At 34.9% G+C, this 144,179-nt stretch overlaps 1 protein-coding gene across 2 annotated transcripts; it reads right to left on the bottom strand.

Moving 5' to 3' along the window:
• Positions 1 to 49,906: 49,906 nt before the first annotated feature.
• On the bottom strand, positions 49,907 to 143,858 carry LOC139993465 (uncharacterized). Of its 2 annotated transcripts, none has more exons than XM_072015212.1 (4): positions 141,344 to 143,858; positions 58,596 to 58,859; positions 54,891 to 55,120; positions 49,907 to 51,921 (listed from the first exon to the last, which is right to left on the bottom strand). In XM_072015212.1, exons 1-4 carry the CDS (start codon positions 141,474 to 141,476, stop codon positions 51,586 to 51,588), a joined length of 963 nt encoding a protein of 320 aa, XP_071871313.1. In that variant the 5' UTR covers positions 141,477 to 143,858; the 3' UTR covers positions 49,907 to 51,585. The 2 variants fall into 2 exon arrangements, with proteins under 2 accessions (XP_071871313.1, XP_071871314.1); XM_072015213.1 differs by lacking the exon at positions 141,344 to 143,858 and adding an exon at positions 102,565 to 102,793.
• Between the last annotated feature and the right edge of the window lie 321 nt (positions 143,859 to 144,179).

Here is a 144,179-nt window from a genome sequence, read left to right as displayed (position 1 = left end):
GTTGCTACTTATTTTTTAACGATCGTGGAATTATTAATCAACACCTTATCTACTGAAACGATGTTCTGATATTACATCCTCTGGTATTTCGCAGCAAAGTTTTCATATCTTATAGACTCATAGCAATTTTCCTTTCCTGAGGTTCACACACAGCTCCGAAAGAAAGAGGAAAGTTTCTACGAAGAAAACTTTTTTTGCGGAGAAAGCTCTTTCAAAGGGTTTCTGTAAAGACGATACGATTCTCCTTTGGCTTAAAACAACGATCTAGTTATGGAACAATTATCCAAGTGCTAAAAAGGGGGAGAGATATTTTCTTTGTAGTCTGATAACAGGCAGTGGGCATCCCATCACTTTTAATTAGCTGTACTCTCTCCCATACTTCTATCGTCGTGCAATATTTAATATAATATTTCATCCAATAATGATAGAATTTTATAACACAATTGTTTTTTTTAACGAAAAAGATTTAATTCCGCGGACGTTAAAATATTTCGCGATAAATATTTTTCATTACGCCACCGTTTCCGGATAAAAAATTCCATTTTTAATAAAAATTTCGCTGCCTATTATTTACCCGGTACGAGAGATATTACACAAAAACGTTCGTTTAAGAAACTAGCTGAAAATGGAGTAAAGAGATTAAAGCGAAGAATAAAGGAATTGAAATCGCGAATATCAAACAGCACAAATCCAACAATCAATATTTCGAATCGGTTCTTTCTTTTTACCCTATTTAATTTAATCATCGTCGTTAATCTTGTTGATTTTTCCTGTGAGTACGTACATCGCCAAAATATATGTTTTTAACATTGTTGGATAACCACGTTTCTTGTTGAAAAATTCGTAAAATCGTAAACTTGTAGTGTTTTGAAAATCATTGAGTAATTTATAATGATATTTTTAGCCAGTTAATCCGAAAAATGACGTTTGAAAAAAATGTTTGTGGAAATCAATGCGATTTATATGCGATCGTTTGATTTCCTCGCCTCGTTCTAAAAGAAAATCCTCTCGTACTCGTCAAACCAGTTTCGAAAACCTTCAACCCCCTTCTCGTCAGGAGATCCTGTGCTCCAGTGTATCTTTCTCAGATCGTGACAGCTCAATATCTGGAAGATTTCTCGAGCTTTTCCCCGCGAATCTTTTCCTCTACTTGCCACGCTCGATTTATGACATTCACTCTTAGCATCTCTCAAATCTTCTCTTCACTAAAACCAACAGATAAAAGTAACAACTGCATCTTATTTATTTTATTTCTGTAATATTATTTCCTTCGATTGTGACTAAATATAGTATATCAAAATATGGAAATAAGATAAATATACTAATAATATCATATATGTAATTTAATATATACCTAATATTATACTTACACTATAATATGACATGATTTAATGAATGTATATTTGAATTTACTCCAAAAACGTTATTTTTCAATAAGTTCATTTCTTAAAATTTTACTGATTTTACTATATAGTATAACATTCAGAATCTAATTATGACATTCATTTTCAACATTGCTGAAATTTTCTTCCCATAAAAAACAACAGCTAAATGGGGTAAGTTGAGGAATAACGGATCTGTGGCTAAGATAAACCACCTGCATATGTAACATTTGCAATATTCGGTGGACATTACCATTTTGTCAACTATACTTTGGTTCTATATGTCATACTTTTTGCTACCTTATCCAATTAAGTTGTAGTTACAGAAAATGTAACTAATTTCATCCCTTTAATTTATCTCAAAGATTGAATTTTCTCGTTTGCAATGTGAAAACGGTAAAAATGTACAAAGTACCAAGAACATACTATTCGTTATAATATTAATGGGTGAAACAAATCTCTGTTTACATTTTATTTCATTGATTATGTTTATAAAAATTTTAATTTGCACAAAAATTCATAATCCATTATTTACAAACATAATCATAGAATATTTTGACCAAAGCTATAAGTACCATTCAATTGGGAATACTAAATAAATGCAAAATAGTTCGTCTATAATCCTACACAAACCTTTCTGGAATAAGTCGTTCGCTGTTGCAAAGTTTACAAATACAAAACGCGTCGTGGACCTTTGTCACGAGACGATACAGGATTTTACGATTACGCTCCTTTTCCAGTGTCGAATTACTTATTTCGCTAGAGAGCTTAACTGCAGTGGCTCTTTGCCTCAGAAAATGCAATTATTCCTCGTCTATGGTAATTGGTCGCTGGAAATTTAAAGCCACGCGACCAGAATGTCGAGTATTTTTGTTCCACTGGTTTTTTCTTTGCTACCTGTTCGTCAACGTTTAATTTTGGGCAAAAAATGTGCTGACAAAAGGTAGACAGTTACGTAAGAACAGGAATATCGGGATTAAGACAATTGCTACTTCGTTGGGATCCTTTGGCGCAGGGACCTTTAAATGGCCATTTATTTTTCCTCCGGTCAAATCCTTCTTTTGTCCAAGTATAGACCGACTGTACGGTCGAGTTCGAGCGATTTCTCTTGCCACGCCTTGAAGAAAGAGAAAGATAGGTTACAGATCAGGGAAGAAGGACGGGCAGAACGAGGAAAGATAGAGAGAGCATATTGCCAAGAAACAGAGAGACGAAGGACGGTATAGTTCTAGCGAGAGAAAATGAAGTTTCTGAAAGGAACTGAGATAAAAGAGCGGGAAATGGAGAGATTTGTGAGATATCTTCAACTGTCAATCGGCCAATTTTAGCTCTCGATTGGTATGATTGTCCCGTACGTAACCTCAGGAGAATTTTGAATCTGTTATTTAACTTCGTCGTATTTCATTTTTTAACTTAACTTCTCTCTGATCAGAAATGTTTGTTTCAAATCAGAAGAATATTTGTTTGCACATAGTTATAGGTCTTATATATTGGACCTTAGAAAGTAAGATAATTCAAACATGATTGAAAAAAAATATAATTATTTGGAGTAAGAAATTTAAAATATCTCTCCATATGAATTCTTTAGATGTCTACAAGTTACAGATAACAACTCGCAACGAGATAGCTTTTGTAGCTTTTTTTAATTATAAAAATAAATTAATTACCATATAAGTAGATGAAAGACAATTATTTGTCTAATGTTGTCAATAGAAGTTTTAATCAAAATGATTGATTCCTTTCCACTCAAAGAGTAAAAACGGCAGAACTTTCTGCACGATAATTCTTTTTTTAATCTTCGTAGCCAGTGTATTGATCTGAACATCACATATTTCAGCCTCGCAAAAGAACAAATACGTTCAGATGCTTCCAACAATATTCATCTGTTAAGAAACCACGTTATTTCATTTAGTATGCTAAAATAGCGATGAAGAAGTGGCAATTTTTCTTTCCGTGGAATTTTTTAAATTTCCCTTGAATTTAATAGACATTTTCATGAAATGGAGCAGAAGGTTATTTACAGGAGTAAGTTCCATTCTGTGTGCCGTTTATTGGCGCTGCTTCAGCATCATCGCCATAACCAGCTCTACAACCAACAAAATGACCCTCGAGTGCGTTTGCTTAAGCGTGATGCAATCCTAATCAATTTCCTTCTCCCTCGAACTTGTCCCTTTGCTCCATCGCAAGTCAAACCTTCGAGGTGTCTGATTTATTCGACGAGAAACTTCCTTTAATCACGGCAATGGTCCTGATGATTTCGTCTGTTAACTTAATCATGGATCCTGCTGTTTAAGCTAAAAAATTTTGCCGATTCTTCTACTAGGATTGAAATTAATAGGTGCGGAGGTTCATACGAATGATCGTACGTAAGTGGAAAATGTCGAATTTTTAAATTTATTCCGTCAATGTAAGTAAGATTATTCGAATTATTTTTGCGTTCAAATTTAGTTTATTCAATTAGTAATTTTGAAATGAATTAATTTGACTATGTGAATAATTTCTATATTGAAATTTAATTCATTCGATTTGTATATTTCAAAGAAATTAATTTGAAATGTGGAATTATTGGGATAATTTGTTCAAAATTTAGCAACGATTATTCGAATAATTTTTATGTTGAAATTTATTTTTTGTTTGGTTAGTGACTTTCAAATAAACCGATATAAAATACTGATTAAGTGGCTGATTCGATGTGATGTTTAATTCCTAAAGACTTTCGATTGAATTATCGATCACTGGAAATTCTATATCGAGTTTCTCGTCGAAAATAAGCTAGCCAGTTACAACATAATAGTTAATCTAATTAATCTAATGCATCGCTAGAGAGTTTCGTGGATCAGTTTCGAGAGCCAGTGGCAATTGAATCCAATCAGCGCCATTCTGTCGATTTGCAAAATCAATGGGCTACGAAGTTTATTAAAGTGTTGAATATTCTAGAAATATTGAATAAACGATCTCTGTAAAATTTGTATTTACTTTGAGTATTTTCTAAAAAAATATTACGTATACCTACGCACGATAAATTATTATTTATAATTATATCCGAAAAGAAATTGTTACAATGTTTTAATTATTTGAATTATTTAAATTTAAAATAATTAATAAAAAGTTAATATAATTTCTAAATTATACAATGAGGTATAAGAAGGCTATTTAAATAATTCAACCACTTACATAGCTATCATTTAACTTCCCTGCATTTTTTCGTTTATTTTCGCCTAAATTGTATTTTTATATTTAACATCTCAATACCTACTAAATCCCGAAATATATTCCCCTTTCGTCAACAATTTCAAAAAGCCACCTTACAACATTCCATACACCACCTTCTGCATATATTCCCCTTATCACATTCAAATGAATATTCATATTCGAATCCTCCAAACTACACCACTAACCCGTCCCATTTAGCATCGAACACGACGAACCAGCGACGTAGTTAGCTTTAAACACCAGCGAAGTGAAGCCAAAGTCCTCGACAACTATTATATGTACCTCGTTCTATCGCGGTTGTCTCGTTGCTTCTTTGACTTCCTCCCCCTCTTCTTTTTTTTTTTTTTTAATTAGTGAGCAAGAAGAAAGACCTGCAGGCAGTTCATTGTGTCCCAAGTAAGGTTGATTCCTGTTAATAGAGCGTAGATGTTAATACAGAAACGCGCAGACTCGTGACTAGAAGCAAAAGGGGGATCGGTGTTCTGGAAACTCGATTGCAGCCGACTCAAGACGTCTCTTCCCTCTATCTTCTTCCAGCTTCTTGCTCGCTTCCGTATCCGCCGTTGGCACATGAATACGGCCACGAGAAAACGGAGGCAAGCAGAGATTCTACATTTATTTATTTATATCGGCACACGAAATCTCGTTGCTACTTAAACGAGAGAACCTTGTGCTACCTTTTTTTATCCACACGCATACAGTCACGTTAAAAAGTTTTTGGAGGAATATTTTACCTGAGTTAAATTATGAGGATAATTATTACGGTTTAATCCTGCTGCGATCCTTCAATTCTTTATATTGTAACCTTGCCTTCGCCTTAGTCGAACGAGAACGCCTTATAACATTTCAAGAAAATTTGTATGTAGTTTCCTCGAGCTAAAGAAATTTTTTAACGATAGAGAAATACAATTCGGTCAAAACGGATCCAAAGAAAGCAGTAGGTTTGACCTTCCAGCGGCGAACAATGCCAAAATCGGCTCTACTTGTTCTGTTAATTTCGGAGAGCCACCGCGTCAACTTTTTTACGTTTTCTTAAGTGTCTTCTTATGATAGACCTATACAAGTTTAGGTCTCTAGTTTACTGACTTTCCCAATTTTTACTATTTACCTTCCACATTTTCCTAGTTTTGGATTAAATCAGGGTAAAGTTTCAGTAAATAAAAAAAAAAAAAAAAGAAAAATGAGAAAGAACGGCGCGCCGTTCATCTATATCCACTCCTGTTAGAAAAGGGAACGCTTCCTCTTTCCTAAGACAACCTCCTTTCACGCTCGATTGGGATCTAATTTCGACATTAAGATCGCGCGCTAACACGGCCAATAGTTATTTTCGGCCCCAGGGTCACCATATCCATAGAATTGAAATGGAGATCGAGCTGACGATAAATCGGCCGTGACTAAATGGTTTTCCCTGGCGACGAGAGTGTGGGGGTTACCACAAAAAAGGGGGAAAGTTGTTGAATTTAAACAAGCGACGCTTAATATTAATTTTCTTCCGTGCTAGGGAAGGGCGGAAAGAATAAAGTGTAAAAGTACCTGTATCTATATTCTCGCTTAAAAGTCCTAGGGTATCGTTTATCTTTAATGAAATTTTAATATTTGATACAAACAATGAATTTTAAATTACACTATATTTGATATAAATTACGAAGTTTAAATCACAGTATAAACTGTTCTTAATCACCTAATAAATTTATTGCGTATTTCAGTCATCTTTTTTCTCATCTCTTCAAATTTACTAAAGATAGATGAATTGAGAGAGAGTCAAGAATCAATTTCGTGGTGTAATTGCAACGAAGAGGACGAAGTCGAGGCGCAAGGGTTGGAAAGGGTTCTTGCGAACGTTTTAGTCAACTATGTCGACTTGTCTATTTGTGCACGTGTATTCTAGATGTCAGCCGCTCGGAGCCTTGCTCATACTATGTTAATTAAGCAGTCTCACTTACCGCTTAGATGTGCGCGCCCTTTCCAGCCGCCTTTACACTGTCATGATTCTCTCTTCGTGTTTGCGGTCCCACGAAATTACGTGCGTCACGGTAATTTCTAAAATTTGTACTACGATGTTGTGACACGTCCAGAGCCGGCCTTTGGTCTCGACATCAAAGCAGTAATAACGATTTAAGTTCCTCGAGGTGCAGTCGTTGTCCAGGATGAAGGTGGCCAAATATTGAAGATGGGACGGGTACTTGTCCTATAAATATATGATTTAATCTAACTATTTACACGCTACTAGCATTATCTTAGTTATATCGATGATGTGTAAATTGTATGAAAACCTCGAACAGGCTCCATAGCGTATTTTGGTCAAAGTTAAATTAACAGTGAAGTTTAGTTCTACAGTTTCTGTTGATCGATTTAATGCACATAGATTGCCGATACTTCGTCAAAAGTCGATGTAATGTTAAACGCATAAAGCACCTCAGATATAGGGAATTTGTAGAATAGTGGAATTTAAAAGTCACTTTCCCTTAAAATGTGTTGATTGTGCTTCAGGCCATTAGTTGAAGTTTCCACTTAATTGTTATTTGGCTCTTTAATTTTAATATACTTTCAAAACAATTAGAGATAGTTTTTCTACGATTTTATCATTATACATATACATCATTCGGTATTTAACATTAAAAAGGTGAAGCCGTATAACATTGTTTACTGCCATGCAAAATAGGGTTTTATCAACTGTTACCTAACACAGGAAGTAAATGGAATCTATGTAAATGTGGCTATATTTCTGGCACATATGATGGTAATTCCAATTTCAGTTGCAATTACACTCGTAAAGACTTAACACATACAATACACATGGTACCAAATATGCAAATTCTCGTTCTAGTCTCTTTTTATATTCTTACAATAACTTCGCATTGCTAGTAAATATACAAATTTTCATTCTAATTTCTTTCTGTATTCTTACAATAATTTGGAATTTTCATTTAAATCTCAACTATTCGTCCAACACTTTCTCTTCGCAGCCAATGACACGATCTCACACACTTATCGTATATCGAAGAATTGGAAATACAAAATGACCATTTTGAACTGTTGAAGTTATTCTAACTCTTTATGACGTGTACAATGAGATTCGTACGCGATAGGATTATATTAGCTTGAAATACTTCCTTATTTTTTAGTAACATCGAAACTGAACAAAATGGTCCGAGGGTTTGAATTTATAATGATTTCCCTTGTGTAGCCTCTGTTTAACGAAGGTGTACGAATTTTTAATGATTTCCCCTGTGTAGATGTGTTTAATACACAACGCGCTATTGTATCGCGCGGCAAGCAATTTTCTTCCATTTTTTATTATACTACTATCCCCCAAAAAGAGGAAAATGGAGAAGCTTTCAGAATTCCCTGTACAAATAAAATTCTAAATAAAATCAATTCAGTGACAAGTCCGTTAAATATATTACAAGCTCGCTGAATGGATCTAGGATCCTTATAAACAATGCCGGACGAGTGTTTCAGAGTCAAGTACTTTCATCGTATACTCTATTTACCCAGACCAGCTCGGACACCCCCTTAAGCTACCCTCCTGGTAGTTTGCTAGGGGTATTCAAGTGGCTCGAAGAATTATATATAGTAGGAAGATTCGCTGGAATAATTCCCCGGGCGACCAGACCTCGTTTCTACGTGTCATCTTCGTAACGCCGACCAAGTTTGCTAGGTGCAAGCACCAAATCCTTTAAGAAACCGTATAAAACGATCCAACCTTCTTCGAGTTACGAATCACGCTAGCTGTGCCATTGAAAGTGGATACGTTTCCGAACTTCGATCCAATATTCGAGCTTACTCGCGTGTCTGTGGTATACAGTCTGCTTCAAAAAGTTGGGATCAATTTTTACGTAGTACCGATGTACCACTCACTAAAATAAATAAACATGTTTTAACAAACGTATAACCAAATCGTAAGCTAACATGGTAAATCTACTTGCAAATTAAAGCTACGAACTGATTTCGATCTTGTACAGTCGTACGTTAAAAATTACCTTTCAACGTATCAGTTTTCCTTAATTGTTGATGTATACCATTGAGTATATTACTGGTTGGATGCCATGGTCCGAAAAAGTTTCTTCACCTCACGCTTCTTTATTGAGTATGGCCTATAAATCTTATAACTAATGATATTTGGACCCTAACGTATTTCGACCCTGGCTCAAGTTAACGACCGAAATGAGTCCGGAGAGACTTCCGAAAAACTCGCGGACAGGACAATGTATACGTATGTAGGTGAGGGGATATGTATATGAGAGAAAATACAGAATGTTTCGAGCGAAGTTTAAATTTGGTTAGAATCGAAGGGAGTTGGTTCAGAATGGTTAAAGTTAGGAGAAAGGGTGTGGTTTCTGGAATGGAATTGTCATTTTTGTGGAAGGAAGTTTGTGGAGATAGGTTTTGACAAAAAAGGATATTTATTTATGTTTTCGAGAGAATAATGAGAAATTGCGAAAAAGAAATAAAAAAATGAAATGCAAGGAGAATAACGAAACGAGGTGGAAAATAATGGAAAGTACACGAAATACTAGAAGATAATAGAAAATGATAAAAAATAACGAGAAAAGACAACCGGCGGTGAAAACTAACATAAGGCGATAAAAGATTGTAAAAATTAATCGAAAATAATACAATGTAACAAGAAATAATAAAAACTAAGGAAAATTAAAGGAAGGTGGCAGAAAGTAAGGAAAATGTGTCACTATAAACATAAAATATTCCAAAGAAAATAAAAATATGGAGGAAGGCAAGTTCTATAGAATAGAAAAGTTCTCCGTTTAGAAAAACATCAAGATCAAGATTTCGGAGTGTAAGTGATGCTCTTCCGGCAAAAATATCCCAACTTTTACGATTATTGTACATACGTTATATATGCATAGTTGTCTTCATCGGGGGTTGAAATACAGTCTGATACTATATCAGCTTGCGAAACACTTCTTTTATCTCTAATTATTTTTGAGTTAACTCTTAAGGGTGGCTTTGGAAGGTGGTTTCACCCCCCAAATTTGAATTATCGTAACAACAAAAAAAATACAAATGTAATATTTCTGGCTATTTTTCAAGCCTACAAAGTAGCATTCAACTTTTTAATACCTGATAATAAATATCTGATAGCAAGTATAGCATACTTTACTACTTAATTATTTTCTAATAATAATTAATGTAAATAAATCCCGAACAGTAAATATACGTCAATATCAGCGAATATATTGCATAAATGTTCGGTCATTCACCCATGTTCCGAATTCAACTTGAAAAACTTCGTGCAGCTAATACTACTGCTAGAATAATCGTTGCTATTACCATTAATAGCGTACTTCCTAAAGTTCGCTGATTGTGAGTAAATAACTAGTTGGTTAGTGGATTGGTGGATTAGAATTATCGTTGAAAGGTAGCAGAGATAACTGGAAGGATATAAAAGTGATGGAATTTCAGCAAGTCCTTGAGCTTCTTAAATTTTAATGGAACATTCGTTCATTTTCATTGCTCTATGGTTCCAAAATTTATTTTGTTTCATCGCCGAATAATTCGACCTTAATTAACGAAATTCCTCGTTATTCCAATGAACGGGATGTATCATGTCCTAAAATGTAATTAAAATTGAGTTGATCGTATAATATTATAAAGAAAAATTCGTTATGCTTATTTGAGAATTTTACTGTCTGTTTTTAATGTCAACACCTATCATTATCTCTAAAGATTTCTATAATATCGTATTCTTAAAAAATTTTGAAATTTTTTATTTGTTCACGTGTACTTCTAAATGAATATTTAAATCTTAATCTTAAATTTTAGTTTGTTAAGTACTAAAATATTGTTGACCCATAAAATTGACGTTTCTGATCCAATTAATACTTATATTGCTAATAACGAAGAATTTAAAATGCTTAAAGTTCATGATAATATTATTATTAATACGTCTTTGCGAAGGAAGTTTTACGTAAGCTATAATGAAACATAAATTGGCTTTAGGATCTTAAGTATACAATATTAAACGCTTGTTGCAAAGAATAAACGCGGTACAAAGGGAAAATACTGAACATTATTAGCATTTAACTTATTTAGTAAAAAAAGTAATACTATTTTTATTATTGTTAATGTACAAGAGTTCATAAAAGTATCATGATACTTGTAGAAACTTTTCTTAAATAAATTATGTGTGTTACGAATGATTTTACAATATTTAAGATCACATTGGTAAAAATGCGTATCAATAACGATACATAGAAGATACAAAATATCTAATTGCAAATATACGCTTCATGAAGTTTATAAAGTTATTTAAATCAAATAAAAAATTATCCATTATATCAATAAGCTTCAGTATTTAATGAAACTATATATCTTACATTAACTATATGTTCAAGACAACTAATTTTTTATATTTGTACATATCTATAATAAACATATTGTAACATTTACATACATTTCAAGACTCGTATCAAATTCTACCCCAGTGATCATGATAATTGTGTCTTAGTACAGTGCTAATGACATTTCAAAAAGTTTTCAAATACGTATATTACGTTTATAAAAATTTTCTAGTCAGTGTATGCGTCCTTTATTGCAGCTTCATCTGATTAATGGTTAAAATCTATTTGTATCGTACAAGCTACAAATATATTATAAATATAAATAAATGTCAAATAGAGAGAATGAAAGAGTGGGGGGGGGGAGGAGTACTTCGGTTATTCAACGAACTTCTTTTTTAAACGCTGTCTCTAAAGTCTCGCGCTGAAAACTCGCTCAGAAAACTCGCCCAGAAAACTTTCCGTTTGCCCTTAAGAAAAGAACTTTCCCTTCGCTCGTGTGCACACACGCGTACAATTACAACCGCCATTCAACCTTTTCTCCTCCATCTCGGTGTTCTTATTTTGAAAACGTTGCTTTGGCCGTTTTTCGTAGCGAACCCTTTCGCCTGCAACGGGACACGTCAATCTGAATACAAGATAAATTAAAGTGTTCAAAGAGTGAAGTGAATCAGGCTGTATACGATCGAACTCAAAGACATCCACTAAAGGGGGCAGAATTTTCCTGTTCTCTGATTTCTCTAGCAGCAGTGTCAAAATTGAAAAGGAAGTATCGTTGTGAAATAGGATCTTGGTGCAGTGATGCAGAATTTACAGGGGTTGCAAGAAAGTGGTATAATATCGTCAGAAAGAGAGTAAGGGTGCTGGAACATGCGAGACCATTTCGAACGTCGGCTATGATTTACCGTTTCGAGAAACTGTACCTCGCACTTCTCGCGAACAAATGATTTGCTCATATTTACTGCAACAGTTTCCCGTGTATCGAGCATGTGGAACACCGTTTTAAATTCTGTAATGTCTCTCAAGATTCTATGAATGCGCTGAGAAAAGAATGACGCTGTCATGATAGGTATTTGTAGGAGCAGAATTTCTATTTATAGCATGACTCCTTTATTTTGTATATATATCGATTTGTAGACATATCTTTGAGAATGTGCAATACTTCTTTGAATTTAAAAATTTCACTAAAAGAATGTTACTATTATAATCATCATTTATAAGAGAATTTCTTATGTAGTCTATTTATTTTTATAGATCATTTTAAACACTGTCTTTTAAACTTTTCAAATATAGAATATCTTTTTAACCTATCTCTCCATTTTGAAAATTCTATGAGAAAGGATGATATTATTATAGTAGCAATTTATGGGAGTGGAATTTCTTACACAATCTCTTCTTCCATTATATGTAGTCCTGCACACTATTTGCTATGAAATATTCTTCTAAGTGTTATGGGTGTGACTAAGAACAAAATATAGACAACTTTTCAACCTCGAAATTCAGCTTTCAACACTGCAATTCCACTAGAGCCCCATGCTCGCCGAGAAAGAGGAAATACATCGCTTCCTTAACCAGAGAAGAGCATTTGATCAACCAGTTGAGTCCTGCAATCACGTTGTAACGTGATCGAAGGGTGATTTGCACCCCCGGTAAAAAGTAATCTCTTCTAATTTCCGAAAATTACGGGACCGTGAAACGTGAGCTCTTCGTTTCCTTAGCCAACCGTACTAGATCTTTCTTCTCCTTGGAAAAAAGTGTTTCCTCTATAAATAAAGCGTCTGTGTTAAATAAAGACATTCCTCAAGGAGCAGAAAAGAGCGGCCATAGCAGAAATAGAACTCCTGGCCCGTGGTCATAGCCAGCCTTTGAAATATTTTGCGAGAACACCTCGTGACCTATAGCCATATCTGTCTCATGCAAGGGAAATAGAGGGAGAGGACAAGAAAGGGTAGCGAATCTACGACGGCCGAAAACGCCCAGCCAATAAGCTTAAGCCAACCTCCTCGTAATTTTAGTCTTATTTTATCATTGTCTGCGTCCTTCACCGTGCAAAGTCTGGTCTGAGGAAATTTTTGCAGATCTTTGACCCGCTTTGGCCGCTAGACATCGAGTTGGAGGAAAAGTAATCTTTCTTATTCTTCTCGCTAGGAAAGGGATTTATTATTTTTCAGATAGATCTTATAAATCAAATAAATTGTTAAATGAAATCTATATACGTAATAACTGCTGCATGTTTCCAACAAGAAGGAACTTTATTATATTTTTAGAACAAATATTATTTATTCCCAAGTTTTGTTATTAGATGTTTTACAAAAGGAATATTATAAATTATAGAGAAATTTGGTTTTTATAATTACAGAAGAATTTTACACCATATGATTTATATCTATTAACGAAGACATTTCAAAATTACAATTTAATTAGAAGCTTTTCATACTCGCTATATATAGCGCGAGAGCGAAAGTATCAACAAATTCTACGGTTATATTCACCATATCGTCCTTCGTTAGATGCATCGTATAAATCATACTGGAATTTTATTTTTCTAACTGTAGAAGGATTGTACTATTACAGTTAAACTCTCCTGACGAAAACTAAAAAATTACGATCTGACAAGGAACCTTTGATGGTCATTGCACATAATATGAAAACGAAAGTATCAACAAGTTCCACAACAATATATAACCTATTCTTCTTCGATACTCTTCTACATAAGAAACACCAGGAAGTCACCTCTCGAAGACTATATGTGGTTTCCATAGTGTATCATACGCGTCGTGGAGGATTGTCTGCGAATTCATTTTCAGAAAATAACTTTTTACGGCGGATCCGATAAGTTTCGTAGGTTGCTGAATGACTGTCGGGGAGATCCAACGGACGCGATAACTTCATGCTGCTGATGAAACCGACACAGGAAGGAGGTCGTTCTTTATCAGAAGAACGAAAGCACCCTTCGACGTGCCTCGAACGGAACAGATACCGTGTCGTTTCCCATTCTGCGGCGAAAGTTTTGTACAGAAAAGCTTTGCGAAGCAAATATTCCTTCCTTATCACTGTAATGAAAAGTTTAGCCGGCTAAGTCAGTTAATTTAGGGCGAATTTATAGGGCAAATTCAGAATAAGGTTTTCATAATTTTATCAGTTACTGTGTGAGTAAATTTTGTGAAATTCCTTTAGGTTGTTCATAGCGTATATTTTGTCAGTTTTTTCGGTATGTTTGCTACATTATTATAATAAATATATATTCATACAGAGTGTTGTGTCTAACGCGATGCGTGATTTTCCAACTAATTGCGGTTATGTAGTAAGAAAAATTATGGATCACAATTTATTCGTTTCACGTATACAACAAGCAATGATGATATAAATTTCGGAAATAATTTATTTTCATAACAAAATCAAGGTCAATTTGTGTTTTTTAAATGAGATTTTATATTTTTCTTTCTAATGCATTGTAGGGGGCATTAAGGCGAATTAAAAAAAAGATAATTCAAATTACGTGATATTTGTATTAACAAAATACATTTAAACAGTGTAAGCATAGTTGAATCAGCTTAAATTTTTGAATCTAATACAGAATGATCTTTGAAAGTGATTATTATTCGAAGATCACCTCCAACGTCATCTCACATTGCATAAATCTCTTCAAACGAGCACGAACCGAACAGGATCTCATCAAGATCTTGTTCCACGTCACCTCACCTTACACAAATCATTTCAAATAAGCACAAACCGAGCGGAGTCCAATCAAAATCTCGTCCATTGCCAAGGACAAAGAACCTCGGAAGCCAGCCACTTTTATTTTTCTTTTTCTCCACCCAGCCAGCTAATGTCTTCGTAGATACAACCTATCCGTGGAAGAATTTTGTCTAATGGAAGGGGAATGATGGAGTGAGGCCGTTCAAAAGTACCATAAATTCGACTAAACGCGTTTTCCAGAGTCCGCCAGGGTTGAGATGCCGCGCAGGGTGGCACAGGTTGACGTTACCGGGTGAATATATATCAGTTGAGCGTAGTGCTGGTAATGGCGATGGTAATGGTGGTTGTATCCACAGAATTCTATAGAGGGGCGAGCGAGTTAAACAGCCGGAGGCTACCAATCCCCTGGCTGCTAACTGCCTTTAACGTGCAACCCTCGGAGCTCTTTTCGGTGCTCCCGTTCAAGGATAATTCACTACCGTGTGTACACTGTGCTATATTAATCATTCTGTCTATGTACACGCCAATTGAGTACGATAGTAGCTAGTCGAAGCAATTTAACCGGGATTAAGATTCAATCGATCGATTCTTCTCGGCACATCTCCTTTCTTTTTCTACATTTCTTGAGGTATTTTATTTAGGTGTTATGTTGGTGAGTTTCTTGAAAGATTCTCTTGGTCGTTTAGCTTTGTTTGATTGATAAGCTTTGGTTGATAGTATTTAGAATACTTCTGGTATCGACTGATTAATTTATGCAGTTAGTCGATGAGTATAACTTTTGTGCAATCTTTACCAGATTAATTTTGTGTCTCGTACACAATGCTATAGTACTGTCTCTTCTTTTAGCACAATATATTATTATATGTAGTTGTAATGTGTATTCCTGTTCAGAAGCATTAGGACACCCAAATAATCATTAGAGAATTATCAAAATCTTCATTCAAAGTGTTGGGCAAAAGATACCAGAATATAATAAATATGGATGGTAGAAATAGGAATAGAAAAATGGAAAGTGTTTTATTTGAATATTTGAATCAATGGTTAACAAGGTCGAATTTTTAAAAGTTAGAATAAAAATAATAGTTATTGTTCATTCAAATATAAAAAGCTCTCGAGGGGTTTTACAACGATTTTTCCATTTTCCTAATTCTTTTATATCGCTTCCTTCTACATTGTTCTTTCAAAATGTTTCTCGCGAATACAATGAAACTACTTTAGACTTTAATGTAACCCAGCTTGTACGTTGGTAGAAAATGTACACGTAGGATATTGCATTCTTGATGCCTTCCAAAAATAAATAACGCAATATTGCATACTTACTTTATTGCAGTGAAGTATACCGTGTTAGAGAGTTTTGTGGCAATTGTCAAAAATTTATGATAATAGCAATCGTGCTTCTGGTTTCTTTAAGGTTAAGTGATGCAAAAAGGCGGATAAGAGATATGCCGGGAAAAATGCAATTCTATGTAGTAACACAACGTTCAACTTACTAAAATATTCATTATGTTGTAGTTTTGTACCTCTAATATTCTTCTGGATGAAAAACATTGGCAATTTTATATTTATCGAAAGAAAGAAGAAAATATACAATGATAAAAATATTTTATGCATTCTAAAATTTCATATTTACATCGAATTTTCTTCCCTCTTACTCCAAATTTAAAAATTAATGAAAAATTAATGAAATCAAAGATTAGAAATAACAAATTTAATACCTCCTTAATTAATAGAACATTTGGTATTTCCATCGAACCTTTTTTCCATTCGTTTCAAACCTAAAATATCCTTTAAAAATCAATGACACGAGCAAAAAATTAAAAATTAAATATCTAAAATACCTGGCACATTATAAAATTTTACATCAAATCTTTCTTTTTTTTTTTTTTTTTTTGTTTTTAAATCATACAAATGAACGAAACAGTAATTTAATTATCAGAATGTTCTCTCGAACCCCAACATCAGCGATACAGATCACGTCGTTCTTCAGCTAAATTTACTCCTGTTGCTGCGGCGCACATTAATGTACCTATATACACTTCCGGTCTGCACAGGAATTTCAGATGAGAACGAATCTAGTCGAAACTAATACATTTTGTGTCTTCAGTTTGATACACCGTATATGCATGGCACAAGTGCCTTCGCGTTCGTATGTTCGAATAACGTGTACACACAACCAACAACGCTGTCTCTTTCCGCTACCCAAGCTGTTGATCTACCATGGAAGTCAACAGGATCGTGTACAAAAGTACTTTAGAGTCTGTTCTGGTGAAATGTTAGAACGGATTACCGTTCGATCGATATAGAAACTCAAAAATCAACATGTCTAATTGGCAGAACTTAGATATATTTATAAACCTGACGTCCAATAGAATTAGTATAAATCGTTCTTTTTGTTTGTAAGAAGGAAGACATTAATCAGTTATGTTAACATAAATCTGAAACCTAACTCTAACGTAATCTCATCCGGAACTTTCCTATGCTCAAAGCTAGTATCAACGATACATGAAAGTGTAAAAATTGATCAAAAATTGTTTATATGCCGCAAACCAAATTTAACAAGAAAAGGAAACGAAAGGTATGAAAAGCTACGAACAAAACGAGGATTTCGAATCGGGAAAGAACTTCCAGGCAAACAATATTTACCCAGAAAAGGTTATTATAGAGACGTGAAAGAGCAGGAAGCTTCGAAGCAAAGCGACAATAGAGGAAAATACAAAAAATTTCATACCTACAAACAAAATTTGACAAAAAAAGGTAACAAAACAGTGTGAGGTTGAAGAACTGACAACGAGAATCTGGAATCCAGAGGGGTAACAGCAACGCGAGCAAGCGAAGCAAGTCGATGAAAGCCCTCGAAGATGTGCAAGAAAGAGGTTAGAAAACAATTAGCCTGGCAGCCTATCTCACATCGGCATGCATCAGGAGATCCGCAACCGAGGGTAAGACGGTCCGCTGCTCCCGAGGTAGGAAAAGGACACTGCTGAGGATGAACCTTCATGAATATATCGATATCCCATTAGAGTAGGTTCCATCCTGAAACCCTCGTTCCACCCTGTAGTTGGTGCTTCCTGCTCGACTCTGTTTAAAGAGTGGCTGGCAGCCAGTGTGCAGGATCGAGCGACGGTCTCTTGACGAAGGATGGTAACTGAGGGACGCGAGGAGGAAAAAGGGGTTGCCGATGGTTTCTAGGATATTCCAGATCCGCTTCCAAGCAGAGGTGCAGTTTCGACGGCATCGAAGGACTAACGGCCTCGACCTAATCCCAACATTAATGCTAAGGCAGGCAACCGCTATCCATTTTGCACCTACAAAACGTCTCGACCTCTATATTTGTCCGTCTCTCTCTGTATTACGCCGGATAGCTGTCACGCTTCGGCCAACTGCTTGCACTAGAACACTCTACGTACTCCTCATTTTTCTACACCAAAACCGAACGTATCGTGAGCTGAATATTGGCTTCGCGCTAAGGTTATCGAGTAAAGTTTAAAATTTTTCGAAAGTAATCAAAGGAAGAGGTACAGTGGATGAAAGTTTGGAATTATTTCTAATATATACGGTGTATATGTGTTACATAGGCAACTCAAATCTGAGATACACTTTCTTTCATAAATATTAGGGCACCTGCTGTTTAGGACTTTGTCTCACGCAAACGTACATCGAGGAATTTAATTGAAATATGTTTCAAATATTTACAGTAACATGGAAGTGTCCAAAAGCTTTTGGATGGTAGTGTACATACGGTGTATATACAGAGAAATACATATACTTAACGAAAAATTACTCTAGTTCTCAAAAATTCATCGTAAATTCACAAGATCCATAACATTTGTACGATATACTAATTTCTACGAAATATCGTCATTTTGACCATCCTTTTAGTTTTAGTGTTAAATTCAATACCTCTGTTCTTTATTATAGTTTGGATTAGTCTAGTTTTGTACATGGAAACGGACGAGAATCGTGGCTCGATCGGTTGACGAGAAGAGAAATCAACGAACAAGCTTTCGATTAGGAAACCTGTTCTTCGTTTATCGGACAGCGGGCTGAGGGAAACTTTTTTCATTTCGGCCACTCGAACGTCTGGTAGACAGGACTCAAGTAGCGACGTGTACGCTCGAAATTTCAAGCACGCCTCGAGGATATCGCTTGGTGATGATTTTTCCCCGTGTAATTATTCGGCATGATACCTGGGGAGCCTTGGTCGACAGACGTTTCGGAATTTAATTAACTGAGATTAGTTTTACTTTGTAACTTTGTTTTTGTGCACACTAGTACTTACTGTTAGATTAGACGTTTTATCATTTAAAACAGTATTGTTTCATAGGAGTCATAGTGGTCAAGCTATTTTATTATAATAACTCATTTAGCGGGATTGTATACTCGATAGTATTTATAGATACATTTATAGATACAAATACAACAAAAATTAGATTAGGAATCCTCGATATTCGTTTATTCCGGAATAAGGTTTCCTACTAAAAAAATATCATTCTATATTTTTTACTCAATTTTCAATATCGATTCATCCTTTTTTAAGTTGTCTCCCTAGTACAAAAAACACTCTGTATGTACAGATGCATAGGATATGGTCGGGATTCTACTCGGTATTCCATGAAAGTTCACCGTTCCAGCTATTACACGTGGCCAGTGGTAAGGAGGTTGACTTTATTTTTCACCACGTACCGAGATAGCTGGAATTTCATTTCACGCTATTCCCCCTGCAGGGGTTTGTTACATTTTTTTGAGATCAGGAGATCGGGAGTCGTCCGACGTGACGCGACACTGAGAAATATTATACCATGCGCGAGATTCGTTTTTCCCTTTATCCTTGTGGCAGATTTTATGACAAAAGTGTACTGTCTTTGTCATTGTAGTTTTGTGTCCTTTTGTGACGTTAAGAGATACGTTTCAGGGGAATATTTCGGGCTAGTGGATATAAAGGTAAAGATTTTCCTAAATCGCATAGTCTACATAATATTTATGTGATCAATTGCAAAAATTGATCAAACTTAAAAATTTTTAATTTCGATGTACAGATATTCGATAAACTACACAGACCTTAAATTTTCACGTCTCAATCATTTTGTTTTAACTTCTGTTTTAACAAACAAAAAGACTTTTAATTTGGAAGAAACCAGAAACAGTGGAACGAGAAATCACGCATGTCAGCAGCGATCTTTTTCATATTTTCCTGAAGCATAAAAAATTCTTTTTACAATAAAAAAAACTGAAAGAACGCAGTAGAGATAACGTTTAATGCTCAAAAGAAACACAACTTGTTTGCATGAGTTCATCTATTGCAAAAAGATAAAATAAATAATAGTGTGATAGATTATAAAAAATAAATTTAAAAGAGTATTTGTAACCACGTTTCTTTACTTTTCAATTTGTGGAATTTATCAATATGGTTTTCAAACGACTCATATGGAAATAAGGAGAATTAATTCAGTTGTAAGCTTGGAGTCGAAAAATTCTACAGAGAAGGACAGACATTCAAATGGTAGATGATTTCAGAAGGTTTTACAGTAGGTGAAAAAATATGTGAAATTAGGTCAAACGTCTTTTATTCGAAGAAGTAGCAAAATTCATTCGCTTCGCGTATGAAAACGTATAGTATACAGTACACTGCGGAAAAAATTCAGTTACCTGGCCTATAAACGCTCATCTACATGCAAAATTACTCTCTTCCAGCAAAAGTACACAGTGCTATTGAATCTTGTTTGCAATTGGAAAATTTACTGTTCTTTTCTTTTATAATTTAGTGATTGATTAATGTTATAATCTTTCCTGGGATTATTTATGATTTATTTTTGTTAATTTTTAAATTATTTACCGCTTTGAATACTACAACGATATTAATACGTGATATGAAATATAATTTGTATCAAAAGCGTTAATTAACGATATCCAATATCCTTGGTAGTTATTATATTCCATTTATAAATATCCCAAATGAATAATCCAAATAATAAAAATGAATAAATAAAATAATTCCACTCAAAAATCCGACGAAACGCATTTACAATTCTTTAATTTCCATTTAAACAATTTTTCAATTTCCATAACAATTCCAACTCCGACATATGTGATATCATATCTAAATAAATAAAAGAATAATAAAAATATTACAATATTTAAAATAATTCCACTTAAAAGTCCAATGAAGTTTTCGAAATATTCTTTAATTTTCACTGCAACTATATATTTATAACTCCATTTAAAAATCCAATAAAATCTCCCTAAACTTCTTCAATTTTCACTTCAGCCACCTTTCGGCCTTTCTAATAATTCCAACCCTGCAGAAATGTCTCGACTGTACCTTTCTTGCAATCATGCCTGGAACAATTAGTATGAAAAAACTTATTTCAAAGCCTCTTTCAATATTAATATAGCAATGATGAATCTTCGTCGTGATTCTATGTTTTTCGACTCAGTCTTATCACAAACACCACACACATTATTATTATTCGAAGTGCTCGAACCACCCTCTCGAATATACCAAGCCATTGACCCGTCTTTCGCAACGAATTTCACCCCCTCTTATCAAGCATTTATAAATTCTTCCCCGATTCTGCCAGGCGAATCTCTTGGCCATTGGATGGCTAGATTACCGAAAAGACGCTATTACGCTATAAATCCGGGGCTGGGCTGCCAGTTTTATAGAAGCAGTTAACGGTTAAACATATAAAGTGGCGCAAGGGTGTACGATGACCTCGTAAAAAGAATGGAAAAAAGAAGAGTGGGGCGAGGGTAAAGAGCTAATTAACTTGTGACTCGGCGTACCACAGCGAAACGAACGTTTAGTACCGGTGAAAATAAAGGCTGTCGAAAGGTAGTGCCGGTTGACCCTTAATTAGTCATGTGGTTAATTTTTCATGCTGGTCTTGCTGTTATTACTATGTTACTACCGTAATTTTTCTTATTGCGGCCAGATTTTGAAATAATTATAACGTAATATATGGTAATATTTAAATCTCCGACATTTTTCAATTATGATTATATTTAATTACAACGTTAATGAACGTTGTAGAAAAATTTGTATCATTAAACAACTTGGGAATAAAATGTGGTAGGTCTGTTTTAAAGCGAGGAACGGCTACACATATAGCGAAGTTTCTCGCTGAATAAATTTGGAATTAGATTTTTAATTATGCCTAAGGTAAATCTGATAGTTTTGCTATCAATTTGAAATTGATGACATGGGTATCGGAAGTAATTTTCTTTAATTCTATAGATTTTCGAACGTATTTTAGTATTTTCTTTCATTTTCTTTAAGTTTCTCGAATTTTATGAAACACTAGATGATTCCAAATCGTTCGGACAAATATAATCACTGGATTAATATGTGCAATTATTTTAAACATCTTCCAGTATTATTAAAGATAAAGGCGATATTTAGACTCTACAATGTGTAAAAAAAAGAGCAAGTATAAAGAGTGAAAGTACCGTTAAAAAATGTGAAAAATCCTTTGGTATCTGCGCTAAATAATTTTACTCATTACTTTACTACGTAAAAGCAAAAATATAAAAAGTAAAAGTGAATGTTAAAAATGTTTAAAAATTGTACTTTTTAGTGTTTGACGAAATGAAATGTATGGTTAACTTTTAATACGTATTGAAAATACGAGATGGGATAATTAATATTTCGCGGAGCGTGTGATCAATTACGCTCGTACAAAATGGATATTAACATCGATATACTTTCATTATGCGATTTTACGATGTACCGGGCACGCGATTGCGATAATTGTCTGTTATTATGGATGCGCCATTGTTGTTTCATTTGGCACTCGAGATCTTCGGCAAGTATGACGCGATGGAAATCGATTTGGGAGAGCTTCGAGAAGAGTTTCTATATCGAGTATCGACGCTTACGTTACTACTCCACCACTAGGAATAAAATATGTTTTTACGCTTGATTGTTTTTAATGCTAACGAAGTTTTATAATTGAAATCGCTGAAACGTTCGTTCAATCATCTCTTGAAAACGTGACTTCAAATAAATAAATCTTATTCTACGATTTTCACGTATTTTGTAGAACAATCTGTAGAAGATAACGTAATAGATAATGTTCTACACATTATTCTATAGTAGATATTCTGTAGAAGACAATGTAATGGATAATCCTATTCTATAAATAATTTTACGATACATTTAGAAATTAGGCAAGTTCACGTATACTTGGCAGGTTTTATCAAATCGATTATTTCAGAAACGAAGCGTCACAATACATTCTTTACTTCCGACTCTTTATTTTTTATCATATATTAGAATCAGCCCTTTTCAAATTTTATCATAATTACCGTATGACAGCCATTATAATAAGACGCTATCAACTCCAAATCATCTTCAAAACATAATAGATATTGTAAATTCGGCCAGTCGCGGGGAGACGCGTTCGCGAGGAGGCGCGTCAACGGGAGTCGTAAATTCCCGTTACGATTGTATCAATCGACACCACAAGCAGGTTGATCCCCGTATTTCTTTTGGGATAATAGGGGTGGTTCAGTTGGAATAAAACTGTAGTCTACAGTTTTATTAATATATATATTTATTTTTATTTTGCACGGATACACACTCTCATACACAAGCAAAGTCGGTGAATTTGATTACTTAGACGGAACGTAGAGTTAATATGATGTCCGATTGTCGTACGAACAGTTGACTTGACTGTCGCGAGGACTTGAAGAGCCAAAGGAACCCGGGAGATGTGTGGCATAGACTGGCCTAGACTCGACTCACAGTTCGTTCTTTCGCCATCTCAGGAGTAGGAGACTTTCTACCGTCTTAGGTAGTGGATGATATGGTTTTTTGGGATGAAGTCACTTTTTTCTTTGTATACACATCCGCTCTTTCCGTATGGCAGATACCTGTTTTATTCGTGATTGTTACCAGCACGTAATAAATTCCAGGTAGTGGTGAATGGCCCGCTGTAAACGTAAAGTACTTTTTGGGACTCTACGTCCTGTAATTTTAGTGCAGACCGATTGACCCATCTATATACGTTAGACATTAAACTATCGTTAGAGTATATAGTGGGTCCTTGGGTCTGTAGAAGGTCAGAATAACGGTGTGAGGGCCGTTGACAGTCAGGTAACAAGGGCTGACTTGTTGGCCGCTTCATACGGCGTAACAGATATTACAGCCGATCAATAATATATCGTTTCCTTAAGCCGAAACTTTCGAACTCGAAAGATCAACAAGAGCTCGGCGCAATTATTAATAAAGAGACTGAGGGATTAATTGCAAATAGAATGAAACGATAGCCGTGAGTCAGCCAGTTCATTCCTTAGGGCTTCCTCGAGAATTCTGTCCCAGATGCCCTCGTCGAACGAAGGACACCAGAAGCGTTCGGTATCGCGGGGTAATTTTCGCAATCGGCGTCCTAGATCCAACGAATTAAATCCGTAGCCAGACTTACCCCGCCGTTGGCTACGCGGATTTCCTTTAAACGGGTTGCTGCCTCCTCCTTTGAGAAGCAACGAGATGCCTCGCGCTCCGCTTTTGTGGAATGTAATGGGAGTTGAACGGTGTACGGCTCAAAAATACAAGGAGGTATCAGGGTAAGTGGTGCGCACGGTGGAAAATGGCGTCGGGTCTTCTTGAGAGGGTAAATCGAAGCTATGGAATGGGACTTTTTAACGGCGCTACTGGCAGAGTTTCTGGTTGGTCCTTTTAACACAAAGTACCGTCATGTTCTTTCGTGTTTTGTTCTATTCGAGTGTGGTCGTTAGTTTCTTCCAAGGACCTTTTTCGGCTTAGTTTTATTTTATTTCTATTTGGAAGTTTTAGGTTTAAATTGGAAACGTCTTCTGTAAGAAGTTATTGTTTCGTACCTGATAATTGGAGAGATATCATCCTAAATCATTTCGATTCTATAAACTACAAGTATCTTTTAAAATTATTTTATAATCTTTCTTACAATTCTTTGCATGAAAATAATTATAGTAATGTTTTATTTTATTTTAACGCGAATTACAGTTATGTTTTTTTATGTTTTATTGCACTCGAATATCGTTAGCTTTTCCCAAGACTTATTCCTTAGTTTGTTTCATTATATCTCTTTTTATTCGCAACGTTTAAGTTGGCAGTGTTTTTTTAGTAGTTGTTAACTTGTTATTGTTTCATATTGCTGGAAATAATTTGAGAGAATTTTTCTTATTTTAAGCGATTTTCGTAAAAAAGATACTACAAATAAAAAGTATATAAATAAATATCGATATTAATACTTCATTCTCGTATAAATCAGTATCATTCGCGTGTTTCAAAATTACTTCAAATTTAATTAATCCATAAAACATTATATTTAAACTAATTATACCAGAAGTTAATGTCGGTTATGTAACAAAGTCACGAATTATCCTTCAATTAAGTAACTTTACATTACGTACAGTAACAGCGGGATAAAATATTAATGTAGAATTTTACCACAGGCATAGTTGAAGTCAAATTCAATTACCATGTTGCGCAGGGTTTTCTCCAACTAAGGAATCACTTCAGTTTAAGCTGAAATCACGATTCCCATCTCGTTCTCCCTTCGTGAACAAAGTAGTTAGTGTTTACTTAGTAATAGGTTTGAAATTACCGGCGAAACTTAAATTCGCTTAAATTCCTCGTGGATATAATAATAACTGTCGTCTCAATTTAAACGTGGAAAGGCCCCGTTTAATCGGACTCTGTTTCTCTTACACAACCCAGTCTTACAAACAATAACGGCACGCCTACCTTTCCATGAACATGATCAAACGATGGCGAATTGACGCTGTAACGTAATAACGTTGTGTCGGATGCTTTCGAATTTATAACATTCTTGTTTCCGCGAAACAGTCGATTCAGCTTATCGGATCGGGCAGTTTAGTTTCTATGCGGATCCATTTACCAAAGTTTGGACAAATTCGTCAATTTCATTGATTAATCAGCTTCCGCCGATGCAACTTGTCCCTCGACTTCTCTAAGACTCTCATACAGCAATTCAACGCTTCAGAAACATATAGCCAAAAGTTCCACGATATCAGCTCACTGTCTCTCTCTTTCAACTTAAAACTTTCCAATCCTAATCCACACTAACCTCTGCAAGTAACCCACCTCAGCAATGAATCCAAGCCCAATTTCGCACGATTCACTGCGAACATTTCACACAATTCTGGTCCTCCGAAACACACAGAGATCCCGAAACTCTGTCCGGTCAAAGAGCCAGGAGTATATTAAGCCAGTGGCGCGACAAATATCGCGAGAGGTGAGCTTCGTTCAAACACGTAGCCTCTATTAAGTCGTCCTGTCGGTCAATACGGGCACGTGCACATGCCGGAAGTAATTCTCGATCAAATCGAGATGCGGAGGAAGGAGAGAGAGAGGGAGACCTTTGTCAAATACTTGCGGCGGATTTTCATACACAGCTCGACACCGATTAATGTTCTCTCTTCGTGAGTTCACGAAACCCCCCTCGCGCCGCTGTGTTTCGCCACGAATGCTAGATGGCTTTCCACGCGCTCGTATCTACATTTGCAGGTGGTGCTTCCGGCTGAATTCGACCACGAACGGCCTTAACGTTCCCTGTCGCAGACGATGCCGCCATTGCAATTCCGGCGATCTCCTACCCGCTTTCCGGCGTACGTGTGTACGTGAACGCGGAACCACCTCGATACATTTCACGTGGAAATCGTGGCTCGCGACTCGTGAATAGGATTTAAACGTTACTCACCGAGGAGAAATTAGCGGCCGTTAGAAACGGTGCTTTATTCCGCGATTCTATCTGAGGTTCTTTTACCGCGGATTTGTGGCTCGCTGGTGTTCTTGTTAGAATGAAGAAAAAAGAGCTGGCTTTTGTTAGGTTTCGTCACTAGTATGAAAATGTATTTGGTAATCAAAAGTGGCAAAATATATTAAAGTTATTTCGAAGCTTCTTTTATTATTTGAGGCTTCTGTCGGAATAAATATAGTCTCCATTATTCAACTATTTTTGGTAAAATTACATAAACACACATAGCATTTTATTAAAGTATAAAAGTTCAGATTTTATTTACATGTCGTATAACATTAATTTAATCATCAAAATGGGCTTCACTGTTCAACTAAATGTTATAGAATTACGTAAATACACATCGTATATTATTGATTCCATCATAAAAGGAAAATATATTTAATTATTGCAAAAAAATTAGTTGTATACTGTTATTATAGAAGAATAGTTCTTGTAAATGAATGCATTAATGAATTAACTAACATCTAATGATAGTAGTGCTTTGCTTAAAATAATAAAACACTAAAAGTCCTTTTGATGTTTTAATTCTGTGAAAAAAGAATTAAATGAAACATTAAATTTCAAAAAGGAAGCACTAAATCTGACAATATGACCGCCAGACAATGTACCATAAAACCGTATCATGAAGCGTTGCTGTAGCGGAAATAAAATTATCATAGCTTAGAGCAAGAGAGTTGATAATAAATGCAGCATGTGCTTGACGATCGATTTCCCGATGTTGTATGCGCTCGCATATTGTCAAGTTTTGTCAAACGATTTCATTAAACGTAAAGACAGCGTGATAAAACATAGGAAGAAGGAAATCAAAGGAAATCTCTATTTTAGAGTGCGATAAAGAGAAACAGCTGCAAACTTTTATTATACATATATGGCTTCTCTTTCTAACATGGCGACGAAGAAAGAATTTCACGAAAGGAAAATGAATATCCTTCCCGATATAAAAAAAAATTTCTTATGGGAAAAATAGATTTTGTTTTACGTAAAATCAAAGATTTTAGTTATTATAATAAAGAGAGTTAATATATATTTGTTAGATATGTAGTGAAGATATTTATGTTTATCATAGCAAAGAGAAAAATTAATTAAAACAATGATAAAGGGTTTCTACAAATTTGGAACAACAGTTGCATTACAACTAGTAGAAGTGCAGAACAGTGGTCGTTGTAATTAAGAGACGTACCTGTGGCCGACTATGTTTGACTTATACTACTGTACGCTCCTATTAAAAACCTACATTTATTTCATTCACTCTTGGAAACATTTAACTTTATTTATTAATTATGAATGAATATGGACAATGAAATATAAACGATTATATGTGTCATATTCGTATTTCGAACACAGATATTAATGATTTATTTATTATTTTATATTATTACACACAGTAATTGTATTTAATCTTCTGTGTCGCATTGTACACACATGACTGACTGTAAATGATCTATTCTACTGTACTATTTGGAACATAATTTTAGTTCATTTATTGAACGAATGCAGTGCAAAATAATATCAATATTTACTTCAGAATAATTTAACATGTCGAGATGATACGTTTCAAATTTTTTCAGTTATAATTTGTGATATTATGCACATACTTTTGACAAAATTAATATATTTTTTCACTGAGATAGAAACGTAAATATACATATATTTGTTATTCGTTTACACATAATCGCTTACTTTTACCACACTGCTTTTTAATTATTGAATTAATTTTTTAATTATCTTTTTAATTATCATTTATGAATAATATATTTAGATAAACATTAAAAATTGACAGTTTAACATTTTTTCATTGCTTTTAAGAGTGCACAAAAAAATGCATAAAGGAATACAAATTTTGATTGATAGAAAACGTTGATTCAATAAATGTACTTCTTATTATAAACCAGAAGCTATAAGAAGATCGAATGATGGTATTAACTATTCACCGTCCAGTCAGTGTGCTTCGTATCTGTCGAACGAGTTATTACTTAAAGCTCGGACTAGCCTAAACTTCAGTCAGAGTTTTCTGAAAATTGGACCCTTTTGTTCAATAGAGAGTAACGTAACCTCATCCTTCAGTACAGTGACCCCAATGTCTTGTCCGAACTTCATGAAATTTTAACTAGCCATATTTCGTACATCTAAGATATGTACACCTAATTGCATTCAGAGTTTGGCAACCAGCTTTATTGTAAAGCTATTAGTAGCGCTACTGGTAGAGACAATTTGCAGGAAAAATATACTTTAGATTGCAGAACGATTTTGTTCCTTTAGAAATATTTTCAATGCTTTTCCAAAATTGAATTCTATCGCATTTCCAAATCGATTAAACTAAGACGTCATGTTTATTAACAAATTAATGGCTAACGTTACAGAAATATAATGTTTTATTTCCGAATTTTTAAGTTCTTAAATTTTCTCTAGAAATTATAGGATGTGTTTCTTTCAAAATTTTTACCAAACTTTCTTCAAACTTAGGAAATTTCCCTCAAAATTAGAAAAAAAAAAAAACGATTTCTTCAAAATTTCGAATATACTCCCATGAACACGATATTACGATAATTTTTAAGAAAAACGAACATAGATTTATACGTGCGAAACGCGATGCGTTCTATAAATTTTATCAATTAATAATGTCCTTTGATAGATTAAAAATTTCTTCAAAATTTGTCTAATAAATTTGCTAGAGAACGTTTACCAAACGTCACATGAGGACAACGATGACATCGTTGTTCGTCAGTTATTCGCGTTAACACGTCGATTGTCCTGTAATTCAGACGAATTAGTATCGATGCTTGGTAATACGAGTGGAATTTCGGCCGCTGACGGAAATTGGCACTCGTATCAGTGTCAATCACCTAATTGGAAGCCCGCTCGACTTCCCATTGCAAACAGCTCGTCGTTTTAACGGTCTCGTAAACTTTTACGACGTTATAATTCAATAATTACGATCGGCTCGTCGCCGATAGCCTCGCCTCTTCGCGATTCTCAACCATGGAAGAAAATAGAGGAAATTATTATTTTGTTTGTAGCTGGCCGTTCTGTTTATAATAATTGCCACAATTGCGAAATAATCGCCCACGCTACCAATATCTTTATTGGTGAAACAAAACGTTTCGTACACGATTTTTATTTCCCATTTTGGCAACGCAGACGTACTTCGTCTTTTCATCAGTCTTTGTTAAAGTAAAGTTTTCAAGTGGTTATGTGTGTGAGATAGAGTTAGGAACTTGAAATTAACTGAGCTGGTACGTTCATTTTGTGATATAATGATTTAGGATATTGATATTGAATTAGAGGTAGAAGTTGATTTTTGTAAAAATTTTTGAATGTAGATAATACGCAATTGAAATTTTTTCACTTTTCATTTTCATTACAAACGTTAGCCAAATTAGGTATTAAATGAGTGGCATGGATTGTTACTTGAATAGATTGTTCTGAAATGTTTCGAAGATAATTTCGTTTAAAAAGATAATTTCATTTGTAATATTCGAATTTAAACGCGGGAAGATCTTAAATGCGAAAAATTTTAAAATCCTGCACAAAAATTAAGTTATCTTTTATCGGACTAATGGTACAATAGGTTCCAAAGTAATTTTTATGAAAATGATTTATTACAATATTTCCGACACGACTGGAACTTATTAAAGCATACGAATTCTGTCATAAATGGAACTTTACATCTCATTTAAAAAATTATGATGAATTTTTTCAAACTTCAATGTGTCACAGTTTGTATCATTATATTGTTAAGCTGGTTTTGAAAAGAATAATCTGTCTGGAATAAAAGTATATAAAACTAAAACATATAAGTATGCTTATACAAAGATGTGTATGTGTTTGTAGGAAATTCAAATGTACAGAGACGCAAACGAAGAAGCAAATCTTTATTTAGATCACATTTTCTTAGTCGCAAAAGATATAAATTTCCCCGAACATATACTACCTACTAATAAAACATATTAGTCACGTAAACAAATTTCGAGTGAAAGAGAATTGCTTCAACGAATTCTTTCTGATAAACCACGAAAGAATCAGTCGAATTGATCCAACTATCGGATGTTTCGAAAACAAAGAGAAAAATACACGCGTATATCTATACACTTAATTACCATCTGCGTAAATGCCACAGCAGAGGCACAGGAACCCGCGACGATGACTCTGATCTTACTCGAACGAGATTCGAAGAGCGAGGTTCGAATTTCCAGCGAAAATTAGCCAGTTCGACGCGTAACGACGAGCCATCGCATTGGCCAGTCCGATCCGCTCGAGTTGTCGCGTAATAGAGTCGATCGTCCGCCGCTCGAACATGGCCGACTACAATGTCGACGGGGGTATGCCACCGTTAAGTATATTACAGAAATCTGGCGTGAGATGACCGGTCCATTTGTAAATGAGATCGAAGCGACCACGGAAGCGATCCTATCCGGCTACGGTAGAACCGAAAGTGGAACGCTGCTATCAAATTGGAAGAGGAAGCCACGTAACGAGGGAAATGGAAAGGGAGAAAAATTGGATTTAAGGGGTTGGTGAGGAGGTTGCGGCGGGGTGTTGGTCGCGGTGCAGGAAATATCGCCGACCCTCTTCATCGACAGTGACGAAGCGTGTATTAAGTCAGACTTCTCTATTCCCTTTTAACCTCTCGTCTCTTGCTACTAGATCTCGTTCCATATGAAGAGGTTACGTAAGTAGAGGTTCTGTAAGTCCTTCAAGCCTTCAGATTTTATCCGAGTGCGTCTGTTCTCGTCATTTCGAAGAGTTTCGTATAGGATATAAGGCCGTGAGTGTTACTCGGGAAATATTCATTAGCGGCCAACTTTTTATACAGCGGGACTGGCACTCGGTGGTCGTGTAATCGCAACACTTGTAAGTACCATGTCGAAGAATTTTGCTTCACAAGTAAATTTTATTGTCACGTAGTCAGTATGCGTATAGAAACGAAAATTGCTTTCGTCGGGCTCTTTGCTTTGTTACTATGAGATAAATCATCCTATATGTGTGACAGCTATGGCCAACGATAAGGACTTCGACCAGGCGTGGGTTAATAAAACGTGGAATTTATTGCAAAGATATAAATCTAGAAAATTGTAGTCTTCCAATGTATCGTTCGCCATGCTTAATTTATAAATTGATGCACAGATATAGTTTCGGAAAAATCCAGTGAGACCATACAAAACTTTCTATAGAATGTATCTACGATATTTTAATGAAAGTTCGCAGAATAAATACGTGAGATCCATGAGAAAGAACAGAATATTTGTAGTACAAATTACAGGCAAAGGAAGCGTAAAAATGACAGAACCGAACAAATACGTATTTGTATTGCGTCGGTTTATTGGAACGGCGAATGCTTTTTGCATATTTAGACACGGGGCTCGCGTTACTCATCTACCAGAATGTATCGCGCGAGTGAAATTTTTAATTAACGCGGCATAAACAAAAGTTATTAAAGCCGGCATTCTGGTATACGGTTCGTGCTGTCCGCACGACAAACTACATTACTTGGCAAAAAATACTGGTCAAATATTTAGCACCTTGCGAGCGAGATACTTTTTACTTATTCACACGAAGCTCTCCTTCTCGCCCTCGTTTCTTTCAGATCACATTTAAATGCATTGTTTACGATCCGTAAATCGTTTTCATGGATTTTTCATCGATTATCGATTTGGGAGAACACGTTTAATTAACTCCACGAAATGTAGAATTTGTTCAAGCATTTCCAATTAAAAAATACATCAATTCTTTTCTGGGTTGATATTTTATCTGTATTTTTAATGGTATATGTATCAAATGCTTTAACTGTAATGAAGGAATATAAATACAAATTATTCTCCTTAACAGTAATAAAGTTTATTACAATAAATAAGTTGATTAGATTGAAATAAGCATTATAAATCTCGAAAATATCAGAAAGAATATATGTATATGTATACGGTATAAAAGAAGGAACATATAGGATATATAGAAGATATATAACAATATATAAAATAAGATTACAATATAACAATGCGTAATATAAAATTAAGGAATAAAAGAAGTGAAGGATAGGTATTGTTTAACGTAAAAGACGTTGTTGACATCGACATTGCGTGTTTGTAAAATATACAAGGAACAGTCTTTTAGAGAAACGATATGTGTGTATACTTACAGTGACGAACAAAATAAAATTTAAAAAGTGAGAGGTACGAAAAACTACCAGCAACTTACGAAACTGAATTAACAGCTTTTCTGGAATTCTATATTGTAAACTCAGTAGAATCATATCGCATTAAAAAGTTTAACAATCATTATAATACAAACAGATTATAATAGAGGTGAGAATTCAGCTTCACAGCAATTCTCTTCAGTACATAACAACGATGGAGAATTTTATTATCTTCGCACGTAAGATTTCATTGTTGAGATTGCATAATAAAGATTCCTTTGCAGTTTTCGCACGCGTTGAAATTTATGTATTTAACCGCATCCTTCCACAATCTGCGTCACACACGTTTTCGATTCCATTAATACCAATACAAATGAAATTTTTTTAATTTGCCAATCGAACGAACCATTTGAAAGCAAAACGACATACAGAGATCGAGCTCGGGACCATAATTATTAAACCATTTCTATATCTTGATTTTAATATATAATTATAGCCGTTTAAACAATATTCATCCGGTGAAAAGCGGTTCAATACGCAATTATATTTACGGTAATTAGACTATCCCCGAGTCGACGTAACGCGACTAATTGTAATTAATGCTACTTGCTAATGATTTCATCCTGATTACGTGTATCTCGTTACGTTGCATGTCTCAAGCTATGATCGCTTCTCTACGCAATTATTTTTGTCTCTTGTCATTCCGACGATGCACAATTGATCGACGTCTATAGAAGAATACGGCGATACAAAATTTAAATAAAAGTTTCTATTTAAATGTGAATAAGAAATTAAAATATTCTTTTTCATTATTGTAGCTGTAGCAACATTATGGCTTCGTATTATTGATTCGGAAATAAGAAAAGAACGAATTTGTTGAGCTTTCCAAACATTGATTTAAATATAAAAATAATCAAAAATAATTTTCTAATTATGTCAAGTCATTAAGTTAGCTATAAAAAACATGTCACCATAAAAATGCAACGCAGGATTTGATGATTCTATTGAAAACTATGAACCTCCATAAATACGGAACTTAAAGTCTTTGAAAAATTGATTGCGTTATATGATGATCTCCCATACAAGTCTTATTTATTTGTTCACAGTACAGTTCATGAGTGCTATAAAAGTACTGTAAAAAATGCGACGTGTCGTTATTCTTTCAAAAAAAAAAAAAAAAAAAAAAAGAAGAAAGAAATATAAAGAGAAAAGGAAATAGAAGAAAAGTTTCGTTGCTGCGATATCGATACGGAGCTAATCCATTGACGTTCCCAATACTACCAAAAGGCTATTTTTCGTTTTTTCTCTGTACTATTGGCAACGTGCATTAACGGCGTGAACAAATCCATTACGAATAATGCATCTTTCGTTGTCCGACGTTTCGGTGGTCCGTAGGGAAAACAGATGGCGTGAAGCAATCCTGTCGCGGAGTTAGTTCTCTACAGGGTGTTCGGATATTATCTGATAGAAGATATAGTGACATTCGTTTTTATTAATAATAATTATTGGTGTTCGGATGTTCGTGAAAATCCATATTTTTATCAATACGATAGTAATTAAAGATATATTTAGGATGAAACTTAAATAAAGATTTGTTTCACCCACTAAATATTGAAACGTGTACTTACAAATACTTTATATTTTATATATCTGATACATTTTTTAATATTATACAGTCTAATAATTACATACACTCGGATATAAGTAAGTTGTATGTAAATTCATATTTGAAAACTTGTGAAATGGAAATTTTCTTTATCCTTTTAATATTGCAATGAAGTCTTTGCTCCGGTTATTTTATATTTATTTGCATATTATGTATGTTCTGTTACTTCTTGATACATTTAAATTTCGAATAAACGTGCTTACAAAGGGTAAATAGAATTTCGTGGAGCTGAAAAATTCTTTTATCACTGTCAATATTTCTTCATGGACATTATATGAACTCCTTTGACACACTCTACTTGTACTGAACTTTTTGTTCAACCTCTTCGGAACTGCGTATAAAGTCACATCTTCTAAAGGATTCTGTAGAAATTCTTTAGAATTAGAAGACATTTGTAAGGCAATTTATAATTCATTTTTTATACATATCTATAAATAAATATATAAATATATATATATATTTGGAGATGTTATTTTCACAAATAAAATACGTAAATTATTTATGTACTAAATCAGATTGATAATCTGAAAATGATATGTATAATACACAGGACCCTACAGAAAAATTATAATAAGCACCTGTATCTTTTAAAAAATTTGAATCTCTCTTTACTATTATAGGCAGAGACATTTTTATACCTAAAACACATTGAAAACTAATTAGAAGATTAAGAATAATCAAAATACTGAAACGCTGAAAACAAACGCGGCGGCTTAAAAATGACGATTCTGAGAAACATCAAAATTGCGATATTTCATGCAAAAATGCTTTCTATTCGGGAAAGCTTTTTATTCTAAGAAGAACTTATTGTTTCCTCTCCTTGAAAAAATTTCACGAATGACACATTATTAACACTGAAATGGTCACCCTATGTAAGGGTCATTCGTCGACCAGCGGGGTATTAACCAGGATTTAAAGCGCTATCAGCGGTTGTAAACAGCGTTATCTTTGCAATTCAGCATTGGGAATCCTCTATCAATCAGCCACGGAAAGAAGTTAAAGTATCGAACTGCTAGAAGTAATTTGTAACAGGAAGAAATCCGTGGAAGGGCAAGGAGATCGACAATAACGTAGCGATTACGAGCAACATCACGTACTGGTTTTCTCATTTTTCTTTCCTTTTTATTTGATGCTTTATGAAATTTGTATATATACCACGTACGAGACGATCTGTTGCAAAAACAATTTGCTTGTGAACATATTAAAATATAAACTCGCGGAAACTATTGTTCGATAACATGCTCGTCGACTTATGAAATTTTAACAGTATGAAACTGAAGATCTGGTCTCTGTTCGCGGAAAGAAAATAGGGAGTCGTGGAATCGTTGAAAAATTTTTGCAATGGGATTCGAGATCTTTGATGACTTTATTGTATTGGGAAATTCCCCTTGAGGATATCTTATAAATAAATTGCCTCGAATCGTTGAAATTGGTTGATCTAACATATATACTCATCAGAATTTCGAAATATTCGTTGCTGAAAGTCGACAATTGTAGGTGAATGAATGCTTCAATTACTCACTCTGTATTGTAATCGTAAGTAAAAATATTACCTAAATGTATTATAGATCTACATTTACCGGCGTAATAAATATCTTATACATGCGTATCATGAATGACTCTATGCATATTTGTTTCCTAGCAATATATTTCTAAAGGTGTTGGTATAATCCTTTAACAGCGTAAGCTGAGAGAGACACGTAAATCATCAAGTATAGTACTACGAATTTCACGTAATATAAATAATAAAGAATATGTATTCCCCGTATTTGATATCAAGAATATAGAAAATTTTGAACCAAAGAGGAGAATCATTTTTTAAATGTATTATTCTGAACTCCTCGTCATGTTATTACACTGTGGAAAAACTAAAGAATCTGCAGGAGATAAAGAGTTATTACAGATATACATTTGTGACAGGATCACTTGCTAGTAAGCCATGTAAAACTGAAAATACAAAAACCTGAACAGATTGTTTAAAATCCACCGAATAAATAAGTCACGCGACACCTGAGTATTGACACGCAGATGATAAAAACGTTAAATCTACACTCTCAAAAATAGCTATCATCCCCGAACGTGTCATAAATCTTGGTTAACCCTGACAAATGTAGTTGCTAGCGCTTCGACAATTCTGAATGGACTATGATAGATTTTCCCCTGGAAAAAGATTTAAATAAAAAATGAGGAATGTGAATAAAAAGATTCAAAACAAACAGAGGGGAGACGGAAGTAAATAAACAAATAATTGAAAATATAAACAGGAAAGAGAAAATGTATACGATAACTGAAAATGTAAATAAACAGAGAAAATAAATAAGCATATCGAAACAGTGATTTGATTACGAACTAAGTCAGGGGAAAAAATATAATAGAAATTTCGTCATATCAATTTTTTAATCTTCTTTCTTACAATAAATACTTTTATCTCTTCAAACCGCTTAATGTATAGTTTAAAAATCGAAACATTGCTTTTTTATGTAAAAAGTGAGAATTTTTATGAGCTTCATAGTACTATTTCAAACCACATAAAAATATAATTACCAGGATTGGTATTCCTTGTAACTATTTTTCTCCTTGTGGATTCATTACTATATAGTAATCTCGTGTGCATTAATATCGCGAACAATATTTCTATATATAACTCCAATTTTTATTTTCTGATCTTAATTTCAATTTTTATTTTCCAATATTTCGAATGGTGTCTCTAAAACTAAAAATTATGTCTTTCGTGTATAACTCTGATTTATTAACTTTCATTTATATAAATCAATATTCCTTAGAACTCAGTATAATACAACTGAGTAAAAATGAGCTATTATCTGGATTTGGATATTGTTATTATATGAATCTTTTTGCATGCAAACATTCAGAGCAAATTCGTCCCCGCTAATTTCGTATGCATCAATACTTCGAGAATTAACTGTGTATACTAACTTTCTCAATCCTTGCTTTTTGCCAGCTTAGATTCTTCGTTGCGCTGTTTGTTTGATAAAGTTCCTTTTCCTGACCAAGGAAATAATCCCATGGGATTACGTTGCCCGTAGTTATGACAGGCGATTAAGAGTTCGAAGAGAAAGTTTTTACCAACACGTCGAACGAGTTTCATCCCGTTAGTTTCGCTGTGAAACAGTGATACCTTTCTTCATTAGGATCCTGTTCGGGCTATTTCTTGTTGGTAGTCAGCATCTGCTACAGTTGGTAATATCGGTTGCGGTGATTAGGCGGATTATATCTTTGTTTTGGCACATTGCTTAATATCTTGGAAAATCGAGGCATAACCGTAAGTATCCTCTTAAGTGTTTGATCCATTAAGGACCATGCAGTGAAATTATGCATAAAAGTTGTGTTAATGCAACGTTATTGAAAACGTAATTAAATTAAGTCACATACTGTTTCGTTTAGGTAGAACAAACTTATTATCAGATTGTGGATTTTTATACGTTTATGAGAAATTTGCAAAGTACACAGATAGTACGTAATATGCAAGAATATATAAAATTGTCTACCTAGGTTCTATTCCTTTGATTATATTCGTAAAAATACGAATTGACATGAATACGGTATATTTATATTTATTAGAGCAACACATACATATCTTGCAAAAATGTTCTGTATAAATTAGAATTACAACAATTTTATGATTTATTTTAGGATTTTAGGATTTTTATGATTTAAAGGAAATAGTATACTATAGTAGAAAATTCAAAATCTGTAATTTTGCTCACATTTTTGTGATCCGAATCTCTTTTCTTTCTTACACTCTTTTTAGGAAACATACACAGAACAAAGCATCAATCTTTTTGAACAGATTACGTAATAAGAACATGAAACAGAAAAGAATAAGAAGTCACTAAGAATTAAGACAGGAGCTGTGAAGAAACATGTCAGAGACCTTCCACCATCTTTTTCCCTTTTTCTTCTCCATTCTCTGAAAGCAACTGGTCTTTTCCTCAAAATAACGATTCATCATCGGAACTTTTCAACCGCTTTAAAAATTCGTTCGTATCTCCGCTTCCGTCCTTGCGAATGCTTTAATCTCTTCAGAATTTCTTCGTCCTCTATTTTTCTTCTCTTCTGCGTACCTCACTCCGCTGGTAAAGCTTGCTTTTATTCTTGTTAAATTCAGTAACGTCGAGCCAACTTCCTGCTCTCTGTCTCTCTTTCTCTCTTGCTTTGTATATATTTTTCATCCGCGAAACGTATTTATCTTGTGGTGCATTTTCAATTCGAAAGATTCAAGTGTTATACCCGTTAATGTTTCTTCGTTAACGTATATTTATTGTAAAGGACGTGGCTTGAATTTGAATATGCATGTGAATCTATGTGTAGCATCGCGTCATAAATATATAACGCAAATGTTTAACGAGGGTCCATGACGACGTGGACTTCGATAATGAACGAGACGGATACAAATGGTCTTTTAAAAACGCAATCGAGAATGTTTTATGAATATACAGGGTGTTCCAGGGTTTAATGTTTTAACTTTCTCAGTGTATTGCACGATTGTAGTGACTACAAAAAGCATTGGCACACCATTGAATTTATTATAGGATTAACATATTGATTAGATCTAAGAATATTAGAATTCATTTAGCAGTATTTCTATACGACTGTAAAAATTTGATATTATAAAAATAAAATGTAGAACCTGATTGGTAAGTTAGAATATGTGCTAATACCTTTTACGATCGTCGTATATCGAGGCTTATTAATACGATGGATTAACATTATTGGCTTGAAACTGGTCTGCGCTGAAGAAATGAATTGGAATGTTCACGAGCAACAACAAGGCGCAACTATTAGAAATAAATATTAAAAACACAGTCATAATTCAAATAATAACAATGTGACATATCGTGAAAGTTAAAAATCTCAGATTAACATTATCGCTCCTCTTTCGTATATTTATTATAACTTTTTAATAAAGTTATAAATGACCCATGTTTATCGTAACGCTTTTAACTAAATAAAGGTATAACTATTACCTGTAGAATACATTGATGAAGTTTGGTCTTTAAGTTCTGGGACACACTGTAGATTGCTTTAACTGCTGTACATTTGTCGACCACATTTGTGTTCGTCGTTTGGTGCCTGGCGATATTTCTAGAGCTCCTTTTTTAAATTAATACGAAACAGTTACCACTTAGACCTCCTCGTCAGTATTAATAATCGATCAATTGTACCGTTTCACTCGTCCTCGAATTATAGAAAGATATTTTAAAAGATACCTCAAGGTAAAGAGATGGAATTGAAATATCAAAGATGGAATTGTTTAGTGTTTGATAAGAAAAAAACTATTTAGAGCTCAATGATTGAAAAAGAACTTTCGCTTGACGTTTCTCTAATGTTGTTTAATATTCGAGAACTTAATGTTTTTGGTGAACGTTTAAAGGAAAAATTGAATCAAGAAGGACATCATTTTCTCGCGTTCGTGCTCCAGTCGAACATTTCTGTTTGATAATTCCCCTCACGCGGATGTTCTAAAGTTTCACAGATGAATGTCGAATATGAAGACTCAAAGGTCGAATCATTGGAAATCTCTTACGCTTTACCAAAACTTTGTTTCTTTGTGTTCTCTGTTTATCTGTCCTTCTTAAGAAATATCCATAAGAAAGATTCCTCGAAACACACGTGAAATCTGAAAACTACGAAATTCCAACATATCCATTACACGAGTAAAAAATTAACCAACTTTCTTTGTCGAAATAGTCCGCGATGAAATCGTTTAATGCAGCGCCCCGTGAAAAGGAATACGTAATAAATGACGGATCTGCATGAATTATGAATTTCCATCGAACAAATTTAAATTCGTTGTCGAATTCATTAGCGTTCGGTGTCGTCACATTACGCTTTCCCCTCCTCTTTGACGCTTTTGGCCAAGGTATCCAGAAAAAGGAAAAAGAAAACAAGGAAGACTCACGAGATCGTACAACGAATATTCTTCGAGCAGCGTATGGCTTAAGGTCGCTCGTCTTACTGCTGATTAAATGCAGGCGACGCCAGTATAAGGTAGTTAATTACCGCCGATTCTCGATTTGCGTGATGAAGGAAACCCTTGAGACTGTCTCCTAAATTAAGTCGATATAAAACGTAATTTAATTAAGCAAAACCGTGCACGAAATTTCGATATAAGAAAATATGGTCTAAATTATTTTTGAAAATAAAGTTTCGTAATGTGTTTTGTGATCTATTGACTGTAGGTAATGATACTAATTGGAAACGATACTTAGTCTGTATTTTACTTTCTTTTTTATTTTTAAATCTAAATTATTTTAAATTACTTAAAGCGCCTTTTTAAATGTTCGATATTAAATTACTTAAAATTGCTTTAAAGTATTAGAAAATTGTTAACGATGATCAAAATTGAGCTTTATGGTTATTTTTCTATGATTAAAAAATATCTCAAAGTTGTTCTTCAATCCAGCTTTAAAATTTTGTTTAAATCTTCGCAAGGAACGGAGACAAGAATGTTCGTTTTAGATTTTTATACGAAATCGATAATTCCCATTTTTGTTCACGTGAATTTTTTAATTTTCTACTTAAATGATTATATTTGCTGCAAGATTCTTCCTTTGGCAAGAAGAATTTTCTGTAAAGAAAATAGTGTCCGACGCCTGAAGAATTCAGTTCAGACTTTACTTCGAAGTGCACGCCTTCTTTACTGGCCAGCATTTCCAGTAAACCATCGATGAACAAAATAAAGAAGTGGAAGATTGAGTTACAGTTTCTTTGGCTCCGCTGACCTCTGATCCCGTTCACTTTGTACACGGATACCGGAGGATCTGCAAAGAGAAAGAAAGAAAAAGAGAAATCCACGACCTCGATTTCTTAAATCAATTTTCCTGCACGCAACGCTGAAATAACGAGTATCGTTGTAAAATCTCAAACTATCAAAATTACAAATTTCAAACATAAATCTTCAGCTTCGGAGCTCCGAAGTTTCATGAAGAAATTTCGGAAGCTATTTGCTCGGTACACTTCTCTTAAAAACTTTGCATTTCAATCATGTAGTATCAAATGTTTAGTGAAAGTTTAAAATATTTTTGGACGATAGATTCTAACAAATTCGATTTGAAAGATTAATAGAGGAGTTGGTAATATGGAACCAGAGTAAGACTAATATTTTATGTGTCCACGCCACACAACAATCTTGTCACTACATGCAATGTAAGTATACAATAGCAACGTGAAAGTAGAATTCTAAAAAATAGTCTAAAAATAATTTCAGGATGTTGAAGTAAACTATCGTGAATTATGAGCACAAAAAAAGATTTTAACGTATAAAAAGGAAACAACATTTTAATTGAACTACTTCTTTTTTCAAATTACCCAAAAAGATCACTTTGATCTATTCCATTGATTCAATATGACATGATATGAAATAAAGAAGATAATAAGCTCATAATATGCTAAAATGTATTTCTTATCTTCATCTACCGCAAACCGAATACGTAATCCATGTCAAGAAAGAATTTTCTAATTGATCATTTAACATTGTACGTCTTAACCCGTTAAGGCATAATTGTAGAATCTATGTAGATGAAAGAAATAGTGACAAAAATAATTAAGAGAATCCTTAGAACTTCCTTTCATAGCTGCAAAGTTAAACAACAGGTTTCAATAAGGCAAAATGATCGAAAAAAAGCTACAAATGAAAGGTCGCGTTAATACAACGTCGGTGATTAATAAATTAGCATCATTTTTAATTTGATTTACAAAAACCGTAAGAGTTATTTATTTATTTTTCTCCGGTACCTTGACAACCTTTGCATCATCTCTCGTAAGCATGTTTCCTTGGTGGCCAAGTGTACCCGGCAATTTTTCCTCGGTGACGCTAATAAATTGCAGCGTCGCCGCGTTATCTGCCACTTATTTAGTTTCGAGCCCGAACCATAGTACACTCAGGTTAATGGGAATCAAGGTGTCCCCGTTATCTCGCGTGTATCCATTCAAGCAGCCGAGATGTTCTCTCTGGTACGTTACACAAAGTCTTTTATGCAGTTTCCACGGGGAAGAAGGAGCCCGAAGCAAATAAATCAAGCGGCCCTCGGGGCAAAACGTTTCCGTAGGAAGTTGAAATTAGTCGTCGGTGCAAATTGCATCGTTCTCCAAAAGTAATTGTACCCGGTGCCCACGCGCACACCCTCTCGGAAACGATCCGATCGACGATCCTTTCAATTTTAAAAGCCGCAACGAAACCACGGGAGGAAATTTTTTTCTTTCAAACTCCGTACCTTATTGCGTTGTACGATCCAGCTATATTTTATGCAGTCGTATACTCGTTTAGTATTGAATATTCAGAATGTATTTGAAAGAATCGTTTTCTTAACTGTACGAGGCTAGAGGTGCGTATAGTATTTTGTTCCGAGACGCTTGTAGTTAATAAACGGATTTCCGAAGCGTTATTAATATAACGAAATTCTTACCCTAGAATTAATCACTGTAATCAATATACTGCGGCTATTTATGGATTTATGCGAAAGTTACGTAAATGCACAGAGTACACGTAATATGCAAATATGTACAGAGTATTCAAAATATACCGCTGGTCATAATATTTAGTGGCTGAAGCAAATCTTTGCTTACGTTCCACTTTTCGAATTGTGTTCATGAAAATATAAATTTGCATAAAAATCTGCGATCTAGTATTCATACGTATGGCGATGTAGTTACTTTCACGCTGCAATTGCTACGCTTGTTAAAATGGTGGGTTACAGATTTTCATTTCAACAATTGAAGCTATACGCAAGTGTTCTTGGCATGGTTAAATATCGAATATTGATTGATATTAGCCGTAGAAACGTGGAACGTCATCACGCTTAAAATAGAAATTTTAAAATGAATTCATTTAATAACTCCTTCGCGTCCACGAACATAATAACGTATAACGGAGTTGAGTATAAAACAACATTCTCAATAAAATGATACATCATTTTTTACGATAAAAGTAAAATTTCAATTTCAAGCGATTACAAGCGACGAAATTATTTAAATATATTTTTAGTATTTCTGTATCCAAATTATATACGAAATTGTTATGCAACGTTTCCGTGAAAATAACGAACTGATAGTAAATGCAATATAAGCATAGGCGGCAACGTTAATTCCGAACGATTGCTTCTTGTGTTTCGTGACCGATGGAAATGTCTCACTCGATTTCCAAGTAGTGCATATTACTTGTGCATCATGCACGAACGCGTTGCTCGCTCAAGCCTGCATCAAGTCTTCTTTCTCTTCCGTCATACCATAAAAGAATACTGGACGAGACTGTCTACTTGGAAATCCAAGTAAATGAAACCAATATATACGCACAGTTGTTAATTATCCGTGAGTTCGATGTTTTTTGCGAACATCCCACGGTGCGTTCGCAAACACAACTATTATTTCACATGATTTTGCGTTACATTATTTGGAAACAACGGTTCGTCTTTAATATTCTCGATTCGAACGCATAAATTTAATCATTTTTATGATATTAAGAAGGTGAAAGGACGAAGAGAAAATTTACTTTCTGCGGAGAACAACTTTATCGAAAGAGATAATTGTGTAAAAATTTAATATTCAGAAAAATAATGATGAGTTCGAAAGATTCGATGAGATTATTAGATTGCATCATCGCACAGATTATTATTATCGAGGTTTGACAAATTGTTTCAGAATTGATACGTTATTATTGTTATTATTATTATTAGATGTACAAAATTGGATGTGTAAAGTTGCAATTGTATAAAATAATGAAAATAAACGTATTGCAGAATGACAGAAGTCCATAAAAGTGGTCAGTGTTTTTGTTAAAATTAATATAGATCAACGATGATTGACAAAAGTATTAATCGCTTTTATAAGTATGTCAATTATTATACTTATCGAAGAAATTTTCTATTTATGAAACATCGTCGATTTACGTTAAGACAAAAAATTACAAATTTATACGATGATTAGTAAACTTGCTGAAGTTCGGAGAATCAACCGGAGGCCAAAGATGAAAAAGACGTTAGGCAAAGTGCACGTGACCTTTCGACGATAAATTCGAGGAAAAAAGAAGAAACACGGAGTCGGAGGAAGCGAATCAAGGGTGATATTTGAAATGCAAATGGGTTTACTTAGTTGAAGACAGATAAATCCTTTGAAAATAAATTTCAGGCCAGGAAAGATTAGAAATGGGACGACCAAAAACATACATATACTACTGTATACGCCACCAGAAATGCAAAGGATTACTTGTTTGAACAAGGGAAACCACAAATTCTGTAGCGTGGAAAATTCAACATATGCATCCTAATAATTTCACCGGCAACCTCAACTATCTCATTTTCCCGATATTAATATTACTTCAATAATAATTTCGTAAATTTTTTCGATCCAATATTATCTATGCAAAGTAAGAATGCAAAGTCACACCATTATACGAACAATTTTCTCCTCTTCCTCAATAGTGCATGAAATAAAGGATTGTTCCAGTAATTGAACGTTATTCGTAATAATTTCATCTAGGCTTTTAACTTTCGTTCTAATTATTTCATATACTTTATTTCATTTATTTCGTATCGAGACTCTTCTGTAAAGTATGATATTAAACATTAAATCTGTATTAAATATTATGCTTGTAAAATGTACATTATTGCTTTAACAAAATTAGACTTTTATGTAAATAATTGCTTTTTTTTATAGATGCCGCATAAGGTACATATCCGTTATTAACAATTTCATGCGAACCATCGATTCCATTTAAATATTTAATTTCAAACATCAATATATTTAGAATATCTGTATATCGTACACATTCCGTAAATTTGGAAATTTCTCGTAAATATATAAATATCTATATCCCAATATTAATCACATTAAATCGTGCGTAATTTACAGAAAAGCTTCGCGTCACCACTATTATCTATTGCAAGAGTTAATAACAATGTCCGTACGTTCATTCGCTTGAAACGCAGAATCCTTCGTCTGCCTACGAACAATCGTACGCGTGCGCTACTTTATACACGCGAAAACGGGCTGTGTGATGAATCAACACCAGTTCGTCTGCAAACCGGCACAAACACGGCCTAGTTAACCTTTACACCCAGGGTGGTGTTTTAGCTTTTGCCGGCGTGTCATCACAGCGATGAAACAGTGCCAAGATAATCGCGGGTTAACTCTTCGAACGTCTCGAACCCAACAGCGTGAGCCATTTCTGAATTTACGTTAATCTCGTTTCATTTTCTTCACAGCCACAGCCTTCCTTCTACAGCGTGTTAAAAAAATATTGGCTTATAAGATCGATTCTAACCAATGTAATCAAAAATTAACACTAGAACTGTCAACCTCTAATCCATACTTGCATCAGGAAGACTTTAATAAGTACTTAATCTGTACTTATTAAACTTACATGCATAGAAGGTTGTAGATAAGATATAATAAGGATAAATAAATATACATTCTAATTCTGTAGCACTGTAATGAAACCCAACTACCAGGATCATATTGGTAAAGTTCGAAACTAAACGTAAAAATTACGAGATATTTAGTGCAAGTATAGGTACGCATATTTGGCGGAGACCGCAAACAAATTCAAATAGTTAATTATTCGTTACATTAGACGATTCTCATTGTCAGTAACACTATTTTCTCTACACTTATTATATGTTTAAGATGGCTGTTCGTGCTATATATTAGTTTCTTTTACTAAATATATGTTTGTATTAAATAAATTCTGTTTTCGGGTTAATATCGTTATTGGTAAATATTTGTAAAACAGTGTACATAATACAACACCCTATATATTGGCAATAAGAGAATTGGAGGGGATTATGTAGGTCGTTCCAGGTGAAACGAACTCATTGAACTCATTGACGTTTTGCACGATGAAGAAACCAATCGTTGAAGCATGTTCGAATATGCTATGCTTGCTCTCGTCGCGTTATATTTCCTTCGTTCGAGAGCTATTTTTTCGATCGTAGTAGCTCGAGCTTTATTTATCTCTACCTGCCCTCGTTCAAAGATGATCGACATCGTGTTGCTAATTACATTTTAACTTGTTTGGTTTGATTTTTTATTCGGTTAATTCCGTCAAGAGGCTTTTATACAGAAGAAATTAACGAGCGTTGTTTGAAAATAGTATTCAAACAAAGGATTTCGAAATTGGATTAGATGAAAACGCAATTTGTGAGATTTAAAGTATAATTCTAGAAGGGTGGTGAAATAAATTTATGCTTATGTTCTATCTCTTTAATTGTATTTATAAAAATATAAATTTCCATAAATACTCGCAACCCATTTATTCAGCTATATGTAGGATGTGTATGCATTTGTTTGTATTTACACAAAGGAACATTCAGTTTGAAATTCTACGGAACAGACGCACGAGATATTTCTTTCAGATATTCGAGAAACATTTCACAAGGCTGGTGAATGCAAAGGGATTAACGATGCTAAATATAAAATATATTATACTTTTAAAAGCATACTTTATTAATTTTTCTATTATATAAGATTACATTCAGTTATAAATAATGTAAAATATATATATACGAGATTCTCGTCCAAAGAGTCATATAAACGACACCGTATTAGTAGATATCTCATTTATGAATACAAAGGAGGTCAAGAAATAAAAATCATTTTACGATCTTCAGACTCTGAACTATACTTAAAGCGAATATTATAGAAGTACCTGGAAACTTGGACACATTGAGCTAATATTATTAGAGAAATTTTCTAACTCGCGAGTTATAAGTCGCCTGTGTTAATAAATTCTTTTGAGTAACAGTAAAAGTTTGATAATAAAATTAGTCAAGCTCTGCAGAATTATAAAGTTGAAAAAATTACGTACGATAGAAATCCCCGTGATTTAAGCCGAGTCTCTAGTTTTCTCAAGATTCACTGATATAATTAATTGTATAGTATATTATTGTGCAAATCCCAACATCTTGGAAATATTGAACTATCCCTAAACAGCCCTTAAACTTCATCGAGACACAGATCACAGCAAGTAGCCGTAGATGCATTGCAACTATGACTATAGTAATGAATTTATAATAACTCAATCGTATGTTCAACGACTAAAGATTTTATCTACAAATTCCAATATGTCGATAATATCGATAAACTTTCAAACTCTGTCCATCAATAATGAAAAGAATAACCCTATAACAACATTCTATTATCCTAACGAGCACACAGACCGCATCGAGAAACCGTAGGCCATTGTCAACCATCAATTGAATCGATCAACTCGAACCGTTTCCCCATGTATCGCAAACGAGCTCGTCTCCTAGCTGTAACGTATCGTGACTAGGCCAACAGAGCCCCTTTTGTCGATCGTAGCAGCTGTTAACCATTCCCTTAAGTGGCAGGGACACGAATTCGTATCAGAGGGACCAATGGTCGTTTCTCATTAACGTGCTACCGTGGCCTAGTCGTTGAGAATCGGCGAAAAAATGTCATTATCGTGTTCGGTGTCTCGTGAAACGGACACGAATCGGTGTCTCGTTACGCCTTTCTTCGGAAGCTCGACGCTCGAAAGGATCCTCGAGGGCGTCCTTTCAGGCCAGCTATCCTTAATTAATCTGGAAATCGAATCGGGAAGGAAGAGAAGCCTGTGAATTCTCGGCCGATAGGTCGAAGTCGGTATACTTCGGCTAGTGGATGGTTTGAGAGTTGGAAGGGGATGATCGAGCTACCGGAAATCCCTCCTGGCGAGATTTGGATTTCCCGTTTGGACTGTTTACCGCCTGCTAAATCGTTCCTCCCCTTTTGCCATCTCTAATCGCTTTTATCCCGGCGAACCTGTTATCGAGGAGGGCCGCGATCCTGACGATCCAAGGTAATTCATTGGTGAAGACTCGTGTTACCGGAAATGAAAACTGGCGGAGAAGGAACAATATGTACATTGAAAATTGGAATTCAGTAGGATAGGTGGGATAGTGTTTTCTTTTTTTTTTTTTTTTGCGAAAATATGCCCTATTATTTTTTTTTTTTTTTTTAATGGGAAAGATCGATACTTCATCTTGATTAAAACAACGACGTGCTGCGAGAAGCGCAGCACGGTTTTAGAAGAAGCTGTCTTACGTGAATCTTATGTATAGTAGTTTATCTGATGGTTATGTAGTTAATATGTAATAATAATGAGTTTAATAGATTTTTAAAGAGCAACAATCACTGATCCTGATAATTTATACATCGTATGGAGTTAATAACGAAAAGTTTAAGGAAAAGTGATAAAGATGGAAGAAGAAAATTCTGGAAAAGTGGATAACTTTCGTAAGAATTTCGGTAACAATTTTTATGGAAAACGTCGAATTTTTATGAAATATTTTGTGGTAAGAGATGGGGAGTAAGGAAAGGAAAATAAATTTTTAAAGAATTTGGTGACAATATTAATGGAATAGTCGGTGTAGTGTCGGATATTTCAGAAAATTATTAAGAAAAGGGAAGAAAGGTAGAGAACATTATTTCTGAGAGGAGAAAGTAATATTTTAAGAGTTTAGATGACAGTTTTAATGGAAGACTTGATATAGTATCAAATATGTTTAAGAATGACTAAAAAAAAAGGGAGAAAAAGGAAGAAATGAAATTCTTAAGGAGAAAAATAATGTATTAGGGAATCATGTGGCAATTTTAAAGAAAAATAATAAAAGACAGAATATGTATTTCAGATGATAGTATCTACTGAAAGAGTAAAGCTAAAGGAATAAAAAGTGACAGAAGGGGAAGCTAACAATATTTTTTAATACAATGAACGTCATAGTGTGGCTATGACCGCGAGATTATGATATGAATACGAAAATTATAATTGGAAGACTTAAGCATTAGTGAGTCTAGCGCGAATTTACGATTGTATTAAGTGATAAGATTATGAAACTTAACAGGAACTGTATTTTATACATACGCAATCGTAGTACGAGATGCAGATAACGGACCCATGTAACACCTGGAAGTGTATTTAAGCAGTTACGTAAAATATTGAGTGAATTAATATTATGTAAGGGCTCTAAGGGCTCGGATTATGATTCGAGGAAGAGATAGGGAGGTTTATGGGAATAGCCAAACCTAGTAACCGATGTAATTTATGGTTCACGTTACAATACCGCATAACACCGCTTTCTACTATGTTTAATTGCGTTATTTCTCTTCATGTGTTTCTCACATTGTCTACTTTAGCAGTTAGCTAGAAATATGAAAGTTGTATATCTGTGAATGAAGAAAATACTTAATTTGAACTAATATTAGATTTATCAATTTTATTATAATGCTTTTGCAGTTGTTAGAAATAGGATACCGTCTTTGACGAAACAATGTTATCTGTTATTGAAAATATAATTAATACCTATTTATATATATACCTATCCATTTCTTTCATAACTCCACTTTCATAATCCTTTGTGTATTGTATATTAAATATACACGCATATATACACGCTACAGTACACTCTTTCATAATAATTTATCAGTTAATATATTATTAAATTGATGAATTGTAAGTTATTTAAATTATAGAATTCCCTTTTGCAGTTTTATATCAAACAGGACAATAAAATGATTCGTGATTTATAAAATTTCAGTAATACAATAGTATTAGTACAATTGTGCAAGAGCGTCCAAAAATATAAAAATTCCTCAAACCTAAATTAAAATAACATTAGATTACGATATACGATATACAAATATGTGTAATATTAAAAAATTTTAATGTCAAATGGCAATCTTACCTGATTCTCAAATTCTAGAAGGGAAGGTTTCAAAGTAAAAGAACATGAACAAAATTCTGCCTGACGTTTTTCTTTATTGTTTGAAATGTCATAACGATCAGATATGGATCATGTAAAATTACAATAAAACGTAAATATGACGAATTCATCATCGTGTATACATATACGTATATGTATATATATAATATATTTATGTATGTATATATAAATTCTTGTACGCCACCAAAAAGGATGCGTCGAGAGATCCAAGAGAAAAAAAAAGAACAGTTTAATTATCCCGAACGCCATAAACGTGAATCACCCTATACTTCAACCGTCAATCGATTCAAATTTATGCCTTTTGTCGTGCGATACCAATCACTCTCTCGCTTTATTTTTTAATATTCGTAAAACGAATCACACGTCGCGTGATTGTGATATCACTCCATCCTCATCGAGTTCCTAATGAATTCTCCTGCTTACTTTCACCGTGTTTACTCCGACCAACCCCCCCTTTCTTTTTTTTTTTTAATTACACACCGTCGTAAATCTAATTCACAATCATACACTATGTACAATGTCGCGTCTCGCGTGAACGACTCGCTGTTTCAATTAAATTATATTGCTATAGAGCTTTTTCATCTTTGTTTTCCATCTCCTCTACATGACCATCGATATACTTGAATCATATACTTCACGTACTTTATTCATCCTATGCATTTATTCACACGTATAGTAACATATTACATGCGCGTACGTAAAATTCCTTCGTGAAATTACATTAACAAGAGTCTTTTCTGCATGAGCAACGAAATTTCATAGTGGCAGTGAAGAAAAAATTCGTTTTGAGGCTAATTTTCGCCTAACAAACGAATTCAAAAAGCCTAGCAACAGTAATTTTATCTCTTCTTTTTTTTTTTTTTTGTAAAATTTTCTCTTTCTCGGTGAAAAGTTAAGAAAAAATTTTGCCCGCGAATGTGACCGAAAAGGCGTCTAATGCGAGCAATTTTCTGTGATACGATGAATTTCACAGTGATAGCGAAGAATTAAAAAAAAAAACTCGTTTTCCTGGCTAATATCGGCATAAAATTTAAAAAGGCTAGCGAAATTTAATTTGTTTTAATTTTCAGTTGCATTGAAAAATTAAGGAAATTTCTTAAAAACTGCTCGCGCGAAATATCAACGAGAGCTTGCGCAGGAGCAACGAAGTCACACACTAGCAGTGAAGAAAAATTGGATCTTTTGGCTTCTTTCGATATTTGAGAGGCAACAAGATTGGGCATATTCGATTGATAGTCGTGAATATGTTTTATGTAAATAAAATATTCGAGAACCGATTATTTCATAATTTTTCAAATACGTATTATTAAAACATAATTAGATATAAAATTACTCTGAATACAAATCTTGTTATATATATTATATAAAAATCTAGTTGTACCACATAAGTTTCAAACACATTCCATTTAAAATTCAATTTTATATTAAAATCTAAATTATTTATACTTTTGTTTGAAAGAATTGACTAAAACATAAAATATACGATTATCGAATTTTGGCACAAAATAGTTCTTATGTTACTTTTAAACATTTAATTAATTCCAAAATAAAACTAATAAAGTATCTAAAACGATACAATATTTTTATTTATATTTCGATTAGAGTATACCCAAGCCTGTAAAGCAACATTACCGAACAAAGTAATCCCAGAACGATCGAACGAGCTCCAGTGGCGATTTCCAACTGGTCGTGGGTTAAACATAAGAAAGTGCTAATATACCGTGATTAAACGATCGCAGTAAGAAACAGCAGGTCATGACGAACAGGGATGGAAGGTTTACGATGCATCCGGATCTAGGCGGTTCTTGCGCCAGTCGTTGATTGCTGGCGGCCAACGTTGCGGTTTCCGTTCTCTCAAGCGCCCTCGCGTCCATGATCCCTGGCAAAGTGGACTGACAGCTGAGATTCAAAGTTCCTCCGGGGAAATGGTGTCGTTCCAGGCGTAGAGTCAGCCCTAGTCGCGTCGAGGATACGATGTTATCCTCTGAGGAGGCTGAGCTTGGCAATTCTCTGGTCAACACTTTGTTCACCTGTTGATGACAGAGGGTGATAGTGAGAGTGAGATGGTAGTGAGATGATCCTTGTCTTTCGAGGTGAAATTTCATGCAAGAGTGGAGAGATGAATGGCGAGTATACTAGAGAATTCTGCACTAAATTTTCTGGTTAATGGAGGGACGTTAAGATAACGTATTTGGATGACTAGAGAAATTTGATCAATTAGGGGATGCATGGATTTAATGGATTATTAATGCGCAGTTTAGACACGAGTCATTTTAAGTGTTAAAGTGAATTTAAATTAATAGGAATTAATTAATAGGAACCATTGATACAGATTAATAGATAAAATTAAGCTGGATATGGTTATCATAATTCCAACAGGATGATTAATTGTTTAAAAATATCCTTGAATAAGTCTCTATCAGAATGTTATAATGCAGAGAAAAGAAATGAATATTTATAATGCAAGTTTTTAAGCATTTGTGGAAAATTCGAAGACACAAAAATGCATAGAATGCACATAATATACAAAAGAATATAAAATATCCAAAGTAGAGTGTTTGTCATAATTCTTAGTAGATAAAACAAATTTCTATTTAAGTCCTGTTTCTTTAATTGCGTGCATAAAAATATCAATTTTCATAAAAATCCGCCTTCTATTAATAACAGCTCTTAAAACACCATCGCAATACGCAAGACGTTAACCGACCATCTAACTAAACTGACTTTCTGGGTTGATGGTTGAGGCAAATTTAATAGGGCAGCTTTCCGTCTGTTATTTTTTTTAAAACGAAAACAGCAGCTGAATGCACAGTAAGCAACTTTAAAAGTATGCTCGAGTCTAAACTGACGGTTTTAATTTCTCCATGCCCCACCACGATGAACTTTTTAAGGGGCCTGAATAAAGGGGCGCGGTCGCGAGAACACAAACGAGCACCTTTTAAGCGGTTCCCATGATTTTATATCCTTCGCTAGCGTTGAATTTGCAATTCAAAGGCATCGCGCGTTCTCTTAATTTCCAGGACTTTCTACTCTCAATCCTCACCCCATTCCAATTCAACGCTCGTTGTTTTACGTTGTTGCGTTTACGACACCGTCAATTTCGAGAGACCATTCCAACTGGGGAAGTTTCTATATTTGCAAGTTTCTATGCCTCAATCAAAATCTATCAATTTTTTCGATCAATTTAATCGTGTTCCTGATCACTCAACAATGTTACAGATTGATGTACGATATTATCGGATTATAGACGTTTATAAAAATTAGTGTTTTTATGTAAATCGATATATTTATTTAATTCTAATATTCTAAAGTATTCTTTTATGTATACATATATATATTTGTTTGTTTTATTATAAAATATCTGTTTATATACTTGTCACATACACTAAGTACTTTATATAGTTTTGCGTACATTGTAACTAGTCCTGACATTTTTTCATTTTGAAATTTCTCAGAAATGTTTGAACATCCGAAGTCGAGTTGTTATTCCCGATTTAAAATAAGTAAAAACTCATGACACGATTGTTCAATCCTTAATTCAAAAATAATTCAGTATCGTTTGTGTATGTCGTCTCTCAATTAAAAGAATTCAATATTCATCATTGTTTTCAATTAAAATAATTCCACTTGAATAAATACAGTTTTCATTTTTATACAAAGAATTCTCCAATTAAGAAAAAACAGATTAAATATCCATGCATACCCATTACCTGTATTTTTTCTGAAAATTGATCCTTCAATACGTAATATTACCATTTATTTTCTATATTTAGATATTATTTCTTTTCCTTGTTTTTCATATGATAAGTCTTGCGAGATTAGAGTTAAAATACCCTTTAAACTAAATTTTTCGATCCAGATATCTTAATTCCATTTAAGAAAGCTACACTGTCATTGAAATCTGTTTAAATGAGAATATAAAAAAAAAATCAAAATATCTTATTAAGTTTCCTCCATCAAATTGAACTTTCATCCGAAACATGTTTTCGTATTTTTAGTACTTACAAAAATACGTAATCAAACATTTAAAAGAAACATACTTTAGAAAACCCGTTTGTTTAATGGCTAGAAAATCTTTTGAAAAAGGAGAATGCAATTAGGACAGTTTTAATATTGAAACAAACAATGTGAAACATCGACCTCGATACAAGAACGATTCTTTAAAACAAAGTGGGACGGAATCATATTTATCGTCACAGACGATCGTTTATCAAGGAAACGATAAACATTGAGATCAGAGAATCGCCTGAGAGCACCTTTCTTCGTGTATCTGGTCTAGGCGATACATTAGGATAGACTGCACCGTATTTCACATTGGATATCGCGCGATCAAACGGACCGCACGTACCTCGTGCTGTTTTACAGATAATAAATGTATATACACGACATGCAGTGTGTTAAATCGCGAGAAACAGGGCAAGTGCTCGTTCATAACAGTGTCAGGAAAATTCAGCGGTTCTCAGCGGGTTAAATCGAGCCAAAATTTGGAAGAAGGATGACGACAGCTTGTTCTCAAGAATAAAAATTGACGAGTTTCGTTTGGATGAAGAATCGAAGGTCTAAATTATGATCCACGTTATAAGGTCGAATGCTTAACAAAGTGATATTAAGTGAAATAGAGTGAATTCAAAATTTCCGAAACTTTAAATTAAACGAACGAGAAGAAAGAAATAAAAATTAATTGAATTACATGGATGATATTAAATTGTATTACAATTAAATCGATAATTATCCAATTATAATTATCCTAATATGTCAAGAAATTCAACAGGATCTACTGTTAAAGCGTTGAACTAAATAAACGAACCCACAAGCGAAAAGACACATGAGGGAAAAATCAGAATCGCGGAAGGGAGTTGAGGAAAAAGAAGTCCGCCTCGAGCGAGTCGTTTTTCCAGGCCGACTACAATCAGGAATTCTGAAGTTCACGGATGGCAACGAAATGTCTCTCCAGGCTCTAATACCCGTACATTCTCATAAAACTCTTTCTTTCTCTTACCTCTTTCCCGTTGAGGATAAAGACGAGCTGGGCTGGAGGGTAGCTGGCCGCGGAACTGCATTCCGCTTGGAGTGTCTCACCCACTTCGTAAGACGGTCGAAGACCGCGCAGACTGGGTCGTTCCTTTGGCGGGATAGCAACGCTCATGTTTGCCTCGCCGTAGATTGTAAGAAAACTCGGTCCCTCCGAGGACACCTCGCAACCATACGATCCCATGAGGTTCACCTTACCTGTCGTGTAAATTATTTTGTTACATCGCTGTTTTTTATTTTATTTTATTCGATTAATACGTCGCTGACTGGAGGGTCTTCGTACTTTCATCTTGGTCAATTTTGCTGAATCTTTTTCTTATGAATAAATCCTATTCCTCGAAAAGTAAAAGCAACGTTAGAAACTCAAAAAAGTATAACCTACCCCAGTAGCACAAGAATATTTTTTTCTAATATCGGAAAAATATCGAATACAAATATTATATACGTATACGAATTAAATATTCGTTGGATATAAAAGAAGAGGAATAATTGAGAACCGAAGGGATAATATAAGGAGTTTCTGTTACTGTAAAGTATAGGATAGAATAACTTTTAATCTATTTTAAATGACATGAACATTTTTCGGATGTAGATTTCATGACAGAAAATGCCTCTCAATATGGAATCAATAAAATAAGAGTGAAATAATACACATAACGGATAGCGAGGGAAAAACAAAGCTTATAATCCATTCGTGACTGATAATGAATCCAACTGTATTTATATAACAACAGTGCACGAACAATGATTAAAACTTTTAATACAACGTATAATAATCATGAGCACAGGTAAAAAATCCGAATAAATTGTACTCTCTGTTCGTATCGAATGGATTCACTGATGTCCTACCGATTAACGCGTGTTTAATTAATGAGCGTTTAAATTGAAAAAAAATTTGCATTCCCCTATCTCTGTTAAGATCCTAATTCCCTGAATAACAGCTAAAGAGGATATTTAAACGAATAAATCGAATTAATCTGTTGCTCTTTACTGTATCGAATTAACAATACTTCATTACCATGAAAATTAACTTCTTTCTCAAATATTACAATATGTCTTGCTATTGTTTCGACCTATTTATTTTCATCACAATATGACATTTTATGTATTCGTATAGTTTCTCCACAAAGGTGAGAAATGCAAGAGGATTAATTCAAGAATATTAAACAATTACGGAATAATATAGAAATAACGAGCCAGTGCTTTGAAATGAAAAAGGAAACAAAATTATTTTCTTACTTTCTATACCTTCGTTTATCTCGAGATATCAAGTGATTATTATGATACGGTATTACATTTTCTTTCTTTGATATGAAATCAGAAAGAAGTTGTTTTCAAATACTCTATGCCATCGCTTAAAAAATATATATCTCTGCATAATTTATAACTTCAAAAATTTCTTTTACACAGCCTCTCTATCGATCACCCCTATCCAAAACTTTACTTCGCATCGAATCCATATCTAGATGAAACGAATCACTCATAACCATTTGTCGACAGCATCAATCTCAAAAAAGCCTTAGCGCAGACAAAATTACCATGCTCAGTTTCCTCTTTTACGACTTACAACACGCTCTAATTCCTTTTAAGGAAACGTTCGATCGTTGCCGTTGCCCCATCGACGAGGTTAAACACGAACTCGTGCTTCTTTTTACGAGACTGATTTGAAAAGCATACTTCAGATTTTATTTAGATTTCCAATCTGTGGAATGTGACTCTCGAGGGAGTTACAAAATGTTTTCTGGAAAATCAATATGGTTATTTTGAATTGCAATTTTGTTTCGAACGAAATTGCATTAGACAAATTTTCGACAATTATATCTGGATATAGTTAAATTACAATATTCTGAAAAATCAATTTTTAAGCCTTTGGGTGTTTAATCTGTGCTGAATTAAATATTAGAGAGAGGATGGATCCATAGATTTTTACATTCTATAGCTTGATAAGATATTATTGTACGAACGGAGTCAATTTTCAAATATTTTAAAATAATCTTTTTTTTTTTAATGAAAGAGCGATAAGAGAACAATAAAAATACAGGTGAAACGTATACAAGTTCAAGTTTTAAAAAACATGCTTTCTGGAGTAGCTTTTATTACTTTAGTAAGTCAGAGAACAAAGGGTTAATACAATTTTCTTCGCTCCTTTAAATACACCTTTTTCTTGAATTTAAGTAACAAGATTTGTAAAACGTCGGGGAACGTTGTTCTAGAAAAGCATCGTCGATGAACGAAGCTAAATAGGAAAAAATAAGGCATCACGCCGTGGAAATTCATCACAAGATCAGCCTTTTCGATTATAAAGAATTAAGAAAGTTACGCAGACTACTTTGAAAGCTCGAATGCAAGCACCTTGAAGATTAGAAACCTAATAGCAGGCGTGAGGATGGTGGAAGAACGTGGATCCTCGTGGACCAGTGAAAAATGGGCGGGAATAGAAATTTAATAGGGGCCAGTTTCATTCGCGACGAGGAAAGTTCGTTGGTTATTTAAGTGAAATTTCAGGCAGTCCGTTAACTTTCATCGCCTGAAGTTTCGTAAGATCTCGCAGAATTACTGTTTCGATTTTAATCTAAAATTGCGAAAAAATCGAGTTTCAAGAAGATTTGTTTTTCCTGTTTCACGTTTGCTTAGACATTAAGGAAAAGTATTGCAGTTTGATATGAGGATAAAAAGAAGAAGATGAATTTTCACTGTTTGAGCGAATGAAGATAGTTAATTGCAAGATTAAGGAATATAATAGTGCAGGTAATTTCTTATTATTCGCATTTCTTACTGTATTTTGGATGAAAAACTTAAATGGACGTAAAGAAATGATGGAAAACGTGAGTTCTAGGTGTCTGAACGGCTAAAGGTAATTAAATGTAAAGCTAGAAATACAAATTCAATAATTTAGCTTGTATGATAAATGGATAAAAGATGATGGGAAAGATGTATGCGAGTTTAATGAGTTGAAAAGTCGGAAGAAAAGATATATTAGGACTGATAATGAAATTTATTAGAGTTGAAGAGAAAAACTTCCGATTCTATATTTTACACTCTTTTTCTTAAGTTTTCCTTGTAAAAGATTTTCATAAAATTAAATGTCTTACAAAAGCTACCAAGATCTATTTTTAAAATTTCAGTTGTTTTATCATCAATCTCAATTGTTATTATACCAAACAATTTTTTAAATTTTACTAACAATATTACTTTAATTCTACAAAAGGATCCAGATAATATCCAAATGCAGGATGCTTCAAACCTCTTAGAAAAATTAAGAATCCGTAGAAACAAATCGCGATAGAGCATCCTACTCTTACCGGCATTGAAATGCGCAAACCAATACAGAACCTGAAACGCGCAACCTCGTCGACATTCAATTCAGCTCGAAACACTCCCCACAGCAGTTAACAATTTATCAACACTCAGTGCACATTAAACCGCATAATTTCTTGGTAAATTGCGCTGCTTTCGATGCTACAGCTTCACGACCTCTCGCTCGACAAACCCTCGACAGTCGATCGTCGCGCATGATTCACCTGATACACCCCTTTCCTCGAAATCCATCGATCCTCAGATGCTCGTGAATTTCCCCTCAAACTACGATCGCACAAGCAAAAGCCTCGTCGAGTACGCACGAACAACGATCGTTAAATCGAGCAAACGGGACAAATCGCGTTTCTCTACGAACCTCTTCGATTGTTCGCCTGTCCCAACAGCGTCACCTGTTTGCTGTCGCTCTTGTTCACGTCAACGTATATTCCATCAACGGAGAAATTACGGCCAGGAGGTCTCGAGCCTGGCATGAACCTGAAGAACTCAGCCCCGTCCTTGTACCATTTCACGGAATACAAATCCTCACCGCCCAGATCGTACTCGCATTTTAGTGTCACCTTCTCCCATCTTGGGTCCGCCATCTTCGGCACATCTAGCCTTAGAAGCTGTATGGAGGTTCCTGGAAAAATAAAAGTTTCGCACACGTTGAGAATTTTTGAAAAAAGCACGGTGAAGATGTTAGATTTCGTAATTGAGAATTTTAAGGTTTTACGGTGGAATTCCCTTAGATCGTGCGTAGAAAGGAGGGAAAGTCCTCAATTCGGAAATTCGAAAAATTATTCGATTTTGAAGATACGCAGAGCGTATGTACAGTGGATACGAGAGGTATACACCATTGTATTTATTGTAGCATACATATACTGATTAATTAGATTCAAGTATATTAAATTCCATGTCATTTGGTAGTACGTTCATATGTTTATAAAACATTAAGTAATTATTAGTACCTTCGTATGACCGTAAAAAATTAGGGAAATAGTAGTACCTTTATATGACTAGAAATAAATCGATACTGTGAAAATTATATGTAAGATTTCCTAAAATAATGCTTCATTGGTGAATAAGTCTGTGTAGTTTTTGTAGCCATTGCAGTTACGTGTTACAGAATTTTCTTTTGCTGCTAGAATTCACTCCAAGTAGTGATAATTAACTTATGCAAATTCACCTATTTTTTTATCTGACTTTGTAACTCGTTTTACGACATCAAGTGTCAATAAAGTTTTAATGGATACGCCGATATAAATTTTGAAACTGGTGGAAAATGTTAGGATGTCTTCTCTTTGGTTCTCTTTAATATGGAGGGGTATTTTATGGGGATAGAAAGGTCGAAAGTTGGTGAAAGAAAGGCAGTAAATTTCAAAGCTCGAGAGTAAAAGAGAAATTGGTTTCCATTGATGTTTGGTTTTCCTTGTGGAACTATGTTTGAGACGAAGAGTATTTCATGGGAGGCGAAGGAAGAGCGGTGTAAGAGCTTTTATTGGTATCTTCTACCAGTTTCCTTTAAGGTGAAGAATGTAAATAGGAGAGATAAATCAATGCTTGTGAGTTCGATGATTTCGGAACGTTGGGAGTAAAAGTTTGCTGCAACGATCCCTTCTCAGTGAAGATATTATGTATAAGGAAAAAATACTACGCTGTTATCTGCATGTCAAAGAGATTATTATTTTTTAAGTTAAAATTAGTTTGCACTATTTTGTTTATTACGTGTATTTATTCCGTGTTGTCAATGTGTAACTCAAAGAATTAATAGACATTTAATGTTATCAGAATTAATCCGTAAGAAAATTTAGTAGTTTATGTAGCACTCCAATGTATATAATTTTAATTACTTTCGTTCAGAAATATTTCCGCGATTCTACCAATCCCGTATTTTAACCAAAATTTAGTAATTGAAATTCACTCAATTACTAAACTACATTCAATTCTTTATTAAATTTCAACACTTTGCATCTTGAACTGTGCAATTCATATATTTTATTGTCTTGTTCAAATCAAATACTTCAAAATATATACTTCACCTACGCATATGCTAGACATGCTAGCTCTCAGCGCACAGATATCAAGAGAACAGAACTTCCTTCCAAGAAATGAGAACTTCGTAGAAGTTCCTTCATAGCAGTAGCATGTACTCCTAAGTACTATCAGGACTCTAAACACATTTAGTTTATAACAGGATTTTAACGAAAGTGGTATACTTTAAAGTACCTTCATTACACATAATGAGGTCAAAAGTATTATACAGGCAGAAGATGATCGTTTATGCAAGAATAAATCAAAAGTATGGAATAAAATTATCTCATTTTAAGCTTCATTTCGGAGAAAATAGTCTTTGAGACGCGTAGAATTAATTCTCAATTAACTTCATATTCTTACTTTTTAATATCAAATTGGCAGATAAATCGGTATAGCACAATCCTAGCTACAATTAGAAAAACGATTCCAAATTTATGGTAAATGGAGTAAATGCATTAGGTAGACAAAAGATTCACGCAATAGATTTCTCGAGAAACAAATTTTGTATAAAAGGTTCTCATCTTACGCATTTAATACCCTTTCGTTCGAATAATCGGCGTTATTCTGATTAAGAGATCACCTGGCGAAGCTGCAGAGAATATTTAAAGCGTTGAAAAAAAGCTAGTTCATTAACGAACGGCTGTGTGAAAGATGTAAATGCGACAGAATTTGTTCAGCTGGCCAGTCGTGTAAACAAACGACAAAAAGTTTACATTGAAAGTAGCTCGCCCCCGGTCGAACTTCGTTTATCGGTTGGCTGAGCGCAGAAAAAAATAGCAATTATCGGCGTAATGAGTGGGTGTTAAAAAAAAAAGAAGCACAAAAATCGTGGAACTCCGAATCTCTACAATGGAATAATTTTCTCTCGTCCTTCGATCGAGTGTTTAACGCGATTGCATTAATTTGTTTATCCCCTTGCTTCGCCAAGCAATCGTAGCGAATAGTCTGGCTAATTAAAAATATCCGATCGACGAGATTCGTGTAATTATCTTCCTCCAAAAAGCAATCTAACAAGCTCCAAAATGAGTGTTGCTTGGAAATGGCGCCACGATATTCCCTTTTGCAGCCAATTGTGCGATTTTAACGCGTCGACATTTTTAGAATATCGTTTGCATACGTTTCCCAGTTGGAGAAAATGGACGCTTGTTTAATTGCATAGCATTCCTTTGACTTGATTTTACCGACATCGGAAGTTACTGTACGACAAAATCGCAGTAATTTCTACATTTATCTAACCCATTTGGATTTTGATATTACACGAGATTTAAAGTTTAAAAGAAGTTATTTATTTTTCGGATCGTCACTATTATATTCGGCTGGTAAGTATTTTTATTAATAACAGTTACTTGCATAATTTGGTATTTTGTTAGGGTTTAAAAGCTAGCTTATTGTTTGAGGAATGCGTGCATGTGTGTGTGTGGGAGATAAATAAATGCTGATCATTCTAATGATTTCGTTTTCACGGTTACGAAACTGGACTACCAGGATTTTTAATTGCTGAAATTCCTCTGCAACTCAAGTTGCTGAACTCCAAACTATGGGATAACCCTCGTCAATTTCACGTGAGCCATTTTATCGCCGTCCTCTAGGGACCACCTAGAGAAGAATTCGGCGACTAGTGCCAAAAACGATATTCCTGGAGGCTGTAGCACTCGTTTCGCGTCAAATCGCGAGCCAGCTACGTGCCCACTTAAAACAATAACCTAGTCTGTCGTTCACGTCCACACAGAGAGCGGGTGTAAAAAAAAAGGAAAGAAAATGGAAAAAAGGGGGGGGGGGAGTATGGAACGTGAAAAGTAATTCTGCAGTCGCAACGTGCGGCTAAAACCGTCAAAATGTGCGAGATCGTAAACGATTTCCAGATCGTACGAATTTGTCATGCGTTTGGCACGTGAACCGAACCGCCAAGGGATGCGATAAAACCGCGAGAACGAGCGGAATTACCTCGGCCCATGGCATGGAGGAGGCAATCGCGACGAAACGATTGCGTCAAAGGCGTCAAAGAACTGGTTCCCGGTATTCAGCAGGCGAATGGTCAGACTATTGTTTTTCTGCTTTTTTTACTTTGAAAGTAATCGTATTTTACTTGGAATTCTGAAACGATTCTGTGGAAGTTCTCAGTAGGAAGTGTCGTTTTATTTTAAGAGCTCATTCGCATTTGAAGTCGTAGTTTCTGAATGGATCTTAGAACAAAAAGTGGTTACACGGTTGTAGATTAATTTCTGCGAAAGTTTAAATAATATTGGAATTCTTAAAAAGATTCCAGAAGTTGATGACAAAGACGCGATTGTTCTATTTAGCAATCGGGAATTGACGATGAATGAAAATAAATATTTAAAATATTTCTCGAAAAAGGAATTACAAATATAGAGAAAGGCTCTTCATTACTGCAGTTATATTCACAGGGACATATACATAACGCTGCACTTTACAGAATTCTGAAAATGAATTATTTTATATCATTCGTTTGCTATATTTACACAATATATTAAACGAAGTAAATATAGAATATTTTACAAAAGAAGTTTGTCGAGTTATTTATTTTGTATTACTCATCTGTACAGAATATTTCTAATTTATTATTAACATATTTTGTATTCCCACCAACAGCAATTACATTACATTTTAAAATTTACATTTTATCTACATCTCATTTACATTTGCAATCTAAACTTTATCCACACGTTCAGATTGAAAACTGGCAAAAGAAAAATATGCAGAATTATTTGAAAAAATTCATTCACCGCACCGTTCACCTTTCATATACAGATATTGCGTTCCCAAATTTTTCGCCGCACAAATTTGCTCAGCGGCTTAACCATGGTTAAAATTCATTCGCGCTTTCTGTTTGGCAATACCTCCAGCAATCCGCCAATTAACGACATAAAGAAGTCGTCCAAAGGCAATAAAACGGCCGTAAAGCCGTGATTGTTCCACGCAGCAATCTCTCCAGTACTTCTGCAGTCTGTTGAATCTCTTATCGTGCGAGAAACTGTGCATTGTTAAAAATCTTTACTCTCTGTTTACGATCCGACGCAAATAGGCTTATAGTTTTATGGGCGAATCGTAAACGCAGAAATTTCTCAAGCATCGAATAACTATTGCCTAGGAAGCAAATTTATTTGCAGAAATTTCAACTTCTGGTTGATATTTTCAATTCTTCGAATCTATTTGTACGATGCATCGCTATGTATCTGAGAAATGCGGTTAGTCTAATTTATGGCAATATTTGTATGAAGGATATTTTAATTTATAAAAATAGGAGCAATTTATACACGGGTAAAGAACACGGCAGACTATTAAAAATTTCGATAGTTAATTACATATGACTAAATTCTATATTATTAAAACTGTTCATTTATTCAGTTGCGGAATTAAATATGCAGTTTTGTATCCCATTAAACATATTTACGCACAGTATTAACGATATTTTAAAATATTTTGTGTAATATGTTCATAGTATATTCATAAAAGTATTCAATGAGTGTTTAAATACTTTCGTGAATCACATTTTTGTAACAACATGCAAAAGAATTCTTGGAAATATGATTTGTCACTATACTGAGATCACTATCACACATGACCTAAGACTACCGCACAGTACTGTACATCTGTCCTCTATTTAGAACGATGAACTCATAAAAATTTATTGTTAGCGCATGATCATAGAACAATGTACCGATCTAAAAGCATTTACAAAAGGATTTAACAGTTAAAGGAATTGAAAAGAAAAAATTCTACCTGCAGCGAATCTTATGTTTGCGAAAGTTTTTGAAGATAAGTTAGGCTGACACATGGATTATTGCAAGAGATCAGGACAAAAGTTAAACACGAAGATGCATTTCCCCAGAATGGGCTAACTTCTGACTTTGTCAACTTTTCACGTCCACGGGAAAGGTTTACGAAGCGTTTCTAGTCAAGTGCACCACCTACACTACGAGCTTTCAACGTTGATTTTAGAGAAAATAAAGCTGAGCGCAACGTATTATACTTTGAATTTTTTAGAGTTTTCACTGTATCCTTCGTTTAAAATTTGATAACGGGACACTGCCCGCGAAGCATTCAATTTCCTACCATATTTAGCAAGATAATATAATCGTTTATCTTCGTTCAAAAAAAAAAAAAAAAAAAAAAAAGAAACAAAGGATAGTAAAAATAATTGATATTCATATAAAAACAGTTTCAAAGCACGAGGAATAAAAAAATAGCTAAAATAATTTAAATAACAAAAATATAAAGCAGCACAAGGGAATATTTTTTTAAAGGCACTAGGACAAAAGAGTGTTTTATCAGTTTGGTTGACGATATTTGAAGACACTGCGACACATAGTACATTTCGCTCCTGGCTCACACCGCCCGATTGTTTCCACAGTGTATTTTAAAGAAAATTGCGAATGCGACGGAATTGTAAATTCGAGGTGCTTTTTTAATCCGGCGTTATGAAAGTTTGAGGAGGTACTTTACATTCAGAAACGAAATTCTTCTCTGGTCGGTTTTTACTGATTACGAGAACCGCGCTCGAAATAAAGCCGAATGTATTAAACATTTATCGCCGAAGAACTCCGGGCTTCGGTCGAAAAATAAATCGAACCCACGAGATATTATACGAATAAAATATGGAATTAATTTCATCCAGCGTAATAAACGAAGAAACCCCTTTCAACGTAAATTGGGGTATTCTTTCGCGGATGATGATGGAAATTTTTGAGCCGAGTTGCAAGATTGTTTCGAGTTGCTTTATACTTCAAAACCACGACAGATGATAGAAATTTCTTTTATAGACTATAAAGTTTCATAAAATCCTTTATATATATATATACTTCTTTGTTCTTTTTTTATCAGGTGATGATTAAAATTTTTTAAAGAAGCCATGAAGCTCTCTTTTTTAATTTTAAAGACTTTACTAGACATTTGATTTTCTTTTATTCCATTTTTTTATTTTTTTATTGTACGTTAAATAGCGAAATAGATCACGAAAGTAGTATTTTAAGTAAAATTTAAGCATTCATTTAAATATTAACTAAATCTATTTCGAAACAAAATTATATATTCAATATTTTCAAATCTATGCTACGTAATTGAAGAACATCAAGAACGTAGTGCAACATGTTGCATTTTATTCATCCTATTCTTACTGCATTTCTTATATCTTGTAAAATTAACAGAACGTAATAAAAGAAAGAAAAATCATTTCACAAAACAATAAGTAGATTCAAAGTGACAGACAGGTTCCTTTTATTTCGCTATAACGATTAATTTATCATGAGCTACTGAATCGACGAGGAGCAAATAAACAGAAAACTAGGGGAGCTGTACAAAAATGAATGACCCGACAAGTTAGATTGCTTTCTACGAAACATTATGATCGAAGACCCAAGCGACCGGTTACTCATTGATGCGTTCCATTTGTAGCGACAGTTCTGCCTGGTAGTGGTCAATAAAGTGCCTATACGTCTAATTCTTCTCGCTGGAAGATCGAATCTCTATTCTATATTTGATGAAAACATGATGGTTTCTTGATGGAAATACTTTTATCTGTTTTCAATACAATTTTCCACAGTTTCTAATTGTTACAAATGGAAATAAAAATATGGAATATTTTTGTACCTTTTACTTTCAGATCCATAAATAACGAAAGTATAAGGAAAGAAAACGTAAAAATATCATAAAAGCATTTCCGACAATCGTCCAATTAATTGCAAAAAACTTCTAGCAAACCCTCGATTCTCAAATTGCATCAATCTTTCTTTTTATTCGATAAATAACTAACCTTCTTCAGCTGAAAGTAAAATACAATATATACCAGATATATATTAAATATATACTGAAGTAAAATACAATAAATACATCACACATAAATCTCTCACTTAATTCTCATATAAATCTTTCACTTAATTGAAAATAAATAACTACAAAACTTCAAAACTATTTCACAAAAAGATCTACTACTGAACTTATCCTCTCCAAACGGAAACAAAAAATAGAGGAAGAGGAAAGTTACAAGAATCGTAAAAAGACCTCGACAATCGTTCAACGAATCCCTAGCAATTCTCTCTTCACGTTGTAACAGTTTTTCATCTTACTCAATAAATAACGAATCTCCTCTAAGTAGAAGTAAAATACCAAAACAGAAACAGGAAAAGGATTAAAATATAACACACACACCTGCTCCATTCAACTCGGATAAAACACGTAAACGATACAAAATTAATCTAAATATGAAATACTTCATTTAAGAAAGGCAAGATTATCGGCTGATTGAAACAATCGATTGATTGACTTCACTGAAAATCCTTTGTCGAACTCGTCCTTTCCAAATAAAGATGCAAAAGGAAGACGAGAAAACCCGAAAGAGTCGCCACAAAATTGTCAACAATCACTCGCTGAACCCATATCTAAACAAACTGAAACAACCCTTGATCCTCAGACTGCAACAATTTTTCTTTTACTCAATAAGCGACAGTCTGGCTCTGGATCCATAGACGTGACGGCTTTAGGGAACAATCTAACGAGGCATTTTGAATAATTCGTTGTTTTTTGAACGCTTTATGCCACAGTAAGCAGCAGTTAAACCATGGTACAATGAAGGCCAGACCCCTTATAGTTAGGCTACGATTCGAACAGGGGTGGTTCCATTTAGGGTTTTCGAGTACCCTTCCTACTTCGTCGGGACCTATTCCACCCTCCTTTCTTCTCCTCCGCCTACCATTTTTTTGTCTTTGTCTGGCGCAAACAGAAAAATACCGGCGACCGATTCTTTTGTTTCTGTTTCATTCGTGGGCCCGTCGCTCGTTGAGACAAGTTATTGCATTATGCAAGCCGAATCGTGAGTTCCTGGTGAATGCGAGGCACAATGCCGGAGTCTCTCTCCCTCTTTCTCTCTCTCTCTCTTTCTCTCTCTCTCTCTCTCTCTCTCTCTCTCTCTCTCTCTCTCTCTCTCTCTCTCTCGTTTTCCCAGTGAAGAGCTCCGGGATCTAGGGCGCAGTTAAAATTTTGATACGTTTCGATCCTGCTTTGTTTCCTTCCGTTTCTACGTTTCTTTCATTTTGCTTTCGTTCCGCGTTGCTTTTCCACGATGTTTCACGGCAGTTCGTCGATTATTTTTCTGTGATTCAGAAAAGGATTTCAATTGAAGCGAAGGAATACGGTCGGAGTAAATGGATGCGTAGGTTTGTCGACGAGATTGAATTTTTTCAACGAACTTGCTGTTTTAAAAGGTTACTTTTTTCGGTGTTTATAATCTTGAAATCGCTGTATGAAAAATTATTTTCTGCACGTTTAAAATCTCACGGTTACTATTTTAAAATATTACTTTTTCGAATGTTTATATCCTGGAGATAAAGTGAAATTTCTATTCGAAAATTATCTTTGGCTTAATTACAGAAATTTATGGCTATTTAAGATTTTCGTGAAAGTTGCAAACATTGTTTTAAGAATAAAGATTAATTTTGTCCACAAAGATATATTGTGTGTAGCATGAAATTACGAAATTTAAAAAACTAAAAATAGAACGTTTTTTATACATGATATTTGAGATACGTAGTTTATTTGATCCATATAGACTGGTTCGTGTAAACTGTTAATGCCATTGAAACGCGTTCATACGCTTTCATGATACAATGCGCCGTGTAAAATTGCGAGTCTTTATTAATTTAACCTGTTGATCCGTCGATTTTTCCATCGATCCAGTGTATTTTATCTTTGTCGTTGGCCGACGCGTCAATTGAAGCAATATCTTGATAGCAATTGCTACGCAGCACGCACTAAATCAGTCCTACAGGACGATTCAAAAAGCGCGATCGTCGCGATAATTGCGTGGATTTTATTCAACTTTGCCTTCATTCAAAACTGGCTCTTTCATTTTGATTACTCCCTCCATCATACATGTTATTTCTATTATCCGATAGAAACAACCCAATCAAATTGTCGAAGTTCATACAATGACAAGAATTCTTAATCGTATCAAGTACCTATAATACATCCTGCTTGAAATTAACAATGGGAAATAGTCTGACTCTAAGAAACCATTCGAATCTCAAAGTAAACTCATTCAAATTTATTATAGGAGTTGAATAAAGTTGACGTTAAGTCGTTCGAAAAGCAGTTCTCCCTTCTTGAGTTAAGACACAAATCGTTATCGAATTCGAGCACCCTCAGAGGGAACAGACACAATGGCAATTAGAGACACTAACAACGAGGTCTTGAAGATCTGAGAAGGCAGTCTGTGCACAGTTATTTAGTATCATGACAGAGATGAACTTCCTACGAAGAATATTTTAAAAAGATTCGGCTTATCTATACAGCGTAAGACTATACAATTTTTAAAACTAACATGTAAATCTCTTTTTTGGGCATGATATTACACAAAACGAAATGATATAATAACACACAAATTTATATATTCCATAAAAATAAATTCCACATTAGCTTACAAACGCGATCGCAAAAAATATTCAAATTATCGGATGTAGAAATGTGAACAGAAAGAAGGTATTTTGCTAACTTCGTTTCTGACTTCGTGTTCTGGTTTTCAACAAGCAGTTGTACAGCCATAAAACGCAAGAATCCTCAGGCTTTTCGCGACACTGTCGAGAGTATCGAATCGATGATGTTGAACCAAGCGACCAACTGCTGCTATTCAACCACCCCTTTCTTTATCTTATTTTTCTTCTCTTTATCCTTTCGCTCATTTTTATCTTGACCCTTTCCATCCCTCTTGTACCTTCGATCTTGCTTTCGTCTCCTCCGTTAGCATCAAGATCGAGCTGAATAGGAGCGAGCTTTTCGCGAGCCAATTAAGCCAGCAATTAGTTTAATAATTAGCGGATTAATTAACATGCCACGCGACGAGGCGGAACGAGACGAGAGGACAATAGATGGAGCAGCTGAAAGCAGTGTTCCCAGTGAGTGTCTGTCACTGAACGACCACCGTTCGTTGCTTGCTTGATTAAGGACCTTTGACAACGTGTGCGTGTGCGTTCATGAGAGTAGAAGTCCCTGAAGACGGGATTGACAGACTTATTTCTATTGGGATCAAGGCTCGACTCTTGCGTCACTCTTTTTTAATAGAATCCAAAATTTTAAGATTGATAGATATAACGTGTACTTCAATGTGTCTAATAAAGGTGCTTATTATTGTCATTATTTTAAAAAATGTGTAATGGAACGGTGATAATAGAGGTGGGATTAGGAATTGGAATTATTTTGGCTAGATGCGTGGTTAATCGATTTAACAATTTAACAAATTAATTGTCGCATTCCGTTTAGGAGAGCGAAAAATCTTGTTGGTATTGTCTTTTTCTATCGTTTTGTTATTTGGAATTATGTATATAACCGAATTGAGGAGAAAGTAAAATTACTTTGTATCAAATTATAGAAACTCGTATAATTTAGATACGAGTATTATTACTTTGTCTCAAAGGATTACTAAAGGTATAAATTTCGAATTTAACTTTTACTATTCCAACGACCAACATTTCATAATCAAGAACAGTAACTACAATAATTCCGCGTGCATATAGTAAAGATACTAGGATCCCCTACGCATTAAAAAAGTTTTTATAATCTACCTATTCTACATATATTGTAACGAAGTACTTCTGCATAAAACATGGAGATAAAAATTTCACATTTATCACGCTCCATCTATCCCCCATGCAATACAATTATAAGATATTTCTTTACCTATAAAATATATACGTGAAATCAATTGCCTTCAAAGCATAAAAACATAACATAACAAACCCAGCTTTAATTTTCAAACTTTTATTGCCACCTTCTTGTCTTTCATAAAAGTAATTTTCTTCTAAAAACGAAAACGAAAATAAAGAATAATTTGAATCCACGATCTCAAGCTTCTACTACAATATTTTCTTTCTCATTTCCAACGGAATAACTCCCATCAAAACATAAAGAGAAATGAGAATGTGCACGAGCAAAATCGCTATTTATCCCTAAGAAATTACAAAGGTCGATAGCAACGCGTTTAAATATGGCGTAAATAAATGTACCAGGCAATTAGTGGTTTTCCATTTTCCGTGGTGGTGTCGCGACGAGAAGAACAGCCCCTCGAAGAAATAAGAAGAAGAGGAGGAAATACACGAGGAAGATCATCATTTATCGATAAAAAATTACAAGAATCCATGGCAATATGTTTGGACATCGTGTTAAAATAAAATCTATCGAGCAATTAGTCGTCTCCCATTTTTCGCGGCGGTGCCGCGACAAAAATACTTCGGCCATTTTTCTGCGAGCAACAGTTTTCCAGTATTGACATCCTCGGTATTCCCAACCGGCTACGACAGCCTATCGCGTACCGGCCGTTCTCTCGTTAATCGCGTTATTTGTCCATTAATTAAGCGTGCAATAAATTCGACAGGCAGCCGGTAGGCTTTATTGGAAACGGCTTGTACCCCGTTTATTTCGCACGTTTACCCATTCACTTGTACCATGTTGTTACTTGATTCAACATTCTTCCTTCTTCTTTTCCATCCTCTTTTTTCCTATGATTCTTGTACTTCTTCTTTTTCTCCTCTTTATTTCTCAGATTTTGCTGGTTTCTTTTGCGCGATCGTTCCACTAGCGACCGGATAAATTCTTGGTTAAATCGAGCGATACATAAACAGCGATTTATGGACTAGTCACATAGGATTTCCCTGGGATGTCTACGAAACGGTGTTTTCTCAAGAGGTCGTGAATGAATTTCGGTGGGTTTTAAGGAGGAAAATCAGATACTTTGTTGTGGATCAAACTAGATTATGTCGGTGAAAAAAACGACAGGTTATGTGCAATCTAAAAATTATTTTCTGAAGTATGTTGTCTCACAGATTGCGTATTTTGAAATGTAAAATAATTTCTGAGTAAAGTTATTATTCTATATCCAATTCGCTTGTAAAACGTATCAATCTTCTATCCTCTCAAATACGTTCACACATTCTCAATCAAGTTCCAACTAAACCAAATCAAACATATACACCTTACTCAGTCGACATTATCTCCTCATTAAAAACAACTCTTTCAATTACCAAAATCGAAGCTTTCGGGTGAAAATCGTATCTTCTCCAAAGGGATATCTGGAAGAAATCCGTTCAATCTTATTATTGTTTTATTTATTTCAGATTGTTTCTTGAACTGTGCATTGTATTACATATCGTGTTTTTAAATTATAAAATAATTCGGAAATAAAAGAACAAGATTCTATATCCAGTTCCCTCATAAGACATACAAATCCTTCTATCCCTTTAAACAAATTTGTGTGTTCTCAAACAACTTGGAACTAACCCAAACAAAGCATACTCTCGCTACAAAAAATGTTCTTTCAATTACCAAAATTGAAACATCCGGATGTAGATGGCACTTTTCTCGAAGAAATATCTGGAAGAATTCTCTTGGTCGAGCCATTAATTAGCAATGGCAACGGAACAGAGGGACTCGTGTCTCGTGGACGCGGGAAGATTAGTGGGAATTGCTGTAAATTTCTGGACCACTTGTGGGAAGGGCTGTAGGGAGCAGTGTACGAGATGTGGGCGGGTCGGGATGTCAAGTGGCTGGCCGTCGTAAGTCGTGGTTCGTCGCCGCGAAGACGACGCTTCCTCGTCGTCGTTGCTGTGGTCGTCACCGTTTACGACGTCTATATACGACATCGTTTTAAAACCGAGCCATATACGCGTGCTTTAACGACGCGTCCTCGTATTCCGTCTTCCGGCGAGCAGCCGGCTGCGAACGCGCGGTTTAAATCGCGAGCTAACGAGCTCGCGAGCGTTTCTTAAGCGAAGGCCCCACCCTCTCGTCCGTAGCCAGCGTCAACGTTCTCATTTGTGGCGTCGCTAATTGAACGTGAACGTGGCATTCATCGTTTTTCGTTGACACGGATTCTCCACTTTGGTAATACTTTGCTCTCTGTGTTTAGACGAACCTGTAACCGAATACTTCATCTGACTATTTTGAGGCTTTTTCGAGCGGGCGGACGCGCTTCGAAGCGGAATACCTCCGGTGACAAGAAACTACTTTGCATCTCAGAGTCGTAGAAAATTGTTATCATCGGGTAGAGTGATGAATTTGATATCGGGGAGTATGTCATTTTTTTAAAAGGTAAACTCAATACACTCTATCTCTGGGGCTCAGATATTACTTTTTAGAACGTTTTGCACGATATTTTTGGTAGATTAATTTAATACTTTTTGGTATTGGTTTCGTAGATCGTGTAATTTGAATCGTATCTCATCAACTCCACAAATTGAAAAGCAAGGACAAGTTATGGTGTTGCAGATCTTATTCATTAAAATTTACCTCGGAATTTATGATTATTTACGACATCCTATCGCAATAAATAGACTTATGTAATAATTAACTTAAGTTCTAATTCGTGAGAATGTAACAGCTAATACTTCTCATAACACGCAGAAATAATATTCAGTTCCATATTCCATCTTCCCCAGCTAAATATTCCCAATTACAAACTTTATCCTCTGTTCCCAAATACGAGTATTCATCCAGCTGTTTCATTAATACATATATAAGTTCGTTTATGAAAATTATGTTAAACGTTCTCGTAGATCGTGGGTGCCATTGTGAGAAATACAATACATAATCTCTTCTTGAAATACGATATTTCATTCTACACATACGGAAAAGTTACAGAGTAAAGCATTGTTTTCCAATTTAATACATCCGAATAAGCATTATGATAATAACAATATCACAGCTACCTAAAAGAATGAATATAAAAGGAAATTCATAAGCTTATAGTAAGCAGCGGAGCTTATTATGCAGCGGAGAAAGTTTCATTGTAACCTCGAAGAATTCACAATTTCCTAACTTGCCTAACGAGCAATAGCAACTCGCTGTCGTTCTATTCTGATTGCATTTGAAACTAGTTGTAACAGTAGCAAAGGAAGCTGCTTGAAGGAGGAAATTGAGTCTTTCTTGGTTGCTTGTCGCCAGAAAATCCGCCACGACGTATTATATGTTGCGCCTTGAAATTTTCACGGTACATTCCCTTCCTGAAAGTCGTCGAACACCACGTCAAATTCCTTTGGCGGTGTATCACAAACCGGGAATGAAAAAGTATCGAATAAGTGTATGTATTTTAACGTGATTATGGTAAACTGCTTAATGAACCGCTTATTTGCCAATTCTGTTAATTCCATAAAATAAATAACAGAGAAAATTCCTGAAATTGTATAAGTATCAATCAAGTGCTCTTACACCAAAATTTTAGAAATTTTATAAAATAGGGTTAATAACTTTGGTTCAAATAACAAATACTACGAAAAAGCTAATGACACGAATGCCAAAATTGATAACAACAGCGGCCGACAGTTATAGTAAATACATGTAGACGAAAAAGACTGAGAAGAATTTTATTTTAATGTTGAATATATGAGTTCTTAAAGGAATTCTGAAAAGGGATTTTTTAATAATTTCCCAATAATGTCTCAGTATTAGCCAACTCTTTTAAAAATCTTGTAACAGTCATTATATTTGCTTCAAAGCCGGAGAAGTTTAAATAATCTGAAGTAGAATAATCTGATACTCTATATCACAAAGAAAATAACTAATGCACGTAATGAGGTAGAGTCGTCGTACGTAAATGGAAGATAGTCAACTTCGAGAAATCTTCATTAATTTTTATGATTTTTCGTAATGACTTTCAGTGTTTCATAAAAAGATTCACATAGAAACAAGAAACTGGCGAAATGCACTTGAATGTATTATATTTATGTTTCACAAAGATACAATAAATATTAACCTCGACACTTAGAAACTTTGACTTCATAAAAAGATACTTAACTTCATCGCAATAAAAAGAAAATATATTTCTCCGTTAAATTAATATTCTACGTCACTTCATATTCTCTTCACAGAGGGTAATATTCTCTAAACGACGAAGCAAATAAATAACTGTTCCACAACAGGCCTGCATCTATAGGAACCTTTCGTTGGCCTCGTTGATTAGTGCTTATTAAAAACGATTAGTTTTCAAACGGTAGTTGACTCGAACCATCCAAGAGAGTAGAATGTCAGCCGTAATCGTGAGGGTAAACTAGCAACATTAATTTTATCCAATTTCGGTCGTGCGAGCTGCTCGTTCATTGGCCGATCTACGCGGGATAGGTTGTAACAAGACGTACAACTCGAACGGATGTGCGTGGTCGTAAAGGCAAATGTGACGCTGCACGACGACGAATAATTCTGTTAAGACGAGTTTGAGAAGCTTGCTCGTCGTTGAAATCAATTTATAGTAATCATTCGTTTACATTTTTCGTGGAAAAAGTTACAGAGATTGTATTAACGAGACTAATGATTCTCTTTTTTTTCGTATAAAAAGTTAGAAAAAATTATATTGACGAGATTATGAAGTAGAATAACGGAGAACTATCTCTTTCTTTTATTGCAATGAAGTTAAGTATTTTTTATGAAGCAAAAGTTTCCGAGTGTAAGTCGCATGTATATTGTACGTTTCGATGGCGTATAAAATTAATATTTACCGTTATAAGAAATTTGTCAAACATTTTTTTTGATCTTGTTTCTTTGTAACTCAAACACGTTCTTAATTTCATAATTAATTTATTATGATTATATTATTTTGTATAATTAATTTTTGTTACTGCTTAATTCTATCATAGATAAATGTTAATTTCATTCTTTATTGTAACTTCATCAGTGAAGTTCTGATTCTGCTAGTGAGCGAGTTTAAATTCTAATACCTAGATTTTACTGTAATACGTTTATAAAATGTGCAAGCTTAATAGTAAAATAACAATAACTCTTAATCCTTAATAATTCGAAAGAAATTTTTAGTTGAAATTTTAAGATAATACTGATATATATATGAGATTGGAAGAGAATATAATGATATAAATTGATATCACCGATAAAGCGATATATTGGAAGGATATTTCAATAATGAGACATAAAGTCACGAGCACTCAAGAACTCCGTAGAAGGTCGGATTTCGCAAAAGGAAGCAGTTATCAAGCTCAATTTAACTTTATTTTATCTGAAAGTAGCTTTCGTATTTATTCCCTTACCCCATTGTCTGATTTTTCATTAATTTAATCCCTTATGATTATCGTAAGATAGCATGTAATAATATACACATAAGTGCTAACTGAACTGTAACACACTTATTTTTATCACGTATTCTCCATTTAAGTCTGTAAAAATGGAAATGCTAAAATTGTCTATAGCGTTTGAGTGAAATGCATACTCTCTATCAGAGAGATCCTCCACTTTATCTAACAATTCTATTTAATCTTCCCATCAAACATTCAAACTCGAGACCAATCTGAATTCAAACAAAAATCAACGCAAAAACGAAGCTTTTCGGAATGTATATATGCATGGATATATCTTACAAATTAACAACAATCTCTTTTTTCAACCTTCCCATTCATTCTTCCAATCAGAGGTCCAAACTTAACAGCCATAACACTTGAAACCGAAAAATCGATCTAAAAGTAAAACTTCTTGACACGTATATATATATAGATCTTATAAAGTGACAGACCTTCCTTTCCAACAATTCCATCTAACCTTCCAATTAAAGCTGCAAACTCAACAGCAATGATGCTTGAAAGCAAAAGATCGGTCCAGAAATAAAGCTTCTTGAAACGCAGATATCTTAAATTTCCGATGTTGTAGATATCTTACAGAGTAACGCTCCTCGTGGTATAAGCCTTTGGAACGTCGAAATTATAATCCGCGTATCTGACCGAAATAACGGCACGAGATATGAATATTCGATAGAGATCAGCATGTGTTATCGATGTCCCAATATACTACTTTATATATCGGTTCGCGCATACTCTGCTCCTGTTAATATACCTTGAACATTATATCGAGCCCTCCTGGGTGTCATGACTGTGTCACTATAAATGATAATAGGACCTCCGCTGCGGAGTAATAGTACGTACCCTTAACGTAAGTTAATACATATTACATAGTATGTTATGTGCATGACGCTATAACGACTAGCAAACCGTGATGTATGAAAATAATGCTCGACACGAGGGTGTGCGCGTTTGAATTTCATAAGTTCAGAGGGCGTAGAGGGGGTTGAAACGCAGCACCGTTTAGATGAGAGGGTGGTTCAAGGGCCAGATTTCGAAATCTCCACTCCTTCGTCGATTTATTAATCCTTCGTGGCTTTCAGTCGCGCACCATGCTTTTCCAAGCCTGCGGCACTCATGACCAATATTTGATCGCGCAAATATTTCGTTCGTTTACGAATATAATTTATGTGCGAATTAATTTTCATCTATTGAAAACTTTGTAATATGGATCATGTTGATTTCCTAATCTTAGTATTTAATGTGATTTACTGTTTAACATTTTATTACTTACCGTTTTAGCATTTGGTCTTTTGTTACTTCACATGTGTTTCTCTATTTATTATTCTACTATTTCATGTTATTTTATATACGATGGGATTCCGTTTATTGAAACTCTGTTTAGCCATATCAGTGCCGTCAGAATCAGAATTCCTGATTTACCAAACTCGTTGAGCTCTTGCGCGAACCAACTGCCATGCTATACCGCTCATCTGAACTCACGACATTCGTAGAAATAATCGCAACGCGTTTGAAGGACAGTGGACGTTTTTCCTTAAACTCGTTGGTCCACTGTCTATGAATTTAAATAGATCAGTGTAAATCCAGTTATATGAACATCAGCTCCTATTATACGAACGAAAAAGAAATAGCACAAAGAGTTAATGAATTCCCATTGTCCGAATCATCTTGTTCCCCGAACGATTTAGATAAATGGAGTCCCTACTTCGGTATTTTCTATTTACTACTTCACTGCCTTTTATTTTCTAATTTTATTATTTGCTATCCTCTACTTTGATGTATAGATATTATATCTTTCTATTTAATTAACATTAATATAGTGATAATATTATTACTATATGAAATTATTACTTTACCACTTTAGTATCTACGATTTTATATAATTTCTTAGTGATCTGAAGATAGAACAGTTCATTGATGCTCAAATTTTTCAATAGCGTTAGCAGGCAGATCTGAATCTGTAGAAAGTCTTTCGTCGACATAAATTGTCATTGTGACAGTTTTGAGTGGTAAAAAAAGAATTGATTTACTGGGCCAGCTGTTATCACCTGGCTTGAACGTTCGTGTTCATAAAAGAGCTCGAAACAGACAACGTGACAAAAAAAAGAACGATAAAACATAAACAGACTGTGAAAAAATGTATTTGAAACTAACCGTTTATAACTCGCTGCATATATCACTGAAACAGACGTACGTATGAAGACCAGATTTTTTTGTATTGATTTTTTAATATTAGTGTCAGTTTATAACTGAAGAGGAATACATACTACGAATAGCATAAAATTTCACTAACACAGAGTACAGTTTTGAAAAGCATAAAATTGGATCAATATAGAATTCAATAGCATTGAAAATTTTAAAATTAATAGTCCATTAAATACAAATAAGTTTAATATATTCAAGTACGTTATATTCAAGAATTTCTCGTCTAAAAAAAAATATAACTAATCCTGTTCTGCTCTACAGTTGTTACGTTTCTCCAATTCATAAAAGGAACCAGCGTCTTCGTATAATACGATCACAGAATTTGATTCATTGAGATAATATGAAAATCGTCGTTATTTATTGTAATGGCATTATGAGAGAGTGGACATAAATCCTCCGCCTGTATTGCGAGGATTTTTCGCTGGGAATAAATTCGAATGTAATCAGTTTGCGTTTTCACAAGGAAATCTTTGGTGAGCAACAACAAAGGCAACCATTTATGCAAAAATTCAGGTCGCCAGTTCGAGCATGTTCTGTCGATGCATCCTCGATTGTTATATCGTAAATAAATTTCAATGTATTATCGATCGCGCACGTAAAGATCGCATATAGGGAACAGGATAAAAAGAAAACGACAAAACGATTGAAATACCTGTTCTGCTCTCCTAGCAACAAAACCGTGTATATCTTTGTTCTCCATTTTCTATGAAATTGTATCCACGGAATCCATCGAAAGAAAATATAATAGCTATATTTATCTGACAGTGAAAAAGCGAGCTTTTGATCTTGTCCCAAAAGATTGAAATGTTTGAAATCTAGCTAATTCTCTCCTACGTTCAGCTTGTATAAGCCGATGTTCCTTCAAACTCATATTTTTATATATATGTGTAAAGAAATAGTATGTTTCGTTTTTCGAATATTTTAACAAGTATTTTAGTTTGGATACTTAATATATTTCTAAAGAATCTTTTACCTGTTTATTTTTCAGATTTAAGTCTACTTGCCGACTTATTAGGTATTCGGGTCATTTCATGTCGAATCGATCACTTTTTGACGTGGATGTCGGGGATTTTCTTTTTAAATAAAATATGACATAGCAAAAAATATTGCTAGAACGCGTCAAACCTTCTACATTTGAACGAAGAATTAAAAAAAAATAAAAAATTGAATTCAACAGCGTTTTTATAACAGTTTCTAAAAATTGTAAAATTCAAAACTCTATATATTTTTAAATAAATTCGAAGCTAGCGAAGTGATGATTTAAACCATCCTTTGATCTCACGCTCACTATATCATATTTTATTTTGAAAAAAAACCCTAACTTGATGTAAAAGGTTGCCACGAAAAGTAGTTCTAAATATTTGGAAACTTCTTTTCTTTTTAATCTTTTACAAGTATTTGATTTCTAGGGAAATTAGAAGTAGATTAGAAAATGTAGTAAGTAAAATCTCTTATAAAAATGAAATAATTTTACTATAAGAGTGCTATATTCTTAAATTTCTCCTATATTTTTAATTTTCCACATAGTCGAACTTTTGCATACGTATAAAGTCGTATTTTTTAAGTAAAACTTTCTTTACAGTCTTATCCCCCATATGTCCTGTAACTTTGAAATACGTTTACTTTTTTATTTACATCTTCTTAATTACATATACTATTTTTACATAAAAATAAAGATAAGTTCCACAAAGAAAATATTTCGCGTATTTCTTCATCCATAAAATTAATAACCATCAGTTTCTTTTTAAAACACCTAATTTCTTCAAAGCTCTAGAACCTTTTAAATTTATTTCTTCATAAAGTCAATCATTTCCACTTGATGAAACTTAAAATAATCTTAAAGGCAGAAGGGAAAATAGCACAAAATACAGTAAACTCGGATAAGTTTCATAAAATCAATTCTGAGCACGTAGATAACCGTAGGGTTGCTATTCTAACGAAGGCGATTTCGCCAGAAGCAAGTTTCGTTTGTTCTTTGCGCGATAATATAATTTTAGGACACGGGAAAACTTGTCGACGTTATTGGCTACTCCACACGGGTCACCAGAGTATACTATCGCATCAGATATTCACTACTTACTGGTATATTTACGCGAATCCGTGTTTACTCCAGCTGCGATACAGTTTGATAGAATGCTAGTTATCAGGTCTGTAGGTATGAAACCGGAATTTGCCCTAGCTGATAATGTAGTTATCACTAAACTGCGTCATTGATGCCAAAAGTCTTTGTTGACATCTCGCAAACATTTTCGACTCGGAACAATACAAGTTTCATACAACAGCATAGTTTGTAATAGCGTTGAACATGTCGAATTTTGTGCCTGGAAACTACGATTTGCGGACAGCATTGATTTTCTGTTACCATTTGAAGAAAACTGCTGCAGAATCGCATCGAATGCTTGTCGAAGCTTACGGTGAGCATGCTCTTGGTAAATCACAGTGCTTTGAGTGGTTTAAAAAATTCAGAAGTGGCAATTTTGACGTGGGGAACGAAGAACGTGGAAGACCACCGAAAAAGTTTCAAGACAGAGAATTGCAAGCATTGTTGGATGAGGATGACGCTCAAACGCAACAACAACTCGCTGATCAATTAAACGTGACACGAGAAGCCGTCTCCATACGTTTGAAAGCCATGGGAAAGATCCAGAAGGTGGGAAAATGGGTTCCACATGAACTGAATGAAAGACAGCAGGAAAACCGAAAAACCACTTGCGAAATGCTGCTCGCCAGATACAAAAGAAAGTCATTTCTCCACCGAATTGTGACTGGCGATGAAAAGTGGATATATTTTGAGAATCCTAAGCGTAGAAGATCATGGGTAGCTCCAGGCGAACCACCGACATCGACTACAAGACCAAATCGCTATGGACGGAAGACAATGCTCTGTGTTTGGTGGGATCAGAAGGGTATGATCTATTATGAGCTGTTAAAACCTGGCGAAACCGTTAATACTGAGCGTTACCGACAACAAATGATCGATTTGAATCAAGCTTTGCGTGAAAAACGACCAGAATATCAAAAAAGGCAACACAAAGTAATTTTGCTGCATGATAATGCACCATCACATACAGCAAAACCGGTCAAGGAAACGATTGAAGCGTTCAGTTGGGAAACACTTTCGCACACGGCTTACTCACCAGACTTGGTTCCGTCCGATTACTATTTATTTGCATCGATGGGACACGCACTTTCTGACCAGCACTTCACTTCTTACGAAAATGTATGAAAATGGCTCGATGACTGGTTTGCCTCAAAAGAGCGACAGTTTTTTTGGCGTGGCATCCACCAATTGCCAGACAGGTGGGAAAAATGTATAGCTAGCGAGGGACAATACTTCGAATAAAATATTTTTAATCATTTTCATACAATAAACGTGTATTTTCTATACAAAAATTCCGGTTTCATATTTACATACCTGGTAACATACGCACGGTTGATCACAGATAACTATTCCATTTCGCTAGCTGTGCCACGTACATGTGTGTCTCATACAAATCGAACTCTCGAATGCTTCGTTAGAATCGAATTTTATTCGATTAATACGCGCGGCTATCGATATGACCTATGAAAAAATAAAATATATCACAAAGGTGATTCGATGAAATCTCCATTATTATGCAATGTTTAATATTTATTTGTTACAGGTATGTATTTTTTGTCGTAATATGGATCCTTTCAGTTGTTTCTAATCTTGTCTAATAATAAAAACTAAATGATCTAGGAGAATGTAGAGCAATAGAAGTTTGAAAGAATAAAAGGAAATATGAAGAAAATGGGTAAAAATTGTATAAATTATAATTCTGGATAAAGCGTAGAATTTGATACTGAGAAAACGAAGACCGTGTAAAGGAAGGTGAAAAGAAAAGAAAAATAAATAGAAAGACTCTTAGAAAATAAAGAAAAGGGTTGAAGATATCGAATTTAATAAAGCAAGAAAATGTATGTACAATTTTATTTTTAAAAGGATATAATAAAAGACGATGAAAATAAATACGGAATGAAAAAAAATAGAAAGAAAATAAATTTAAAAGAGGTCCTTAGAAAACAATAATATGGGCTAAGAAAATATAGGATCGAAGAGTAAAATGATAATTAATTGTTATGTGAAAGCATTTAATTCTAAAAAGAAACATATTAAATATTTTAAGGACTTTCAAGGACCAATTACATATCGATAAAATTAAAATCTACTTATATTCTTTCACGATCAAATCGATTCATTTTCTCAATCACAAATATATAAACATTGAAGTCTCTTATCTCGTTCCACCCCGTGTATTTTATAACGAAACAATACAATTCTATAAGGAGACACAAATAATATTGATACCGTCCTGAAAAAAGTTTCATCTGAAGAGAGAACTTTTTGATGCGTCGTAAGTCTCGCAATTTCTCCGCGAAAGAGCATCTATATTGTACCGAGGACGCCCTTTTAATGAGCCACCCCGTACCCGACCTGAGTTACACAATCTGTTCCGAACAGTTTTCCCAAGAACCCCTCGAAGTATAACGAGGAAATGCTCGATCGACTTGTCTTGCAAGCTCGCTGCAAGACTTCTTGCAAACGATGAGAAACTAACCCCTAATTTTTCTAATTTCTTTGTCTTCGTTTTATATCTTGTGGATTATTTATATTTCGAATAGTCGCGAGTATTTTCTCTCGAAACAAAGAGGCCAAATCTGCTTAAAACATTTTTTTTTTTTTTTTATTTTACGGCGAATGAAAAAAGAAAGAGAAAGGAAGGAAATGCGATGAAAAATATTTTGACAAACAATGCACACACATTGTACGTGTATTTCCTTCCCATGCAAAAATACCGGCACCGAGAAAAGAAGGGCGAATAAGGAAAAATCGAAGGCGATAATTTTCATTCGTTGAAATGAGAAAGAAAGTGGATATTATGATCATGTTACGTCAGCCGACTCTCTACCTGGACCAGGCGTCGCATCGCGAGCGGGATGGCAACCATATGTCTGCACATCCTTATTGCGTACTCTAAAGAATCTCAAGGACCGACCATAAATTTTAGAAAATTCCAACTAAAGTCTTTCAGATCGAACAAAGATCTTTTCTACGAAAGCGTTTTCTAAGATCTCTGGTTTGTGTCCGGAAAACACTTGAAAATTAGTTTTTTCCACACGTGCGATGCTTCCCACCACCAACCTTCCATCGAGGGCGGTAAGGCCCCTCCTAGTCCACCAACAATCGTAATAGCCAATAGAAACAACGTCTATTACCCTCACTTTCCAAAAGTGCCAAAACTGTCATCAACAAATCCGATGATCCAGTGCGCTAGACACACCCTTTCCTAGCTCTCCTCTGACCCAGCATCGTCACTTTCGGAGTTCATTTTCGTCGTCCGAACAGTCAACAAGTCTACCACGGTTCTACCTTCAAATCAATCCGTTTGTAAAGTCTAACTATCTCATCGAGAGATATCGTCAAGTCGGGTCATATTTTCTGTAACGCATTAACTGTACTCATCGTCAAATACTTGTGACGCTCATAATATTGTGTGATCTATTGTTGAATATATATGTCATATTAACCTGTTAACACAGCGTTGATTTCAGTTTAACCACCCCTGTTATCCTAATCGAAACACGGGGAACGACTATTTCGCGGCGTCGATTAGCCAAATCGTAGCGAGAATTTACGCCTCTCGCTGACGCATTTTCCTCGCGACCGCGTCTCTCCGCGAACGGTCGTAACAGATCATTTCACAATTTTTGTAGTCTTTCTATTAGCGAGCCCTCGGACTATCAATACATATTATCGATATTTCAAGATTCAAAAGGAAAAAGGAAATATGTATTGTCAATGAAATATTGTCAATATTTAGTAACGAACCACATTTTCGTTGAGGACTTTGAAATATTGACAAGAATTGATTGACTGGGGACACTCTTACAAGCCTGACATGGAATCTCATGGAATCTGGATTTTTATGCATTTTTTGGGGAGTTTATAGAAGCACAAAATGCGTATATGTATGCAAAAATGTGTGACACGATAGCCAAGTATCTTGTGTATCTCACCAATTTTCAACATCGATTTCGTACAAAACAAAGCTTCGGACGAGAAAGTTTCACATCACTCTTGTTACATATCTAGGTACTATTATTAGTAGTATTATTAATTGGTTCAGAAGTTCGAAATTCACGGATTATTCTCAGATTTTCGTGAACTTTTTGTGTTCCCTATGACTCTGAGATAATATATGAGTTTAATCGATACTAATCTTTTAATGATCCAGAATTTTATTCTTCGTATTTTTCTTGAATTAAGTTACAGGGTTAAGGTCACCAAGGAAACATCTTAGTGATCACAATTCTTCCTAAATTTTCTTTCTGTGCTCCCAATTCAAACATACCGAACAATTAACTCCACCTTTAATAACAAAACCAGTTAGCACTCCATGAAAAACGACATTCCCTATCTATGATACGCTGCAATAACATTATCTTCCGTAAAGTAAGGATTTCACATGAAAAAGCGTGAGCTTGCGTGGAAATAGCGGCCGAAAGGTGCACGATGCATAAAATCGCAAAGCCTTCTTAATTCGATTTTAATGAGAGAGAAGGACAGAGAGCAGTCTCGATAATTGATTCTCAAGAGTCGTGCATCCACTGGCTATTCGCCACGCCTACGTTGTGTTTTCTTTTTCGGAGTAATTCATCGCTGGTTCGTTGGTCGAACCGAACGGCGCTGATATTCTAGCCACGGGTTATGCATTAATTCGGAAACGTTCTCGCGAGAGGAATAAGGAATGCCGTCGATGCTATTCTCGTATCAGCCGCTCTTTGGCCACGCTCGGATAATTACTTACGAGAGTTTATCCAACTATGAGCAATCCTTTGCTTCGTGACCATTCCGGCGGAGCCCAATGGCGGCCTTGTAGGTAGTGAAATACAGATTTTATTCTTTAGTAGGTAGTGGTGGTAGCGTTTTCGCGTTGATAGTGTTTTCTCGCTTGATCGAAATTCTGTTAATAAATGATTTTTGTAGATTCAATACTTGTCTGGTTTTCTTTATCTGGCTTTCTCTGTATTGTAAAACATTGCTTATGTACTTTAGATAGACTCGTATAAAAAATGAGAATCATAAATTCATGGATCGAGCAAGGAGGTATGGAGCTAAATGATTTTGTAAGAAGTATTGCGTTAGTAAAATAGGTTGTTATTCAAGTAGAAATTTTAAAGTTGAGACTAGAACTTGTAATCTTTCGTGGGATAGAGATTCATATCAGTAGATTTTGATTTGATGTAACGTTAACTACTGTAATGGCAATTGGTTCGATGGAACTCATCAAGTTTTCCAGATTTATATTTATGAAATTATATAAATTTTGGTCGAACAGAATAAATAAATTCGTAGAACAGAAATTTTGCAATCGATAAGTCGAAACATTTCCCAACCAATTTCCAATCATCTAAAAATCCCGAACCTCTCAAGTACTTCTAGACATCTTATACACTGTGCTGCTAACAGTACATACATGATGGTCCACCATGTTGCATAATTGCATCTACATGTCCTTGTTTAAGTAATCAAACACAGCCACTATAGAGATAACTTTGGATTGGAACGATGGCAAACAGAAACGCCGTCACCAGTCCACAGTCTACAGAAACTTGAAGGTACTCGTACTGCGGTACCTATCTTTAACAGTTCCCTTGAGACTAATCGCTTTTGCATGCATATATGTATGACGAGTCATAGGTAATGGAAAGCTATTACGGCATGTGAAAAGGAGAGAAACGTAGAAAGAGTGGAAAGAATGTTCATGGAAATTGTTGAAACTTGTTTAACTTTGTTTGAAATTGTGTAACTTTTTCGAAGAATTTTCTGTTACATTATCGTTTGGATATTTTATCAATATCGGTAGTCTGCCATAAAGTCGAGTTATAAGCGCGTATGAAGAGATTGAATTGTATTTGATTTAGTTCCTTCCCTTTTGTTTTACACATTATTATATATTTAGTTACAAATAATATATTTGTAAAACAATTATAGTATACATTGCTTCTCGATGTTTACCCCGAAAGTTTAGATTTGAGAGTATTTATTTGATAAAAACTTGTTATCTGTGTAATCAAGAGCAGCCGACAAGAGCAACAGTCCGATCACACAATTTCAATGAAATAATTGATTTGGAATTCGGGAAATGATACACATAGAATTGATGCAAATCCCTTAATTATAATAGATTTATAAATAAACGAAAATTTCTTGCATTTTTCTGTATTTTAGTACGTCTAATTCTGTTTCTAAAGAGATCTTTTTAACATACAATTTAGAAACACGATCTAATTCTCTTTTTATGATCCTCACAATTTATTTTGATCTGACGTGATTTAAATAATACCTTACTAAAATTAATAAAGCTACCGACTTTAATCCTTTGCGTTTACAGCTTTTCTGTTGTACTGTTATTTCATGTTTCAAGCGATGAAAATAATTTAATATCAGTGTTGGATAAAAGAATTCGTCCATTGTGAAAAAGTGGATTAAATTTACTTTTTCTTTCTGAAGAATAATTGTCTTTACATGTATACCTATAATTATTTGTGTATCTTTATACAATAAGAAATGTACTCGAATGAATAAAAATAAAATAAAGATGTAATTAAAGATAAGCTGTATGTACTGAATTTTCACGTTAAAAATCATGTTTGTATTCTCTTATATGCACTGTTATGCGTTTTTTCGGGATTCTATCGTAAAAATAAAATTAAGTATATTTGCATAGAATTGAAATTAGAGGATCCAAGAAAATTAGGAGATTATTTTATAATGTAACATAATACTAAAAAAAGAGAAAATAGTAAACTGTCAGAGAAGTGAATTGGGATAGATTCCCAGAGCTATCCACGCAACCACTAGCTATCGATTTGCCCTAATTGCGGTAACAGAAACGTCATGAAACGTTTTACAAGGCGCAATGAAACATGAAACATTGCCACAGAAGTAATTATGTTATAATTGTTTCTGTCTGATTATCTTTCTTTCAAAGAAATCGCGTGGCACAATAAATCCTCCCTATTATTCGACATCGACCGTACCGAATGTAAAAGCATAAAGGACGAACATTTTTCGCATAATATAATAAAGGAAAAAAGGAAGTATGATAAACGCGAATCACTGTTTTAGTAAAAAAAATTTCATTTATCTCGTAAGAAAAATGTGCAATTATCACGATTCTTTTTATTGTACTTCAATAAATGACGACTACGAGATCAAAGACGTTCATTTTCTATTTCACATTCATTCGTTGATTGCGACTCTTTTAATTTTACCATGAAATTGTTGTCTGATCAATTAAATCACGCAGTAGAACTTGCAATAAAATTACAACTATATCAATAACATTATTTCACTCTTACTTCAATAATAATCAAAAATTAGCTCAACATAAAAATCTCCAAGCTAAGCTACCCCTTATAACATTCAATAACTGAAGCTCTTTATCTTTATTTAATTTCCACGCCCTTATTTATGTCCATAAAAATATAAACCCGCATAAAGATTCGCAGCCTAATTATAACATAACCTCCCTGCCTGTCAAACAATCCCAAAAATCAACAATCAACGACACACATTGTGTATCTCACCCCTTACACACCTGTAATTAACAAGAGATCTGGCGAACGGTGCAATGTTCCCAACGAAACCAAGAGATAATTCGATCGTATCAAGCAAACCAGGTTAACGGCTAATTAATTTCGTGTTATTGCTCGACTCGACGCAATTAACGTACACACGAGCCATGTATACCGCGTAATTTTAATTGTGAAATTTATTTTACCGCCGAACGCGTTCCAGCGGTTGGCTCAATTATAGTATTAGTTAATCGACTCCGGTATCGGTGTCACGAAAGTGGATTAGCCGCGTTTAGCGATCTGTTCGAGCTCGATAGCCAGTTACAACCTAGCTCCACTTGATTCGGCATCCGCCGACGGAAATTGATCGAAAGTTTCGCCGTTTGATCGGCGTCGTTCGATGTTTCGTTGAACTTTATGATGAATTACGAGCGTCGTTGAACGGACGTAGCAGTGGAATTGCGGCTGATAACTCGATTATACGATGTAGATTTAAAGAGAAGGAGAGCGCGTGTGTCACGTGTAACAGATCGTTCAGCACACAGTGGCGGATACACGAAAGTTTAAAATTCGTTACACTATGGATTTTAGTAACATTTCTTGTAAAATTCTGCGGCCTCTCTATATTCCTTATTTTATAAATTTTCTTTTGTTCGCCACTGTAAGTATTCGAACATTTACGCAACATGAGATATGACGAGACGAATTGTGAACATTTGTTACAAAGTTATTGAAAAATTTAAGAATCGTCAGTTCGCTTAACAGACAGACAGAGCAACAATATATCTTAATACTTATAATATATACTTCTAATATAGCGTAAGCAACTCGTCAAAAGCATGGATCGATTCTACTTTATCTATTGATCAGTTTGGATAAAACGTGGAAAAAAGGAATATTATTATCGGAAATGAAGAGGTGAGGTACAAATTCCGCTTATTAAAATAACTTGTTTGTTTGACCAAGCTCGTACAACACCTAAAAGGAGCAAATTATTCTGTTGAATTCGCAGTTCCGTGATATTCAAACACAAATCCTGACCTAATTATTCACGATGTGAGAATAATTTCGAATTCAACAACTTTTTCTCTGTTTCCTTACATCCTTTGTTCGACGAAAGAAATCCAATTCCGTCGTCCATTTTCTATTCCGCTTCGTGTTCGTTCGTGTCCCGATACGACGCAACATTCTTTCCCGTTCTGCTCCGTTTATTAGCATAATTCAATGGAAATCGAATTCCAACCACCCAGGCATCCCGGAAATGCAACCAGACGCGCGTGCATTCTGCGAATGCATATAGTGACCATTAACCCTATCGAGGTGCAGATTCAACTTGTTTCGGAGCCGGTAGCCTAATTCCATCGCTGTAAGAACAATGGAAATACCTGATTAAGTTTCACCACAGACGGATACCGGGTCACTAGTGTTGAATCGTAAAAATAATCTGGGTTAGAATTTACGAATAGTAGTAACGGAGAATATTTTTGTTAGAGTGCCTCAGCGTGTTTTTCTTTTTTTTTTTTTCTTTCGGAAGAAAGTTCCGAGCTGGTCCCGTTGGACTGAATTTGTTTAACGAGTAAACCCACCTTTTTCTGATTCTCTAGTTCAAATGTATGTAGTTTGGAACTGCTAGTTTGTCGATCGTGCGAAGAACAACCTTCAGTGCAATGTAAGTATCAAGTGGCGAATTGTTCTATTCTTTAAATGTATTCCTCCCTTTGGATACGAAATTTTCTTTTTCTCATACTGAATCATAAATTTTGTGACTGATAGTTAAATTAGAAAACGTACGGTTTTCACTAATAAGCTAATAAGCCAAAAGTATTTGAAGAGAATAGAAATCTACATTTTGGTAGAAATGTGTATTTAGATATAAACAGAGTCTCGAAATCCTGTCAAATAATATAATATCGAGGTTGAATTGTTGCATCTAGCTAGTTTCAAGCATAATTCATGTTTACATTAACAATTCATTAATAGAAATGATGGGAATTGCTCATAAATATCGAAGATTTGAATGACAAATCAGAAAATTCATTAATTTGGTAACTAAAATGTCTTGCAATTTCGTAGAAACATTCCCGGAAAAATTTCAAAAACCTAACAGACAACTACACGCCTATTGGTGTAATTCATATTCGGATAACAATTCGCAAATTACCTAATTTAAAACATAATCCAGGGTTTAACACAGTGTAGTTTCGAATCGGTGGAGATTAATATTCTATGCGTGCATTAGTGGCATCGAGCATTAGCGTAAGCCTATCTACCCATAAATGCAATAGAAAATATATATCTATATTAACGGCTTGACGTAATAAGTGAATTATATTAAATACATTTACACCGTACTTAAAATTTTGTTTGACTTTTGTTATGAATTCAGTAGATAATAATATTCAATATCGGTGAAATATTTAAGTACGAAACATTCCTAAAATTGAGCTTCATCTTAGCCTGAATTATTCTATGTTCGTGTGTTGGTATCGTAATCACAAAAGTACATAGACACCGGAAAAATTTTCCGCATTGTACGCTTGAAAAAAGAGAATGGTTGAACGTCGCACAGCCGCGCTCGCATTTAGCATAACGCACATTCTGTTAGAGGAATGTTTGAATTTACTAATTCATAGGGACGCATTTTCATATCCAGCAGTGCAGTTTCGCTGCTCTACGGTGCCTTGACCGCATGAATTTTTATTATTAACCAGAATTTTTCTGCGTTGAATATTATATCCGGCCTGGATACGTGTGGTGTAATACGATATGTAAACCTTGAAATCGTCGAAACATTCTCTTTTTTTAAAGAACAGGACGCGACAAATTGCGAGTCCTCACAACTTCGTGTGAAAAATTTGTCCAATGGAAAGCTCATATTATTTTGTTGTTTCGATGTTATTACCGTCAAAATTGACTTTTATTACTTAAATATTTAATTTATCACATTGTTATTTAAAATAATGTCACGTAGTAAAATTATTTTAAATAATATTTCATCGCTATGTAGAATAATTTTGAAAGAATACTCTTTACACAGGAAGCGATACGGTTAATTAAAATAAAATTACATAGGGAAAATGTTCCTTTATTATTTGAAATTGAATTTTATTATTAAAATTTTTGTTAATTCATTCCGTTATTATTTAAAATAATATTCTATAATAAAATTATCATTGTAGCGGCACTTGAGTCAACAGAAAATTTGAATCGGGAGAGACTCATATTATTGTGCCTTGGAATACCAACGTTGTTTTGGTTTGCAAGGTCTAAAGGCAAACGAACTCTCAACAAAACTGGTAATCTTATACTGGTAATCTTCAACCGGAGTTACATAAGAACTTTAACTTTGAACTTTTTGTGTATCGGATGTCGATATAAATGTACGAACGTGCTCTCCAGAATAGTTGAATATTTGAATAGTTAGAGAGTTGAAGAGTTGGATTGTTATCCTTTCTGCGATGGGCATACGAGTATTGAGCGAGCGACGATTATAACCGGCATACACTATCACTTTACTTGTACCCACACTGATTTTAATATAACTGTCTATTATGATTTCATCACTTGTTTCTTTATAAAACAAACCAACACGTTTAATACCACCTCATCATAAATAATGTGATAATTATTATTATTTTTCTTCTTCAATAATTTTAAAATGATATTATTTTCTTAATATATTTTATAATGGTTTTCTGTTCATGACACTTGAGAATTACAATGTAGTTAATCAGCTGGTGGATCTAGAGATGGAAGAGCTACAGATGGTGTTCCGTAGCCCGTATCTTTGTTGATATTATTAGAGAGCTTCGTTATTTGGATGGTTTTCTTCGTTCTTTCTGGAGAACACTCCCGCCGTTCGATTACGTCACGAGATTATTACGTCAATTTGGTCAGATAACGGCAGAACCTCGTGTCTCGTATCCTTTCGGTGTTCCGTCGTAATTGATTACGTACCAGTTGATATAAGGAAGGGTGAACGACTCAAGAAATAGACTACAGCAGTATAAGCAATAAAAGAAACAGAAATATAATATAATAGAAATAATATAAGAAAAAATATAATAAAGAGAATAAGATTCTATATGTAATGAAATCAAATTGAACAAACTTCTATATATATTCTATCATTTAAGAGAGCAATACATTTTTTTGCTCACATAATTATAACTGTAAAAGAAAACTGCAATCTTTCTTTCTGCAAACTATTTATTTATATTTCTAGAACTGTTTAAAATCTCGCGAAAGTTTCAAATGATTAGGAATTTATATTTTATATCGAAACAAAAAGGAATAATATTGTTCACGAATGACTTGGTAATAGAAGTAAAAAAATGAATTAATAACATAGAAGCAAACACTTTCATAACATCACCTGCATGAAAAACATTATGAAATATTTCTTCAAGGACTATGAATCGACCGTTATACTCTCCAGAATGGATCAAGTAGTTATTTTACGCATTACAATTGGCCATATTCATCCCGTGACAAAGAAACTAGTCCACTTACGCAAGGAATGCAGCACGCTAGTCATAACAGACCACTTAATTCTAAACTGTGCTCAAAGTACAATACCGGTACATACATTTATCTTCGCGATGATTGTAAATTAACATATTCAAACGACTTCTAAGACGAAAAAGTTCGTGATTTATTAAAATTCATAAGAGAGACAAAATTAATTACGCATTTAATACATATATAGCATATAATATTTTCACAGGTAAAATATTTTCTGATGAAACGTTCTTTCCTATAAACGATTGATGATTGCTCTAAACGCAGTATGTCTGCATTTTTATATTTCTTCCCCTACATATCTTCATGTTTTCATCAAGCTTGATATAATACAGCATATGACCATTACCTTTTACCATTTGTTTTTACTTCGTTTTCAACAAATTTAACATATCTTCAACAACTTCTTATGCAAACTATATCTCTTTTAGTATCGATATTCCTATGAATTAAAACAAGAATTCAAGTGATACGTAATATTGATTAAATATAAGAATCAACGAGAATATTTTTAAAAATTACCACAAACTTGAAACTGCTCTATACATCTTTTTAAATTGAAACATGTTTTCATCTTACATCGGAAAAATTTTCTAATCCAAAACACGATCAAGCGTTAAGAGACGAAAAGACAAAAAATAAATCGACGTCGTCAAAACAGATCGAATCGAGTCGATTTGAACGTTCCAGTCCCCCTTTCTTCGATGTTAATTAATAGCCAGCCGAGTCGGAGAAGGGAGGTGGGTGTCCCCGGTGGCGATCATCGTCATCAGCAATCTCGTTATACGAGCCAGCAAGCACCGAGCGCAGTTATTCCTTCATTGTCGTGATTACTGTCCTCCCACATTGTCATTCTACAGGCCGTGGTGTTACAATCATGCACTCCCCTCGTGTCTGTTAACGCGGAATGCAGCGGAGTGCAGCCAGTAATTTTAAACGCAGACCGACGGATATAATGGATATCCTTTCAGAGGCGTCCCCGTTCTTCTTTTCCGTTGCTTCCTTTTGGATCAGACGCGACGCGTCGTCTCGTTGCTTCCATTGCGACGAAGGCTGCACCTTGCTCGTAATTAGCTTTAATTTTTTAATCATCGTGGGACATGGTTACTTGGCCCCTTCTTGCGTAGAGTAACGCATGTCGCGATGATTGATGTCGAGAAAGAGGGTTACAGTTGATGAAAATTGGTTAAATTCTATTCTTTTCATTGTTTTAGTCGTTTTTGTGTTGTTTTATGAAGATTAACACGATGATTGCTACGAAGATAATCAACGTTTTACTAAATTATTTAGCACAATTAAAACTTGAACCAACAGAAAAATTCTCATTTGGCGAAAGCAATTATGCGTCCATTTTTCCAAGAAAGTACAGGGGTAATTAATAATAAGGGACCTAAATGCAAGAGGAAAAAATCTTGAAAGAAGACCGAAATCTGTATGGCTTATATTATTGGCTTATCATTAATTCATACATTCTAGATTCTACATTCATATATTCTTATTATTCATGTGCCATTATAACAAAGCAAGTGGATCTATGAACTATACTTGTGATTATATCGTTTTTACGAAATGTTTCATCGTAAAAATTGCATGTGCAAGGTATTTGAAACATTTTCGTACAACATTAGATTCCATGCGTTGCAAGGAAATATTTACATTTTACACATTTTTTTTTCGTTTAGTTCGAATTTCGTATTAAAAATATACACAATGGGATATTGCAGCAAAACAAATTTTGAAAGACCTAGATATTTGAGCTTGCGATATGATATGAATGCATATTGTATAATTCGATGCTGGGAATAGAGATCGGATAGCTGCGATTTGAATTGAAATATATTATTTGAAAATTTCGTTCAGAATACAGAATTTGGAAATTCCTTTTGATTTTCGTCCAGTGACACTAAAAAGACACAAAGGTTGGCTTTTCACGCGCAATGAGAAATAACTTTCTGTAAAACGGAATTGAGAAGCCTGTTTGCGATTGTGAACATGTGCTCGCGACAGTGAAACATCCTGTAAAGGTTTCAAATGAGAAAAGAATGATAATTACACGTGGCACAGAGACGCGGCTCAATCTTCTGTCGTCGTGATCTTTCGTTTGAAAAATTGCAATTTTTCGGCTAACGACGGACCCCTTTCATACGAAAACAATGCAGGAGCGTTAAAAGTAATGAGATTTCTCCATGAACTTTCCTCCTCTGGCTTCATGTTTCCCTACAGTGTATTTTGTTGAAGAATATAAAAAGTGAATTTCAACCAGCATAATTTTCAGATAGCGTGAAATTCCTCCTCTGCTTGTTCCAAGTGTAAAGAATTTATCTAATTATTAATCTTACTCGCAGCTTCCGGAATAGTGATCCATTTCTAATTACCCTTATTCATAAATCTTGATTAAACATTATTCAGAATAGCTTTAGGCGTGCAGTGGACGAAAAAGTATTAGCAACATATCTTGTAAAATTTGATGAATATTTGTAAAAACGTGATCCTTTATTCAATTTCTTTATATAAAATGTAAATAGATTAAAATAAAAAATAGTATAGTTTGAAATGAAATTGTCAAATAAAACGTATAAATATACAGAGCGAGTATCTTGGTTTTGACGACTTCAAATAACTAAAAATTCACATGAAAAATGTTTCTTGAAAAGACATATATATGAAGATATATGTACTGTGTGTAATGTTCGTATGTATGCAATAGGTATAAAAAAGGAAAAGCATGTATGAACGTAGATAAAAAATTCTATGGTTCTCTCGATTTTTATTTTTCCTTTATATTATTTTACTATTTTATTTATCTTTTTTATTTTAGAGCAATTCAATGTTTTCCAACAACAATTCTACAGTTCATGTCATCAATGATAGCGTGCAAGATAAACACAGGCCTACTTCAGATAGGATCGCGTCGGTCAACACCGTACAGGATTTATTCACATGCCAGATACGTATTCACATCCATACAATTTTTTTCGAAATACAGTGTTTGCTGTAGACCAGAATGCAAACACAAAAAATCTACAAAATCAAAATTTATTTTATTCTTACTGAATAACAATCAGTTCCATCCATTTCATTAAGAGAATCCGGGACTTTATTCTTTCCAGTTTTATTTTTGTGCAGCACAATCGATATTATATATCAAACAACTGGGACAGTTTTATTGCAACGTTATTACAAAAGTAAATAACGAACAATAAAGTCGCTCCACCTTCTTTTACCAATAATACTACGATTAATTATCATTCTATGGAAAATGCACAAATATCTAGCTATTTTTAATTATATCAGAATAAAATTATTAAATCCCCCATTTTACCTACTATTATTTTATAATAAAGCTGTATTCCACCAAAGGTAAGCAGATCTTCTATTTTTAAGCGCTCTTGTATACATTATACATACTCTCATACAAAAACAGCGTTTGCGCGAAAAAAATTCGCTATTGCTCTCACGATCGCTTTTCCCTCCTCCCTTATAACGATAACGTTAATAAGATAATTTAATCGATCGGCGTGTGCTCGATTGATTTTTCATTACATCGTAAAGAAGAGAAAAAAAAAAGACGAGAAAGAGAAACCTGGTTCTTTTTCGCAACAAAGAAGGATCCAGGAGCTTAACGTTACGGAACACTTTGCTCGTCTGCCACGAACAATGCGTGTTTTCTGAAGCGCGCAAAGAAATGGAGAAAGTAAGAATGCAAGAGAAAAAGAGAGAGAGAGAGAGGAAGAGAGAGATGGAACATGAACGCTTTAATCTCGAACGATAAAAAAGACACCGGAAGTCTCGGATAAATTCGATGTTCTCGATTCGCTAGTTCCATTCTAGCGACGACACCGGAAGCTATCGGGCATTCGAGAATTTGTAATCTATGCGTCCGTACGTTGCCACATCCATTCACCGGGGCCGTAATTCACAAAGGATTCCGATTCCCGGAGCGGCCGAGCTGCAATATCGACGATTGATTAATTTTGCCTCATTACGCATCGGATAAATTTCGCATTTCCACACGGTTCTGCCTCGGACAAAGACGCGCCTCTCACCTTTGTCACTCGAATTGCTTCGTCCTGTTGCTGCCGCGCTCAGCGTTTACGGCTGGTTCGAATGTTAAAAGCATACTGGGCTAAGAACAGTCAATGGAAAACTGTAAATGATTCGGCGCTGGGTTAGATTGTATTATTTGGTTTATTTAGCGTATCTAGGTATTTATTGGAATGCTGTCTTTTCTGGAACAGGGAAGTCGTTAGGAGGAAGTTTTTTACTTCTCTATGATGCAGGTTATATGTGTAACTGAAACGGTTCCTTGTGAGATTAAAGCTTGACTGATTACTGCGATTCTCATTCTTATATAAAAATTGGGATTACTTTTGAAATTCTTATCTTTGTCAGTTTGCAAAAATTGATCGATTTAAAAATTCCTATTACCATCAGGAAAAAATTATTTGATACACATAGTGTATTAATTGAATGGCACAGTATACTGGTCCGGCGATTAATAAGCAAAGTAAGAACTAAAAAATGTACCCATACCTGTACGAGTACACAATTTTCAAATCGTATGACGTTACAATATTATAGTTAAAAAATATATAAAAAATATTATAGATAAAAAATCTCTTCTCAAAGGAAGCAATAAAAATTGATAGAATAATATCAGGCTACTGTAAACACTTGCAAAGAAAGATGCACAAAATAATCATTTGTAATCTTCTTGACCACCATTATTCCCTCGTTCTTCTCAGTCTTCTTGGTGTAGACCTCAATCACCTCATCTCGTACCGCAAGATTAGCGAACGTCATTCGAAGACTCGGAGAGGGCAGTTAGTCCTTATCTCACGTTTCGCGACGATTTTACGAGGGAATGCCAGTATATACATATCATGGATCGTTGCTGGAGGCTGTTCTCTTATCTCCCTTAAATTCCAACCCTGCCAGCCGCGAAAAGGTACGACATTCACGAGGTATCACGATTTTCACGTGCCTCGTAATTTTTAATTATGCTTCCGTTTGCAGTCTTTTGTTGCACGTTGGTGTGTATCGGTGGCGGATAACGAAGTCCTTTTTAACAACATGTCGAATACGCAATTAAAAGCAGCTACGACGACACCAGAAAGTTGCACATCCTCTCCAATTTAAGCGGGGTACGACTAGTTGTCTGCTCGCATTCACGTTCTCCTGGCTTGTCGAGGTTTCCTACCGTTTGTTTTATTTTGTCCTGCGAGTTCGCTCTCTTCTCATTTCTCTTCGCCCTTCGATGTTTACAACTTTCATGTAAACGACAAATGATTTATTACCCTTTAACGGGAAAGGAAGATAGAATTTTCTGGTCAATTTAATGTTACATAATATTCTTCGCTTTTTATTTTGTTAACGTCGAAATTACACGATCCCATCCTTGAGCAATAATTGAAACCATACTGATCACTGTTTATAAGTTGACAAAGAAGACAAAAGTAATGTCACTGCAAATGTTTCTTCTTCAAATTTACTTTGAAATGATCATTTCTGTTATTTTCTTGTAACGAATAAACAAACGCATTGAAGCAAGTTTTTACGTCCTTTGGAAAGTAAATAATAAAATTGAGAAATTTACTAGACATGTAGAATAGACCAATTTCCACACTCAGAAACAGCCATATTTTTCAATCTATACTAATATCGAACGATTCTATCGAAATCTTAATTTCGCCGATATTCTATTAGACATCAGACTTACAGAACCTTATTCTCAAGCTTCAAATTTTACCACAATCTCCCCTACAACCAGAATCCACGTACAGGAAGAAGAAAATATATGCAAAGGATCCTTCGTAGTCTCGTAGTTGCTACATGTATCGCAGCCCCGTTGCATTTTCGTTGAACAATGCTTCTTGTTAGGACGCAGAACCGCGTTGCCCTCATAATTATGAACGATTGTAAGTACACGTCATACGGGGAACCGGTACAATGTGCTTGCCCCGTTTTCTCCCGCCGCGTCTCTTCTTTCTACGTTTTCGTTCGCTCTCATTTTTCCGGAAGTTCCATACGTAGTTGAAATTTTGCGCGCGTGTTTGTCGTTCGGTTGGTCGTTTCGTGCATCCGTTTCGCGTTCGTCCTATTCGAACGAGTTTTCACAGTATCGGCAGACTTTTCTTTTTAGAAATAGATACACAAGGTTTGTTCAAAATCGGGCCCGTTATTTTTATTTCGGTTGCGTATGGAATAAATGCCGATATCGTCCGCGCTTTTGCTGGAAATTTGTTTGTTCTTTCTAGTACAAGCGCAAGTTCGCGTTCTCTGAGATTTGCAGGTGGTTTTATTTGCGCGATATGATATATGCGCGGAAACGAACGAGACGCTCGATAGGAATTACCGGTAAAGATTAATATTTGTAAGTGGTTTCCTTGAGGGATTTCCAGGTGTATGGGGTAAAAGGAAAGGTTCAGCTTGTGATTATCTCGCCAGTGAGTTATTAGCTTCGATTAATTTGGTTGGATTGAATATGGAGCAGGAGGAAGACTGATGCATTGAAAAATAAGTGTTTGGTAAATTAGTATGTAGTTATGTAAATTAATGGATTTAGAGCGAGGAATAATTTTTTAATGTCTGATCGCGTGGTGGTAGAAGTTTCTGCGCGTTGATTAATCCGTGGCAATAAAGAGAAAGGTGAATCTTGGTACTTTCCGTAATTCCATCTTTGTCAGAAATGAAAAGGAATTATGAAACAATAAAAATTTACGTGTGGAAGTATATAGATTAATTTTTTCTCAATTATCTCAGAAATGTACAAAGATACAAATACGTAATGTAAATTCAATACACTTTTTGAGACTCAATTTTTGCCTGAGCAATCATTTGGATAGCCATTTATATATTTCTTTTAACAATTTTTTATTTTCCTGTGAAAATATCACATAACTAAGTGCTCGTTCTTTGAATAGTTTTATTAAATATGTGCAACATGTTTTCAATATTATGGTATCAAACTTATATATTGAAAGACAGGAATACATATACATATCACACTAATCTTATATATACAATAAGTTTGTTATTCTGTAGGAGATAAAATAGTGCTTAAAACTATCGAAAAGAAGAAACTTCTTATCCATATAAGGGATGCTTACTAAATGCTCTTCGTTCAAAGACTAAAAAAGTAGACGAGAGGTACTAATGTAGAAATTACCATTATTCCATCATTACAAAATTCTTAGTCCTAAAAATACCACTTAAATTAATCATATTTTTACAACTCCAGAAAGAATTCAAACTTTAAACTCTAAATATCTTATCAATCTCATTTGTACCCAAGTTTTCAAGTAATGCCAAACTGACTCCATCAAACTTCCAAGATTTTACTCTTGACCTGCCCCACGAACCTCCATAAACTACTACAAAGTGAGTCCCCACGTCCCCAATCACCCGTTTAGTTTCAACCAACTAATAAACGAGGCTATTCTTTCTATATATATTCTATATATAGTATATTTCTTTGATTCGGTACCAGAAAGCACGTAAGGTAAACAGCAATCAGGGCGATTTTGTGGCTGGAGGATCGCTTCGACGAAATTCTTACCGTTAATTAGGGACGCGATGCAATTTCAATCGGAAGTTCTAGGGGTACCAATCGCGAGGACTGGAAGACCAACGTCCAAGTAACAAGCTAACAGTTAAGACTATCCAATCAGCGCGAGACTCGACGCGATAACCAAATAATCGTCGTCCTGGTATCTTCCGTCGCCGCGAAACTCGCAACCGTATCGATTCAACGAGTTGTCGCGAAACTTTTCCCCCCTTTTATACAAGCTCGTTGCCAGTATTTTCGTTCTTCTTCTTCTCGAAGGCAGATTTAAATACAGCTAGGAAGCTTCTACGTTTGGAAAGTTGGCGAAAGTCCTCTGGTTACTTGGGCGTCTCTTTCCAGATTCGATTGCGGGACCCCGTTGTCACGTGATCCTATAAGGAAATTCTTCTGAGAAGAAACTGAGGAGAAACGATGTCCGTGAGTTATTGTCCCCTCTTGGAACTCTTGCAAAGGAAATTGCGCGAGTTGAATTTGTTCATTGTAATTTTCACGAGTTTCCGGGATTGAAGGATCTTGGAGTTGCGAAGTGGAGGTTGAAGTTAGCAGACGATTTGTAGGAATTTACTGTGTTTTCCTTGAGAAATGGAAAATGGTATTAATGAGAAGATATTTGACGGGACGGAGCACACGTTAATGGATAATTAATATTTATGATGAAGGAGCTTTTGTAAAGTACAGAGTGTTGTTGGAGTGGTTGTTAAACCTGGAAACTGTCATTAGAGGTGTGTGTAGTAGACTTATAAACGATAACTGACGTCTATTACGAATTACGAAATGCGAATTTTAAAATTTTTTCATTTTTTCAATCCTACACATCGTAGAATATCATGAAAAAAATGAGGTAGAAGAAATAATTTTGAATTCTTCATGCGGTTTCTTCGATTTGAAAGGAATGCAAAATTAGGATTTTAGCATTCACTACAAAATCTAAAAATTCCATCAATTCCAACTCTTCAATATAATTAAAATTAAAAACGTTCCGTATGTAAAGATAGAGATAAAATTTCTTTAATCAGAAATATACATATAAATGTTTGAATATGTGTTTTAATTATTTTGTATAATTAATTATAGAATAACAGATATTTAAATATATCCCCACGAAGAAAGCAAAAATATTTCATAATAATAGAATTCAAATATTATTGAAAATTATTAAAACACACATTTCAGGTACAGTCATTCTGTATACTCTTTAATCACTTTGTTTACGCTTTTCAATCATCGTACACCGCAATTATATAATCATTTGTTAATTTGCATTGGCTTGTTCACCCGTATGCAAACCAGATTTAATTACTTTTAATAATGAATCATTATATACGCAAATTAATTATTAATTACTAATAATACAAGAACATACAACAACCAGTGTTACGATCTATTTTCACGCGTTTCAATAAAAATAAATAAAAATTATGAAATGTTTATAAATTTTCAAAAATATACACCCAAATCTGACTACAGTGGTTACAAAAAATATTTGTACACCATTGTATCTATTATAGAATTTGTATGCTAATTAATTAAGTCCAAATATATTAAATTTGTAATAAAATGTAAACTCTAACAAAAAGACGCTTCAGGGGGAAATAAAGGTATGTTTAAATATTTTCTGTAGCCATTGTATAACGTTTCAAACTTCTGCATTTGCCACATGCTCTACAAAACTTACTCGTATCAACTGTATAACAAAGCAATAGTACTTAAACGTGACTTTTCAAAGAAATGGCAATTCTAGCTAATACCACAAAGGTACACGATAAACATCGACATAGAAGCGACACTCGATTCACCTTTTCGTCTCTTACAAACGTGTGTCTCACACCCGTTTCACCGTAGTAAAGTGCACCCCTTGAACGTCCGTTCTGTGGACGTTAATTTCTCTTTCTCTTTCTCTCTCTCTCTCTCTCTCTCTCTCTCTCTTTCTTTCTCTCTTCTCCCATCTTTTCCCCCTTCCTCTTCATCACGCGGGCGTATGTTCCACGCGATCGTATCTAATTACACAGCGCCACCGCTCCAAAGGATGGTTGTAATTAGCGCTACTCCGAACATAAAACGCGCGCGTATGGGCGCACTGATTTATTTACCGCTCTTAATTTGCATTCGTCCACTGTCCACGGCTTTTAATTTATGACTGATGCGGCAAGAAGCCATCCGTTATCGCTGCCACGTGAAATTAACTGGCTGACTTTGGTCAGTAGAATGAACATGGAAACCGACGTATTCTACTATGCATCCTCGTGTAGTAGGATACGTGTTGCAACAAAATAGGAAATTGTTCTATACGAACATTCAGTTGAAAAATGTAAAAGAACATTTTTTCACTCGAAACTCCGTTTCAAATCAAAAATATAAAAGTGTTAATTGAATTTGGTAGCTTGTCAAGTAATGAATTTGATCAATTACCGGCGGGATACGAGGGAACAATCGTACAGAATGTTATTCTGCATGCGAAAATATCTCTGAAATGTTGAATGTAGCTTTTTTTTAATGCTAGTCCAATGCATGCATACTGTATGATTCTGTAAGTTCTATTGTCTCGTAAATGAGATTTCAAATGGGACGATTGTATTCTGCATTCGAACTTAATTTTGCATGTAGAATAACTTTCTGCCCTATTGTGCTGTGTACATGTAATTGTGTGACCAACAACTGCTGTCTAAAATTATAAACTACGTTAATCTTGAATTTCCAAGAACCTCGATAATAGATTTACAAATTTTAATAAATAAGTCTAGAAAATTTTTAGTAATAATTAGTAAATAATTTGTAGTAAATAATTTTACTAATTAAGAAGTAACAGGATATCGTAGTAGATCGTCATAAAAATGTATGTTCTTGTATAGAACGAGTCTAAAGGCAAGGAATCTAACGGTAGGTTCGAGGCAATAATCGCTTCTGCTTCGATAATCAGAGCGCTGGGCCTAGCGTTTAGTTTTTGCATCCCGGCCGACTAAGTCGTCGCGTCTGTGTTCACATTATTTTCGAGCCGTTGATCATTGTTCTTCGAATTCCGAAGTTCTAACGGCGATGCTTCGCTGTCTTCGGCAGTGTTCGGCGGTAATTATTTTTCTTTTCGCGGCCACGGAAATGGAGGGCACGAAGCGGTATAAATCAACAAGCTGCGGCAACCGGCTTACGCACTTTCAATCGCAATCTGGCGGTAAATAGTGAATAATCTATGTGCTTCGCGTAATCGCTAATCGCCGATATCGGCCTTAATTTATTCTAATCGGCTTACTGATACGCACTTGTACAACGTTACCTCCGTTCTCAGATTTTAGAAACACATTGTATACACTCTGTAAATTATCAAATTCTGTACATTAAGTACTTACGTCGTTTTTATTATTTTCTTCTTGTTCGTTTTATTAATTAAATTTAAATGTCAAAATAAACTCTAATTCCAGAAAAATTTCGCGTAGTCCAACCTTCTTGTTTAAACTTTGATCTAGCACGACGTAGAATTGGTGTTTCCAAACATTCTAATTAAGCATCAGGAAAAAATGAATAGCCTTATAGCTTCAGTTTTGTGATTCTTGATGGAGCTTACATGGTCTATGTTTATATTTACATTAAAGATAAACAAAGAAGTTTTAATTTGTTGAAGCATTGTAACGAAGGTTGGAAACTTCTAACGAAGGTTTGAAAACTTGTGTTGTTGTCTTGTAAGCTGTTCTCTTTAATGAAGAATTTGAACTTTCACCGAAGCAAGGACGGGATTAAACTTCTCTGTTTGCTTCAATTAAATCTGTACCTAATTTCTTATATTGAATTTTCTGAATATATCGAAGAAATATTATGATAATTTTGGTATTTATAGATGGTCGAAACTAATTTTTCATATGAATTTTCTAAGCATAATTTTCTTTTAATTGATTACAAAATTTCATGTTATTGTACAAAGAGAAGAAATAAAATATCTAACGAATATTATCTGTAATCCAGTCTTCAATGTTTTACATTAAAAATTCTGGATTACGTAATCTTCAACTTTTTATATGCAATGCATCGATATCTTGAAAAATGTTGATCGTTCTCGTTTAGTAGAAATCTCTGTCCATAATTTAATCCTCTTAGTATGTATTTCATTTCTGATTAACATCTTAATTTACGGCAAGTACAGATCAAATGAATAACGCAAAGTAGAACATCAAAGTTAAAAGTTTCATCAGTTGAACGAAAATATTGTTTGACACAGGATCTATATAACTTCCACATAAAAAATAGCGCAAAATACCAATGTTTTCCTACAATTATCCGTTCCACAGTTCTTTTCCAACTTGATTTTGAAATTCTGCTAAAACCCTCCATTACTTTTATACCAGAGAACATACATATTAATTGATTCATTACTTCCTGGAAGAATAAACCATTAGAAAAAGGAAACGAAAAGTAATAGGAAGATAAATTCAAAGAGGACGAAGCTACTTTTTCTAATTAAAATTCTCAAGTAACAGTATTCGTTTTAACGTATAAAAAGTTCCTTTAAATTATATGGACTAAAAAGTATTAAAAATGTAAATTGAGGGGAGGGGATGAAACTTTCTGTAATTAAAATTCTAAAGTATTAAAGCTCATGATAATATTCTCTTTACAGTTAAAGAAAGGAAATGGAGATTTGGAAAAGGATGGAATATTTATTATACGAAATTCATTGTTTTATCTAGCGTGTAAGGACACAATTATTTAAAAGGTATTGAATGCTTAAAAGAAAAAAATGTAAAAGGACATGGGGAAACGAAACCGAAGACAATGAAACTTTTCCCAAAAGGACAGAGCTATTTTTCGATTCACTGATCAAACGGTATAACTACGGTAAAACGAATCGAAATATATAAAGTTGTTTTACGATTAAACATTAAAAAAGACGAAAAAAACAAATTCGAGGGGACCTTTTTGCTGCACATGTTGAAAACACATCGACGCAAGTTAACCAGAATGTTGCACCAAATCGGCAACGTATCGTGTGAACTAACACACACTGCAATACGACCTCGAGCGCTATAGATCGCTCAGATCTGCCGTGAAGCATACGTAAAACGCGGTCGTAGAATATTGCACGCACGTACGCACGTTCTTCGTGCGTACGCCTGTAATATGCGCGCGCTACCACGTTTCGTCAGCCGATTTAATCATTAATTTAACAACGAACGTACCGGTGGATTCTGTCGAACAATCGGCGGGACGGTGTAAAAGTACACGGTAAATAATGCGCGTCAGAGATCCGAACCGTGTTTCACGGATGCTTCCATTTTGATTTAACGCCCACTCATGACCGCTCGTTCGCTTAACCAGCTCGTCGATGCTATCGTCGTTTGGATGTTTGGCACATTTTAGTTTTTGACGTGCAGTTTAATTTATTTTCTTCATATATTGATATGGTATGTATATTAAGATTTTTTAAATATTTGTTTGTCTACGTTATTTTTTTGCCTTGATTGTATTCATACGTATAACACGTACACGTATCACGTATCACATAAAACAGTATCACAGTATCACACGTAGCATACAGTCTGATTTTTTAATTCTAATATTTTGTAATCTATTTATATATGTATTTTTTTTCGTTTTAATTGTGCTCATACTTACGTTCGTGTTCACTAATGTTAAGATACTTGTTGTAATTAATCGGTTAGATTTATTAATTTAAGATCAGGAGAAATATATTTCTATTATCAATAATTGAATTAAAGAATTGTTTACAAAGGTGTAAGAGGGTTCAATTCATGGATAATCATTGTGGTGATTGTTCATAGCACAAAGATAAATTCAAAGTATAAATATTTCGGAAAATATCGATACTCGAATATACTTCTAATTGACACTTTAAAATTCCACTATCTTCCAGAAAAATATAACAACCACCCTTTAAAACTTCCTAACCATCCCACGCTACTCGAAACAACTGGAAACAATGCAGAGACCATTACACAGTTTTATCGTCCCAACGTTTCCGAATCTTCGGAAGAATAAAAAAAAAGTCAAAAGCGACACGAAACGTTAACTACACGCTCGACAAAGAAATTCGAAAAATTCTCCACAGTTACACGGTTTCCTGTATACACTTTAAACAAAATGAAAGTTTGTGTGATGTGTGTGTTTCCACGAGAACTCCTATCGTCAAGCCAACTCTGATATCGGAAAAAAGCTGGAAATTGCAGAGTCGCGCTGGGAACTACGTGAAAGTAATTCGATGTTGCTTCATGTTGCACATGTAATGGCTACAGCACCACCTACGCTCGTCCGCCATTAATTACGCATATTTGCAAGTTATGTGTAGCCTGGTGTTCCTCCATTCGTTGAAGACTACGAAAGTAAATGAATATCAATGTTTGGTTAAGGGCGTGAAACCAACCGACGAACCGAGATGCTTTTGGTGTACATTCAGGGGACCCAGATGATTCCAAGTTCTCGTTCGTTCCGGTAGGATTATCGGTCATGTTGAATGAGAACGAATGTTATACGTGGTAATGAATGGTAATCGTGCCTGAAGTTGCTGCTTCTAGCTCGTTCCTTCGGTGAACAAGGGTTTAATAATCGGATGAAAGAATCGTGGAGATATCTGGGTGTTGCAAGTAGGACTTGTGGTTTGTAAGTAGAATAGCCGTTGACCGATTGTATGGCGAATCGTTTAAGCGGATATCGACGATGAAGGTCATCGAAAGTATTGCATACATACCAGAAATACCAATAGAGAAATCATCGAAAATTTTAAAACATCAAAAAATGTGGAATCGAAAATATATATATCTAAAATATCGAACATGGAAAGCATCAAATTTCAAGAGCACTGAAAATACCAAATTATTAATATCAGAATGATCTAAAATCCAGGATACCAAATACTTAAAGTATCGAACACTGAAACCATTTACATTATTCATATATAATACTAAAGTTTTAAAAACACAGATCACATAATTCAACAAAAAATTCTACAAATCTAGAAATTCAAATAATACCAGCAATAATCAAAAAACGTCTAAACGCAGCAACCCACAAAAATGCTAAAAATCTAAAATTTAAAAAACGCAAATCCAACACAAACCAAAAGCCATCCTCGATTCTAGAAATATCGAAAAAACTAAAATATACCATACACTAAGTGCATACCAGTATACAAATACCGATGCAAACTTACACGAGGAACAGTCTTCTATTTTACATATTCATATCATGCACCGAGAGATAAAAAAACGCATGCGAATAGATTCAGGTTCAACAGCCTATCACGGCTCGTTTCTCTGGTACATAGACTATTACCATAAAATCCTCAATCTATCGTTAAAATAAGAGCGTCGGTGTCAACAGCAAAGGTTGTATGTACCGATCTCGATTACCGAAGCGGCGCTAACGCGTCACCTGCGCTTCGTCAATCTCATTACTCGCGTGCCGTCGGTCACAACCTTTCTAACCAAGTAAAAATCAAGAGAAAAGAATGTAGAGAAGAAAATCGTCCGAGGCATGAAATTCCAATCAACCTCTCTATCTCTTCCACGATCTTCAGGACCATCGAAGCTGACACGATACGCTGTTCATCGTCAAACGTATGTGCACGATGCATACGGTCTTATGTACATGTATATATCTGTGTATGTACGGTAATGTACCCTTGTGTTATGTTTTTTTTTTTTTTTTTAACAAGACTTCAATATCAGGTGTAAACTATAAATTTTAAATTATATAGTTTTTATATGGTTTTTAGTGGAACTGTCGATATAGCAAGATAGGGTTATTTTTAAGTCATCTGTGCTTAAAATTCGATTTTGAACTTTGCGCAGAATATTAAACTTATCGTATATTACGAGTAGACAGCGGATTTTTATAATATGCATATAATATACAGAAACGTATAAATTATCCACGGCAGAATACTCGTTATAATCCTTAAAAAGTATAACAAATCTCCGTTCAAATATTCCTCTAGTCGTGTTCACGAAAATATAAAATTGCATAAAAATCCGCAGTCTAATTATGAGACACTATTAATCTGAACTAATCATCGCATCTTGTACGATCTTGCTGGCTGTCCAAACTCATAAACAGGGGTATAAACTCAATCTATACTTGAACCATTTCACCTCGTCGTGAGACACCATGCATACTGAACCCTAAAGATATTCTCGATTCATACACGCGTCGATGGCTCTGATCGATTGTCCAGCTCGTGCAGTAGCGCCTCCCTGGACCAGCCACATTGCCGACGAGAGTAGACAACTCGAGACCGAGAGATAGATAGAGAAAGAGAGAAAGAGAGAGAGAGAGAAAGAGAGAGAGAGAGAAAGAGAGAGAGAGAAAGAGAGAGAGAGCGAGAAACGAGAGGAGAGAGGAGATCGACAGATGAGAGTGGCCCTCGAACGTTTGCGGACCGGCCCGCTTCCTCTCTCGTTTTCCTATTGTTTCTGCGGCCGACGTGAAGCACGCGGCCGAATAATAAATTCGAGTTCCCACTCGGCAGACCACTCGCGAGTCCAGCACAGATCCAAGGGACAATGGCGATCAGAGCCACGACGATCAGATCGACCAGAGGAACCTGGCGAACGACACCAGAACCGCCTCCATTACCTTTTCCCCTCATTGTCAATTACCAGGCTTGGTGCCATTGTTACGCGCCACCGCCAATAAACGGATCTTCCCTTTCGTTCGTTTCTTTTTTTCCCACAGCCCATCTCATTCTACATCATCGTCGTTTCATCTCTGGCTATCTTTTTTTTTTCTTTTCTCTCGTTCGATCAGAGAGGCCCATTCGCAGCGTCGCGACCAGGCATATCTCGTTTTATATCGATCCACGGAAGCGTTCCGCGTTGAACGATCATCGTGTTTTATTGCGTTCCCCTACAGCCACTGACGATTTATTCGTGTGCCGAGATATCCACGAGAGTGGGTTCTTCAAAATGCGAATGGAACTCACGGGATACCGAGATTCGTCGAGATTACGCTTGGTTGGTGAAATTGGAGAAGATGAATTTTTTTGGTACCGTTTAATGGTACTTGGAGTTTGGCGTTTGGGAGCATCATAAGCTTTTTATCCATGATTTTATGGCCTGTGTGATCACTGCAGGTCTGTCTTTGTGTGAAGAGTAAAAATGGTTTATTTTATCGTAGAACGATGGTGGGAACGTTTCTTTCATTATGATTTTGAATTGATTGACATTCTATATTATTTTTAATTGTGAAATTATTATTAACATTATTATCAGTTGTAAAATAATTTGATTACGTTGTTTACGACTCAAATATATGCCAATTTCATAGCTTAAAAATTATCGTACGTAACGCAAGTATTAGTATTTATTTTCTACAAAAAGTTAGACCTACCATTCTTTCGCATAGGAGAAAGAAGCACAAGAAATGTACGAAATCTTGATAGAGAATTAATTTCATCATCTCTTATCTCTATCTCAACTCAGATTTGCTCAATCCGAGTTATAAATATACAAGGGGAACCTGATAGAATTTTTCAACTACCCTAATATTTCTCGCGATTCAGCAATGAAGATCGTCTTCGACTTTTACAGTAATTTATCGTCGCGATAAGACGCATGATTTCGATACGTTTGATTTGTAGATGCTCGAAAAGCAAATGGATGCCATTGAGAGATTTCGATGGGAGAATCGGAGAGACTATAATAGATTCGAGATAATGTTATTATTCGTGATAAAATCGGATCGAATGAATGTTGCATGGCTTCAAAAGGAACAGAGGGAAATCTTCTTACTGCTGAGAGGTATTGAAAAGTATCGAAGAAACTGAACTGCGGCTTCTTGGGTAGTATCCCAAATATTTCTACAACAGCTTTTCTTTGTCATAAGACATTGCTTGTTCAAAGTCTTATAAAATAGAGATCAATACCTTTATATTTATCGTTGATAGTATTCAATGATTCTTGTATCACGAAAAAGATCGAACATCACACAATAACGGTTATTATTAATATAATCTTCGTACATGTATTTTCACGGAAATTTGTAAATTCAGATAAGGTTTTTTCGATACTCTAACAAGAAAACTCCTTCTCGTACATTAAAAGACACGACAAAGGACGTACCTGATTCAAAATATAAAATTCCGTGTATTCTCCGTATTTCCGGATTTCCGGAAGTTAAAACAGGAAAGTGGAAGATCGGAGAGGGGACTGTTTCGTGGAATGAAAATATGACAGAGGAAGCGAATGGAAGAGAGAGTATCTATTATTTCTGATGTTATATATCGAATTATCGACGATCTGCACAGCTGGCTGCACGCGAATAATAATCGGATCTCTCATTTCCCGCTTTTTCTCTATTGTTTTAGCCCCGTCACGCCTGTACAGACGTAAACACGCGACTAAAGTTCACCGCTTCTACTGTTCCACCGTGTCTAAATAGCGTTTCACGACTTTTTATGGACGCAAACTTTCACGTGTTAACAAACCGTCGCGGTTTAGCGTGGTTTTGGCACTTTAGATTAGCAAGGGGATGAAAAATTGGATTTTTTGTGAGATTTAATTCGTTATTGTGGTTTTTCTGGTTGAATTCGTTATATTTGGAGGTATTTTAATTCTATTTTGCAGTCCATCGATCTCTGTATAGAGGTCAATAGGTGTATTGATTAAGCTGAGAATTTTTATTTAGTTATGTTTTCATGTATACCAAATGAAGAAAGATACCGAATGATTTTGTCTTTCCTAATCCTTTAGTGTATTCTCGGTATTACCGATACATATTAGGACCAAAAAAGATAACTTTATTTCTTTCTCTTCTAAGAAAAATAATTACACATACACAGTCATTAAACATTAGTGGAAAGATATTTGTATTAATTTTATCTTTCTTATTAAGCTGCGAATAAATGCATAAATTTGTTAAAGATATAAAAACAGTTTAGAATATACAAAATCGTATAAAATATTCCAAAATCCATTCAAACAATCATTCTAATTTCGTTTGAAATTAATTCATACCCAGCAATCCAAATTGAATATTTCTAGAAACAATTTGACATAACATTTCATGAAGAACAAACATCAAATAATACTAGCATACAACAAACCTTATTACTCAAATTTGATATTTATTAAATAAAAACATCGACCTATGCTGCTCGTTTAAATATTCAATATAGCACACATATGGCTTGGAAATTAATTGAAACATCAAACAATCGAACAACAACCGTACATACATATTTTGTCATCGTATTTATTCGAACGAATCGAGTCAATCGCGCGAACACGTACCGTGTAGGCAATAGGGAAACATAAACCATGATAAATTATAAATTAGAAGCGGCAATCGACGATAATCGGCTGGACGGATTCAACTCGATCACGTCCGTGCGGCGAACTCCAGATAGACCGATTATTCGACAATCGCCGGGCATTTCAAGCCGATTGCTGAACAGAACAAGCTCGATAAATTGATGTCACGCGGATCGAGGATCCCCGCGACGAGAGTTTCATCGGAATCAGCCGAACAGGCTCTCGGTGGAACGTACGGCACCAGACTTAACGATCATTTTCACATGCCAGTTGCCTCGTCATCAAATTAGTGACACTACAAATATTTGCAATGTTGGGATACTGCCTGTTATCGACACATGAAACGTGCGACATAACAATCGGATTACTGCAGGAAAGATGCAGCTGTATGTAAAAAAAAACGTCTCAAATTTAAACATTGGAATTATGGATAAATAAAACGCGAATCTTACGAAGATTGTATCTCAAAGAGATTAAAATGAAATACATAAGAAAAGACACATAATTCGTGGGAAAAAACAAGATTTTATTCATACATATTATCATTCATAAGTATAGACACATTTTGGTTGATTTGCAGTGAAAATACATGAATTTAACTAAAATGTACAAATTAATGATGAGTTAATAATCGTGAACGAAAAATTGCTACACTTTTATGGAATAGATAGATAGAAAATCAATCCAACGTTTTCCAATTATTCTTCGTACAATTCGAGCTATATGATCAAAGATCCAATAATCTCGCGTCAAACGGATTGCTGCATTTCGATTTCGAATCGATATCAGGGGGTTGTCCGACTTCGATTTTTCATTTCTCACTTTTTTTCCGGAAGTGTTCGCTTTCTGCGATTCCACCGTTTTTTATTTTCGTCCGTGTAGGTATATACCTATATATTTTTTGTTGTATTTTCAGTTCCGGAGTGTCGATTGCCTAGGGTGATTTTGATGAATCGGCGGTAACTTCCGTTATATACTTCTTTCCGCGTCAGCATGCGCCAATGTCGCATCAGTTGACAGGTCGCGAATTATTTTCGCGAAACCCACGCGTGAAACGCGACCAAACGCGCGCAATTATTGATGGCAGATTCCATCGTGGGTTTCCCGTCGGGCGCATCGTACAGATTTAGACTTTAGTTTCCTGCTTACTTGCCCGAAAGGCGATTCGATAACTTTCTGATATGAATTCTTCCGCCACAGGTGTTTTGATTTTTAAACGATTCGATGTTCGTAGATTGTCGACAATTCACCGATCGTTCATCTTTGTAGTAGGCATTGTTAATTGTTTCAAAATAAATTTGTCTGCAATTACTGTTTTACAAAATTTATTCTAATTGTCCTATACAATTACGCTGTATCAATTAAATTTCTCACGCCAACAAGAAAAACACATATCTACTAATTTTCCGCGTTCCTTGCGGCATTGAATAGTTGATACAACTCGATTTCGCATTTCCTCGCGCTTTTTCATTTTGAATTTTTCCACGGCAAAATAACAGCATTTCACATGTAAATTAATAACGCAACACTTTTTTCTTCCGGTTTTCAGTCTGAATTAAAGTTGATTCCATAAAAACAAGCTGAACGGAGAGACAAATGAAATTAATTCTCATGCTCTGTAATACGAATATCAACTTGATGTTTCGTAATGATTTGTACCATCCTACACGTGTAGCATCGAAATGAAAATTCTACTACTTTCTCGTACTAATACCTTAAATCTTTTTACATTGCCTCAGAAATGAAAGCAAACAGAAATAAAAGATAAAGGAAGGAAGGACTAATTCTCTTGTTATTGATAATATAAATATCTAATAATTGCAATATGTTTATATTTCTTCAAAAATAAAAGCGGGAAGCGTAAGGAAAGAAGGAAGAGACAAAGAAAGAAAGGGAAAGATTCGTCTCTAAGTAAAATGATACGAGACGTTTCCAACTTGTTGGCATTAACATAATCGAGATATTAATTAACAATCGTCGATTTCTATTCATTAAGTTGTAGCAACTCGAAAATCTAAGACAGCTGCGAACTAAATAGTTTTACTTCCGCAAATAGACGTCGACAGACTTTTATTCCTTGTCATTTTCTTTTCTTTAGAAAAATTATGCGATTTCTGCCTGAATTAAATTCGCTAATATTCATACATTATAAATCGTACAAATGTTTTTACTATTCAAATATTACGAATACTTTACTGCAGCATTTGTATCGTTCCCTCAAATAAATATGGCGGAAAAGAAGATCGTTATTGAATAGAGGAGGTACGTCTTTCTGCTTAGATCGGAAGAAGATGATACTATGCCGTTTACGTTTATCAAAATACGTAGAACGAACTAACTTCTTTTCAGCGAAATCGATTGATATTCTTGTTCGAGGATTTTTATTTGTATTTAGAAGAATTTTTATTTGTATTTAGAAGAATTTTTATTTTCAACTTATTTAGAGAATCCTTCGTTTCTTATTTTTCAATTCTTACTTACTCACGTACCGATTTTAATCATATATATAAGTGGAATCTATGCGGGGAAAATGGTTCTGTTAGAAGATTGAATTCCGCATTTCAAAATATTTTTCCATTTTACTTATTGCCAAGCTTTTATTCACATCTAATTAAAAAATTCTGCTGAGAAAATTCGTATGTTTCTCGAGAATGAGCTTCGATGGAAATATTTTTTAAAAAGATTCTCTGCAATACAGAATAAAACAGAAATTAATCAAACATCCGCAATAATTCCTGGCATTCATTCGAAATAATAATCTCAACAAGATTTCATTAGTAAACAGACAAACATACATTTTTCCCCTTCATTTCCAAATTTCTGCCCGCAAATGTAGAATAAAAAAATTCTGCGAAAACTCCCACGCACACACACATACATACATATACGTTTTGGAAAATTAATTTTTTTCTAATTCCATTCATTCTAATATAACATGCAAAACATATTTAGTGATGCGTATGGAAGGGTGCCAAAAAACGAAGAAAATATCGCTCGAATTCGTGATTCTCGGGCAGCCATAGCAATGTTTGCGCATTCGCGCGTGAACGTGAATAAATTACGAGGTGGAGAGTTTTCGCGTTGGTATTCCGGGCGCTAACACGAGATACCACGTGAAATACAGCTCATTTACCAAAAATAAACGAACTTTCTAAACAGATAATGAAGTTAGCCGGTCAACTTTGCCGGTTATATTCGAGGTCCGGATCCCAGTTTTCTGTTTGAGGGATTAGCTGGCGCGCCTCAACATTCGGCCCCTCTCCTTAATCTAGATAAACATTTGCAACTTTAAATTTAATCCTTTCAACACGTCGGGTCATCGTTTTCGCGAAAACGAGAAAGCAGTAAGAATTCTTCGTGATGAATATCCTAGAGAAATTAGTATGCATAAGAAAGATCTCTTACAGACTGAAATTGGATGCCGTCATATTGCGTTCTTAAATTGGGCAAGTAGAAATTCAGGAAGAAGAACCGAAGTCTAGTTGGCTTTCTTCGGTTCGAAACTGCTGAGGGAGATTCTTCCAGCGGAATTAATTTTTGATGTTAATGAAGTGGTTGATTTTATTTGAATTTTAATGCTCCGTTATTTGAGAAGAATCTAATTTCGAATTCGAAGGGCGAAGGAACTGCTTAAAATAGATTTGTATCCTTAACAACATAAGAAGGTTTACTGAGACCTTTTTAAGTATGTTAAGTATGCATGATTTACCCAGTACCTATAACTAGAATATTTAAGTAGACGATAAAGATAAATATTTGAATTATACAATAAAGTTGACATTTGTTATGTTGTATTCTAAATTTTTATAAGCCTATTTCTATAAATATCGTGTTTAAAGTTTCTAAGTATCTTATAATTTACAGACGAGATTATGAAAACTTTTTTCTTCGTTGTTTTAGTTTCAACAGACTAATTTTAATTAACGGTAGTCCCTTAAAAATCGAAGATTGTAAAAGCTTCTAAAAGGGGGTAAAAATATTAAACGTGCCTTTTCTCCCAAATATTAACCTTTATATTCTTAAAATTAGAAACCTGCTGAAAGATATTATAAGGACAGGTATCTTGTGCGAATGCGTTGAAGCGAGTAACAAAGTTTTCACTGTTAGGAGTGAACTGTATATTGCAGATTGGAGGTGTAAAAGCAAAATGCATGGTCACCCAAGATTTTCAGCGGACGTGACTGAATGTCCTGTAGGAATATCTGCAGAGTTTGCTTGAATCAAGTATGAAAGAAGTCTAGAAAAAAGGAAAAAAGATGCAGATGAAAAATGCGCAAGTCAGTTTTTACTCAACCACGTATCTGCTCTTAAAAAATCGTAAAAAAGCAAGGTAAAAATACAAATGAAAATTATTTAGAATAATTATATTCATATAATTACATATACGTATAATATGCATGCAACTCCTACAATATCTTGCAAACTGGCGTTCCATCCCTTTTAAACCGAAAACTCGAGCTATCTCATCGAATCAATTAGAAAGTCAGAAACTTCGACAAACGAAAGCCTCGTTGAGGATAATCCTCGATTTCCGGTTTAATTATCCTTCTCTCCGTGGGATTACCAAAGGAGCCTTTCTGGATAATTTTAATTTAATACTCAAGCCTACGATTGAAGAGGGTGAATAAGTTTGAATCCTTTGAATTTTCGGGTGACATCGTGGTTTCTTGAAATTCGTGGCTCGACGTTGCGTGGAGTGGAAAAAAGAGAAATACTACTGGGTTGTTGTAAAGATCGTAGAAATTCGTGTCTCGGAGTATCTTTTGATCTGACACCCGCGCCGTTGAAATATTCAAGCGGATCCGAAAAGGATGAGGTTTGCAGGACACTCCTTCGCAAATGTCTCCTGCAACGCGGAGATATCAGGCAACTCGGGTTACCCGTTCTGCTTTTGTGCCACTCGGAATATTCCATCGCTGTGTTTCCTGTGATATTTTGCCAGGCATCTCTGATGTCCTCTGATGAGGATTCTATTACCGTGGCGATATGCTTCCACCAGTTTGGTTCATCGAGAATTTCGGGAACTTCTCGTGCGATCGTATTGATTGGCTTTGATATTTACGTATGTTTATGCGGAACGTTCAAAGACACTTGCTGTCTCGTAAAAAACATAATAGCTGTCGTTTCTCGAGGAAATGATTAATCAATCATAATTATGCGTTCATGCAAAATATAGATGCAGGCTACGCAGAGAAGATTTGGATAAGCCATTTTTAGAACCACGACGAATAATACGTCGAGGATTATATATAGATGCTTACAACCCTTTGATCTCAACTTCATTGAGAGAATTTTGGATAAATTTATCGGGAAAATCAGTGAAGCCCGCAAGATTAAGTTTCACACGTGGAATTAAAACAGTGATTCAAAAGGGAGACTATCATTTACAGATTCTTGCTATAACATAGAATATTTGGATTTTCTATAACCCGCAGTCTAAAATAAAATAATAATTATAAAAATCTTGATAATTTCCAATGATTTCTCAAGCTTATCTCATTTCCTGTAAGTGTTCTAATATTAACGAACAAGAGTATGTATTCTACCTAGAATTTCGAAATTTCTCAAGTTCTATTGCGTTTAGGAAGAAAATTTGTGTAGTGTGCAACCTAAAGACTTCGAAAAAATTAAAATCAAGATAAAGAGATGGAAGGCCAGTGTTATTAAATTCACATTAACCGTTAATAGTACTATAACGTTTCATTCTCGATACATAAAACCAAAATTACGACGACGCGTCTCCATAAAACAACGTCTTAACGACAGTTCCTATTTAACCACCGTCAGGTCACAAAGAAAGTAACCTCTTTCCCTGGCTCCGGCATATCAGACTATCGGAAAAGAGATAAACGCTGCGCCACGAAGCCGCACTGCGCTGCCACACTCGTTAATCATCATTTCGAATTTTTCTCCAAAACGCCTTCCAAAACATAATTTCAATACACACGCGTAAACATACAAATATAATTTAACCGAAACAAAAAAAGAGGAAGCAAAATCACAAAAAAAAAAAAACAACTAAAACCAAAGCCAAAAAATAGGGAGAAACGAAACATACAGGAAGTGACAGGAATGGGAGTGGATATAAAAATCACGAGTGCCAGATAAGCCAGGAACTCTGTTAGATTTGCTGTGAACTGATCCCACTTCGACAGTGAATCATTTGAAACAGACGAGAAATATAAAAAAAAGCAGAAAGAGAGAGAGAAAGAGAGAGAGAGAGAGAGAGAGAGAGAAAATAGGTAACGACGACAGGGAAAAGCACGCGTGACATGAAACAGACGTAAATCTCGTTCTCCAATGTCATTGCGAGAGGTATTACTGTTGGCTGCGCAGAGGCACAGACAAAGTAAACAGTTATTTAGGAACGCAACAACCGACAGAAAGCGGTTCAACGGTAACCCCCAAAAGACAGAACATCCACCGCTTTTGCCCTTTCTCGTCCCTTAAGCTCTCCTACGGACAACAGTTACAAATGCATGCGAACACCGTGCAACCATAATTACATATTTCCTTGCGTCTGACTTTGGGCAAAACCTCTTCAAGCATCCCTTGAAACGCGCTGCTTCCACCGTGTTGGCTTTCTGTGTTTAAGACACACGCAACAGCGCTTTCGAGTTGGTCGCTGATCAAAGACGACTCTCCTTACCACCGCTAAGACCGGGACTTGGTTTCGATTCTATGTAGACCGGTTTAGCAATGAATATTATCGGAATGCAACGGGGTTCTCGATGCCTGAATAAGGAATGTTAATGGCTATTGCATTGTATTAGGAGGTATTTATAATTCAACGACTTTTAAATTAACATATTTGGAATTGGAAAATTTCAGAATTGAAATATTTGTGACTAGAAAGGCATTAGAGCTAGAAGAATTTAGAATTGAAATGTTTGCTATTGAAATGGTTTATAATTGGAAGATTTTAACTTTTTAGAATCGAAGTATTCAGCATTGAAGTATTTGGAATTGGAAAATTTTAAAATTGAGGTATTTGGAACTGTAAGGATTTAGAGTTGAAGCATTAGAAATTGAGTGATTTTAGAGTTGACATATTTGGAATTAAATGATTTTAAATTGCGAAGTATCAGAATTCCAGTATTTGAAATTGGAAGATTCTTCAAAGTAAGGAAGCAATAAATGTCGGTTTGACATTAGGCGAGAGACATTTAGTAGTGTCTATGATAAATTTTTAAGTATACACTCGGAGGAGCTACACACGCGTATCACGAAGTAAATCACTGTATAATTATATATATTAAACAAAATTTTCAGAAAAGAATGTACTTCGCATATCCTGAAGCTTATCGAAAAAGTAACGAATAAAAAGAAGAAAAATACCAATATTTGTTAAGTAAATAAAGTATCTGATTTTTAATTTGCAACACAACTGATCCATAAACGAATCAGTGGATGTATAACGTTATTAAAATTTCATAAAAGTCAAATTTTACTCCGAAATAAAACATTCACGATACAGCTTTCAATTGACTGTCAGTCGAAAACAGATCCGCAACTCGCAAAACTGTGTCAGAATCATTCACGATTAGTCACGCGTGGAACAAGCGCGACACGCTGCGCGATTTCGAGGCGCGTGCGACAGCGCGACGATAATTTCGCAATCGGCTTATGCGCCGCTATTATGTGAGTCTCATTGTTAATTGTCCAGGGGTCACTGTGCCGTCCGACCAAGCTAATGCCACATGTTTTGTGCAGGTTACACGCAAACGAAAGAGACCGACAGTAGGATGGAAATGCATTGTGCGCGCGTATCGAATCGAATCCGAGCATCGTGACGAGCGTAGTATGCGACCCTGTACATTCTCATACATAAATCATCGGGGATTTCACGGATTTTAAATCTCGATTCAATGCTTATCGTGGTGGATTTTTAATAACGTTGTTAAAACGTCACAAATTATACAACGCGTGTCCGCACCAGGAGTTCATTAATTTCTCTGTTTCCAATTCTGCGACATTACGTAGTATTCATTTCATTATATACAGCTTTTAATTTGCTTTATAAATGACAAATTTGCGAGAAAAACAAGGAAAGATAAAGCTTCGCCTTTTTGTTTTATAAACAACACGATGGCCTGAACAGATTTAAAAAATTTGCTGTACTTCTCGAATAATGACGAGATAATCAATGTTTTCTAATTATTTAACCATAAACTTAAACATAAACTTAACTTTCGTCACAGTTTTGAAACGAATATAAAAAATACAAGCCATTCTCAAACTTTTGAGCGGGGGTGTGTCGAAATGACGAATCATATACCGTCATTGCTAAGAAACAGAATATCTCTGATATATCGTTATTTGAAACAAATCCTTTTTAAGTGTAATTTTGTTACATCTTATAATTTCTGCATTTTGGTGATAATGGCTAATCCACTTACTAATTTGGTGGTGTATAATCAGCTTACCAAGTTGGAAGTATAGTAGATAATTGACTTACCTCAGGCTAACGACATAGGTCGAGCCGCAACGGAATAAAAGGAACCGAGGAGCTCGTTCATAGACCAAAACCTTCCGCGTTTGATTTGGAATGTAATTGTGATTGTGATTTAGACGAGGAATTATATTATAATTGAGTCAATTTCAAACATCGTTCGTTTTAATGGAATCGTATAATATGGATGGTGTGATTGTCAGAGTATGTATGTATAGTAGTACGGTGCAAAAGCTTTGGACCAAACAAAAATATTTTATTTTCATGAATGAATGTAAGTTTGAAATTTTATTTGAAATAGAGACACGAAATAATAATTTAATATGTGAATCGTTCCAACTACTTTACCATATTATTCTAGAATTAACATAGAGCAATTGCTTTTGTTCACTTCAAATAAATAATTTTTTATTTTAAATTGAAATGGCTAATAATTTGAATTTTAGATATTATATTTTCCATACGTTTGTATTATAATCAATATAACCAAATTAGTCTAAAATTTCTATTACTTTTGAATAATACGTGTCTGAGTTTGTGTATACTACGCTAAATTTGGTATTTCTAATGCACTTGATAATATTGACATTATAGAATTTGAGATTATTTTAGGAAATTTCTATTACTAAAGTACAAAACTACAACTAGTACTACTATTACTACAAGTAAATAATGTGAGGTGGATTAAATGTGTAGGTTTGTTTTATAAAGAAACGATTGGATGCATTCGTAATAGTCCGATGTATTAAAATCGGTATAAGTACAAGAGATAGCGTATTCCAATTATAATCGTCGCTCGCTCAATGCTGTTATACCGATCGAAGAAAGAATAACAATACTCTGTCCCAACCTTCTTATGTAACTCCGGCTGAAGATTACAAGAAACGGCAATAACAATCTGTCCCGAATTCGTTTGCCTCTAGACCTTGTAAACCAAAACAATCGTTAGTATACAAAGGCATAATAATATGGGTCTCTCTCAGATTCGAATTTTCCATTGACTTTTTCTACGCTCTTGTGCCGCTACAAATGAAATGAATCGAAAAGATATCATTTGCTTGTTCAAATAAGCCAACAGATAATTATTTCAAAATAAAATCTAGCCAAAGAGAGAGGTATATCATTTATTTAAATAATCATTTTACAAGTATTTCACGAGCTGGAATTTTTGCATTATATTGTACATATTACATGTATTTTCAAAAATTGAAATTGGTTCAAATAAAATAATTTTCAAAGATTTGTCCGAAATAAAAATATTTAATTTTAATTATAGTTTGTTTATTAAGTGTACGAACTATATGTAAATTGATTGTGTGAAGTAATTAAGACGGAAGTTCTATGTTGTTATAATGAAACTTAATATCGGTAGTGAAGTAATTTCGTACATAATATGTTTTTAGAGGCTCATTAAATTTTCCATTAAACTTTAAACGTTCCTATCAGAAAGAGTTTATACCAGTTTCTACCCTTTATACCAGTTTATACCATCATCTGCAAAATAACAAGAAAGATATTTATTTATGGTTAGCAAAACATGATCCAGAAAATTAATTCTTAACTCTATAAAGAAAAAAAGAAAAGAAAAAAGGAGATTCGATAGAAAATGACTCAATGAGCGAAACAATGTTGAATTACTAATCTTTCTGCGCTAAAAATCCTATAAAAAACCCTTCTTTGAATGCTTGAAAATTCCTAATTAAAATCCCAAGCTTAACAGCAGTACCTAATCTTACATCTAAATCCCATAATTCCCTTCAAAGGAACAATTATACCTTTTCAACTTTATCATTCACAAAAAAGCATCCTCCACAAAAGAATACCGGAGTTAAAGCCAGCTTATATAACATACAGTGAAAATTCACTCTAGAGAATTTACGTTTCCATCTTATCAGAGGCATCGGAGCACTGCGCCAGGACTCACTAATTAAAAAACAACTGTACTTATCGATTACTAAAATATCAGGTTGAATACGAGACTCGAGAACGTCCAAATAATCATCATAAAAGTTCCATTTATCTTGTACTACTTTGCCTAGTCTCGTTTCCTCCGAGCGAATTAACAGAGTTTCTTTGATCTTCGAGCGTTTTGCGAAGACGGCGCCCAAGGCAGCAAAGAAATAGCATTTCGAAATTACTGGCAAATGAAATTGCCGGACTGTTTCGTTACGACGATGGCAACGTTTTAATCGCGCAGTCTTCGGTGAAAACGCTGCCGTAATGGCAACCTCTGAGAGTGTCTCAGGAGAGGCTCTCAGGATGTTACAGATGCTTTCGGTCCACGAACAATTCCAACTTGGACCGAAAGCAATCTTTAAGGAATTTCTTGTCATTGATTTGTTCGAGAAAGTTTTCGGTGATGTATGATGATGCTTTGCAGATAGGAAATTGAAATTTGAACAGAGGACTTTGGATGAAAAGAATGAATTTTATTGTGAAATTTACAGATTTCTTACGGTGATACTATAGAGAAGTTTTAAAAACACTCTTTGATCACTCTTTGATTTGGTGGAAATTTTGGGAAGTTTGTTATTAAGATAAAGTAAATTAATCAAGTCAGTTGTTTAGAATTGCAGACACTATGAATTCTTACTGTATTACCAAAGTTTGAACAAAAGCTGAAACAGCCAGAAATCACTAGACTATTTCAAAACTTTACACTTCATTCCCCAAATCACCAAATAAATTCATTCTACCTCTATCTACCATTAAAGTTTCATCTAAATTCCTTCATCGCCAGCAACTCTCCATCAGCTCTCCAACTATCCTTAAAACGATTGAAATCTACAACAATAGTATAAGAATTATCTGTATCGAATAAGCGAGTCTACAATTTCAAGTTAAGAATCAACGAGACGAACACCTTGACTCTTTCGAATTAATAGCCCGCGTGAAATTGAATTTTCCAGCAGACAGTGGCATTATCTTTGCGGTAATTCAAACAGAGTAGAAATTCGCTAGGTCGGCGAAACCGCCTCAGGATAACAGCAGCAACCATTCGTCTTATTGTCGTATCCCAGCCCCGCCCGTTTTCTCTTTATTCGTACATGTTTACGTATGAAAATGATGCGACCCAAGTAGACGCAAGGACTCTCTTCGTCTCGGTGTTCCTCTGGGTTACTCGTGTTTCCTGTCGACAATATCCATCTCTGTTCCTCTGTCTGAGTTTCTGTCCGCCTCTCTCTTTTTGATTACAACGGTATTCCGCGCGCGCATACGTTCGTTACCACGGTATTATTACATCCGGAAATCATTCGGACCGTGAACCTTTGCGAACTAACCGGCAGCGCAAATTGCTTCCAGCTAATCAGATTTAAAGAGACTCGCATAATTAAGCTCGTTTCTGTGGCTCGGTTTCGCTTCATGTCTAGGCAATGTTATGATTTCTGGAAGATGGAGGATGGAGAATGGATATCGATAATGATTAGATACGAACGTCGCTATATCGCGAATTTTTATGCATTTATGGAGAATTTAATACTTAAATGCTATATAAGTTATCAAAAGTTTTTTATTAACAAATATAATAATTCACAAACTTTTGAGAAAGCTAAAGGAAAAGGAGTGTCATTTTTTGCTTTGTCCATAATTTACCAGATTACAATATTATTACAATAATAAATAATGATTATATTGTGCAATTCGTAAAATAATAGTAGATTAAAAAACAAATACAAAAAGAAGGTACTTAACAGGAATATGGAAAAAAGCAAATCCTATAATCTCTCCTACCAAAGAATGAAAGAAAGCGTTTGGTATTAATATCCTTTTAATAACAAACTATCGCTTTCGTGAAATGTCGCAGGAAGATTCTTTGGAACATAAAATGGCATCCATCCAGTCGAATTAGCGAATGCAACCTAGTCTCAAAACTCTAGAGCATGTGACAAAGATACCTTATCTATTGGATTTCATTCCTTAGTGTACAAATTTCTAGGAACAATAATATCCTAACCGGAAGTGACCACACGGAAACACGGTCGAATCACGACCGAAAGGAGCGAATCGTTGCGAGTTGTGAGGCACGTATTTGTTGGCGGAAACGCCTGAGAAAAATGCGGGGATTGTTTGGCAAAACTTCTTTCGCCGGATTAGAGTTTGACGACGCGAGGATTACCAGGCCAACTACGTGTGCTCCGTCTGATTGCTTCTGGCTTCTTTCGTTACCTTTCTTCGGGAAGACACCTAAACCGGAGGTGAGATTTATCGAGCTAAAGGGATTAGATGCGAGGATATCAATGAAGACTGGTTATTTGAAGTTTTCCAGATATTGTTGCCGATATCGCGAAGCATGGATCTTTTGTAGGATTATTAGATAAAATTAATAATCTTGTTACACGCTGAAAAGTCCACAAAAATATTCAAAAATGTCTAGTTAAAATCAGAACAGTAATCTCACTTCTGAATCCGCTCGAAAGAAAAGCTGCACGCTTCTAATTCATATTTGATCGTGGGAAAAGTTTAACTAATATTCGAATATGGAGAGAGCTTCGCAAGTATTAAGTTAAAACTTCGTTTTTCACTACTAATTGTAGTTTTTAATTCTGTAATCACAGAATATCGCAAAATGTGGCTGTTTCGTAGGATTGTTTAGTAAAAATAGGAAGAAAAAGATTCTTTTTTGATAAATCAAAGCTTTGATAATTGTTAAACCAGATATTCCCTTCCTTTATTAATTTTAAAGTCTTAATTGGAGATGTTACTTGCGATAATTACGAAGGTATCGATTGTTTGAAGGTTCCCGGATGTTGTTACAGATATTTTGAAGCATAGCTGCCTTGGGAAGTCGTTTGGTAAAATAGATATACAAACTTGGGTGCGCAGGAAGATTCTTTGTCGTTAAATCGAAACTTCACCTAATTATTAGTTCGCAACTTCTGTTATTTCTATGAGATTGTAATTGTACATTCTTAATTGCAGTGTTGTTATTAATATTCTTAATCGTATTTATCATACTTGACCATGAAGAAAGTTTTGATTAACTTTTTACAATTTGCAAGCCCACAACTTTGTTTATTGCTTTAGAAAAATATATGAATCCCAAGTGCTAGGCTTCTTTTATAATTTTACTTTATACTGTTTGATTGTTTGAAATTTTACAATTGAAAATTCTTTTACCGTCTAGTAGTCTTTCAGTTTCTCTATCAACTGACTCCCTTCTCAATCATTCCACTTTATTATCCTGACATAGATACATCATCGTCGTTCTTCCACCCCTGACTTGCACACTGCTTAGTCTCCTTACTTGCCTAATTTGTTATAAACGTCCTTCCAAATTCCTATCAGCTAAACTTAAAGCTACACCACCTGGTGTATAAGCGATACTCCAATAAAGCTTAGAGTTACAAAAGTTCAAGTTACACCATCTGGTGTAAGTGATATTCCAATAAAAAAAATCACAAACATGGAAAATCTATTCGCTAAACTTTGCCACCTAAAATTCTGACCTAGAAAAGTAATGTTAAAAAGAATCATCAAATTAAAAGCAGTGCAACAAGCTTAAAAACACTTTCTGATTCTTGTAATATTTGAAGAACCGATTGTGCAGTAAATAAATAAATATTTATTCGCGAACATTTATCTAATTTAAACAGAAGTATATAATTTTCCGTTGAAACATATGTTTTATTATTTCAACGGAACGCATCAAATGGTAGATCAAATACATAATAATTAACGTGTAAGTGTTTGTTACAAATTCATCCTGTATTTCTTAACATACACAGACATATACACATTTTCACGTTTAAATAATAAAATTACACGCATGAAAGGAATCTACTTCATCAAGATAAAAGGAAATTTTAATATTGGTATTTACTTGTGAGTATTAGTAACTTCTATACCAACCATTATTCGGCATCTGACCATATAACAGCCATCTCCTCTGTACGTATACTATATCTATTATACAAGTACTTATTCGTATCCATTCGTTACTTTTTTTCAAAGAATTTCTTGATATTTTAAAGCTAAATATTTTTCTACCTCCTGTAGTTTCAGAGTTATAGCTTGTCCTAGCTACGCAAGACTTCCTGTCTACCGATTCTAATCGAAAACAGCCATATTCGTAACGTCTTTATTCTCCAACATGCCCGGAAGTTAATGTAACATTAGCGTCCCAAGAAAACACGTAACCTAGTTCATCGCGTTAATCCTTGGTCTCCCACCACGTTCCGTGTAATTAAAGCTGGTCCAACCTGGCGTACATTCAAATTCGCTTCGCAATTTTTTACCGCTCATAAACCGTGACAGTTTATAGTGTCAGCTCCTATCCACCCCTCTGTTGGCATTCCTTGCATTCGTTTTATGTTCCACAACTACGACTATGGGACGATGGTGGACAGAAAGAATAATTCTTGCGTTAATCCATTAACCAAGCGTAAGGGAATTCGTTTTTCTCCCGGTGGGAACGCGACATAAACTATTTTGCTTATTTGTACGAGCGATTACAGCCGCTGAGCTGCGGCTGACAGATAACTTTAATCGCCGCGCTGAAGACACCCGACGACTAACTGACAGAGACAGGTTCGAAACTTTCGAGATTCTCGTACGAGCAAGGTTGTATTAGGAGTTGCTAACTGATTTATAAAGTCCGTTAGCGGTGGCTGAACGCGTCAAACGTCCTCGTTGTCGATACAATTCGCAGTCGTTTCGAACATGGAAGACTCGCGGCTAGAAATAGAGCAAGATGTTTGATAATCGGAAAGGTTAATCGGCTTTAGTGGGATTTGAAGCGAAAAGGGAATCATGCTGACCTATTTATAAAGTTGGTGCAATGGAAGATGAATCTTCGCGGAGGTTATTGTAGTAAAGATAGTTTATATTTAGATGAAACGAAAGAAAGTGGTCGGAAGATTTGTTGACTCGCTATTATGAAAAGTAAGTATGCGGTAAATATTTGGAATAAGAGAAAGGGAGAACGATATGATATGAGAAAAGTGCTGTAACTCACTAGAGGAAGAATCGTCGTTAATAATAAACACTGTTTAATATTATCGAGGATAATTATAAAACAACGATAAGCTTCACCGAGCACGCAAAGACACAATAATAATTAATCTTCCGAGGTCACGAACTACAAAAAAGCTTTAAAAAAGAATCGTAAAGATAAAGGATCTTGGTCTCCTTGTAACTAATTCAAAATGAAATTGCTTTTGATCCACTTCACAGATCTATACTTTCTACACGAACATCTCATAGGAATTGCAGCAGCAAAAGGTCACAAAGAAAAGCTTGTTTAAAGTCAAAAGAGGAAGAGATGAGTAGAACGAAACGAGAGCAACTTGAAAAACCTCGAAGAATGGTTACTGAAAATTTGCCGGGCTCTCTCCTGAATTAAAACAAACATTGCACGGAACAAGAATGTCACCATTCCTCGAATTGTAGAATTCACGAGGAGGCCCTCTATTTTCGCTATATGCCGCGAGCGCAAAAATTTACTCTTATTCGCCTCTGAAGCGTAGCTGCGCGACGTGTATTTTTACAAGAGTTTCGCAGAAGAAGCAGAGTCGTACATAAAGCAAAAGATACAGAAGCGTAGCGTCGTCTGTTTTGAAATTTCATGGCGTCACAACCGGAGTCTTCGTAGTAACATCCTTCAACTCACGTCAACGTTTCGTTAAAGGTTCCACGCTCGTCGTAAATCATTCTTCGCGGTACTGTAAGACTCGCGACACTCTTTCATCTCCTCAGAATTCGAAAAATGTGCTATTAAGATGAAAATTCCGTAGAAGCTTTCATTATTTGTTTTCGAGTTAAAAAGGAAAACGCCGATTCCACCATTTTGAAGCTTACTTTGATTGCACCAAACGTTCTACTGCGTGTCATTAACGTAATTTGAGAGAAATTTCATTTCTGTTTCACGAGAATCGTACAATGTAGCGGAAAAGCGATTTGCAGGTGTGTACGTCCATTTTCAACGTCAAATGGATTTTTTATTCATTTAATGGAATAAAAGGGGCTCGCGGAGATGTAATGGGCCGAAAATTACACGATTCCTGGAAATTGCTGGTGTAGGTGTCAACAGACTGATTGACTTCAAAGAGCAATACATATTTCAGTATGTTAAAGAGTATGCGTCCTTTTGTTTCCTTTCTTTTCGACAGATGCAAAAATAGAAAATGAAATTGTACGAAATTTCGAGATACTGTAAATTGGAAACACAGTTTCTGGCACAGTCAGAAAGATACAAATTTATTTGGTATAATTCTTTGCAAGGCTATTACATTTTAGAGAAGCATCTCGAACTTTCAGAATCTATCCCTCGAAATACTGAAGTACCTCAAACAGTTTCCCGTTTAAGAGAGCGATACATACAGTTTATGTTTTAAATTATATTTTACAAACTGCTATCCGCAACTCAGAGGGAAACATTTACAAACTTCCAGAGTTGACCTCCCAAAGGACGAAATTTCACCAAACAACCTCCAATTTAAAATACAAGCAACGAACAACGTATCTAGCTAATTTTCTCAAGTAAAACTAAATCCCCTAACATCTCACTTACTTCCACCGAAACTAAACTCAACCGTTCCACTTCCACTCAGTCTAGAAACCAGCACCTTCCCCTGAAAGATAAATTCAAACGTTCTACCCACTACTCAAACACAGAATCAACTATAATATCGTACTATACAGAAACGAGCTTAAATATATCATTCGTATCTAGAAAGCTATTTCGACGATTCCTCTGCTATTTCATCCTTAAACTCAGCCCCCTTTGCAGCATAATCTTTCGGCCGTTAAATCTCGAGGACGAACTGGTACCGTATAAACACTTCCTCTTGCGCGCGCAATCTACCAGACGATAATCGGTGCTTTCGATACTTGTCGAGTAGATAGAAGTACGAAATTCGTCGCGAGATAACGTTCGCTTTACGTGAACCAAGAGGTTCGGTAACACGGCCAATAAGGCGGTCGAGTGGCGTTTACGTTCGGGAAACGCGTTTCCTCGCTCGTCTTCAACCGTAATCCGGAGGATGCGGGCCAATTCCAGTTCCTCTGCTACGTTTAATGGCCGAGACGAGTCGTCTTCGTCGAGAATCCGCTCGTTACGAACGCCAGAGTATTCTCGATAAAAGGACGCCCGATATTGACCCTCTCTACATCGCGATTAATACACTGCGCGTAATCCCTCGATGCCTCTTTTTACTTTTTTTTGTCTTTTTCCCTAGTTGATTTTTGCTTGTTGCGTACGATTGAAATGCGTAGCGTTTAGAAGGTATCCGATCGAGAGTCAGCCTCTAGGATGGATTTCCACTGGGACTGCAAGTTAATTCTACGAGGACGCAAGTTTTAAATACATACGGACGATAGATGTAACAGAAGTGAAGGTTTCAGCGGAGGGGATGAAGGGTGAAATCGGCAATATGTTTGAGAGACGTAGAGTATAATTTCGTGATAAGAAAAATTCGAATGTGGCATGAAACTGAAATATATTCCTGTTCTTTTTTTTCATTGAGAGAGAATGGGATAAACTTGTTTTTCCGTGAAGCGAGGATCGATTTATAGTAAGACTTTATTTCCTTGAAGCGAGGAGAAGATCCGGCAAGATTTGTTGTCAAGAGGATTCAAGGATAAAGGAAAAGGGAAATTTTTATGAAAATATGAGAAGCGTCATAGAATTTAGATATTATTTATTTGAGGACTGATAGAAGAAAAGTAAAGTTGTACTTTGGTGAAAAAATAGCACGGAAATTTTGTGGTGAGAAAATTTCGGATAATATGAAAAACGTTATGCAATATAAATATCGGTTATTTAAGGAAAACAGGATGATGATGCGCTTCGGTAAAGAAGCTCGAGGGATGAAGAAAATATTTGTGCTACTTAATAAGGGAACTTTTAGAGTTCTGTAGAAGCATCGATAATCTTCTATTGTAACAAAACAATGGATGAAAGGTTTCTTTTATAACCAATTGATTCTGAAAATACCACAATGCTGCCTAGTAAAAAGAGCTAAAAATACCGTGAAATTAAAAGCCCTCTTTTTTGCAAGGAGGAATTTGTAGGCTAGAGAAAAGAATCAATTTGTATTCTAGAGAAAAAGTTCTATCGTTCATTAGCAATCTTTCACATTGTTTCGAAAAGGAACATTCAACAGAAGAGAAAAGAGGGAGATTTTCTTTCATGAGCACTTGATGGTGGTAATACTACTTTGCCACCTGATAAGAAAACTAACAATGTCGTACAATTAAAAAGCCTTTTTGGCGAGAGAAAGGATCAATTTTTGCTCTGATAAAGATATTCAAAGAGCGGAAAATGTAAAATATATAATTAGCCGATAATAAAGTTAAAAGTACCACGATATCGAAGAGCTTTTTTTAAGATAAAGAAAAATGGACAAATTTATACTTTACAGTCGATAAATTAAAGAAATTTCTTTTTTATACTAATAGAATCATTAGTAATTTTGATCATCGTATGGCAGATCATGGTAGATTCGAAAAAGAGAAAAAGAAGAAAGCTTCTTACAGTGACAAAAGGTTATTCAATGCGACATTTCTAGTAGATCTATGATCCTCGAGGACTTTCTGTCGTATCCAGACATCGGAAGAGAATTTGGAGAATCAGAGGCAGAACAGTTCGACTCGAAGCGTCTTTGAACAACGGTACACTTTGAACTTCTCTCCAAGCAAACTGAGAAATTCATAAGAAGTTCACGGATTATTCGACGACAACTTGGCACTCGCTACGTGTTTTTATTAAACTCTGCAAAGAGAACTTTTCACTTGAACTGACACCTTTTAATAAAACATCTCTTAGTAGATGTAGATACACGTATAGCTTTCCCCCTGAATAAAAACGATGTAGCTCGTATCCCACAGATCAACTGAATTTATATGACATTGAATTGTCAAATTTTAAAAAGGAGGGCAAATATCTCGAGCAAAAGTTGAAAGATAAAAACGACCTATATCAAGTTTCGTCTTATTTCTCTAAAAAAAAATGTTAGTTTAATATATTTAGAAATAAATGTACGCTTTAATATCTTCACTTTCCTTTTTCAATAAATTCCAATTGTTTCTGACGTTGGATCTATTAAATCGACCAAAATGTCCGATTTCATATCTTTTGTATTTCATATCAATTTATTATCTAACGTTATTTAATTTGACATTGGGTTTCATTAAGAAACATGACTACGTATATTAATTTATTTTTATCACATCGTATAATCTTCAATATCTAAAAAGAAAAAAAGAAGATCCGTCAAGTTTTGATTTCGTTAACAACTTCCAATTGGAAAATATCGTCGAATGGTATTCGAAAATGAGATTTTAGCCTTTAAAAGGAATATGTAATCAGTCTAAAGGATAAAATGAAAGTCAGATGGATGTTAAAGAGAGGCTTATCATCCAGCTCTGAACAACTTTTCCAAAGCGTCAATGAAAGGTAGGAAATGAGAGAAAGAGGCGGGATTAGAGTCTAGTGAACCAACCATGGTGCTTATGAAAACGATAAAAGCCAGAAAATTGTCCACAATATAAGGTCGAAATATTGCGGTCTGTATACTGCTCTCTTTCACCAACTTTCCCCGAATGATATTTGTTTATATCCCTACTGGCGGCGGTGCTATTCAGATCGCGAGACGACTGGAAACGTAATTTCGATATGAATACGCACGAAACGATGTCGTTTCAACGCTTTCGCGCGATCTTTCGGACACCTTCTGTTTCGCTAAATTACCGCTACAAACGGTCTGTATTTTCTACATTTCCGCTTTAGACGTTCACGAATAAGTAAAAAGTATCTCGAAATAAAACATAGAGAAACGAAAAGCGATATGTTTGAAACGAAACGTGCTTTAACGACGAGTAGAGAGCACTACTTTCTGTGTGTTTTTTCTAGTTGTATTTCTAGGGAGCGGGAGGAGGGCTGAATAGATAGGATTCCATATAAAGAAAATTTGTGAGAAAGGAAATTTATATACATACCTACTGTAATGCTACGGGTAGGTACTTTAATTCTTCATACTTTATAAAATTATAAAATAATAATGTTAAAAAAGAAGATAGCATGACAGAATATTAAGCAAAAACATATATTTCATAGAAAAGAGTTGCAAATAAAATGATGTCAACTCGACTTTGTTCTTTCATTGTGCTTTCATTATACTTTGGTTAATTATATTTTGTATAAGTATCAAAACAATCTTACATCCTAATTTCTCATCGTCTCTGATTACTGTAATGGCTAGATATCTTAATAAATATACTTAAAGAAGTGTAACCTAGGTAGAAAATTGTTTTATCTACTAAATATTGCAGAAAGTACTATATTTTGGATATTCTATGTATTTTTGCAAATTATATGCATTCTGTGCATTGTTGAAGCTTCAGATTTCCTATAAATGCATAAAAAATCCACAGTCTAGTAATAATGTCACACTATTTGAATTTTACTAGAATACCAAGACCAAAGTAAGTGCAGCATTGCATTGGAAGTAGTCACATAAGTCTTGACAAAATTTCCGATCGAATCTACAGTCAAGCGTATCTTAATCAATTTCATCGGAGGTTCGTTAGTCAGAAATAGAACGATTCCATGCTTGTCCTTCGGTCTTTATTTTCTTGCTTGATCATGGGAAAGAGTGGGAAGCTCATTTACCTCGCAGGCGGATCACTACGAAGTGATTGATCGCGTTCCGTCGTGAATCCATCGGTCAGCTTACTCTGATCGATTTCAGAGAGAATCCGCTGCAATTTTTCTTGCGGTGCATCCGGACATGAAAAATTATCTCGTACTCGTTACTCATGATCGAGACTTTCTGTTTCAGATAAGGTGAAATTAGTTGGTTACAGTTTTTGTGGGAATCGAACGTTTCAGCACGAGATGAGAGAATTGACGTGGAAAACTTCAAATACCCGGTATGCTTAACATTTCCGATAATCTACATTTACCTTACTCAGACATTATTTATCAGCTATTTGTAACATCATCTCTAAAGCCAGAAACAGAAATGATGCCCCTTGAAGTCTCCGTATATTCGATCTTTCGTATTAAATATTTAAAATACTTCTACTATCTTTAATATTTAACATTTCCAGTGACCCATATTCATCTCACTCACACACAATTACTTATTTAGGAACAATTGTCACTATCACTCCTTAAACTAGAGACTCGAAAACCAAAAAGCAGACTTAAAGCATACCAAACATTGATGGTTCGATCCAGTACCCTAGAGATCACGCACGAATTAAAGCTCACTGGTGACGATGTTCAAAGAAATCCGTAATCCGTAAATCATTGGGTCGTTCTGATAATGCAAACTTAATGAAAGAGCCGACGCCAAGCTGCTGCGCTTCAGTCGCATGACCTCGGGATTACGCTGATTCCCTCGCTGGATATTCTAATAGGCGGCAACCCTTATACGGACCATGAACGCATTTAGTCGAATGGGTTAAAACTGCAGTTATTTGCGGTGCACTTCAATCGAATTGGCTGCCGTTTGCATAATCTCCGGTCTTCTTCGCGTGCACACCGAAGCATTCTGTGTGTGCAGGCAGCTTCTTTTCCGCTTCTCAGCCGATTCTTCCCTTTCTGCACAACCTCCATCATGCCGTCACCCCTTTCCGCCCTTCGCCGCGCCACTCTCTGGCACACAACCGATGAAAACGTTTCGCGGTTCCATCCTTCCTTTCGTTGCGGCTGTTTACGACCAGATGCAGTCTGATTTATTCCAGTCGCTACTGCTCTCCTAAGGAGCCATCGATTTCCTGATCACAGGAGCAAGATCGTTTCCGTACGCCGTCGTTTTCGAATTATACATCGTATGTGTATTGTATGAATAGGGTAAATAGAATGGAGTCTACAAAGACTACGTCGTTCGTTTCTCACGGTATTGAGGTGGGTGTTTCGACCTGTTTAGGTTATTATTTGTTACTGCATGGAGGGTGGGAGATTGGTTCTGTTTGAAGATCTTACATAAAGAGAATTGATAGGCAGGAATTATATAGCATACGTGTGGTGGATGAAGTAAATAAAACACCTGGAATCCTCAAAGCCAGTTACGTTTCCTCCTTTCGTTACTTTAAGGTTTTTTTAATGTTGTTAGTTAGTCGCGTTTGATTAGTTACTTTTATTACTGGTTGAGGATGGGCAATTAATTCTGTTTGAAGAGCGCATACTCGTATAGGGAAAATTTATGTGTGCGGGGTTATATACCATACGTATAATATATAGAGTAAATAAAATAGAATTTTCAAAGCCAGTTACGTTTCCTTCTTCTGTTCCTTTAAAGCCGATAGTTAGTCATGTTTGGTTAGTTACTACTGTGACTCGTTCAGAATGAAAGATTAATTTTATTTGAAAATCATGTAAGGAAAATTATTTTAATACATCTGGTGGCAACAAATCAGTTCAAACTATAATGCTGAGGTTTTGTAAAAAGAACCAAGGGTCTAGTTAATGTTATAACAATAAATATTATCGATCTGTTTTATCCATCTGTTTTTATCGAATTGTTTTATCAAATAGATATACACGTGATCAGATCGTTGTTGTATTATCAAATTTTATTATCAAATACATCATTAAAATCAGTCTACAATCCAACATTACATTGTCAAAGATCTTCTAGCATGGAAGAATCGTGAACGACAAAAACATTTATAGCGATCATAAGATCCTCAAACTCGTATAGGATCGATACACGTTGTCGAAACTATGATATCTCTAGAAGGCGTTATTACTTCCTCTCCTTAGGGAGCTCAATAACAGAGGACCAATAAATCAATCTGGTCACCTATCTACTTGATATATTGCCTGATTTACATTCAGCAGATTTGCATTCAAGGTGACTAATGACGAGCACTTCTAAGCACTCGCGAGACAGATTCGTCAGTATTCGTTTTCTAAATTTCGAATGGAAAACTATCTGCCTTAATTCAAGTAACGATAAGTGTATATATTAATTTAATGTTCAAATCTTAGATTGATTGAAATACATGTTTCTAGTCACATTCCAAAACTTTATATGTATAGTTTTCATGGAATGTCAACCATCTGTTACGGATAAAGAATTTTGTGGAATTAGAATTTTACATGTACGCTACCATTCAGAAGTACAAAAACTTACGGATAAATTGGAAGTGTATGTAATAATATACAGCTTAAATAGTAAAATGTATTAGTTCAATGTCCATATAAAATATTTTAATTCCATAAAAAGATAGTAAGTGTTGCTTCTAGTTACTAATTCATATTGATTCAATTATTACAGTTTATAGATTTTGCTACAATTCACGTGCTTACTATTATCACAGGTCATTAGAAATGTGTGAATACTCATGAGTGGCAGTACATGTATATATGTTTCAAATTATGTCTCAACGAGATTCGAACAAGATTTTCAAAGATGAAATCAGAATCCTCACGCTTTCAACTCAACGTCATTTAACTTCTCCTGTAGAAACGCTAGCTAAGCAGTTCCCATTTCACCGATAGCGAGGAATCGTGCAAACGACCAATTCTGCCCCCATTCGAGAAATTCCTTTCAAACGATGGAAACAAAAATTCTTTACAATTTTTGTCTCAATAGAAAAAGTTACGCACCTATAAATGATTTGTAGAGGCAAAAGGAACGAAATATTTGCAGAGACAACAAAATTCGCGTGCTCATTCGCATTGAAGCGTGGAATTTTCAATGTGAACGTATTTCGCATGGATCTGCTGCACCTTCAAGAGTAAAATGGATGATATTAGATAGTAGATACAATATTAAGCGGATAAGTTAATTCGATCCCTTTAAATTTACTCATTTCCGATAATTACCTTAAATTTAAGTATTTTATCCTTTTACATTAGCTTTGGAAGACTGTCGATGTTCATGTAATTTCAGATGACTTCCTTGAACAAAGGAGAATATTTTGACAACTAAGTTTGTACATATCATGTAGCCCATGAATAAAATTTGAATTTCCGTCCAAGATACACGGGATTAATATACACAGCTTATCGGATGAGGGGAAACACTTGCTGTTTACATTAAAAGAGGAAGGAAATACTTTCCCCTAATGTAGAATAACGTAGAATTTCTTTTTTTGTACTATTCACAAACGATTTTCCATAATTTAGTCACATTTTAATTGGAAAATATTCACATTGATATGAAAAATTAATGAAATACGATTATAACCAGACAGGATGTACAAATGATACGTCGAGTACAACTTTCCCTTCCAATTTTACGTAACGGGAATATGCTCAAAATTAACCTGGACTTTTCTTCCTTAATTAAGCCTGTAATGAGTTCAATAACGAGTTCGAAACCTTGTTCAGCAACTTCATGATCCAACGTTGCTTGTGACGACACATTAAATTCTCCTCTATAAATTGATTTCCCTCCTCCATTTCAACGGTGCGCGCTACTTTCGCTTTATTTCGTCCTTTGTTTTTTTCTTCCTCTTTTTTTTCCGCATCGTGTTTCACGAATTTATTTGCAACGTACCCTTTGTTCACTACGCGACTCGGTATAACAACGTTTCCGGTGTTTCGAAGCCACGAGTCGATTTCCCATTTGCCATCATTCCTTTACAGTTGTATAGAATTTGCGAGTAGAAACATATTTCACTTTAATATTTGCTAACATCGAAAAAAATCTGGGATCTTTAATAGAATAAGTGCAAGAAATTACACTTAATTTAAACTTCGATCTCAATTGTTAAGTTATTATATTTGTAATTTTTTGTATCATTTATTTATAAATAGAGAAAAATATACACGATATAATGTCTGAAAAAGAAATTAATTGAAGTTAGTACATATTTCACGAAAGTATTCTACTGTTACTTGCGAAACAATCATACAAGGAAATATTAAAGTTGCTATTTCACATAAATATCGATATTAATTTTTGGATGGTGTAAAAATATTGTGAAATTTAAGTCCTGAGAAATAACATTATAAAATTATTACTTCACGAAAATATACCAATCTTTAGAAAAAATTGAACGTAAGAAATATTTAAACTCGGCAAAATTACAAATAGAATTTAAATTTCTTTAATTGGATTGCAAAATTTTTTAGTTCTCGAATTATTTCTAAGTCCATAAAAAGCAAGTAAAAGATATTATAACAACGAACGAAAGAACATAGATTCAACTCTAAGGATGCAATTCATGAATATAAATGGAAATGATGAGAGAATTCAGAACACGGTACGCATATCATGCTAATTTGCGCAATTTGTTACACTCAGATGTAACAACGGCTAAAGCAAACAGGTATTCCTGTTAAAAATAACAGGTAACTAGGTGTAAACAACGGATCGTGACAAATGACGAAATGTGTTGCGTTCTAAAATACACAAACATATGTAAAAATCATAGTTGAATTAATTTAAAAAAATAGCAAAAACTATGAATAAATAAAAGGGAACAAATACAATTATTTCAAAATCACTTTTGTCTAAGCTTAAGTAAATATATTTAATATTTAAAGCACAAATTTAAGTAGGAAATAAAGGAACACTCGGAAGCTTCAAGTCAAACTGAAGACTATTCACATATTCGTGGAGAGCTTGAACAAACCTTTGAGCTTGAAAACTCAAGATTAAACAGAAAGCTCTTTCTTTGCAACGAGGTTAAAAATATTTGACCATAAAAGCTTAAAATTCAGCTGAAAAAAAGATTTAAATTTAAATTCAAGGATGAACTTGAAGGTATTATTTGCATAAAGAAATTAGAAAGAATTTCCCTCTGAAAATTTAAGATCAATGTGAGCTGCAGTGAATGTCATTATCGTAAATTCCACCGTACTACTACTATTGTCTACTGGAAGATTGTACCAAATCAAAGAAAATTCTAAACAAGTGATTCTGATTATAAATTCAAAATCAGGTCTATTGAAGTTCTCGAAACACGTTAGAATTCTTCGTTTGATTTGTAGCCTTTTGTAAGTTAACGTGGCTACTAATGAACCAAATAGATCGATGCAAAAATAAAATCTTAATGAAAAGGAAGATATTTTTCAAAATGTAATTACCTGTCAAACTTAACGCGATTCGCTTGGCATTTCTATATGTACTTCCAGTTATGATTTCAATCAAAATATCATGCGTTTAAGTTTTACAACGCGTAGAACAAATACCGTCCGGATAAAAAGCGAAATTGCACCTGGTACGCCTCGTTTCGTCAAACAACGAATTGCGTAGGTGAAATATATTAAAATATTTGGTTAGCTGAAATATTTATTACACGGGATTTCAGTCGCTCTGTCAATCCACGCTCTTTCGCTATCACCAATCGTTTGTCGAAACATCTCGCGATTCACTTGTAAATATATTTCCGTTTATATTTATCGTCCGACGCGAACGAAAATTACAGAAACGCGCGGCTGAAACGTTACGTTATAAACGACGATTACCGGACTCATTATTTAACAAGTGCCGCGGTTAGTCCACGGAATGCTTTTAAAGCGTCGCCCACGATTTTCAACTCGCTCTTTTGTACGAGTTGAGAGAAGGCGATTGCGTCTGAAAACGTTCGCGTCGAATAGCTCGAATTAGAAAAGTTCGTTGTAATCGCTGCATTTGGCGTGAATTTTGCGTTTCACGCATGTCATTTAGTTTTTGCATCTTGAAAATGACAACGAATTAAATAAAATGATGGCGAATACAGTGCGCTCCTTAATTAATATGTTCTATTTAGAATTTCTTTACATTTTTTTTTAATACGTCAAAATAGTTTCTTTTCCTTTTTTTTTTTTTTTTTACTTTTTAAACTGTATTCAAATTTTTGTGCAAATTCATGTTTTTGAGAACATAATTAAAAATATAGAAACTCGATAGAAAATTGTTTTACAAAATATTACCAAATATTACTGGTATTGTACTTTAGGTATTTCATATATCTTTCATATGTGCATTCTATATAATTTTCAATTTCCAATAAATGCATAAGCTGTATAGCTGTATAAGCTATTATTAAGACAATAAAACGATGAAAGGAACAATAGTATTTTTAATTTAATTTACTAGATATTTTAAATGAGACGTTTTAATTAAGGGGTATATTGCTATGAATTTCACGTTTCGCGTGTATCGTTTAATCTGGATATTGATCCTAACAACAGAACCATGCATTTTCATAAGTATGAAATTGAAATTTAATAAAGACAACTTAATTTGAAATGGGTCGATTTTAATTTTTTCAAATGTAAATATAATTTGTTCTCCGTGTAACGATGCAGAATATCAAAGAATAGATATTACAAACGTCAGGAAATATTTGAAAGTATATTGAACTAATCGTCTCTTCTCAACATCTCTTCTCAGAAGATGGCTTTTACGGAATTCAATACGTATGCAAAACAATGTCAGTGTTTAGACATTTTGTAGCAGCCATTGGTATGCTCGATAAACGTCATTTTCAAAAGGTATATTTTACACTCGAAATTCATAAAAATATTTGAAGTATTCTCGTAACCACCTACGTATGCAACAAAAAATTTCGAACTCACCGAGTGTATAAAATATGGTGAAAAAAACAAAGAGTGTCATTCATCTCAATACATAATTCACTATAAAATATTCTAGAATTTGAACGCAAATACGCTCTTAGGATCGATGTTATCCCAGTAAACATCCAGATGACAGAAATTGTGTCAATTCCGATGTGAAAATTTCACTTTGACGTATATTTAATTAAACTCTAACGTTACATCTCGACAAACGTTGAAATTGATGAATATGTGGTTAATACACTGAAAACTGTCAATTTCTGTTATGATACACTATATCAATGAAAAATCCATTTTTTCGTCAGTATTGTAATATAATATTTCATTGCAATTCGTCCATCTATTTTCCGAACGAAGATATAATAGAATTATTGACAGAAAATAAAATAAAAATTTGGGATCATGGATTAAATTAAAGTATTTCTCATTATTTCCTATTAATCTTTTGATTTTTATTCTAGTAAGCACAGTGCTCCATTTTATAATTGAGTTTTCTGAATATTTATATTACAGATGGAATGATATTGATTTTCTTCCATGGTTCAGCTGGAATTACTCACTTACAGACTGTCTCAGTAATAATATTACAAACAGCAGGCGAACGATTCTACGTGCAAAATTAAATCAAAAATAAAAAATGTAATTTTTCATAGCACGCTCTGTTTTCGAGAAAATTGAAATTATAATAATAAAATTAAAATTATTTACCCTACGAATTGTTATATATATAATACCAACCCAAATCCCAATATATGAATCCAAGAACACTGAGCTGTCGGCTATTTTTCACATTTCACAAAGTTAACACCTTCACTCTAAAGGTTCTGATCCGTTCGATATTTCCCAACTTAACACCTATGCCGCAAAAATTCTGTTCAAGATCATAAACATCTAGACCCAAGAGCGCTCAACTATCATCCATTTCGCATATTTTCAGACCCAACACTACGTTCAAAACTATGTTCTATAGAATCCAACAGATGGCTGGCCAAATGGAAGAATCTTGTCCCGTGAATCATGCTCGTGTCTACATTCGTTAATAACTTCTGCCCCTCGGTTGCCAGTCACCCTAAAATAAACGAATTCTCCAACAGAAGAAGCGCCAAGGGATCAAGGATGTTTCGTTGCGGGTGAATATAGCGGTCGACTATATTTCTCAGAGCTGGTTGAATCGTGCCGTAGCAATTAAGCGTCTCAAAGCCAAAGTCTGAACGAAAAACACGATTCAATTTACCAACCGTTCGGCTATCCGGTCAGATAGCCGGTAAACAGCAGGCGAAAACCCGTGAAAAAGTTTCAATTATCCTAGGCGAAGATTAAATTCCCTGCCGGGCATCAGAGATTAAAGCGTTAAGAAGAAACGGAAATTTATGGCCCTCGATGAATTTGTCGTCTGAATTTCAGCCCATCAGCCTTTTGTATTCAACAGAAAGCAAGAAACAGGGAAGAATTTAAACTACATCATTTTATACCTAATCGCTGCGAAATTTCCTAGTTCGCAGAAAAGTATGAAGAAACTGCTTCCAAATTCCAGTCTCGAAAATTTTCTCAAAATTTGCTGATTTCGAAACAATCTTTAATTTATGATTTAATTGGATTTAATTTCTTTCATTTGAGAAAATTATGGATGGATATCGTGTATCAAATATTCTCGTAAGTAAGTACTCAAAAAAATTCCGAATGTAAAATTATACAGGAGAAAAAAGACACAGTCATTTTGAATAAACTGAATTGTAGTATAGAAATCTTTATAATTTTAAATATTCAAACAAGTTAATAATGTGTATACGTATTCACGAATTCTTGCAAATTCGTAAAACGAAAAAATAATCGGTAAAATAGAAACACAATTTACGTTTCCTAATATTATTCGAACACACGACTAACAAGTATGTACTTCATTTCCTAACCAGAGCATTCTCATTTATCTCTATCGTAAACGTAGTATTGTATATGTTCTGCGACTTGTGAATAGTGGTGTACTGCTTTAGCTATTTCCTGCATTAACACAATATCTAAAGCAAAACAATGAAATATCATACGCGCGTTCCATCGATCTTTCAATTTACAATTAACACTAGAACTGCTCATGACTAAAGTATGAAATTTGAACCAAACCAAATTAGATTAAAATTAAATTTATTGTGAAATTAAAATGAAAGGCATATAATAACATACACTATACAATGAGAAAAACAAGCTTTTATCCAAATATTTTACAAAATATTATCTGTCTCAAAAATCTCTTCAATTGATCATTTTGTCCATGCTTTGTTCAGTTCTAGTGTCAATATCAGAATTAAAATTTCACTTTGATACCGGTATAACCTAATTGATTTAATTGATTCACAATCTATTATCCACATACTACTATTAGTCAATATTATAGATATTATAATAGATTTAAAAATCTACATCATAAACCGAATAGAAAAAAATTCTACAATCGTAATTTTAATTTTCTTTATTTCAATACTGTCGTCTCATAATAATACTATTGCAATGCTATTTATATCCACTGCAAGTGATAAATAGCATTCCCTTCCTTCTCTATTATTAGGCAGTAATAATTAGACTGCGGATATTTACGCAGACTCATATGTTTATAAACGTAATTTAAGGAGCGGTACCTAAGTAGTAAATTCTTTCACGTACTAAATATTGTAACGAATAATATATTTCAAACATTTTATATATTTTTGCGCGTTACGTGCATTCTGTGTATTTTTGTGCCTTCAAATTTTCCACAAATGAATAAAAATCCGCAGTCTAGTGATAATAATATATTAAATTATTAATGACTTCTAAAATAAGAAAAAATGTGCGGCGAGCTGAAATTTCACCCAAAATGGTAATTAACTCTATTGCCCCAGTTCCGACTCCGATTAATTCTACAAACTTCTACCCATAAGTGTTAAGCGAATTCTTAAAAAGAGGTAGAGACGTTTTCTCACCTGTCCCGAACAGGGAGCAGAGCAGCAGTAGCGCGAGCCGCATTTTCGTCGGACACATCTCCTTGTACCTGGAACACGAATCGCTCGCGATCGAAATGACACTCGAGCCACTCGCTCGCCTTGAGTGCTTCATCGTTCGCTCGACATCTGAGAAATGTCTTCGCGCAGACCGATCGTCCCTCGAGGGAACCACTCGCGTCTTGTAATTTGCACCCTGCGACTGTTAATCCAACTGATTGGGACACCTGGATAGCCTCGATCCAGAACACCTCGCACTTCTTTACCACTTGGCGAGTTTCCACCTTACTAGATTACACTTCCTCTCCTCCCTTTTATTCTCTTGCTCTTTTCCGATCTCGTCCTAGAATTTCAAAGGTTCCTTCGAATTCTTCCAGCAATTCGTGGTCGACACCGAACGTCGAAACGTTCGATGGGCGGGGACATTCGGATCGTTTGGATCGAGGTGGCGAGATGTAATACCGTCTCGAACGTTTCCTCCGCTCTTTATTCCTGATTCCAGATCATTGAAACTTTGATTTTTGGGCTTGATCAGAAATATCGCTATTATCAGAATTCTTCTATTTTGGATTGATCCTTTACTTAAAAATTAGCTATATAAGTCACTCTTTTGAGATTTAGATTTTCTTCTTCTTTCGTTTTAATCCAGTTTAATGCACGGATTTGTAGACAGATAGAATCACTTTAATTACACTTTATAATTATAACTGAATAATGTAGATTGAGGAAATAAATCCTTCATAAAACAATTCGTATCTTTTTCGTGTATCTTTGGATCACAGACTCGATTAGATCGAGTAATCCAATCTAATGAAATTTATAGATACCTAAATCGCTTTTGTCACTTTTTATAATTATGTTTTTATAGCGGAACGTATGTCGGGGAAATAGATGATTTTTAGGAGATTTATGTTTCAACAAGAATCCAATTTATCCAGTTCCGATAATCCGATTTATAGACACACAAATCACGTCGATCATCTTTTATAATTATATTTCCACGCTGAAACGTAAATCGAGGAAATAGCTTCTCTTTAACGGATGTACATATATTTTCTTCGTGTAACGTTGGGTCACAAGCTTCAAACGTTTCCAATAATCCAATCTATTAGAATTTATAGATACCTAGATCAGTTCGATCACCATAAATCGAGGCGATAGATCGACTTCGAGAAATTTACATACATTTAATCCTTATATTGGAAATTCATTTCGAACTAGAAATATTCCTAACAATTCATTTTGTAGACACTATGTTTAAATCACCTTTGATCACTTTTTATAATCTCGCTATAAAACTCATTTAATTTTTCCAAAATTCTCACATCACTATTATCCCAGACTCTTGACCATACGCATTACTGTAGCTCACGAATCGCTTAGTTGCTCGATAATAGCTAAAAGAAACCGGTTGCACTTGCTCATATACTTCAAGTGACCCACATTTTTTTCTATCTACTCTCGATGGAAATTGCCAATCTTGCCAATACTTTCCGTCCGTCCTTCCGGTATCTACCGCGTTCTTACGAGAAGCTTTCGAGGCGTCTCCCCGGTCTCATTAACCCGCCCTTTCATCCGAACTCTACCAGGTCATCCGATGGCGAGTTTAATCAGCAAATCCACTGAACCAACCAGTTCGTCAGCCACCCGTATTTGTCACTTTGGTCAGCGACTAATTAGTAACCGGATTAATTATCCACTATTTTCCTGAAAGACACATGTTTTTCACCGACGATACCATTCGACTATATTCTTCTAAGTTCGTTAATCATCCAATTAAATAACATTTAGGTGTTCCAATGGAATTAAATACAGTTTCAAAGAGATTGTTTCGTCTGATGATTTTCGTACACTCTATTGTATTATGTGTTTACGGTACTGCAGTATTCGGCTTCCGCGTTAACTTCTGGTAACCTGCTGCAGAAAACTAAAAGACGCTTCCTGCGTCACCCTAAAACGCATTCAAACGAGACACAGCCACGTGCCACTTAGCCGCACACCACGTGACACTGCCTCGTGATATGGTTAATTGTCACCATCTCTCTTCCTATCGATCGATACGATCGAACAGTATCACTGTATCACTCTAATCACACTTGCTGCATCCGACCACTTGTCCTCCATGAACCCATATAATCCTCATAAGGTGTAGGTATTTCGTGATTAAATTATACTCCTCTATCACTATCCGTTATATACACTCCTGAACAAGCTGTGTCGATACTTGGTCACGACTTGGAATGTAAACAGAGTCTCACTGAAGGAAGTTACCCAACGTTTACACGCACGGAATACAAAACGAAGCGTAAACCGACGTTCAAAATCGCACACGGTGTCGAATTTTGTCCGAGTGTCACGTTGTCAACGAAACGTTTCACTGTAAAATTGCTGGATTATGGGGAACTTTTCGCGTCGATCGTACACGTCGCGATACGTCGACAGGGTATCTTTTCCGTCCGAGAGTTCGTAGTTGACAGAAAGCCTTGGCGGGAGCTGCACGACGAATAAGGTGCCACTCCCACCCGCGCATGCTCCTCCACTCTAGATCGTCGTGCCCTCTCGGTCGCGCGCGCTCTTTCACTCTCTCTGCTCGTTCCTTACCTCGCCCTTTTGCCCCATTCCAGTGCACGCGCTCCTTCACCGTTCTCTCTTGTCGCCCGCGTGTTTCTTGTTTTGCTTGAACGCGCTTTCTTTCTGTTTCGCCTCACACCGCTGTTCGTTCATTGCCTTCGTCGATCACGAACCATCCCCTACCAACTCGCTGCTCAGGCACGTGCTATACGCTCCACCCGGCTGATCCATAAACCAATTAATGCGG

The sequence above is a fragment of the Bombus fervidus genome, chromosome 13, assembly GCF_041682495.2.
Source record: "Bombus fervidus isolate BK054 chromosome 13, iyBomFerv1, whole genome shotgun sequence".
Classification (NCBI taxonomy): Eukaryota; Metazoa; Arthropoda; class Insecta; order Hymenoptera; family Apidae; genus Bombus; species Bombus fervidus.
This window is presented reverse-complemented; position numbering and strand designations above follow the sequence as displayed.

Excerpts from the sequence above, each read along its gene's own strand:
- LOC139993465 (XM_072015212.1), bottom strand. The coding sequence starts at position 141,476 with ATGAAGCACTCAAGGCGAGCGAGTGGCTCGAGTGTCATTTCGATCGCG. Across the intron at positions 55,121-58,595 it reads ACAGGCGAACAATCGAAGAG|GTAAGGTGAACCTCATGGGA; the intron begins GTTCGTAGAGAA and ends TTTACACGACAG. Across the intron at positions 51,922-54,890 it reads TTATCCTCAACGGGAAAGAG|GTGAACAAAGTGTTGACCAG; the intron begins GTAAGAGAAAGA and ends TGTCATCAACAG.